General features: G+C 40.2%; 6 protein-coding genes across 8 annotated transcripts in view; 3 read left to right on the top strand and 3 right to left on the bottom strand.

Moving 5' to 3' along the window:
* The window catches only part of FERMT1 (fermitin family member 1), a 46,883-nt gene extending 37,555 nt beyond the window's left edge, over window positions 1–9,328 (top strand). For both annotated transcript variants that reach the window (XM_032213385.1, XM_032213386.1), the window contains 2 exons: window positions 4,507–4,648; window positions 8,221–9,328. In XM_032213385.1, the coding sequence (XP_032069276.1) occupies window positions 4,507–4,648; window positions 8,221–8,394 (316 nt within the window). In that variant the 3' untranslated portion in view covers window positions 8,395–9,328. The remainder of the gene's footprint in view (window positions 1–4,506; window positions 4,649–8,220) is intronic.
* Window positions 9,329–25,331: 16,003 nt separating this feature from the next.
* LRRN4 (leucine rich repeat neuronal 4) lies at window positions 25,332–32,230 on the top strand. The gene is made up of 4 exons (XM_032213010.1): window positions 25,332–26,028; window positions 28,011–28,215; window positions 29,682–29,819; window positions 30,976–32,230. The coding sequence occupies exons 1-4, from the start codon at window positions 25,332–25,334 to the stop codon at window positions 32,228–32,230; spliced, it is 2,295 nt and encodes a 764-aa protein (XP_032068901.1).
* Window positions 32,231–38,894: 6,664 nt separating this feature from the next.
* CRLS1 (cardiolipin synthase 1) lies at window positions 38,895–51,976 on the bottom strand. The gene is made up of 7 exons (XM_032213775.1): window positions 51,338–51,976; window positions 48,898–49,035; window positions 47,934–48,063; window positions 46,474–46,559; window positions 44,431–44,499; window positions 42,396–42,487; window positions 38,895–41,078 (listed from the first exon to the last, which is right to left on the bottom strand). Exons 1-7 carry the CDS (start codon window positions 51,773–51,775, stop codon window positions 40,991–40,993), a joined length of 1,041 nt encoding a protein of 346 aa, XP_032069666.1. The 5' UTR covers window positions 51,776–51,976; the 3' UTR covers window positions 38,895–40,990.
* A 3,139-nt stretch (window positions 51,977–55,115) lies between these two features.
* On the bottom strand, window positions 55,116–79,913 carry MCM8 (minichromosome maintenance 8 homologous recombination repair factor). 2 transcript variants are annotated; one of them, XM_032212455.1, is made up of 19 exons: window positions 79,667–79,913; window positions 77,935–78,101; window positions 77,173–77,247; window positions 75,664–75,746; window positions 74,891–75,040; window positions 74,066–74,169; window positions 69,703–69,901; window positions 68,515–68,600; window positions 67,582–67,733; window positions 66,131–66,329; window positions 64,242–64,272; window positions 63,453–63,593; window positions 63,146–63,287; window positions 60,761–60,956; window positions 60,371–60,590; window positions 58,705–58,914; window positions 58,368–58,444; window positions 57,600–57,789; window positions 55,116–56,166 (listed from the first exon to the last, which is right to left on the bottom strand). In XM_032212455.1, exons 2-19 carry the CDS (start codon window positions 78,074–78,076, stop codon window positions 56,074–56,076), a joined length of 2,490 nt encoding a protein of 829 aa, XP_032068346.1. In that variant the 5' UTR covers window positions 78,077–78,101; window positions 79,667–79,913; the 3' UTR covers window positions 55,116–56,073. The 2 variants fall into 2 exon arrangements, with proteins under 2 accessions (XP_032068346.1, XP_032068347.1); XM_032212456.1 differs by having other exon boundaries at window positions 79,708–79,913.
* A 1,533-nt stretch (window positions 79,914–81,446) lies between these two features.
* On the top strand, window positions 81,447–97,358 carry TRMT6 (tRNA methyltransferase 6). The gene is made up of 11 exons (XM_032214158.1): window positions 81,447–81,650; window positions 84,138–84,265; window positions 84,821–84,930; window positions 86,276–86,367; window positions 86,453–86,536; window positions 87,211–87,335; window positions 88,204–88,550; window positions 90,136–90,221; window positions 90,851–90,953; window positions 91,034–91,120; window positions 95,312–97,358. The coding sequence occupies exons 1-11, from the start codon at window positions 81,544–81,546 to the stop codon at window positions 95,462–95,464; spliced, it is 1,422 nt and encodes a 473-aa protein (XP_032070049.1). The 5' UTR covers window positions 81,447–81,543; the 3' UTR covers window positions 95,465–97,358.
* Window positions 97,359–99,067: 1,709 nt separating this feature from the next.
* Window positions 99,068–119,773, bottom strand: CHGB (chromogranin B). The gene is given in 6 exon segments (XM_032212710.1): window positions 99,068–100,991; window positions 103,192–104,733; window positions 104,735–104,910; window positions 108,588–108,681; window positions 110,054–110,100; window positions 119,633–119,773. Coding segments are annotated over 6 exon segments (1,995 nt in total). The 5' UTR covers window positions 119,685–119,773; the 3' UTR covers window positions 99,068–100,907.
* Between the last annotated feature and the right edge of the window lie 991 nt (window positions 119,774–120,764).

Raw genomic sequence — 120,764 nt, 5'->3', positions numbered from 1 at the left:
GGAGATCATTGAGCCAGAAGAGCAGTGGTGGGTTGCAGGCGGTACGCCCTGGTACAGGCGTACCGGTGCGTGCCTGAAACACCAGGTAGCGTTCCAGTACGGTGCTCCGGAGGGCCCGCCCACCCGCCCGAGCTCCTTACCTGTATTTGAGCTCTTCGGCGCTTAAGCGCACGGAACACACGGTGCCTGCGCGATGCTCCGCCGAGCAGCTGGAGTGTCATGGAGGCTCGCAGAGGCATCGCAAGAGGTAAGGATGCATGCGTGCGCTACGCGTATGCACATGTGTGCGTGCACACTGCGCACATTCATGTAGTGGACGCCAGGCCCCGTTGCAACTGTACCAGTTGCAATGTGATCCAGAACCCACCACTGCAGAAGAGGCTGACTTGTTTCCCCTGTCATTTCAACTACTCCTCCCACACTTATCTCCCCCTATGCTTTTGGCCACCCTGCACAGCATGGTTGAAATGAAGACCCCTCGATATTCTACTGCCACCATCTACCAACTGCTATCACTGCCACTGGACATTCCTCTCTATCCTCTTCAGCACCATTGTTATCTTCTTCCTTCCCTTCACTTTTGTCTGCCTTTCTTCCATGGGGCTCACCAACACTGGTCATCCTCAAGCCCCATAGGGCCTCTGTTGGAACTGGGCTTGCGCTCACCATTGCCCCATCCCTCATTGCTACCTCTGAACCCAATACTGATAGAACTCCTCTCTGTGGGCCTTAAGGCCAGCCAACGTTGGAAAGCCCAGAGGAGGGAGAGGCAGCCAATGCTGAGAAGAGGAAGAAGGTGGATATGCCAAGGAGAAAAATGAGGAGGAAGATCTGTTGGTGGTGGTGGTGATGATGGCAGAATATAATGGCGTCTTCATATCAGCTGCTGGGCTGCTGGGGGTTTGCAGGGGTTCGGGAGAACCTCTAGCTAAGACTCTGTGCAGTTTGGAGAACCCCCAAATCCCACTCCTGGCTGGCCACGCCCACCCCACCTCTCCCAGGAGTCCCCACACGGCCCGTTTTGGATGCAGATAAGTGCAGAGCACATGTGGAAGCTCGGTGAGGGCAAAAAGCGGGCCTACTGGAAGTTTGGGAAGGTCCGGAATGCGCTCGTTTCCAGCCTCCAGAGCCTCAGGAAGCCCTTTTCACCCTCCCAAAGGCTCAAGAAAAGCCTCCAGAGCCCAAGGAGGACAAAACCACCACCCCTGCCATAGTGCAGGAGGCCAACTAGGCGACACCCACTGTGGCCACACCCACCCAGCAACTGGGCAGAGAACCCCTTGCTAAAAATTTTGAAGCCCACCCCTGGCATACTGCAACAGCTGGAACTCTAAGGACCAGTTATATGTCCAACTTTTTCAGCACCTTCATTACCATGAATGGTTGCTAAACAAATGGTCCCAAACCAAGGACTACCTGTAACCCTTTTTTTGGCTTATATATAATATAATCTCTTCCCACAATGTTCTTGGTACCTTTCTGGGAATAATCAAGGCTGCAACATCTGCTTTGTGGCTTCTTTTAAAAATATATTCTGCCTTTCAATATCAAGCAGTGGCCATTTCCTTTCATTGGAAATTATTTTAGAACATGAAAACATGATTGATAATTCTGATTACATAAGCAAAAGTAGAATCTATTGAATCTATCGAACACTGGAATTCCCCCTGTTCCTAGCACTGGGTGTCACATATTGACAGCTCCACCATTTTCAGGCTGTTCTGCCAGCACCTAACCCAGACTTATGATTGATCATGTGCCATTAAATCAGTGACAGCTTGTAATAACCTCATGAATAGAATTTCTTCAGGATGGCCTGCCTCAACCTGGCCCTTCAGGGTTAACAAGCATAAACGTAATATCATCTGGATTAACTTTTTTTAGGCCATGCCAGAAGTCAAAAAGCCTCTTCGGAAAGTTATCTGCTTAGATCATTGGTCCTCAAACTATGGCCCATAGGCTACATGCGACCCACTGAAGCCATTAATCCAACCCGCGCAGGACCACAAGGTTACCCCGCCCACCTTTTGGCCAAGCGCAGGATTTACCTTCGCGAGCCCCGTGGACTGGAACTGAAAAGTAAGGCCAACACTTTTGGCCTGCAGAGACATCTTGGAGACGGGGAAGATGAAAAACAGAGTTCACAGATGCCAAAAAAAAACTGACAAAAAAGGCCTGTTTTTCACCTCCCTGCCTCCAGAAGATAGATAAAGAGAGACAGATAAAATCAAAATTAAAGATAGAGAGAGAGAGAGAGGGAAAGAGAGAGGGAGAGAAATTTCTTAAGTTCCTTGGAGCTGAGAAGAATTGCTGCAAAATTGAGTTAGATCGCTAGGCTCCTAAGCAAACGAAAAAATGATCTAGTAAAAAGAAAAGGCAAACAAAAGAGCAACATGAAAACAAAAGCAAATAAAACACCCCCAAAACAGGAGCAAAACAAATTAAAGTTTAATTTGTGTGCATTGTTCAATGGACTGTTAAATTGACCACACCCACCCAGTCACATGACCACTTAGCCATGCCCACCCAGCCAGCCTGGCCGCCAACACTCTGAGGGACCGTGAATTGTTTAAAAAGTTTGAGGACCCCTGGCTTAGATGGTTATTTTCCCAAGTATGTTTAGTAGTTCTATATTTGGCTAGTAGAGGGAAGCATAAAAATTCTGTTTGCAACTGATGATTGACAGGACTGCACCCTTCCCTGCTTCCTCCCTTCTTCCACCTCAGCAGTAACTTTCACTGGGATGGCACTATAGTCAGTCCTTTCCGCTAGTGTGCATGGGGAAGTTTTTCCGATTTGAATTCAGAATGCTAACTTAACAATATTTGTGTTTCCTGAACTGATACGCAAACCCAAAATGCAATTGCCATTTAAAAGAAAATGCCTAGAGATACACGAACACACAAAGATGTGCATTAGCAAAAGGGGTATAACAAAATGCACACAATAGCCCGACTCACAAGTATTGATTTGGGAGTGAGACAGTGGTGGGTTTCAAAAATTGTTCGAACCTACTCTGTGGGTGTGGCCTCCTTTGTGGGAGTGGCTTGCCACCCATGTGACGGATGGGAGTAGCTTGCTGCCCATGTGACCGGATATAAGATGCCGATGACACTTGTCAGAACCACCTTAAATTACCTCACACACAGCACTGGCATGCATAAGAATATGATATAAACTTGTTTTTTAAAAGGCATCTTTGGTTTGCGTTAAAACAACTTTAACACACGCAATGTTCTGATTGCACCACAAACGCAGTAGTCATCCTCACCTTTCACAGAGGCACTGAGTTTTATAAATAGGAGCATGATAGTGTAGAATAATCATATCCAAGGACCAGTGGTGGGTTTCAAAAAATTTTGGAACCTCTTCTGTAGGAGTAGCCTGCTTTCCGGGTCCACTAGTGGAACCTCTTCTAACCGGTTCGGTAGATTTGACGAACCGGTTCTACCAAATAGGTGCGAACTGGTAGGAACCCACCTCTGGAGTGAGAAGGGGAATCAAATGTGAATGGAAAATGCCCCTAAATCGAATCACTTCCTGCTCTTTTAATGCACTGGCTTTATGAAAAAGACCATATATAGATAGTCCTTGACTTACAACCCACAATTGGTACTTGAATCCCTGTCCCTAAGCAAAGCATTTGTTAAGTGAATCACACCTGATTTTATGAACCTTTAGGCACCAGATGTTAATTTAATCACTGCAGTTGTTGAGTGAATTGCATAGTTATTAAGCAAATCCAGCTTCCCCCATTTGACTTTGCTAGTCGGAAGCCAGCTGGGAAAGTGTCAAATAGCTATCACATGAATCTGCAACTGTAGTAAATAAATGCCAGCTGCCAAGCATCTGAATTTTGATCACATGACAATGGGGGTGCTGCAAGGAATTTGGTTTTAAGTCTTTTTTTTTTAGTGCCCTTGTAATTTCAAACAATTGCTAAATGAGAAGTTGTATGTCAAGGACTACCTGTAATTCTTTTCTCCTGCTGCTCAGTCTGAGAGCAACTAAGATGATTTAAAGGCCTGGAGACTAAAACATATGAAGAATGGTTGCAGGAATTGGATATGTCTAGTCTAGAGAAAAGAAGAACTGTGGGGGACATGACAGCAGTATTCCAGTGTTTGAGGGGCTGCCACAAAGAAGAGGGGGGTCAAATTATTCTCCAAAGCATCAGAGGGCAGGACTAGAAACAATGGTTGGAAACTAATCAAAGAGAGAAGCCACCTAGAACTAAGGAGAAACTTCTTAACAGTGGGGTCAATTAACCAGTGGAACAGCTTGTCTTCAGAAATCGTGGGCTCTCCATCACTGGAGACTTTTAGGAAGTCACTTATCAGAATTGGTAGGTTCTCCTGCTTGAGGAGAGGGAGGCTGGGCTAGAAGACCTCCAAAGTCCTTTCCAGCTTCTATTCCATTCGGTTCCATTCTAATGCACATGGGAATAATTGCTTGGAGAAACAAAAGCGATTGGTTGGATTTTTCTCTTTTTCTTCTTTCCCTTAGATTTAAAGGAAGCAAGAAGGACGATATCTTGGGGATTTCTTATAACAGGCTGATTAGAATAGACACAGCTACTGGGGACCCAATTACAACTTGGAGGTATTCAAATATGAAACAATGGAACGTTAACTGGGAGATACGGCAGGTAAATATGAAGTGTTTCCGGGACAGCAACCGTTTCTGATCTGTTGCTACTTGATTAAAATTCCTTCACCCGAGAAACAGTTGACTGAAGAATTGCAAAATATTTTGTTTAATGCTAGTGGAAGAAAAGTTTTCTGGAGAAGAGAACAAGTTGTTAAATAGAAAATGGGAGAGGTGGAAAGATATATTCCCCTTCCCTAATCACAACTTTTTCCAACTGTTTCATTGGTTGAGATGGGGCTCTGCTGACAGAAAATGCTTTTCAAGAAGAATTTTCCCTCAGGCCTCTTCTCTAAAGACAACCTTACTTTTAGCATTTGTTGTTGCCATCAAGTCACACACAAGCAAAGTCAATGGGAGAAACTGGAGTTGCTAAAGGACTGCATGGTTCACTTAACAACTGTAGTGATTCATTTAACAACTGTAGCAAAAAAAAGGTCACCAAATCACCAACTCTCAACAACTGCCTTGCTTGGCAGTGGAAATTCTGGTCCAGTTGTGGTTATGAACCGAGGACTATCCAAATGGACAAGCGTGTCCTTTGGAGTTTTGTGTTAAGACACAGCAACTGTATAATGAAAGTCTTTTTTGAGGTATTTTTTTCCTATGCTGCCTTCTAGAGAGGTAAATTATAGGCAACAAGCTAAATCAGTGTTTCTCAACCTTGGCGACTTTAAGTCCTGTGGACTTCAACTCCCAGAATCCCCCAGCCAGCAGAGCTGGCTGGGGAATTCTGGGAGTTGAAGTCCATAGGACTTAAAGTAGCTAAGGTCGAGAAACACTGAGCTAAATCAAATGCCATCACCCAGCCCCATATGTGACTGCTTATGAATAGTAATATGCCATGAATTGTTGTTGTTAGTTGCGAAGTTGTGTCCGACCAATCGCGACCCCATGGACAACATTCCTCCAAGCCTTCCTGTCCTCTACCATCCCCAGACTCCATTTAAGCTCAGGCCGACTGCTTCAGTGACTCCATCCAGCCACCTCATTCTCTGTCGTCCCCTTCTTCTTTTGCCCTCCATCATTCCCAGCATCAGGCTCTTCTCCAGTGAGTCCTTCCTTCTCATTAGGTGGCCAAAGTATTTGAGCTTTGTCTTCAGGATCTGGCCTTCTAAAGAGCAGTCAGGGTTGATCTCCTCTAGGACTGACCGGTTTGATTGCCTTGTAGTCCAAGGGACTCACAGGTGTCTTCTCCAGCACCAGAGTTCAAAGGCCTCAATTCTTTGGCACTCAGCCTTTCTTATGGTCCAACTTTCACAGCCATACATTGCAACTGGGAATATCATAGCTTTGACTCTATGCACTTTTGTTGGCAGGGCGATGCCTCTGCTTTTTAGTATGCTGTCTAGATTTGCTATAGTTTTCCTCACAGGGAGCAAGCGTCATTTAATTTCTTGGCTGCAGCCCCCATCTGCGGGGCCTTGGAGCCCAGGAAAGTAAAATCTGTCACTACCTCCATTTCCGCCCCCCCCCCCCCGCAATCTATTTGCCAGGAATTGAGAGGGGCGGATGCCATGACCTTAGTTTTCTTAATGTTGAGTTTCAAGCCAACATTTGCACTTTCCTTCTTCACCCACATCAATAGGCTCTTCAGTTCCTCTTCACTTTCTGCCATTAGAGTGGTATCATCTGCACATCTGAGATTGTTGATATTTCTCACGGCCATGAATTAGCATCTCCATTAATACATGAAATAGGCCTCTGTGGTTCCCCCTATGGCCTAAATGCTTTCTCATCATTGCTATCAGCCAAAATGTATTTCTGCATTTAGGAGAAAGTTTCAGAATAAAGTTTGTATTCTAAAGTTTCTATTTTGAATTAGGGTGAGACAAGGCACACTGATGACCCCCCCACCCAAGGTTTGATTTTTATCTATTGAGTTGCAGAGCCGAGGTGGCGCAGTGGTTAAATGCAGCACTGCATGCTACTTCAGCTGACTGCAGTTCTGCAGTTCGGCTGTTCAAATCTCACCGGCTCAAGGTTGACTCAGCCTTCCATCCTTCCGAGGTGGGTAAAATGAGGACCCGGATTGTTGTTGGGGAAAATATGCTGACTCTGTAAACCGCTTAGAGAGGGCTGAAAGCCCTAAGAAGCGGTATATAAGTCTAACTGCTATTGCTATTGCTAATATTGCAGGAAAAGTTGCCAATATCGAAAAAGGGAAAATCGCCACAGAAACATTCATTTTAAAAGGTCTATGATGATGCTAGCTATAGCAGGTGCATGAAGAATCCCAGGAAATTGTCATGGGTCCATTCTAAATTATCCTTTCAAAACTGATTTTTCTCCCTGCAGGGGGAAAAAATCCCTCAAGAGTCTTTCCTGGAAAATGTAGAAAGATTGAAGGAAGGGAGGTCAGCAGGCCCAACATGGAATAGGATTAGCAATAGCAATAGCAGTTAGACATATACCGCTTCATAGGGCTTTCAGCCCTCTCTAAGCGGTTTACAGAGTCAGCATATTGCCCCCAACAACAATCCGGGTCCTCATTTTACCCACCTCGGAAGGATGGAAGGCTGAGTCAACCCTGAGCCGGTGAGATTTGAACAGCCGAACTGCAGAACTGCAGTCAGCTGAAGTAGCTTGCAGTGCTGCATTTAACCACTGCGCCACCTGCCCCACAGCTTCTCATTTCTGTCACTTCTGATGCTTGGTGGAAAATCTCTATGTATCACTATTATTGTATGTACACCGAGAGCTTAGTTCAATCCTAGGTAGAGGCAGATATTTCTCTCTCTGGGCACACAGAGAATATATCTGCTGAATAAAACCTCATTGGCAACAAGAGGAGCATCCGGACAATAAAAACTCAGCTCAATTCAGTTGCCCAGCAAGGGATTATGGGATTGTTAAAAGAGGATGAAGATGACACTGAGAGCTTATGCATCTGAGACAAATTCTTTGTGTGTCTCATCACACTTTGCCAATAAAGAATTCTAATTAATCTAATTAAAATAAAAAGGAATGTTTTCCCTGGAAAACAAAATTTTAGAAAGTGAGCCATTAGGACAGGTCAGTGTTTCTCAAGCTCCGCAACATTAAAGACATGTGGAACGAATCCCAGAATGCTGTTTAGGGGAATTCTGGGAGTTCAGGCCCACACATCTTAAAGTTGCTGAGATTGAGAAATATTGTATTAGGATCAGAGGGGGGTTCCTACCGGTTCAGACTGGTTCAGCAGAACCAGTAGTGATTTGGCGGCCTGGGACTTTGGAACTGGCAGCGACCCAGAACTGCCACACCCTTGAACTGGTTCTCCTATGGGGGCACCATCTTGATTTTCAGTTCTGCACATGCGGAGAACAATTGTAATTGCACAACTTTATTTTTTTTCCTTTTTTTTACATTTTGCGCATACGCAAAGCTATTTTTGTGCAAATGTGCATGCACACGCACACCGAATGAGCAGTAATGCCGGGAGCAACTCATCCCTGATTAGGATATACCAAATTTAACCTTAAGACATTTGTGCCTCATGTGATTCTTTTCACACTAATGAACCTAGAGCAGTAAGAAAATTGCAATCACAGCATTTATATTTTTGGTATTTCAATTGTCTTTCCCCTTCAGGTTGCCATTGAGTTCGATCAGAATGTATCTATTGCTTTTGCTTGCCTGAGTGCAAATTGCAAAGTGGTTCATGAATACATTGGCGGCTATATTTTCCTGTCAACCCGTTCCAAAGACCAGAATGAGACGTTGGATGAAGACTTGTTCCATAAATTAACCGGTGGAAGGGAATGAAAGGGAACCAGAAGCTTTTTCTGAACTGCAGAGAAGGGCCAGAAGTGATGGTGCTCCGCTTAAATGGCTCCTTGGTACCTCCTGCCTGATTCCTTTAATAAAAATCGATAAAGAGGAAGCGGGCATACTGTGAAGCAAAGCATCAGCCTTTGGCATCAAGATGGAGAGCTTTTCACGTTCTGATCAAAAATCAATGTTCTACTTATTGTCTTCTCTTCCATGACCATTGGGGGAGGGAGGCTGATGGTGGAAAGAGACAGAATTATAAATGGAAGATTGTCAGAGGAAGCCTTCACAAAATTCCATGAACAAGGCAACTAATTGCATAATAGAAGACTCTTCTGAAAACATTCTAGCTTTTTTTTTTTTTTGGTCCATGAAATCCAAAAAGAAAGCTTCTGGTTTCGGTTTTATATTTATTTTAAGAATCTCCTGAATTAAAGTAAAAGGTATTTCTTAACAAAAAAATGAAAACATTTTAGCGTGCCAATCTGTTGGAGAGCAGCCCAGTTGTCGTTTACTGTCCCCTTTTGCACACCTGTCAACACTGAATCACCGTCCTTTACAGCCTTTCCAGTCAATGGAATTCATTGTTCTAAAGAGAGCTGCCTGCTGCCCAACCAGTCTTCTTGCAACACAGATAATGTATTTATGGGAAGTATATTCTTTTGGAAATGATATTTATCCTTTGCACTAGTCTGGAGGACTGGAGAAGAAAACTAATCCAAACTCAAAGCATATCTTGCTTTCAAAAGAACTTGTGGAACTGGAATGTTTCTGGAAGCGTATTCTTAGAACTATAGGAATTCTTGAGCCAACTTATTTCACTGTGTGTTGTAGACTTTAATTGGTGTTAATAGATTGTCTTAAAACTTTCTGGAAAGGCTCCTGTTCTGGGAGGAGAGCAATTATTCAATTACTGATACTTATTTTATAGCAATATAGCAATAGCAGTAGACTTATATACCGCTTCATAGGCCTTTCAGGCCTCTCTAAGCGGTTTACAGAGAGTCAGCATATTGCCCCCAACAATCTGGGTCCTCATTTTACCCACCTCGGAAGGATGGAAGGCTGAGTCAACCCTGAGCCGGTGAGATTTGAACCGCTGACCTGCTGATCTAGCAGTAGCCTGCAGTGCTGCATTTAACCACTGCGCCACCTTGACACAAACATGGAACAATGTTTTCCTCTCTATTCTTCCTGGCTGGTTCTTCCACTAGTGGTTACAGTGGAGAGAAGTAGAAGCAAGAATTGTTCAGATGTGCTAAGAAAAAAGGGAGGAAGAGATTTTCTGGTCCGTTAAATCTTAAATACACAACACTGCCCCCTAGTGGCTGGATTCCAATTCTATTGCATATGAGGCTAGAGCTTATGGTAGTTGCTTGAGAGGTAAAACAGTAAACTAACAGTTGGAAGGGACCTTGGAGGTCATCTAGTCACGCAGGAGACCTGTGCTAAGGATTCTAACTGCCATAGCAATAGCACTTAGACTTATATACCACTTCACAGTGCTTTTACAGCCCTCTCTAAGCGCTTTATAGAGTCAGCATATTGCTTACTGTAAACCGGATGGAAGGCTGAGTCAACCTTGAGCCTGGTGGGATTCGAACTGCCAAATTGCAGGCAACTGGCAGTCAACAGAAATAGCCCGCAGTACTGCACCCCAACCACTCCGCCAGATTCTTCATCCCTGTTATCCTTGAATGAAGGCATTTTTCCTATGCCTTTGACCTTTTCTTGATTAAATTAGCATCGAAATAATTGGGCATTCAATTTCATTATTTTTCCTAGTATTATTTGCCCCTACATACTTATAGGTTAATGTTGTTTTAGGTACTAAGATACAATGTTTCGTAGATGTATCACTATCTGTTATAACTGATATTTCATGGGAAAAGATGACAAGACAGCAGAAATGAAAGATGAATATAGTATATATTAGCATAGTATTTTTTAATAATCAGTTTGGTCTAGTGCAGTGTTTCTCAACCTTGGCAACTTGAAGATGTCCGGACTTCAACTCCCAGAATTCCCCAGCCAGCATTCGCTGGCTGGGGAATTCTGGGAGTTGAAGTCCGGACATCTTCAAGTTGCCAAGGTTGAGAAACACTGGTGTAGTGGTTAAGGCACCAGGCTAGAAACAAGGAGACTGTGAGTTTTAGTGCTGCCTAAGCATGGATGACCTTGGGCCGGTCCTCTCTCTCAGCCCTAAGTAGGCAATGTCAAACCACTTCTGAAATCTTGCCAAGAAAATTGCAGGGGCTTCTCCATACAATTGCAACCAAAAATGTTTCGATAAATTTTTCAAGGGTCAATTTACAGAGTTTTAAATTTCCTTATATTTGTGCCTGATTAAGTCAAGTGGGAGAGGCCTGCATAGCACAGGTGAATGGATCTCACGTTGCAAAAATAAAGGGTGACTGAGTGTAAGTGTGTAGAATGAAAAATCAATTTATTTTCAGCATCATAAATTTGCCTTGCTGTAAACTGGATGACTGGCTTTGCACCCTATAGCAGCCATTTTATAAACATTTTGGAAGGAGACTTTTTCAAAATTCTAAATGTATCATCGGCTCCAAAGAGAATCCAGTTCCTTTTAATCAAAAGAGCTTCTGTTTTGTTCCTACTGTATATCATATTTTTGTCCTTTTTTAATTTTCACTTTTTTACTATAAAATGCTTCAGCAGTTTCTGAATTTTGTAGAATAGTGATTAAAATTAGCTTTATTGATGTTTTGCTATGTTTTAGTTGCAATCAAATAAAATAAATTCTGAAATGTTTTTAAACTGTTTCAATTGTTTGGATATTTTATTTCAATTACTAGTGATAAAGTTGATGAAACCGTAAATTAAAGGACGGGGGATTTGATACTGAGGAATTACAAGGTAACTTACCGCATAAACACAATTTGGAATCTTTTCCCCTTCAGTTAATATTTTCAGTTTATATTCCCGGCATTCTTTTGAGATTGTCACCTTCAGGATTTCACTTATAGCTTTGTCCTTTTATCTCCAGAGAGTTATTTGGAATAATAAGATAATTGAAATCCATAGAGGTACTCTTTGTAAAATAAATGAAACTGTCACAAAAGTTATGCCATTTGGATTTATACAAACAAAAGTCTAGGAATACCTCTACAAACCAGAGGTCATTCAGAAGTGTATAAATTTGGCTCTTTCTTAATAGTATCTTTTTTTATTCTCGGTTTCTTGTTTTAGACCCATTATCACCAGGTTTCCATTCCATATATTAGAGGCAGAATAAAAATATAATAATACCAGATAAAACACAGATTATGGAGCCTTCTGCATCTGGAACCATATAGTTTTAGGGCTTTATAATAATTATATTTTGTCTATAGTATTGTGCTATTATTATTAGTATATATTATTTTGTACATATAATATAGAATAATATATATTAGAATGCATTATTCTCTGTACATGGTGGGCTGCCTAGAATACAGTTGGATTAAGATAGTGTATACATTTCCTACGTGGCACGACAAAAGCGCGAACGTCAAAAGCGCACCGACAAAAACGCGGCGCTAAAACCGCGATGTCAAAAGCGTGCCGACAACAGCGCACCGACAGAAGCGCGATTTAAGTTAAGGTAAGGTTTAGCGTTAGGTTTAGGGTTAGGTTTAGGGTTATTTTTAGGGTTATGTTACAGCGCGCTTCTGTCGGCGCGCTGTTGTCGGCGCGCTTCAGCGCTCATTCGTCGGCACGGTTTTGTCACCGCGGTTTTGTCACCGCGGTTTAGTGAGATGCGCTTTTGTCGTTCGCGCATTTGTGGTGGAACCCATTTCCTAAATAAATCCTACAGCCATATGCTTCTATTTTAAACAGTTCTCCATGTGTGTCCTCCATTCAAACTGAAACAAATATCCTGTCCCTGAGCTAAACAGACAGGAAGAAGAAGAAAGAAAAGCCATAAGAGAATAGGAGGGCACCATGAAACTGTGGTCCTGATGTATAAGAATACCTGTGAGGGGAGTGGAAAAATTGCCTCTTTTTCTGAAAGTGAATTCTGAAAGATTTTACATGTTGGATATTCCTTTCATTTCATGCCTGGATTAAAAAGGGCTTCAAAACTTCCCATGGAGTACCCGGATTCTTTGCCTATGTGAAACTTTAACTTGGATTTTTAAAAAAACATTGGATGTTTTCAGCTATTTGAAATTTCACAATTTGTTGTTCAGCTATTTGAAACTTCACTAATCCCTGGGACTTCCTGGGAATGCCTCTCAACTCCAGGTTTCACCTTGTATAAGTCTTGAGGTTGAGAAGGACCCTCGGTATTTGCTGATGGGGTGGGGGGAAGGAAGAGGGGAGAGGAATTCTTCTCTGAAGCAGGGTACCATCTCCTCTTGGGACGGGCTGCTGGGTTCTGTTTATCTTCCTGTGTCAATAAAGAATTCAGGCTTTCAGCGGCAACATTCCAGAGCATAATGATTTGCTACACAAGGGAAAGATGGATGTCTGAGGCCTGTATATTGGGGAGGGGTTTTCATACATAGAAGAGACCTGCAGGGCAATATATTTCTGGCACTTCCTTGTACCTATTGTACTGTTTAAGATTGTCTTTTGCTGTCTGAGATGGAAAGAGCTCAGCTAACAGCCGCCATTGGATGTGTTCCTTATGCTGCTTAATAGAAGATTTTGGCTAGGGAGGTGGGTTGCTCCCGGTTATATTACCGGTTTGCTACGTGCGCATGTGCAGTTTAATGTAAATTGTTCTTCGCGCATGTGCAGAACAATTTACAGTGAACTGCACACGTGTGTGCCAGTGGTGGGTTTCAAAAATTGTTCGAACCTACTCTGTGGGTGTGGCCTCCTTTGTGGGAGTGGCTTGCCACCCATGTGATCGGATGGGAGTGGCTTGCCGCCCATGTGACCGGATATGAAGATGCCGACGATACTTGTCAGAACCACCTTAAATTACCTCACACACAGCACTGGCATGCATAAGAATATGATGTAAACTTGTTTTTTAAAAGGCATCTTTGGTTTGCGTTAAAACAACTTCAACACACGCAATGTTCTGATTGCACCACAAACGCAGTAGTCATCCTTACCTTTCACAGAGGCACTGAGTTTTAGAAATATGAGCATGATAGTGTAGAATAATCATATCCAAGGATCAGTGGTGGGTTTCAAAAATTTTTGGAACCTCTTCTGTAGGTGTGGCCTGCTTCCCGGGTCCACTGGTGGAACCTCTTCTAACCGGTTCGGTAGATTTGACGAACTGGTTATATCGAATAGGTGCGAACTGGTAGGAACCCACCTCTGGTGTGTGCACTACTAACAACATGCCGGCAATGATAGTGGCAACCAGGGAATTGGTTCGGGGGTGTGGCCAGCCTGGGTCACTGCCGGTTCTGTGACCCAGCCCAAAGTACCACTACCAGTTTGGACAAACTGGGAGCAACCTACCTCTGGAACAGACCCGTTTTAAACAAACAAGGAAGACCAAACTGATTCAACATTCATATAATATGAGGAAAAGCATTTTGTGACAATTGCATTTTTTAAAGAATCCCTTTGTTGATTGGTAGGTTTATTTAGAAATTTGGCCTTACAAATGGCTTCACTTCGGTTTCATTGGGCACAGAATTGCAAAGTTGGTTAATTGTTCCCTTTTTCTTTCCACAAATCAGGTATGAGTATCTTTTAAACCACTTGGTTTACTTTTGAAGGGAAGTACCTTTAGTTTTATTTTAAAATCTCTTGGGGGGGGGAGGAGCAGACCAATCAAAAAGACAAGTAATTCAGACTTTACAATATTGTATTAATGGAAATGGCACATGGCAAGAAAATATTATTTGCTACTACTCAAAAAACACTCGAGTCCCTAAACCAAATAATTTTTTGGCAGAATGATTCAGCCCTTGATAAAGAACTAAATATTTTTCCTATACATTATCAGGATAGCAATCCACAATCAGTGGCAAAAGCAGCAATTTTAATGCATTTTTTTCTTAATTTCCTAAAACAAAAACAGTGCCATTAACCAGGGCTTTCTGTAAAAATCAGCACACCGAATGATTCTCTTCATCATGAAAGAATGTCATACCATTCCCAAAAATATAATATAAAAGAATTGCTAAATATAATGAATAAATGTAATGAAAAATGATTCTTGCTCATTTTATATAGCCCTAGATGACTTGGAATAGCGGGCCCACTACTTTCAAGGGCTCCAGGGCCTATTGGTCTTCGGATACGCTTCAAGGTGCTAGTCGTCACTTATAAAGCCCTTCATGGTATTGGACCTGGGTACTTGAGAGACCGCCTGCTGCCAATTACCTCCAACAGACCGATTAGATCCCACAGATTAGGCCTCCTCCGAATTCTATCCACTGGCCAATGCCGACTGGCTACCACCCGGAGGAGGGCCTTCTCTGTGGCTGCTCCGGCCCTCTGGAATGAGCTCCCCGTGGAGATTCGGACCCTCACCACCCTCCAGGCTTTCCGCAAAGCCCTTAAAACCTGGCTGTTCCGATAGGCCTGGGGCTGATGAGTTCTTGTCCATGCTCGAATGGTGTGGCTGCTGATCGTTTTTAAATTGTGGTATTGTTTTGTCCATGTCTCTTTTTTCCTGTTTGTATCCCCCCCCACCCTGACTTGGTTTGTGAGCCGCCCTGAGTCCCTCTGGGAATAGGGCAGCATAGAAATACAATAAATTCAATTCAATTCAATTCCAGGATCTGTGATATTGGAAACTTTACACTTTCCAATAGATCAACAACAACGTGTTGGCTACTTATTTTTATTTATTTTTATTTTATTTATATCCCACCTGCATTGTTTTTGCACCTCTCTCAAGGCAGCAAGCATATCCAACACATTTTCCTCCTCCTATTTTCCCCACAACATCAATCCTGTGAAAGTAGGTTGGGCTGAGAGGCAGTAACTAACACAAAGTCACTCAGTTGGCTTTCATGGCTAAGGTGGCATTAGAACGCACATTCTCCCATTTTCTAGTCTGGTGCCTTGACCACTAGAACAAACTGATTCGGAGAATGTTCTCTGCATGATAAGGAAGATCCTTCAGCCAAACATAAAAAAAAACATTGGAGACTGAAGCTTCACTCATTACCCCTGCAACATCTTAAAACCTGTTTTTATGTAAATGTATGAAGCATCTCAAGGACACGTAACACTGTTTTTAAAAGGAGATATAAATGTCTTCTTTACTTCCTCTTTTACAGATCGTGGGGGGGGGTCAAGAAAGTGATATAGTTCTGTTTCTAGCTCTTCTGGCACCTTCTGTTGTAGCATGTCTTGGGTGTTGTCTCTCCATCATCTTCTGGGTCTGCCTCATGCTCTTTGACCTCCTCTTTTTGTATATGTTTTTTACCGTGACCCGTCAAAACCGCGCTCGACTAAGCCGCACCCGATTAAACCGCGTCGCTGATGTCATCAACAGGGCGACAACAGCCAGCGCGGAGAAAGAAGGGCGCTTTAAATAGCGCTTTGAAAGCAAGCCGATTCAACTTAAGGTAAGGGTTAGCTTTAGGGTTAGCTTTAGGGTTAGGTTTAGGGTTAGGTTAAGGGTTAGGGTTAGGGTTAGGTTTAGGGTTAGGTTAAGGGTTAGGGTTAGGTTTAGGTTTAGGGTTAGGTTAAGGGTTAGCTTTAGGGTTAGCTTTAGGGTTAGGTTAAGGGTTAGGTTTAGGGTTAGGTTTAGGATTAGGTTTAGGGAGGTTAGGTTTAGGTTTAGGGGTTAATTTTAGGTTTAGGGTTTACAGCGTGCTTCTGTCTCCGTGCTGTTGTCGCCCTGTTGATGACGTCAGCTACGCAGTTTAGTCGGACGCAGTTTTGTGGTGGAACCGTTTTTTACTATATGGAATTCCAAGACATCTTCTACAGGTGAGCATACCAAGACCGTTTTATTCTTCAGTAGTGTGAACTCTGTTATGTTTTGCTTAATTGTTGCACCTCCTCTTTTTTGACAGTTAGTAGTCAGCCACTCACTCACATGTCCATTTTGCAGTTCAGGCCAATAATACTATATACTCCTTTCCAACTTAACTATTAACCTCCAACAAAGACTGTATTCATAAGATACATTAAGTCAGTGACGTGCGGTGAGGTTTATGGCTGGTGAGGCAGTCCTCTCCCGTGACAGCCCACTGACTAAAGCATTTTCTTTCACCCGCCTTTGCTCGCGGCAGAGCTCAGGCGGACTGCCACAAGCTCAGGCGGGCAAAAGAAAATGCTTTAGTCAGTAGGATGTTGCGGGAGAGGAGAGAATGCCTGAGCATTGCATTTATTAAAGAAAAAAGAAAAAAAGGAAATTTGAAGGAAAAGAGGCAGCGTGGGGTGGGGGTGGGGGGCATCAGAAACGGAGAAAGAGAGGAAGAAGAGTGAGTGCGACGCTGCAGCTTTAAACAGAATGACAGAGTTGAAGCCTCTAAAAAATGCACCCTCTACTATGAGGCAGGAGAACTGCGTGCCTCAACTACCTTGGGATTTTAACCCGCGCTTAACTCTGCTTGAGCGCCTAAAAAGTCAGACTAGATGAGGCATGCAGTTCTCCTGCCTCATAGTAGAGGGCGCTTTTTAGAGGCTTTTTTAAACAGGCAGTCAGTCATTCACGGTGTGGCACCAGCTAGCTAGCCTAACCTCAGCACTCGCCTTTTCCCGTTTACATTTTTTTTTCCTTTTCATGATTGACAGTGGAGAGGCTGTGCCTCCCCTGCCTCCCCTGACTGCACGTCACTGCATTAAGTCATGCTTAACTTCCCCTCCATTTATATGAGTGTGCTAAGCTGGGGTTGGCTACCTTATAATTCAGAGTGTCTTCCAATACCGAAGGACTTTTTAGAACACTCGATTGCACGAAAATACAGTTATATGCAAACTATTTCATTAATGGCTCAGCCTAAAATTTAGCCTTGTTCGAGCTGGTTACCCAACCTGTTTGGATTATAACAACCCCCAAATGGATGCTCCCAGGGAAATAAGTTATCTCTCATTTTCTTGTTTCAAGCTACTTTTGGTACGGTTCTATGAGAATTAACTAACCCTGTAATAAAAGAGATAGGCATAATCTGAAACAATTCATGCTTTTCTCTCAGCCCTGAGGAATCCTTTAAACAGAACTGGCATCTGCCTTATTCCTTTATCATCTGGATACCTTTTATTAAAACTCCATCATCAACCAGTTTGCACTTTAATTTTCTACATGAACAGCATGTAGAAATCAGTCATGTCTTGTTATTATTTGAGGTGAGGGAGTATATCCCTCTGCATTTTGAGCAATCTTCTGAAAAGTACAGGATGACCCAAGTAAGTCATTCCATTTTCTTGCCACACTTCACTTTTTAAATGTGTGCCTGCCAGATTTTCTAATCTATCCTACTGTTTAATTTTGTTTTTCAAGAGAAGTTGGCATCCTGCAAAGAAAAATGCCAGCTTCCAGTATTGCTTTTATTTCCAAATCAGGGGGGGGGGGGTCAGAGTCATTTTTAGAAAATGAAACTAGGGAGTAACTTCATGCCAGTGCTTTTGATGGGGGAGGGGGGGACACAAATAAAAGAGGGGCAGGAGAATGGGGAACATCTTTACGAGAAATGCTAGGAAACTATGGCCAGCATCATTCCTGCCAGCTGGCCTGGTGAAGCAGATGCTGGTTGGGTTTCCATGGCTGCTTCTGCAGGCATATGCAAACCGCACACAATAGCCATTTTTATGAGTGTGTTTACAAGCTCACATTCCTCTCTTTAGCATGACTGAAGCGGTGTTGCAGCATTGCATTGCAAGCTCTGCCCCTTTAAGGTGTACATGTGATGTCACCCTACATATAGGAAAAAGATATGGCTTGTTTCACTGTGGCACGCCAAAACCGCGGTAGACTACAGCGTGCCCGACGAAAGCGCGTACGTGACGTCATCAGCAGCGCAACAAATAAAATTAAAAATAAATTAAATTAAAATTAAAATAAAATTAAAGCAAGCCGATTCACATAAAGGTAAGGGTTAGGTTTAGGGTTAGGTTAAGGGCTAGGGTTAGGTTTAGGGTTACGTTAAGCGTTAGGGTTAGGTTTAGGGTTAGCGTTAGGTTTAGCGTTAGGTTAAGGGTTAGGTTTAGGGTTAGGTTAAGGGTTAGGCTTAGGGTTAGGTTTAGGGTTAGGTTTGGGGGGGTTAGGTTTAGATTTACGCATTAATTTTAAGTTTACCGCTCACAGCGTGCTGTTTTCGTCGCGCTGTGATGATGTCACGTACGCGCTTTCGTCGAGCGCGCTTTAGTCTACCGCAGTTTTGTGGTGGAACCTGTTTCACAACATTGTTTGTGACACAGTGACCTCCCCCTTGGTCTCCATTGCAGGGTGATGTGCATCCCCCCCCACATTTCAAAATGTACCAGCTCACACAAAAAATGGGAATTCCTACCTTTGGAGCATTAAAACAGAAGGATGAGATAAATATATGTTTTTGTTTGATATGTCTTATCAAACAATAGCTCAGTATATAGCTCAGGATGTAACTATGAAGTCCTTGGTTCTCTCTGAACTTGCTTGCTTGCTTGCAAACATTTCATTACTCAATTATATAAAGTTATCAGTGCTAGAGAATGTGGGGTTTTGCTCCATGTTTATATACAATAGCTTGGCCTGCAATATTGGTGAGGGTGTGGTTTTCTGTAGATTGTTTACCTTGTGTTATCTGGGTATTGGCTGCTGGAAAGGATGTATTCTGGTCTTTTTTGTTTCCTTTTTTTGTTTTTTATTATCTAAATGTTGTGTAAATCTTGTTTATCTCTATGAGCCTGTTAATGGTAGATTAGTCTAAATGTCAAACTTCCAGGAATTCTTTAGTATTTTTTTTTATTTGGCTTGGTCTAAAATGGTAATCGTTTTTCCAGTTGGAAATGTGCTTGAATTTATTTATATGTTGTGTGCCTTTGTATTTATCAAAACTTCTGGAAGGAGAAATATTTTTAAAGTTGGGAATTAGTATAGTTATCATGAGCTACTATGACTGATTCCTATTAGAGTCTGGATATTAACACCATGCCAACTGTCATGGTACACAAACTTACATTCCCACAATATAGCACCAAGGGCTGTCTATTATCAATTCCCTTGTTGGCTACCAAATTTCCTGCTCCATCTCACTTTGGTTTATTAAAAACAAATAAATGCAATACTTGTATGCTGAAAACTAAAGCGCCAATCATAATGTCTTTATTTTCAGTGTCTCTGGACCCTATAAGTTCCATAGGTAGCTGCACCATTAAATCTCAGATAAATCTTGGGCCACAGTTAAACTGTCAGCCTCTGCTTTGCTGCTGCTTCGGCTGCCATTGAAACGGGGAGGGGGGGCATGGTATTTGGGAGGGGATTATTAATTGTGCTGGAGGAAGATTCTGGAGTTTCTGCTGCCTGTCTTACTGCGCATGCGGAGGAGGTTTCCCGCCAAGGCCAACGGCACCGACATTCCATCTTGGTGATGCCTTTCGAAGTTATCTCACACCTGATACTTGGGAGAATTATGATTGGACTGTAACTGGGATGCCAAGGGGTGGGGAATGGGTTATTCTATATATCATTTGCTTTCGCGCCTAAATAATCAGTCTTCGCTTTGCTACGCTTCTGATCATTTATAATTAGTAAAAGTACACTTGATTTCTATCAATGGAGTCTCGTGGTTTTCTTTCCTAATTATTCAATGGAGGAGTGCTGACACGTGCCGTTCATGTAGGATCAGGTCAGAGGTGGTATTCAGCAGCTTCTGACCAGTTCTGGAGAACCAGTAGCGGAAATTTTGAGTAGTTTGAAGAACCAGTAAATACTACCTCTGACTGGCTCCGCCCCCATCTATTCTCTGCCTCCCGAGTCCCAGCTGATCAGGAGGGAATGGAGATTTTGCAGTATCCTTCCCCTTCCCACCAAGCCATGCCATGCCCACCAAGCCACACCCACAGAACTGGTAGTAAAAAAAGTTTGAATCCCACCACTGGACCAGGTGAACAGGTGTCTTGTCCACATATGCTTAAAACTTGAAGTTTCTCAGAATTACTTACTTCAGGGTGCAATTTTGGACTTTGTCTTCCTTGAACATTGGCTCTGGGAAGAATTCACCAGAGTCAGAAGCTTTCAGAGCTGATAAAATATTTGAACAGTGTTGGGTAATATCAGCTTATTCTTGAAACTTTAAAAGGTTGTTCCAAAAGTACAAGCAGGTCTGTTTACAGCAAGGGGACAGAGTCAAATGTCTCCAGACAGCTCCATTAAGCTATCTCCCTTATACGTGTGGGCAAGCTGGTATGTCTCAAAGCTTCCTTGATACTGACTGACATGGACAAAGATAAGGAGATGTTAGCATCTGTTCTCAAAGTCAGCATTCCTCTGCTACTAAAGGCTATTCTGTGAGCTCATAAATCCTGCCTCTAAACTGCAGGTTTCCCTTTGAGCATAACTGCCTGATGGTTTTCCCCATTAACAGCTAACCCTTTCCTTTATCTTTCCTCCTTCAGTTTTAAATCTATGCACACAAAACACAACAATTAGCCAAACCCCAAAATTACTTCCATTTATAAAAAGCAGCTAAAAAAGGGAGGGAACTGATAATGCCCGCCCTGGATGATATCGGCATAGAGAAATTAAATATTATTCAAAGAATTGTAGCAGTAGCCCATTTTTTTTTAACCTGGGTTTCAGTTGTTTTAAATGGAAGTGAGGTAACTTAAGGCTAATTGAGCCAAGTAACAGCATGCCACAAACAATTCTATTCAAAATTATTCCTTTTAAACTGGTCCCCTTATAGTTCCAGGAGTGCCTTCAGGCTAAATATATAAAAGCTGTACAGATAGGAGCAATTTTGAAAGCAAAAAAAAAAAAAGTTGGCAGAATAAGGGCCTACTATCTTTTTAACCACCCTCTGATACCTTCATCTTCCTTTTTTTTCCCCTCCCTTATAAAATGATGGGCTCATTACACTTATCCACATACACTATAAAGTAGTGGTGAAATTCATTTTTTTTTACTACTGGTTCTGTGGACATGGCTTGATGGGCGTTGCAGGGGAAGGATACTGCAAAATCTCCATTCCCTCCCCAATCCTGGGAGAAGGATATTGCAAAATTTCCATTCCCGCACTGCTCTGGGGCCAGCCAGATATGGCATTTGCCAGTTCTCCGAGCTACTCAAAATTTCCACTACTGGTTCTCCGGAACCTGTCCGAACCTGCTGAATTTCACCCCTGCTATAAAGCTTGCTGCTTGCATTTGCAAACTTCATTCCTACATTGATCCCACAATTCACTTCTTACCAGTTTGGTCTAGTGATGAAGGCACCAAATTAGAAACCAGGAGACTGTGAGTTCTAGTTCTGCCTTAAGCATGAAAGTTGAGGGACTTTGGGTCAGTCACTCTCTCTCAGTACAATCCATCCTCACTTTGTTGTGGAGAAAGTAAGAGGAAGGACTAGTAAATATTTCACTGCCTTGTGTTATTTATAAAAGTAATGTTGTATCTTATGATTAATGGTTGTAACTATGATCTGTGATATATGACCTATCACTTTGTTATTGTACGTACATTAAGAGCTTATGCACTGGAGATAAATTCCCTGTGTGTCCAATCACATTTGGCCAATGGTCAAAATGTGGCTGTGCTCCCATGTTGCACCCCTTTTAGGCGGCCTGCACTGATTACCGGTTGTCTTCCGGGTGCAATTCAAGGTACTAATTATGACCTTTAAAGCGCTCCATGGCTTAGGCCCAGGATACCAGCGAGACCAGCTACTGCCACCGGTAGCCTCCCACCGTCCAGTGCGATCCCACAGAGTTGGCCTCCTCCGGGTGCCGTTGGCCAGACAGTGTCGACTGGTGACCCCCAGGGGGAGAACCTTCTCTGTGGGAGCGCCTTCCCTCTGGAATGAGCTGCCCCCGGAGTTTTGTATAATCCCCGACCTCCGGTCCTTCTGACGCACCCTAAAAAGTTGGCTTTTCCAGCAAGGAAGCCCGGCCTGAACAAAACAAAATAAATTATTAATTATTGTTAATTTTAATTGATTTTTTTTTTAAAAAATGTTATTGTTAATCTTAATTGGGTTTGTTTTTTGGATATTTATCTAATTTTTTTTAACTTTTGTAATATGTGTTTTTTTAATGTTGTACACCCCCCTGAGTCCTTGGGAGAAGGGCGGCATATAAATCCAATAAACCAAACCAAACCAAACCAATTAAGAATAAAAAAGAATAAAGGCAGGAGAAAAATATAGAAATGAATAAAATAAAAGTTGTCAGCTTAGCCATGGTTTGTTGACTATACAGCTATTAGCAGAGTTTATACAAACTCTCAGCCATAATACAAATTTGTTCCTTTATGAACAACAGCTGAGGAGAAGGTGAAGTGAGATATTTTGCTTCTTTGGGGAGGAAAGCTTGTCAACAGACGTTCCCCACCAAGCTTTCATCTCCCCTCTGCTGCCCACCTCTTTTCTCTTCCGGCTGCAGAAGGCAACGATGCTGCTCTTTTTCTCCCCACTCAAGCCAGCCAGCTAGCCAGACAGACAGGAAGCAACTAACTGGTGAACGGAGCTGCCCATCTCCACTCAAAGAATGAGGGGGGAGGGTTTTTGGGGGTGTGTGAGACTACAGAGGGTGTGGTCTGGCCCGGGCTGGCATCTGGGGAGATGTAGAACACATCTCTCACACCCAGGAACAGACACTGGGGGTTTAATTGGGGGGGGGCTGAAGGGGCCAGGAGCAAGCGAGTACAGCTACTGGTGCGTCAGCTCTGAGTCACCGGAATGCATAAAGCAAGTGCTGGGAAATCAGGGGGAGGGGTCGACACCGAACTTCTCCCCAAGACACTCTGCTACTAGGTAAGTTCAAACAGAGACTGATGGCGAAGAGGGAGCCAGTATAATCCCCCTTGATTCAGAGGGTGGTGTTCAAGATCTAACCTGGCTAAATAAAAGAGGAGATTGACTCAGGTGGAGTGGACAATAGGGCTGCACAGGTGAGTTCTTCTCGCTTCCATGTTAAAGGGCAGTTCTGCAAGTGTCCCATCTTCTCTTGCTCCAGGCAAGTGGCTGGATGTTACTGGCATTGTTCTCAGCCTCGTGTCCCGCAGGAGAAGAGAACTGAGGCTTGCTTTTTCTGAACAAGAAGTCTGTTGAGATAGGTTGATATTGAGGCTTCGCCTGCAAGATTTGTTTCAGTAGAGACAAGTCCGATTTTTGGAGCGTTGCAAAAGGGGCTCTGAAATCAATCTTTGGGGCTGGTGGCAAAGTTGTGGTTGCTCATCTGGAGGCTGCACAGCATTGTTGTTGAACAAGGACCATCCCTTTGGTGTTGATAGAATCTGTTGTTGACTTTACAACAGTCAGTACATGAATGTAATATCTAAAATGTATTTATTCCAATGAACACAGAACAAGCTGCCTGCCTTTTTCAATTTAAAGGAATTTACTTTAGAAATGGAGACCGGGTGTGGGGGGGGGTGTTTCTTACACTTATATGCTGGTCAAGAGGTGTATGTATGATTGGCCAGCCACATTGTACAGTCCTCTCTTCAGCAGTTTGCCATGTTGCTAGATTTCTGTACTTCCATTAACCCCCCCCCGTCCCCCCCCCCAAAGCATTAGAAGAGTATTTTGTTTTTACTTTATGATGTGTGGCAGACCAAGGATGCTTCAGAATGAAGATAGGATGTGCAGCTATACAAAGAGTAAACCGCTGTAATCCATGCCACCACCTTCAATTATAACGTGCAAAATAAGTGTGAAAGTTTATGAGGCTCCAAGAACAGAGTCAAAAAACAAAAAGTCATTTTTTCCAAGGAACAGAAACTTTTGAAAAATAGCAAGGCAGGTTTAGCACAGGATTAAATTATTAAATAGTACAGTAAAGTCAGTTGCATTCCCCAGAACATACTTCTAGATTGGGGGTAGTCAACCTTTTTATACCTACCGCCCACTTTTGTATCTCTGTTAGTAGTAAAATTTTCTAACCGCCCACCGGTTCCACGGTAATGGTGATTTATAAAGTAGGGAAGTAACTTTACTTTATAAAATTTATAAAGCAGAGTTACAGCAAACCCCTACCACCCACCATGAAAGCTGGAACGCCCACTAGTGGGTGGTAGGGACCAGGTTGACTACCACTGTTCTAGATGGATAGCCATATAATATGTGGATGTACATGTCTATATCTGAATGAATGTTAGTGGAGAGTAAATAATTGGCTACATAGTGGACAAGTCAGTTTGGTGTAGTGATATCAATGTCTGAAATGATATAGGGTTTCCTGCCTGGGCAAGGGGTAGATTAGAAGACCTCCACGGTCCGTTCCAACTATTCTAATTCTATTCTACTCCACTCCACTCCTCTCCACTCCACTTCACTCCATTCCACTCCATTCCATTCTATTCCACTCCATTCCATTCTATTCTATTATTCTAGAAACTGGGAGTGTGTGACTTCTAGTCCTGCCTTAGGCAGGAAAGTCAGCTGGTTGACTTTGGCCCAGGCACTCTCCCTGAGCCCACCCTCTTTCCCTTTTGTTCACTCACATACATGTAGGTGTATGTATGAAGATGTAGAGTGATTCAAACTCACCCTCACATGGTTGTCTATTGTGGGAAAAATAGGAGGGAGAAGTATTGTGTGTGTTCATCACCTTGAGCTATTTATAAAAGTAATAAAGGCAGGATAAAACTCCAATAAATAAAAAGTAGCCATCCGAATTAGTGGTTAATATCTATCTGCCACTTTAGAGCCTCTGGCTGGATTTCAAGACCAAATCCAATTGCATTTTTTTCCTTTTCCCACTATGAGGTCAGCTTCTTACGATATTTTAATGCATGGAAATTGTAAAATAGTGGGAACTAACTGTTGGTAGTACTCAATATTGTTTTCCTCCCTTAGCATATCCTTGAAAACAGCTCCCTCTTCATACCCAAGGTGCTTTTAAAGGACCACAATGTCCAATTTCCTGGCCTGTGTAGTTGTGCTTGTCAGGATCATCACAGCTAGGCCCACAGAGAAGGCAGGTCCAGCCCTACCAGAAGACGCAAATGCTCCATTCCTGCTGATTCAACAGAATGTCTGGGAGGAAAATATAAACCTTACTAGCTTGCCTTGTGAGGAGCTGAGGAATCAGATATCAATCGCCATGCAGATGCAGAACCAAAATCTCACTTCCTTCCCTGAATGTCTGCCGGAGCTTCTGGAACAACTGGATTTGAGTGTTAATCTTTTGCCAGAATTAAATAGCCAAGATGTGGCTTATCTGCCTAATCTGCGAATCCTCTCCCTGAGACAGAATCAGATCCGAAAGGTGAGATGGGGGACTCAAAATCCCTGTCATCTTCAGTTCTTAGATCTGAGTTTCAATTTGCTCTCGGTTGTACCTTCCTGCATTATTTCTTCTTTGGACAATCTGAGGTGGCTGTCTCTAGCGGGAAATCCTATCAGAGAGATCCAGCCGTTCGCCTTCTCCTGCTATCCTCAGCTGCATTTCCTGAACTTGTCATCCACATGGCTGGGAAAAGATGGGGAAATGGGGATTCCGGAATCTGCTTTTGCAATGAATTTGTCCCACCGTCCAGAGTACACTGAAGAAGCCAGAAAAGCTCTGATCAACATCCTTGACCTCAGTGCAACCTTTCTGGAGAGGAGTAAGTGTTAAAGTCTAACTGGAAAAATAGCAAGTCTCATCAAATTGGGTGGGATGGGAGAGGCGGGTGAAAAATTTGGTCGTAAAGTTTTCTAAACTCTGATTGAAGACTTTGGCAAAACTTGGTCTTTCCCAAAGTTGTAACTTCTAACTATGCTAAACTACTAATCTTGCCTTGTCTGGGGATAATGGGAAATCCATAATACAGTTGCATTCAATTTTAATTAGAATTTGCATTCTAGTGCTAAAATCTGAACATATAGACAACATATAGACAAGATTTCCCAATTTTCATTAATTTGTACAAATGAGATTATTATTATCATCTCTTTTATTCATTGAACATGAAACTCAGTCAACTGAACATTTAAAAATGTGTCACAAATACCATTGACTCGTGCTAATGGTTGATACAGGTTGCTGCCAGCATCCTAGGTATCATCATCATCATTATACTTTATTCATTAAACATGAAACTCAGTCAACTGAACATTCAAAAATGCACATTCACAAATACCATTGACTGGTGCTAATGGTTGATACGGGTTACTGCCAGCGTCCTAGGTATCAACCAAGTATCTTCTTAAAATATACAATGTTCCGAGTAGCGCAGTTTTTTTGGAGTTCCGCTGGTGTTATTGTAGGAAGCTGCAATTTGTTGGTATATCTTATAAAATTCTTGGACATGGTATTATTAGTATTATTATTATTATCATCACAACAGAATTGTATCACAGCAGCCAGTTGTTTCACCGGATTTGGCATTGGTTACTAGTCGGGGCCCACCCAGGGGCCTAGGGCGTAGTAACGTATTTTTGTAATATGCGTGCAGTTCCAAGCAGTGCGGCTTTTTGCATTTGACTGATGGTGATTTTCTCAATTTTTAACTGTTTTAAATGTAATTCCAGTGCTTTTGGAATAGCACCCAGTGTGCCAATTACCACTGGAATTACCACTGCTGGTTTGTGCCATAGTCTTTGAATTTCGATTTTTAAGTCCGATTATTATTTTAAGTCTATTATTATTATTATTATTATTATTATTATTATTGCTGCTGCTGCTGCTGCTGCTGCTGCTACTACTACTACTACTACTACTATTTTAAAAGATCCCTAATATACAATTTACATTACATTTAAAGATTTACAATAAATCTACGGAACTACTCAAAAGTAATATTCAATGAGACTCTCAAGAAAGTTTAGAAAAGCAACATCTAGTTTCACTTTTAAAAATCAAGAATGGGTAAATGTAGTATTCCAGCTCCCAGATATTTTTTCCTCCTGATGCCTATATTTTAGGATTCTTAGAAACAATGCCCACATTGTTGCTAAGTGTTCTGACCTGATAGGGCATTTGTTTATGTGTACTTTTACAGTGGCTTACTGTAAATTGTCTTTCTCATTTACAATACAGAACCAAATTCAGCAGGTGGTTAGAATTATCATTTCCACAGCCGCATCCACCATGGTCCCTTGTGAGTTTTAGAATCTAGAATCTCTTGGAAGGCACTTGGCAGGGATGCCTGATTTGATCCAGAGATTAAGCACGGTTGAAGAGCTTCCAAACTGTCTATTCTCTAAACTGTATTGTGATATGATGATTATGATTTAAGCATCATTAATATCAACCAGCACACTAATCAATGATTATTCAAAAGTTCTCTATTCATATCTACCTCAAATATAAAGTAAGGAAACAGAAAGACCTTAGAACCAATTCCTTCTTCACAGAATTATTTCTGTTTTATTCTGGTTGCAAAATAGTCTGCTTTTAACATATTGTCGGGCACACATGACTAAACATACAATTCCCTGGAGCAGAAGTAAGAAAAGGGATATCCTCCAGGGAAATATTAAATTAGAAATTCCACTGGGAATTTCAGCTTCCTGAGGTCCAGAGGTCCCACCAGTGCCTTCAAGTGAGTATCACCTTAAGTCTGTCCTTTGTTTGATCTGACCTCCTCCTCCTCCTTCTTCTCAGTTCACGAGGACTGGATCAAAGATCTGCCACAGCTCACTTCCTTCTACCTAACACAAATGCCCAAGCTAAGAAGACTGGATCCAGCTGTCTTCCGCAATCTGCCCATGCTAAGAGAATTGAACTGCCAAGATTCTCATGCACTAAGTCTAGTGGAAACCGAGTCGTTCCACCACATACCTCTTGTGACTTCCCTAATATTTAAAAAGTAAGCTTTCCTGTGTCTACTTATTAGCAGGGGTCTATCTTAATTGAGCTTTCAACTGCTTCCTTCTAAACCTGTTGGGTTACAAGGTCAATTTTGTTTCGCCAATTGACTGTACAGTTTGGAGATGAGAACTTGTTGGACTGACATATCTACAGGACATCAGGTTGGATAAAACCCATTGCGACCCTCCTTCTAACTGACTTCATTCCTTAATCTATTAAGTGAAATTTGTAATGATAATTGATTCAGCTATAAGGATATAGTTCAATCATCTGGTGTTTTTCATCATAATATGCACCTGTAAAAATGTTTTAGTATTGATGGAAAAATAAGTTATTTTTGGACCAAATTGGGGGGAGGGAGGGAGGGAGGGAGGGGGAGAGAAAGAGAGAGAGCGAAAGAGAGAGGGGGGGAGAGAGAGAGAGAGAAAGATCCCAAATAGCAATTTCATGAGAAATTGTTTTTCACATCAGAAAATTAAGGAGGCTGAAGAGTGGATAGATCAGTGGTGGGTTGTAGGCGGTACACCCTGGTACGGGCGTACCGGAGCCTGCCCAAGCACTGGATACCGTTCCGGTATGGTGCTCCGGAGAGCCCACCCACCCAAGCTCCTTACCATGTTTTAAAGCTTTCGGCGCTTCCATGCACGCGCATGGCACATTCAGTGCCTGTGCAACACTCCGCCAAGCAGCTGGAGCGTTGCAGAGGCTGGTGGAAGCATTGTTTGCAGCTACAATGTATGCGCGTGCCACGGGCGTCCTTGTGGGCGGTGCCAGGCCCGTTCCAACAGTACCAGTTTGAATGGGATCCGGAACCCACCACTGGAACAGATGTGTAACAAAATAAAAAATATATTGTATATACTACAATCTCTCTCCACCATTTATGACAATAAAGCAAACAAGGCGGGTGGTCCTTGACTTAAGACCACAACTGAGCCCAAAGTTTCTGTTCCTAAGCAAGACAGTTGTTAAGTGAGTTTTGTCACATTTTACAACCTTTCTGGCCACCGCTGTGAAGTGAATCACTGCAATCATTAAGTTAGTGACACATTTGTTAAATGAATCAGGCTTCCTCTTTGACTTTGCTTGCCAGAAGGTCGCAAAAAGAGGCTCTCATGACCTCGGGACATCGCGGCCATCATAAATATGAGTCAGTTGCCAAGTGTCCAAATTTTGATCACATCACCCAACAGTGGTCCTAAGTGTGAAAAACGGTCATTAAATCACTTTTTTGCATGCCATTGTAACTTTGGCCACTAAATGAAGTGTTGTAAGTTGAGGACCACCTCTAAATGTTTATTTGTTTGTTTGTTTGTTTATGTATTTATGTATTTATTTATGTATTTATATATTTATGTATTTATTTATGTATTTATTTATTTATTTGCCTGCCTGCCTGCCTGCCTGCCTGCCTGCCTGCCTGCCTGCCTGCCTGCCTGCCTGCCTACCTACCTACCTACCTAGCTGTAACTTGAGCAACTTCAGCCCATGGAATCTCACTTCATCACACCGTCTCTCCATCAACCTCTACGGAAATCCTTTGGTTTGTCATTGTGCAATTTCTTGGTTGCTGTCAAACCCTGACACGGTCGTTCTACAGAGGTAAGAAGGGTTATGAGAATGAATATAACTCCAGTTTCGGGGCCAAATTAACTTTTAAAAGGGTAGGAGTTGTGTAACAAGGGGTCCAATGGCATTTAACGCTGTCATTAACTGTTGTGTAGATTTTTAATTTAAAAATAAAAAATCTTGAATCAGCAAGATCTAAAAGAAGACTGAAAAACAAACAGCAGTATGTACCAAAGGCAAATCTATGAGTTTCATTTTAGAAAAAGGCATCACATCTTATATTTCCATCCCTATTTTGCCATTTGTGAAAGGTTATAGGGGTCATATTTAAAGACTAACATAACTCTCAGATAGGGGAGCATAGGCCCATCAGTTGTAATTTGATTCTCATCAGCACCTTGCATACATGGAAAAAGAGACTGAGCACTGATATATTTCACATGAAATAGGGTGTAAATCACAGGGGTCAAACTCGTGTCACGTTGCCATCACGTGATGTATCGCAATGTTTTTCCCTTCACGGAGCTGGAGTGGGCGTGGCCTGCACGCGACCCATCTGGCCTGCGGGCTGCCACTTGGACACCCCTGGTGTAGAAGATGATAAGAAACGAGAGACAGTTCTCAGTTAAGGCTTTTAAAGTTAGTCAATCAAATCCACCAAAGATCCAGAACTCACTCTGATTCCTCCTATTTCCTCAAAGCACAAGATAGTCATAACATAATAAGGTATGAGGCAAAGCTGAACTTTTGCAATGGGAGGAGAATGCTAAAAACCTTTTCCCCAAAAATACAGAAACACAAATGAGGGATATAGAACAGTGGTGGGATTCAAATTTTTTTGCTACCGGTTCTGTGGGAGTGGCTTGGCGGGCATGGCTTGCCTTGGTGGGCGTGGCAGGGGAAGAATACTATAAAATCTCCATTCCCTTCCCACTCTAGGGGAAAGTTATGGCAAAATCCCCATTTCCTGCCGATCAGCTGGGACTCGGGAGGCAGAGAATAGATGGGGGCAGGGGCAGTCAGAGGGAATTAACTGGTTCTCCAAAATACTCAAAATTTCTGCTACTGGTTCTCCAGAACAGGTCAGAACCTGCTGAATACCACACTATTGTGGCATTTTACATGTTACATCTTTCTACTACCTCATAGCACACTTTGATTGATTTGGTCTCTTACTACCTTGTTTCAGGGCATCAGATACCATGTGCCATTTTTCTCCAGGAGATAAAGAAACATCTTCATCTATGTTGTTATCCAAACTCTATCATCAGTGCCAAGCTGAGACGACCACACATTCGGCCTTGTCTTTGGTTCAAAGCAAACTGTACCACACCCTTACCAGCATCAATACAGAAATATTGGCCGACTCTAATGCATTGCCTCAAAAGTCTCTCAGGGATGCCTTCATCCCTCAAAGCACATCTTTTACCTGGGGAGAATTAACAAGGAAAGATCCAAGTAAGACAGGCATTGTTGCTTACAAAGAGCAAGCAGTTCATAGATCTACTGAGCACCCACTGACTACTCCACCTCTTACTACAGAGCTTTCAGCAATCCTGGGAAATCTCTCTACTGAACCTCCTGAAGTGAGCACAACTGAAATGAAGGAAAGGGAAGATACCTCAACACCGCACCAGTCTACTTTACACAGTTTTACAACTGAAGTGACAGGAACATCTCCTTTCAAAGTTTCCAGTGCTTTGTTCATTTCGTACAGTAAAACAGATTCCAGCGAGAACGATCTATCCCTTCAGGATCCCACCAAATCTACCTCCTTTGCAAATCTTGCATCTACTAGCAGTCTACCGGATTATACAGATGACTATGATTATGAAAACCAGCAAGTGGCATCTGTAGCCCAGACCATGGATTTGTGTGATTATGATCCATGCAGGCATCTCCAGAAGCCTTGTATTGACCTCCAGAAATTGTCATCCTGCTTGTGCCCAGGCATGTCGGATGAATTCACCATCCCAGACCCGCCAAGATTTCATGAAATATCTGAAATGAGGGACACTTCAGCCCAGATCCACTGGTGCTCCCCAAATTCTGCAGTAAGATTCTACCAGCTTGCCTATCGTCCTAAAGGCAGCAAAAAGAATTATACCAATTCTGGAGAGATTTATGCCACCGCTAGGCGATACACTCTATATAACCTTCTTCCTGGTTCTACCTACCAGGTGTGTATAATTGCCTGGAACAAGGCAGGATCAAGCCAAACTACAGGCTGGAATGAGCATAATCCTCCATGCAGTACCTTCGTCACAAAATCCAGCTACACATCTATCTTTGCGGCTCTGTGCACAACAAGTGGTGTCTTTCTCATAGCTACCATATTGCTGTCAGTATGTCTGTGCAAAAAATACAAGACACCACACATAGAGCAATATAACACACATCTAGTATCTTATAAAAATCCTGCTTTTGATTATTCCATAAAATAAATCAGGGCAATGAGACTCACAAATATAGGCCATTGTTGTAAACTGTTTACCCACTGTGATGATTTTTTTGCCCTATTCCTCCTCCTAATATCCCCCTACCCCCAAAAAAAGTTAGAGGGTTTTGTTTTCAATTGTTTTGCTTTAGTGTTCCTTTCCCCTTGCTAAATTTCTTCTCCAATTGAAGCAATCAGAAATTATTTTTCAATATTTAAAACTATGAAAATGATCAAACAACTACCGCAAATCCTCAAAATTCGGACTATTTTTAGGAAGAGAAAACACTTAATCCAACATTTAAAGCATTTAATCCAATTATCAGAAAGATCAGGCTTGCCAGGAAGAATGAGACACTGATTTTTTCTCTGTCCTCTTGAAGCTGTCACTATGCCTGCTCTTTGGGGGAGTCTCACAATTCCCCAGAATGGATTTGATGGGAGACTGCTAAATGTTGGTTGGCCCAGACCCATTGGATATGAAAGTTTTCATGGACCCCCCAAAAAAGTTCTCTATTTAAGATGGATTTTTCAGGATAACATATGAGTGTTACAATACCGTAGTGAGAAATCCAAGGACATAAAAATACCACCTATGCTACATATTGCATGGAACTCAAGATTCCTTCCCATCTTTCCCTATTGTGTCAGATTGGATATTCATGTACTCATAACATCTTATTTGTGCTATGGAAAGTGCCACCCAACTCCATGTGCATAAATCTACTATACTTCCTTCACTCCACAGAGGATACGTGTTGAGCAGTGACATCTAAGCAGGATGCCAAGAGAGGATGCAGTATCATTATGAAAATATTTGGCATCATTGCTTCCAAACTGAGGACAGAATGGTCAGATTTTAAGAGTTGAAAAAAGTTCTCCCTTTCACTTGGAGGTGTTACTCTTCCAATGGTCTACTGTAAATAGATAGTAGATATTCCTTTTCCTCATCAGATCTGATCTATTGTCAATAGTGTATTCTGTTTGCCGAGACCAGAGATCCAAAATGTAGATGTCAGACCTGGAAGCCATCTTTTACATTTGGGTTTTCAGGCCCGCCACATTTTCTACTGTGGGAAAATGGGAGGGGGGGATTATACAGAGCCATGACGACAAACCTATGGCACGCAATAGCAATAGCAGTTAGACTTATATACCACTTCATAGGGCTTTCAGCCTTCTCTAAGCGGTTTACAGAGTCAGCATATTGCCCCCAACAATCCGGGTCCTCATTTTACCCACCTCGGAAGGCTGGAAGGCTGAGTCAACCCTGAGCCGGTGAGATTTGAACAGCCGAACTGCAGAACTGCAGTCAGCTGAAGTAGCCTGCAGTGCTGCATTTAACCACTGCGCCACCTCGGCTCTTGTGCACCATCTCAGCTCTTGTATGCCACGCATGCCACAGGTGGCATGTGGAGCCATTCGTGTGCACTGGCCAGCTGATTTCGGCCTTTTGAGGCCATTTTTTGCCCTCCAGAGGCTTCCTTGGAGGCTCCAGAGTGCGAAAAACCGGTCCTACGGGCAAACCAGAAATTCAGGAATGTACTTCTGGTTTACTTCTGGGCTGATTTTAGCCCTCCGGAGCCTTCAGGAAGCTTACCTGAAGGCTCCAGAGGATGAAAAACAGCCCTACAGACAAACCAGAAGTCCATTCCCAAACTTCCAGTTTGCCCATAGGGCCAGTTTTTCAAATTCTGGAGGCTTCAGAGAAACTCCTGAAGCCTCTGGAGGGTCTCCGGGAGGTAGGGAAGGCTGTTTCATCCTCCCCAGGCTGCTATAAAGCCTCTAGAGCCTGGGGAGGGCAAAAAAAGCACACCAAAAATGGGTGGGAGCACTGGTCATACGCACATGCATGTTGGGGTCGTGCGCAAAGCATTATGGGTGTGACACACCCATGCACGACCCCCATGCACTCCCCCCACTTTTGGCACGCGAGCCAAAAAAGGTTAGCCATCAATGATATAGAGTATGGGTGGTAGTCAAAATAACATTATGTCTCAAGTCAAGGCCATCTTGTCTGCAGCTTCAATGAGGTGACTGGGAGGCATCTCCAGTTTTGGACAGTGCCTGATTGGTTCATGTGATGGACATGTGGGTCAGTGGTGGGTTGCCAATTTTTTTGCTACTGGTTTTGGCACGTTCACACACGCGCAATACTTCTGCGCATACGTAGAAGTGTCCGGTGGATGGGTGAAGCCTCCCACTGCCGCTACTACCGGTTCTCCTGATCCAGGCCAAACCAGAAGCAACCCACCTCTGATGTAGGTGCTGAGCAGAGACTTGAACTTTCTTTTGGATGGGGAAAACCTGGGAGCTTTCAGATTCAGGTTTTCCCAGATATGCCAATATGACAACTCTAATAAAATGGAACTTTGAGGAAACTCCAGTCTCGGAATCTTCTTTCGTTGGGTGCAGATTTGGTCCATCCAAAGATCTGAGGATGATGAATGCCACATCACAAACTATAGGTGAAACCAGGAACAAAACCCAGGAAGAATAAGAAACCTTCCTCAATAGTAGTAACTGTGAGAGGGATCTTGGAGTCCTAGTGGACAACCATTTATGAGCCAGCAGTTTGCAGCAGCTGCCAAAAAAGCCAACACAGTTCTAGGCTGCATAAACAGAGGGAAAGAATTAAGATCACGTGAAGTGTTAATACCACTTTATAATGCCTTGGTAAGGCCACACTTGGAATGCTGCATTCAGTTTTGGTGGCCACGATGTAGAAAAGATGTGGAGACTCTAAAAAGAGTGCAGAGAAGAGCAACAAAGATGATTAGGGGACTGGAGACTAAAACATATGAAGAACGTTTGCAGGAACTGGGTATGTCTAGGTATAGGGTTTCCTGCCTAGGCAGGGGGTTGAACTAGAAGACCTCCAAGGTCCCTTCCAACTCTGCTATTGTATTGTATTAATCTGGTAGGTATACAGCTACTCCTAGACTTACAACCATTCTTTTAGTGATCACTGGAAGTTGCAACAGCACTGAAAAAAGTGATGTGACCATTTTTCACACAACCATTGCAGCATCCCTATGTCAAGTGATCAAAATTCGGACATTTGGCAGCTCAGTTGCAATGTCCCTGGGCCATATGATCACTTTTTGCAACCTTCTAACAAGCCAAGTCAAGGGGAAAGCACAAAGCTATCTATTTCACTTGAACAGTAGACCAAATTACATAGTTGCTTTAGCTAGCTGCAATCTGACTTACACAATTATTATTTTCAGAAATATTTTTGAGGGAGAGGCCCAGATTTTTTATACTATAGATCTCTCCAATATAAAGGCCATATTTTGAGAAAAATTAGTCACCCTTTTAGGTTAATTTCAGTGTTTAAAAATAAATCTAATTGTTTCCAGTGGGGCTTACTCTTAAAAGTATATAAAGAATTCTAGAAAAAGGGATATCAGAGCACTTTGCTCAGGAAGCATATCCTATTAAACTTCCAAATAAATATGTTTAGGTTTAAGTTGTAAGCATAATTTCTTTACTGAAATCACTTAAAAGTCAGAATGCTTATCTTCTCCAACATATTTATTATGTATATGAGCTCTGCCTTAAATTCCAGTGTGAACCTGAAATGTAGGAATCAATATTTTTTGTAAATTCTGATTTTTTTTAAAAAAAGAAAAAATTGCACCCCAACTTTTGCCTTACTAATTTAAATTTGTTTTCTTAAATTCCAAATGAAATTATTTCATCTTCTTAGTGAAGAGGTAAATGTTTATACAAAATTCTTTTTAAACTAAATTGTATTATTTGTGGCATTTATTAAAAAATCATCTGTAACTTGCTATTTTCACTCAATTTATGTATTTTTGTCAGTGATAAAATATTAAATATTTTGCAACATACATTTATTTCTTGCACATTTTAGACATGAAGGAATGTTTCTGTTAAGTTTGCACAATGTATAGGAAAATAAGTCAAAAGTTTAGAAATTTTAAGCATTGCAATCTCTATACAATAAATATGTATACAGAGAAGCCAATTTTATGTCTTATTCTACCTGGATTATCCAGGTAGAATTATCCAGGATTAAAATGTAATTCATTGTTATAGAATATGATTTTAAATATAATTTTATCATGATTTCAAGTATCTATTTATTGCATTTGGTATAGAAAGTGTCATGTCAATGTGAGATGGAACAGATGATGATCAGCTAGTCGACAGATAATTCTGGCATGAAAATGAAGAACCAAAATAAGAAAGTTGGGCAGCATACAGCAATTAGTTTTCCTGCTTAGATCCAATTCCAGATGCTAGAAGATATCAAGGTGGATTAAAGAAGGCTGTGAACAACTGTGAACATGCAGATAGAGTCTCTGTTGGGAATTTTAATCAGCATACAGATAGTCCTCAACTTACAATTGAGCCCAAAATGTACATTGCTAAATGAGACATTTGTTAAGTGAGTTTTGCCCCATTTTACAACCTTTCTTGCCACAGTTGCTAAGTGAATTACCTGCAGTTGATAAATTAGTAACCTGGTTGTTTTCATTTCATTTCATTTTACTTTATTTGTACGCCGCCCTTTTCCCTGAAGGAACTCAGGGCGGCTCACAACTCAAGGGAGGGGAAAGACAAACAAAGTTACAAAACATAAAGGCCATACACAATTAAAAAGCACAACAATCATACCATTCGAGGTGGGGCTGTAAATCTTTAGCCCCAGGCCTGTCGGAACAGCCAGGTTTTAAGGGCTATGCGGAAGGCCTGGAGGGTGGTGAGGGTACGGATCTCCACGGGGAGTTCATTCCAGAGGGTCAGAGCAGCCAGAGAAGGCCCTCCTCCGGGTAGTCACCAGTCGACACTGGCCGGCTGATGGAATTCGGAGGAGGCCTAGTCTGTGGGATCTTATTGGTCTAGTGGAGGTAATTGGCAGTAGGTGGTCTCTCAAGTACCCAGATCCAATACCATGAAGGGCTTTGTAGGTGACAACTAGCACCTTGAAGCGTACCTGGAGATCAACAGGCAGCCAGTGCAGCTCGTGGAGGATAGGTGTTACGTGGGTGAATCGAGGCGCACCCACGATCGCTCGCGCGGCTGCATTCTGGACAAGCTGAAGTCGCCGAATACTCTTCAAGGGCAGCCCCATGTAGAGCACGTTGCAGTACTCCAGCCTAGAGGTCACAAGGGCACAAGTGACTGTTGTGAGAGCCTCCCGGTTCAGGTAGGGACGCAACTGGTGCACCAGGCGTGAACCTGGCTTTCCCATTGATTTTTCCTTATCAGAAGGTTGCAAAAGAGAATCACATAAGCTTGGGACACAGCAATAGCCGTAAGTATGAACCAGTTGCCAAGCATCTGAATGTTGATCACATGATCATGGGGATGCTTCAAACTGTCAAAAATGGTCATGTCACTTTTTTCAGTGCTGTTGTAACTTTGAATGGTCACTAACTGAGTTGTAAGTTGAGGACTACCTATATTTTAAACCTGGTTGCACAACTTTCTCTTGACCAAGCATGCCAAGGACTACATCCCTAAAAGGCCTGGGAACCAGGGCAAAGACTAAATGGTTTTATTGCCAGTTAAATGGATGTAAATTATGCATGAGAAATGCAAGAGAAGTATTGTTATTATTTAGAGGCCTGGCTAAAGAGACCGACTTTAAATGCACAGGACAAGGATGTCTCTTAAGAAGTGGAGCCTTTGAAAAATAAAAGATCTTAGAAAGGGCCTCTCCTGCAGATTTTAACATGAGTTCTTGTTGTTAGTTGCAGTCGTGTTCGACCCATCGTGACTCCATGAACAATGTTCCTCCAGACCTTCCTGTCCTCTACCATCCTCCGGAGTCCATTCAGGCTCACGCCTACTGCTTCAGTGACTCCATCCAGCCACCTCATTCTCTGTCGTCCACTTCTTCTTTTGCCCTCAATCTTTCCCAGCATTAGGCTCTTCTCCAGTGAGTCCTTCCTTCTCATTAGGTGGCCAAAGCATTTGAGTTTCATCTTCAGGATCTGGCCTTCTAAAGAGCAGTCATGGTTGATCTCCTTTAGGACTGACCGGTTTGATCACCTTGTCCAAGGGACTCGCAGGAGTCTTCTCTAGCACCATAGTTCAAAGGGCTCAATTCTTTGGCGCTCAGCCTTTCTTATGGTCCAACTTTCACAGCCATACATTACAACTGGGAAAACCAGAACCTTGACTACCACACTTTTGTTGGCAGGGCAATGTCTCTACTTTTTAATATACTGTCTAGATTTGCCATAGCTTTCCTCCCCAGGAGCAAACGTCTTTTGATTTCTTGGCTGCAGCCATTATCTGCGGCAGTCTTGGAGCCCAAGAAAACAAAATCTATCACTACCTTCATTTCTTCCCCATCTATTTGCCAGGAATTGAGAGGGCCAGATGCCATGTTTTCTTAATGTTGAGTTTCAAGCCAACATTTGCACTTTCCTTTTTCATCCCATCAAGAGGCTCTTTAGTTCTTCTTCACTTTCTGCCATTTAACATGAGAGTTGGGCACAAAGCCTTTTACAGCCTTAAACATTAATATCCTCTTATCAGCTTAATATGGATATGGACTTCCTGTGATGTGGTCATTGTACATCACTCATCAACTAAACCTTTTGCATCAATTATGACAGTATGAGGGACACTAGAGCAGCCCCAGCCCCTGTCATGCTTGAAAAAGGTTCACACAACAGAATTAGACGCAGTGAAGTTGTTTAAAGGATTTATTTTGAAAGTGCAAAGGCAATGACTGCAGACAAACATGCATACCGTTCATTTTCAAACTTCTTGCATTTTGGCATTGGCAACATTTATGCTTACCTGGTTGAAAGAGCATATTCTGTGGCTGTGTAGCAAATTGCCTATTTTGTCTTAACGAAATAGGGGGGGGAAACGTTATATGCTGCAATACATTCAGATTGCAGCAGCCTGATTTTGTATAAACTATCAAAAATATTTTCAGCATACAAACTTTATAAAATTTAGATGTATAAAACGTATTTTGAAAATATCCTATAATGCATAGAATATCCCTACCATTTTAACTCTTTCCCTTCATTTCTAAAGTAAAACCATTTCTACTGAGTTATTTAACGCAATATTTTCACATTCATTTTCAGCCTAGCAAGTATTTTTATATTCAGGTAATTGCTTATCACCTATGAAACATTATTTGTTTGCATGTACTTAAGTGTGTCTGATCCAATTCTGTAACATCTCAAATAGGTCATTTAAAAAAAAATAGCCTAAATTCTGCTATTGTGGAAACTGGAGCTAAATATACATAATTGTTATCCTTTGTTTTGATTCCTGTACTTAATCAAATGGGCAAAATATCACATGTACAGTAGCTTAAGACTCTTGTCCCAACTTCCTATGTTTTAGCAAATATCACATTTGATATTTGCAGCTCTTAATCATTAACATGCACATTTGCAAACTTTTTCTCACAGAAATCTCAACATCTTATTCATGTCAGCCGGATCAAAGAAGGACCTTCCTTGTTTTATTTTTAATACGCACTTCCTTAGCTGTCTGGTATTATGGCAAAAGATAGCTCCCAGATAATGGTACCTGCTTACCATACTGATAAGAAATGTTAGTACTTGCATAAAACTTTTCCAAAGAAATCTGCGGTATAGTTTACATTTATTCAAAGCCATATTTTCCCTTCCGCTGACAAATAATGCATTAGAAAAGTTGCTATAGTCTTAAAATAGATTGTATCAATCTTTCATCTTTCCTACAGTTTCACCTTTTCTACAGTCTTAAAATAGTTTGATGAATTGAGACAAAAGATTGCCCATAGATAGGTCCATTTCTCCTATTAGCCTTATGAAAATCTTTACAAAATGATAGATGTACTCATTTTGTTATATTCCTTATTAAAAAGCCTGTAAAATAGGCCAGGACAATCTCCAGAGGCTTACAGTACAAGCAGAACTAAGAAACCACAATCAAATCATCTGTTTCATAGAACAACTGATGACTAAGTTTGTCACATAAGCTTTGCCCTTATTTCAACATTAATTATTCTGCGGGCCCTAATCAGAGAACATTTTGATCTCAGCCCCTTACAAAGCTGTCTTGGAAAATCAATTATTTTGATTCTCTGTTTTGCATTTGCATACTTGTATATTTATTTTACGTACTGGTCATCTTTCAAAACAGTTTAACAAACTATGTTAGCACATCACTGGAACAGTTAAAGCAGCTCTTTCCTAAATAGAGTATGCCCCAATATTAGACTAAGAAAGAAGTAACCCATGTTTTATCTTAAAAGGGCTATTTGCAACCATATTTAAACCAGAAGACAAGTGTATGAAGAGTTATAAAGATCATAGTGTACCTATATTCCATAGAATTTACTGCCTGCTGGATTACATTTATTTATTATAGTAATAGGTTGCACCATCGATCATACCGCATTTTAAATACAGTAAAACTCAACTAAATTCTGCTGGCATCAATTATTTCACATAACTGTTTCATTTGGGATACACCAAAGGAAACAGCACAGTGACCCACACCAAGTGCAAATTTCTGGACAGCAATCAACAAGTAATATCAGACAATTATCTTTTATATATATATATGTAAGTTCAATACAGTAAAAAATTATAATCTTTATTTGTAATAGATTGAAATAATAATACACTGAAAGTTCTGCTTATTTACATGATCAAAACTTCATTTTAACGTTGTGAAGGCATAGTTTTCACTGAGGCAAAGGTATCATTCAGAGTCTCTGCATAAACTCCACACAACCTGAATGAGAGGAGAGCAGTCATTCTGCAAAACTTCATTTGTCATTTAGAACCTGAACTGTTTTTCGACCATAATGGTAGTAACTGTATGCAGATGCCGTTGTTGTGAAAGCTGTGATGCACCTTCAGGGAGAAAAATGATTCTTTTAGTTTCCAAGCCCAAAAAATAAAAAAAATGGAGATAATGCTAAGTCTAAAAATCACTGCAACACAATTTTTAAAAACCTATTTTAGCTAGGAAGAATCCTACTTGAGGTGGAACTGTTTTTGCTACGACAATTGAAATCTGATATATAAGGCTGGGCTACGTAAAATACCTAGACATTCCAAAGAAATCCTATGTAAGCCAAGATTTTTTTTTAAATCAACATATCATACCATATGGTAGATAAATGCCCAGGCAATGTGAGTTCTGCCTTAAATCAAACAAACTCTTTCTATAAGAACATCATCCAGTTTTTATGTTGCTAGAGTTGTAATCCCATATATACTGACATTTTTTTTAATCGAAATCAACCTTAGAAAAGATATCTTGGAGTTGTGATTCTGTTTACCGCTTAGTTTTTCACCATCTAATTTGACTCTAAAATCGTTGAGCAAAAATTATGTATTTCCACCTTTACTGTCTTAAACTGACTAAAGAATCCACAGAGTTTTCTGACCTTTATTATTTGTGAAGTTTTTAAAAATGTGATTTTTTTTTTAAGCTTCTGGAAACTTGGCCCCAATACAGCGGGACCTCAGGTGGCGAATGTAACCCATTCCAGGACGTCAGTTGACGCCCGATTTGGTCGTGACCAGAAGCAAGACAAACTGTGCATGCATGCATACAAACAAAATGGCATGGGAGGGGAAATGGCCGCAGCAGGGGAAATCGCCGCGGCTGGGTTTATTTGGCACCCGAAGATGTGTGTGTAATGTGAGTACAACATTTAGCGGAGTTTTTGGTCGGGACCCGAATTGTTCGTGGTCCGAGCCGTTCGAGATCCGAGGCCCCACTGTGTATATGGGTTGTGCCACTAACAAACTGAACCTAACATACCCTGGCTGATTCACAAGGCAGAAAAGGGTGTGTGTGTGAGTGTGAGTGTGTCTGAATTGGAAAGGAAGTAGCAAAGAAGCAGGTGGAACTATCTTCCTTGGAATAAATCACCTCTGGATCCAGTAAACCTAGACTCAATACTAACATGGGAAGAGTTAAAGCATTAGCCATCAAGTGTTATGGGCTTATAGCGTGAAAGCTGTTTTTTAGATAGACCATCACTGTGCTTGCTCCCATTTTTATTGTATGTTTCTTCTTGCTTTCATGAACCATCTCACAAAACTGGCATGTATTCAACAGCATGCAATAAGTAAAATTACCTGAGCTCCCACTATACTCCTTACATTGCCTGTTTTTCCACTCACTAATAGTATAACAAAAATTATAACGTTACATACCATAAGGTCTGAAGATACACACTGTCCACATAATTGAAAACTGGAGCAGCTAAAGAGGCTGCTACTAAGATGAGCTGTACTACGGTATTCACCTGGTAATAGATTAGATCAAAACTAAGGTCACACTGTGCATTTTCACAGAAAAAGTACTACTACACACAGTACATGCCCGTGTAATGTAAGTCACAGCAATGGAGAATGGAAGAGTAAATCAAATATATTGAACATGTAATGCAGGAAAGAAAATACAGCTTTATCTAATTTACAACAACAAAATTCATCTTTCTCATTCCCTTTCTTCCTTTCTGAGGATCCCACCGATCAACTTATTCCACCCATAACTTTTTCTTCTTCTTCTTTCTCTTTGCCCATTCACTCTTCCTTTATATATTTGTTTTGCCATTCAGGCATCATTCTCTTTCAGCGAACAAAGGACTTCAACATTTTCTCTCATTATGGACGTCATCCATTTTTTATTGTCCTCGTTCATATTCCCTGTCCTCCACATATGTCTGGGGAAGTGGATTACAGGTAATCCTCACTTAACAACCTTAATTGGCACTAGCAACTCCATTGCTAGCAAAGCTGTCAGTAAGTGAAATATCATGTGACTGTACCACTTAACAACAGTAGTTTCGGCAATCTTGGTTGCCATAATTAAGCAAATCCCACATAGTTATTAGGTGAAGACCCATCCAGATTGAAGTTGATCCTGGTTGAGTCCTTCCCAGCCCCAATTTTTTCAAGGCAAGCGATGTTTTCGGGAGATCACTGAACTAAAAGAGATCAATTCCTATTTCCTGCCTTGTGTGAACAGCGCTGAGTTCGGGTTGAGGAACTTCCCCCACCTGCCCTCATCTCTGTCCTTTTGGCTGCTCGGCGCAGTATAGATAGTCCTCGTCCTTGAGCCCAGTTGCTAAGCGACACAGTTGTTAAGTGAATTTTGCACCACTTTGTGATCTTTCTTGCCAGGATTGTTAAATGAATCACTGCAGTTGTTAAATTTAGAACATGACTGTTACGTGAGTCTGGCTTCTCCATTGACTTTGCTTGACAGAAGGTCACCAAAGGTGATCCCATGACCCCAGGACACACTGCAACCGTCATAAATATGAACCAGTTGCCAAGCATCCAAATTCTGACCATGGGGAGACTGCAATGGTTATAAGTGTGAAAAATGGTCATTAGTCACCCTTCTTAGTGATGTTGTAACTTTGAACTGCCACTAAATGCATGGTTGTAAATCAAGGACTACCTGTATAAGTGAGATAAAGAGGCTATTGTATACAGGTAGTCCTCGACTTACGACCACAATGGAGCCCAACATTTCTGTTGTTAAGTGAGAAATTTGTTAAATGAGTTTTGCCTCATTTTACGACGTTTCTTGCCACAATGGTTAAGTGAATCACTGCAGTTGATGTTAGTAGCCATTAAGTTATTCTTGTTCCCCCATTGACTTTTTTGTTAGGTCACAAAAGGTGATCACATGACCTTGGGACACTCCAACCGTCATAAATATGAACCAGTTGCCAAGCATCCACATTTGGACCATATGATCATAAGGATGGGGCAAAGGTCATAACTGTGAAAAACGGTCTTAAGTCACATTTTTCAGTACCATTGTAACTTTGAATGGTCACTAAATGAACTGTTATACGTCGAGGACTACCTGTACTGCCATCTGCTTTCCACCCTTCCAGCAGGGTGGCCAAAAGGGTATAGATATGGGGTGGGGTGGAGGAAAGGTGGGATATTGTAACCATTATAAATATGTGATAGTTGCCAGATGCCTGAATTTTGATTGTGTGACTGCAGGGACACTGTGACAGATTTAAGTGCGAGGACCCAATTGCAAGTCCATTTTTTTCAGCGCCATCAAACAACTTCAAAAAGCCATTGAACAAATGGTTGTTCAGTGAGGACTACCTGGGTAAGTCAAGAAAGATAATCAAATTGCAAGATACAAAAAAAATGCTGTTGAAAAGCAATATTCAGTTTGCCAAATGGACACAGCATGGCATAATGTTCTTCTTACCTTGCTGATGAACGTTGGCTTCAACTGAGCAGTGACATAACATGGATTGAAATATCTACTTAACGTCTTCTGTGAGAAACAAAAATAATAATCTTGCTTTTAACAAACGTGGTGAAAACAAAGCCTTTACTAAATTTACAAACTGATAAAATTGAACTGATAGGGTTTTTTATAGTGTTTCCCCAAAAAAACGACAGGGTCTTATTTTCTTTTGACCCCCGAAATAAGTGCTTGGCCTTATTTTCAGGGAGGTCTTATTATTTTTGAGGTGCAGGAGGCAGAGAGCCTGGTCACCTCAAGGCTGCTGCTATGTTGCAATATTCTCGGGGAGGGCTTATTTAAGCGCATACGTTCAAAACCCCGACTGGGCTTATTATCTGGGGAGGTCTTATTTTCAGGGAAACAGGGTAGCAACATAGCATATTTATTCCAAATCTTCATGCTTATCTTTAACCACATAATTCTTCATGCATATATCTAACTTAATCTATAGGTAACAGAGTATAAAAGGAGGGTGGGTTTTCACAGCTTCAGGAAAAATAGTCAAAATGAACAATGGCTCAAATATTTAACCTGTTTTAGGACACTGCATGTTTAATATTTTTATATTAGCTTCTTTTATAAATAAGTCAAGGTGATCAAATACCAAATACTCCTTCCTCCTCCTACTTTCCCCACCAGAATAACCCTGTGAGGTGGTTTTGTTCTGAGCAAAAGTCTCCCATGTCTATGGAGGGATTAGAATTCAGTCTTTTGATTTTTAGGCCAGCGCCTTCACCACTACACCCAATTTTAAAGTACAAGACGAACGTATGAAGCCAGCAGAACTTAGTAGAGTCTCTGCTCTTTATTTCAGCAACAAAATAAACAGGAAGATTATCTGATAGTTATGCCATTGAATTTGGATGGTGCAATCCTTGGGTGTTATAGAACAGGAGTCTCCAGCCTTGGCAACTTTAAGACTTGTGGACTTCAACTCCCAGAATTCCTCAGTCAGCAAAAGCTGGCTGAGGAATTTCAGGAGTTGAAGTCCACAAGTCTTAAAAGTTGCCAAGGCTGGAGACTCCTGTTATAGAAGGCTGCCTATGCCTTAGGCTTAGACTATCTACATCCGCTTTAGAGAGAAGATGGCTTATAAAAAATTAAATTAAGCAAACAAATGGGACTAAAGCAACCATGGAACAGATATGGAATCCTACAGGAGAAGATCTGTGATCGTTTCAATAATATTTTGGTTCAATTCAGTAGGATAGCTGGAAAAGCTCTTTGGAAAGGCTGCTTTGAGGAGCAACATGGAAGTGGGGGAGGAGGTCAAACAGACATTTTGAGAGAAAGGTTTAGGAACAGGAACAGAAATGGTGTCATTTCAATGGGAAAGACCTCTTCTGCAGCGGAGAATGAGATGCTGGGCAAGAAAAAGTCACAGGAAGACAGATGGTGAAAAGATGACATAAGAGTAGAGAAGTTGGCAAATTTTGAAGCTTGAACAAGAGTTTGAAAATGAATAGGAAACTTGGAGTCATTCAACAAGTATAGCGTAGCAAGGTATAATAATGAATAGTGGAGATCAAAGAAAATCCTGATGGACAAAGATTATGATCTTTAATTTTCACTGAAAGGTCAGAGTATTTTTATAATTTTGTAAACACTCAAGTGGGAGGCTGGGAAAATATTATAAGGAAATTAGCACGCACAGTTCAAGACTTCTGGCCCAAGGAGAATTTGGGAGTCACAGTTCCAACTGAAAGGCAGAAGATAAGGAAGGCTGTCCTCTGGAAACAGTCAAAGAAAGATTTGTCTTGGACAGAAATACAAAAAGCAAGAGAGAGAGAGAGAGAGAGACCAAATAAGAAAGGAAGGGAATCCCTTTCATTCCCTAATTCTTTGAGACACAAACATTGTTGCTATTATTGTCTGTGGAGGGGGGGAAAAAGTCCTATTTTAGCAAGCCTTCATTTGGGAACAAGCTTTACATATATTGTTTCTTCTAGGACTGCTTTGATTTCCTATCTAATGCGTATTAACACATGGCAGGATACTTACCGGTGGAGGAAGGGTTCTGTATCGAACATAGAAAACAGCAGCAATTAATGTAATGTCCCTTAGAATTATCATTGATGTAAGAGGGACTGAAAAACAAATAGTGAAAGTCGTCTTAAATATATCTAAATTTCACTCTGGATTCTTGTAGTCCCTGCAGTTTTCTTGGCAACTTCTTCAGAAATAGTTTGCCATTTCCTTCTTTCAAGGGCTAGGAGCAAGCGGCCAAAGATCACCAAATGGCTCTGTGCCTAAGTTGGGACTTCAACTCATGGTCTAGTCAACCATCCCCACGGAGATTCGGACCCTCACCTCTCTCCAGGCCTTCCAGAAAGCCGTCAAAACCTGGCTGTGCAGGCAGGCCTGGGGTTGATGAGTTCCCCTCCCCTCTCGACTTGTATGGCTGTATGACTCTTGTGTATTTTAATTACGTGTATTGTGTTTGTATCCCCTTTTCCCCTTTTGAGTTGTTCGCCGCCCTGAGTCCCTCCCGGAGAAGAGCGGCATACAAATAAACTAAATCTTAAATCTTAAATCATTGCACCAAACTGGCTGGCATATTGAGACTACATATAAAAATAATTCCAGTTCACAGTATGTCTATATGGATTGCTGCAAAAGGCTAATTAGTCTGAATCACTGTTATTTAATTCTACTGTTTACCTACTCATTACCACAAACACAACACAGATAAATTACAGTGGTTGCTGTAACTGAACAATGCATTTAGTTTTGGCCTGGGCAAAAGCAGCATACACCTACAGCACTTAACTGCTTTTTCTCTATCCCCAGAAGGGAATAACCTCAGCCTGGGTAATAGGGAATTAAACACACAAGATCTGTTGCTGTTTTCTAGATATTGTTTTTCTAACCATAATCTGCCTTCATTGGAGATTATATAGCTCACAATAAATGACAATATAAGGCAGATGCAAATGCTATCACTTCTGACTGTATCAAACATCACTTTAGAATTACAGCGTTGTTTAACCTCTTCAAAGGTTCAGCAATTTAGTTTATATAATAAAATAAAATCAGGAAATTTAGCTCAATGAACAACATGGACATACAGGATATACCAAAAATAAGGTCTTACAGTTAATTAACTATATAACATATATCACATGAAATATTCAAATTGGATGCAGTTTTCTTTCAAACCCTTCCTTACTCATTTTACACATGATTTTTGAGCAACCCTAAATATGGTTTTGTCTGAAAAACAAAATTAATAAAATTGGCCCATGGGCCTGATTTTTGGTACACCCTGTGTATTGCACTTTTCCATTAGATTTGTTTACACTATTATATGAAGGTTGAATACTATAACTATGGTATCAACATACTGAGGTATCGAACTGTGCCAATAAACTGAAAGAGATTTGCTTCTAATATTTAACAATTCATTACTTTTAGATCATTCAACAGGAAGAATCACTTAAAAGGCCAGCTTCTTTGCTTACCTGGAATAAGATTTGCACATGTCAGGCTAATATATAGGATACTGATAAGGATTTTATCAGCCAGAGGATCCAAGGCACTTCCCAACGCAGATTTCTGGTTGGCCCAGTTTCGTGCAATAAAGCCATCCAACTGAAAATGCAAGTTAGACAAATAGTCTAATGGGAAAGAAACCGAACATTTACATTTTTGTCAGATTTATATCCCATCTTTTTTTCTCCAAGAGCACCTTGTGAGAAAAGGAATATATCCATTGGAAAGTTGCAGGTAATAGGCTAGGAGTGAGCTTGCCAGCCTCACTGAACCAGTTTTAAACTAACATAATTGCAAAATGTACCAGACACATTTCTAACGTGCTGACTTGTATGCTGCATTTTCTGCAAAGTATGTACTTGTACAAATATATTTAGAGCAGGAAGAACGAGATGGTGGGAAATGAGGAACTGAAAGTAACGAACAGCTGAGAGCTTCAAATGTACATGGGTGTTTGCAGAGAGTGACGGTCAGTAAGAATGTAAGAAAGAACAAGGAAGTGAAACTATGGAATATGTATGTCAGTTAAAAAAAGAAAGTATAAGAAATGTGACTTGAGTTGAGAATGGTGTCCTTTGCCCAATAGTAGTCCTTGTAGGACCTGCTATGTGTCATTGGAGCCCATTGCAATGGTTTAATAATGTAAGTTTTGTTGTGGAATTGCATTGCTATGTTGGCTATTCATGTTCCAAATTGCTCATGAAATAAACCTCTGAAACATAAGAGTAGGATTTATTACTTGTGGTTTGTCTATGTTCTTCTTTGTTGGGATTTTTTACGACAACCTGAAAATACAACTAGCACTAGCTAATTATAAAATCATATTCAAGCACTCATGATCTGAATTTGAAAATGTTTCCGAACTCACTTTTAAAGAAAAAAAAGTCTCATTTTCATACAACATTGTAAAATATATACATATAAAGGAATTACCAGGTCTGTTATTCCAGCCAAGGCAAACACACCCAGTGCTATGTTAAAATCTTCTTCAATAATCAAATAGCCCAAAATAGGTGCCAAACCAATCCTTGCCATTGAAAGTAGATTAGGGACAGTCCAAGGGTTTTCATACTAGAACCAAAAAAAAAGCATAGAAAAAATTATTACAAAACAAATATAAATAATTTGAATTTAACGTACTTTGATAGTATGGAAGAAAAGAGGTAAATTCTGTATGTTTAATGTGCTTAACTGCTGCACTGGAATGTACCGGTATGTATCTAAGAATTTTCTTAATTACAAAGTGACTTCCCAAAAAAAGGCTCAGCTTTGATAACCAGTTGTTCCCAGCTCTCAAGAGCTGTGGAGACTCACTTCCCCATCATTGCCAGAAGAACACAACTTCCTACTCTCTGAAACGCTATAAGCAACAAAAATGGTCCATGATATTGACCAATTGAAAAAGGTTAATTTTTTTTTTGCACTGTTGCAAATCTCTTTGGAGATTCTTACATCAAAGGGCAAGGTAAAAATTCTTCTACTAAACTGCAAATGGGTTGATTTTCAGATTAATAAAAGGATATAGCTATACAGATATCAACTCCTCTGAAATTCTCAAATGGTCAAAACAAAGCAGCACATAAATCTCCTTGGGATGGTTATGTCTACTTCAAAAAACCCTCCACTGAGATTCTTTTCTTCTAAAAGGACCTTGACTTCCTAACCTTCGGCTTTAACATACTGACTAGAGACCATGTTTTCCCCACCCACATCAATTCTGAGTTTATGATACTGTAGGTAAGAAGACACCTGCGTCCACCAATCTTAAATTTTTAGGTTACCAACAATCCCAAGCTACTTTGCCATATAACTTAACTGTGATTAAAAAAAAAAACAATCTGCATCGGCACACCTCTTTATTTAACATTTTTGTGACTAATCATTTGCAGTACTGCTTTTTTTAATCAACCACTGATTTCTTGAAATAACAATTTTCGTGTGACCATTTTCCCAACAATTATAACATGCTGTCTCTAGATCCTTTCTCTGAAGGTTTTGTGGGTTTTCTAACTTTTCAACACAAATGGAGGAATGTTGTCCATGAGGCATGATGGGTCGGACACGACTTCGCAACTAACAACGACAACTTGTTTTAAAAGTAAATGGGGGGGGGGGATCCCAGAGTTTCTTTCAGATAAATGCATGGTCTCTGGATGATGAGACACCACCTTAAGGTGAAATACCAGAATTCTTCTTTGTTTCCAAAACGTTACAGTGCCTTGTAAGATATGTAGCCATAGCTCCCTTACAATAGCGCATCAATTCATGCAGACCAGTAAATGATGCTTTAGTAATTGAGGACAGGTATGACCACATTATACATCTTATGCCATAACCATTTTTAGCTCATGTGTGTTATTTAAGCCACTATTTATATGCTTTGCCATTAAAGTATGAGCACATCAGGTTATGGGCAATCTTCATTTAGCGATTACTTGTTCAGTGACTCTTTGAATTTATGACGGCACTGAATGAGTGATATTTACAAGTGATCCTCAAAGTTCCAGCCATCAGTCACTAAATGAACTCTTATTAAGTCGAGGACTACCTTACAAAGTTTGCCTAGTGACCGTTTTTTCAGGCACTGAAAAAAGTGACTTACGGCCACTTCACAATTATTGCAGCATCCCCATGGTCACGTAATTAAAAATCAGATGCTTGGCAACCGACTCACATTTATGACGGTTGCAGTGTCCCGGGGTCATGTGATCCCCTTTTGCAACCTTCTGACCGGCAAAGTCAATGGGGAAATCAGACTCACTTAACAACCGTGTTACTACTTTAACAACTGCAGTGATTAACAAATGAAAAGAAAGGTTGTAAAATGGGGCAACACTCACTTAACAAAATTCTCATTTAGCAACGTACGTATTGGGCTCCATTTGGGGTTGTAGGTCGAAGCCTACCTATATATAGCCCTGACTTTCTCATGATGGAAATTAAAGTGAGGCAAGCCAGCAAAACTACATGAGGACAATTTCACTGTGGGCAACCCCATCTAGTAAAGTATTGGGTTTAAAGGTGCACATCAAAGGGGAAGAGGCCAGGGGACGTTCTGCTCCAGAAAGGGAAATCACTTTCCCTCTTTTAGGGATAACACATAAAAAGCGAAAGTACTGCAGAGGTCAGCCTGATTCCAGGAGGCATCGCTTTGGATTTCAAATATTCGCTCGGGATCATTTCCCCCTGCACGTGGCAGCCTCAAAGCCAAGGCGAGATGTCCACTTTGCAGAACTTTTTAAGAATTCTTTTACCGGGGCGCAGCCAATCGGGTGATGAGCCCGCTCCCTCAAGCGCTACAGCCTGCATTTAATAGGGGCCATCATGTCAATGGAGACGAAAGGAAAGAAAGGAGCCCCCTGCCCGTTCCTACCAGTTCAGCGAATCCATTTCTCTGCTCTGCTTTGCCGGCATCGGGTCGTTCCGAGGACTCCGCTGCGCGCCGAGGCGCTCCCCCGCAGCCGGCGCGCGAGCAGTGAGGCTGCCCAGATCCGCCGGAGGAGCAACCGAAAGGGGGCGCCCAAGCTGCAGTGCCTAGAAGATGCTTAGGGCTGGCTGGGCGCACGCGCAGTAGCAGACGTCGTCCCGTGCCCGGGGAAGACGGGGAGCGGCACTCCGCGAGGCTGCTGGAAGAGGCCGCGAGCGCGGCTCGAGGGCCATCCCGAGGCTCGCCGCCGCCGCCGCCGCCTCCTCCTCGGCTCCTCGCGCCGGCGGCTGCTACGGTGGCCCGCAAGCACCATCCTGGGCTCGCGCTCCGCAGAAGACCCCACCCCCAAGCGCTGCCTTTGACCAACCAAGCGGCGGTCAGCATGGCTTGGTTGGGGCAGGGGGTTGGGGGGGGGGGCAGGGGAAAGACCTTTCTACCAACGAAGAGGAGGAGGAGGGGCAGAATTGAAACATGCCCCTCCCCTCCTGCTCTCCCCCCGCCGCTGGCCGTCTCCCTCTTCCATTCAAGCGCGCTTCAGCGCACCTTCTACCTTTTACGGTGCAGCCTGACGCGCTTTTTACGACGCCTCCCGCTGCACTTTACGGCAAGAGGCGCCCCGCTTATTAAAGAGACAGCAGCGCTGCTGGCGAAGATCGGATGGAGGTTCCTGCGGGCTGTGTAGTAATCTAATTGTAAATTCCACGCCTAACTGAAGCTACGAGAATAAGTCTTTTCTTTTAAAACATCACATTATAATTAAACCGGGAACCAGTTAGCGGGACCACCGCTGTACCAGTTTGATGTATATAACAGGCTAGAAATCGGGAGGTCGTGAGCTACATAATTCTGTCTTGGGCAAAAAAAAAAAAAATAGCTGGATGACTTTTTTTCCTCATTAACATTTTTATTGAGTTATAAGATACAAAATACAAAAGAAAATAGGAAAACAATGGGGAGAAAGGGGGGAGTGAGGAAGGATTAGAAAGGAAAAAAAGCATCGACTTCTGACTTACAGTAAAATATAGCATTAACACCAAATCACAACTTTTTGTTTTTTCATAATATGAACTAGCCATTTCTATATGGATCCATCAGCCTAATTGATAAAATCAAAGTTTCATTCTTTTTCACTTCAAGCACAAAGTTCAGAAGCAGTGGAAACAAAAGTGTGTGTATTCTTGTTTAATCAAAATAGTCAATTTTGCCTTTTTAAATTGGATGACTTTGAGCCAGTCTGAAATCTTGCCTCCCACCCCCAAAAAATAATCCTGCAGAGATTATGTCAGGCAATTTCCAGGAGTCAACAACTGACTTGAAGGCACAGAAAATAAAATAAATTAGAAGTAGAGCAGCCCCTTTTGCAAGCACAGCGTGTGAAGAAAACAGCTGGCCCAGGCTGGTCTTCAAATACCTAAGCAGGATCAGACTTTGTTTACTAATTTTAGGGGAGAACATTCAAAAAAAAATCCTGGCTTTTAGAGATCAACATCAAAGCTGAGAAAACTACACGGGTGCTTCATAAAGTTGTTGGACTTGTTTGATCCCAAAGGACGTTAATAAAACTGCATGAATATGCAGGCCAGTATGTAAGCCAGGTGGTGACAGCTGAAAATGTGGGTGGGTGGAAAGGGTGTCTTGATTTAAAATACCGGTACCTAACTTCCTACGGAATCAGTAGGAAGGATCCAGCATGTAGCTAAAGATTGGCAGTGGGGAAAAACACAATCACAAATTAAATTGCTGTTCTTCATGGAGTGTGTTTAATTTAGGCAATTTGGTTTTTAACAGCTGGTAGAAAAATAGCGAAGTACAGATCAAATAAATTGACAGAAGTCCAAAACAGATAACTTAGTATTTTACTGGGAATCAAACCTGGGCTGTATTACATATTAGGCAGTTATATTAGCCACTAAGCCACAGGCTCTCCTCCTTTATCAGCTAAGCCAGACACAATGCATGCATGCATGCATGCATACATATATACATACATACATACATTGTGTGTGTGTGTGTGTTTGTGTGTGTGTGTGTGTGTGTGTGTGTAAAATCTTGACTGCTGCAAAATATGTAGCAGGGTTGTGTAAGCGGGAGTCCTGGAACTATGTAAAGTTAGGGGATGGAATACCATTTTGTAGCTCTCAATAAATCACATTATCAAAAACCAGTGGCATCATTTCTAACAGTTTTACAGTTTTTTAAAAAGTTGAAAATATTTCCAAAGCCCTCCAAAATCTCAAAAAACAATAAAAAAACAAATACTCTGCTCATGTAATATGGCATACTGATATACCTCTCTGCATCAATGCTGTGCCCACCATAGCCCTCATTTTCCCCAAAAAGTGAAGGTAGAAAAAAAAACCAAGTCCAGCTCAGCATCTGCTGTGCCAATCCCTTCTTTCCAGATATTTCTCCAACTGTATTGTCTGGCCTAGTGCTGGGATTTCTTCTTGGTATCCCATCCAACAGTTCTAGTGCAGCCAAAGTTGACTCAATGATACTACTTGCTATAGACTCCAAAAGATTGGACTTTCCTTCAGACCTATTATCCTTGTCTTTAAAAATAATATGCATTAAAAATTACCAATGACCAAGTTGCTTTGTTTGAAGAATATCAAAACTTTATTCAGAATATCCATACTGGCATTCATTGTTTACCCTAGAATTAGCTATACATATATTTATTTAATTTGTTAGTGGAGTATACAATATTTGTAGATGACCAGTGAAAGTTCTCAGTAATGGAGTGATGGTAATTACTAGAGGTGTGGGACAGAACTCATAGCAGTAGTTGTGTAGAACCAATAGAACTAAGCAGCAATCTATGTTATTCTTTCTGTTGCCATCTGGTTGGTATCCTGATTTTTGAAGCCCAGTTTTGGTAGCCCTAGCCAGGAAATCACAAAGATGAAGCCAGCTACATATATTGTTTTCCACCTTCTTGCCAAAACCTTAATGATAAATTTTAGACTAGATAATTTGACACTATCCAGCTATTTTGAATTTCTTATCCCATCAGCCCCAAATGTAAATAGTAAAGAAATTGAAATTGAGAAGGCATTGAATATTTCAGCAAGAAATATGTCCAAAACATAACCACGTCAACCATCTACATGAAATAACACATCTGAAAGGCTATTTAGTCTTAAGAATATTTTGCACTACAAGAGTTTTGCAAGGAACAGTGGAAAACATTGCGAAAGCAATTAAGATTTTTTATCGAATGTATCTGCCAAAGGATGTGTTTAAATGTACTGACTGGAAGGGTGTCCAAATTTGGAGCAGTTTCGGACACCCCTATAGAGTGCATGTAACACCTCTGCTACACAAGTTGCACTGGAGCCAGTTTGCTTTCAGGTCCAATTGAAGGTGTTATGCCTTTTAATGTACTTCATGGCATGAGACCGTTAACTGACAAACCATCAACCAGTTTGCCCCCCCCCCCCCCCCCGGGTAAGACAGGGAAGATATGCTGCAAAGCCCATTGGTTAAAAAATTTCAACCAGCGGGATCTAGGAAGAGGGCCTTTTCTGCCCCCACCCTTTGTAACCTCTTACCTCCAGAGGCAAGGGAAGCCCACTCTTCTGGCCTTCCAGAACCCTTACTTGAAAGTTTTCCCTTTGCCTTGCTAACTTTTAGCTCTGTTAACTTTTTAACTTTGTTTTTTACTTTTAACTTATAAATTTTAACCTTGTTTTTTAATTGTTTGTAACTGTGCCTTTTGGTCATTTTTATAGCATGTTTGCAAACTGCCGGGAGTTGATGAGATTGGCAATGTAGAAAATTGCTAAATAAAAATAAATAAATAAATGAAATCAACTGATACTGTAATTTCAAAAACATACATATATTACACAAGTGACAGATAATGTCATACTTATTTTTCAATAGGGGAAAAAAGCACTAGAAATTGGTCCATACCGTGTCCAGTTATTGCATTGCCCAATGTGAGATGCATGCTTTCTCTTTCATTCCACTAAGATAATAAATTTAAGATTCTCCACATAGAAAACCTTCCATTTTTGTTAATTGGTGATTGTTATATATACTGATCTGTACTCAACTTATTGTCAAATTAAGGATTACCAAACTAAGTGTTTTAAATAAACCAACAATGTATTCTTTTAATGGTATAATATTTAGAACATGAACTTTGCTCATTCACAGAAGACTAAATAAATGCAAGTGTACTTTGACTTTAAAATATGCACCATATTCATAAATCAATAAATAATAGGGTTAACAAAATGACTCAAATCAGGCAAAATGTTAACAAGAGTGGTTTGAAACATTACTGTATATAGCTTTCAAAAGTATTATAATTAGTAAATGGATTGTTTTATGTCAATACGTAGATAAATAAAGCCCCTTCACTTTCTTCATCCAGTATTTGAGATATTTCCCATATCCTTTGCATCACAACACGTATCATCTGAGTTATCAGATTCTTACAGAACCTTTTTCAAGAATGTCAAGAAGAGTAGGGAAGTCAGTTTCTTCTGCCCTTACTACATTTACATTAATCTTGTTTCAGATTGTTTTAACCAATGCATGAATTCTACAAACACTCATACCGGTATTAGCAGGCAAGAATTCTGCTGAAAAGAAACAGGAATGAGTTGCAATCCTCTATGTTCCTTTCTTTTTCTTCTTAGTAAACGGTTCTCTTTAGTTATTGAACTACTTCACATTGTCTGAAGCTGATATAATCTCGGACCTTTCTTCAAGAAATAACCCTGATCATTTAAAGATGCAATGAAGTTTTCAAAGTCAGGTATCTAAAAAAAAAAAAACCAATAGCTGTGTGATCAAGAACAACTACAAAATATTAAATTGTGTTGGAAAGGATTTTAAAAAAGTCTATCCATTTTTTCTTAAACTGGAGAGGAACTTCAAAATAGTATGGAAACTTTCCACTTAAAATCATATAGGAAACAAATCTACATATATACAAATCTATATGTGTAATCCCCAAAAGAGATTTTGTTTGTATGGGTTATATTTTATTGATATTTGCGATATAAAAAAATTAACACTGATGCATTCACTACTGTTGTTGCTTCTCATAATTGTTTGATGGGACTTAATGTGTAATTTTTCAACATAGGCAGGAAAATAGTTTTGATTTTGTGGACCTCTGAAAGAATCTTGAGGAACCCCCACTTAAGAACAGCCATAAGGCAATGGGTTTGTTTATTTAGTACTTTAGAGTCAACGTGATTCCCTGCAGTTTTCTTAGCAAGATATTGGAAGTGGTTTGCCATGGCCTGCTTTCTAAGGCTGAGTGAGAGGGACTGGCCAAAGGCCACTCAGCTGGCTTTGTACCTAAGGTAGGACCTAGAAATTCCTTTCTCTTGGTTTCTAGCCTAGTGCCTTAACCACTACATTAAATTTGCCTTAATGTATCCTATCATATTTAATCTACTTCATTTTTTCAACTGATATTTCAAATGTTATGCTTTAAGATAAAAAAAATAATGGAAATCTTCAGTTAAAATGTAGCAAAATAGATTAAATATACTAATATTATTATAGACTTTTATACAATAAGACAAAAGTAATAATAAGAGGGAAGATTAGAAGTTGAATGATGGTATTATGCATGTTTAAACAATATTGTGATTGGCACTGGAATAACATATTGAAACATTGAATAATTAAATAATGAAAGCCTACAATTTAATACAAATATGTGTATTAACACTAGAACTACATAAGCTCGAGGAATGTAATAAATCAATTAACAGCACTATTTTTATTTGTACTAAAATGTATGATACCCAGATGCCACACTGTTCACGCATTGATATGGATGTATTGTAAAATAAAATTAAAAACTTAGGTGGGAGGAGATTAAACACACTGAAAATTGGGCAGAAAACTTGGTACTAGTGCTCACATAGTAAAATATTGCAGAAAGAATACAACTTTAAAGGACTTTCAGTTAAAATAGCTTAAATATTACCTCCATCCAATAACAAAATTCCCAAGCAACAAAATATATTTTTTGTCATCTGCAAGTCACATTCAATACTATCAAACTCAAATATTGTTTCTAAAGTAAAGCTGGAACTCCAGGTCCCTTCAATCAATAGAACCAGAGATAGTGGAAGCAACAGTAACCCTCTCTCTTCCAACTGTTAACATCAATAGCTGATAATATCAAATAGCTAATTTTATCCTTCTAGAGTACATATTTATTTTAACTTACTTTCATATTAAATTCATTAGCAACCTGCCGGAGTTGATGAAGCTCAAAAATGTTGTTATAAGTTCTTTCTGCAACACGATGGAGGGCAGAAATAAATTTCTTTGCTTGGGACCTTTTGCTCATTCCAGAACCATGCTGAGAACGCTCAAAATCCAATTTCCCAAACTCATCAGAGTAAGTTCCTAACATACTTGAGAAAAGAGTGAATCAAAATGTACATAGTCAGCAAGAGGGCAAAATTAAAAATACAACTGCAAACGAGGCAGAGAACTTTCTTTGGTTTTTTTTCTTAATCAGAAAGTTTTAATGAGCTTAATAAAAGAGCACATTCACTTTATAATTCTACTAGGTTGTGCTAGGGTTATTGAATGCATGTTACTCTACTTTGGATTATTTTACTTTGATTTTTATTTGTTGAAAAATGCATCAGTTTCAGTGGTGGGTTCCTACCGGTTCAGACCGGTTCACTCGAACTGGTAGTGATTTGGCGGCCTGGGTCACTGGAACTGGCAGAGACTCAGGCCTACCATGCCCCCAAACTGGTTTCTGGGCAGAGCCGTAGGCTTCGTCATCTTGTTTTTCACTTCTGTGCATGCGCAGAATAATTTTGCATGCGCGCGCAGTGTGCATCAAGCGCGTGCATGAGCGAACCGACAGTAGCGCCTACTGGAACCCACTGCTGATCAGTTTGCATATTATTCAGTTTGCAGATTGCAAGCTCATAGATTTTTATTTTATTACCATGGTACTTTATTAAGTTTGTACTACCTGTATTTCATTATTTCAACAACATCCTCAGCATCTTCTTTGGTAGCCTTTTCTCTTAACTCTAATCTGGATCGTGCCTTAAAAAAAAGCAGTAATGCTAATATTATATACAAATCATCCATATTTAATTGGTAGAAACATTGGTTTTCCTCAAGTCACAAAAATATTTAGATTTGATCAATTTTCAGTGTCAGGTAGCACCTACATGTGCCATTTAAAATAAACCAGATATAAGTCAACATAAGAAAAACAATCTGTATTATAGTCTCCATGCTTTAAAATCCAGTACTTTGGGCTGTCAAAATACACCTACTGTAAAATTCTTAGTAACACTTACCTCAGTTAGGCGGATCAATGATTCTAGCTGTCGTGTTGTGATGGGTGTACTATCTGCTCTTTGACTTTGTTGTCTGAGCTCAAGATAGAATTTCTGGAGTATCTGAGCAGCTTCTAGAGATAGCTTGGGATGAACGTATTGCCTTGCATAGCCAACATATTTCTTTAACAACTGATGTGGAATTGGGTCACAGTTTTCTCCTGGAACGAGCTAACAATTAAAAATACTATTTAGACATTATAATATTCCATTTCAACTGGAAAAATAAATGGTATGAGCAGATAGGAGCTATAATAGCCCTCAAAGAGAATTTAATGACACAAGTTAACCTCCCACCTCAGCCTCACATTGGAATGTTAAAGCATTGTACAAAAATGAAGCTTAATAATTGAGTTCTACCTTCCCAGTGTTTTGTCCATGGGAACTGGCATCTCTTTATCTCTCACAGAGTGTTTGCCCAAGAGGTTATTGCTTCCAAGCAGAAACTGAACACTTGACTAAAAACTTCAAGGAAAGTTACTTTTACAAAGACACTGCTGTTTTCACCTTTATTATTTTATAAGTAACTCAAAGCAGAGAACGTATCTACTATTTCTTCCTCCTATTTTCCCCACCACAACAACCCAGTGAGGTAATTTGGCCTGAGAGAAGGTTGACTGGCACCCAAATCACCCAGCCAACTTTCAGACCCAAGGCGGGACTACTGTAAGTCTCCTGCTTGTTTCTAGACCAGAATCTTAACCACTACATCAAAATGGATCTCTGAAATCTAATGCTGTAGCCTTCTAAAATCACACAGAAATTTTAGGAGGGTTCAAAATATGAAGACTATTCTCATAGCAGAGACAGAAAACCCCAGCAGCCAAAAACTCTTAAGGTGCAAGGCTGCAATCCATGGCATCTGGCTTTCCTATCCTTTGTTTCCTAACTGTATATATTTTGTGGGGGTGAAGACAAACTCAGAAAATTAAATCAGAAGTGATATTCAGCAGGTTCTTACCAGTTCTGGGGAACTGGTGGGGGAAATTTTGAGTAGTTCGGAGAACCAGTAAATACCACTTCTGATAGGCCCCGCCCTCATCTATTCTCTGCCTCCTGAGTTCCAGCTGATCGGGATTTTGCAATAACCTTCCCCTGGAGTGGAGAGGGAATGGGGATTTTACAGTATCCTTTCCCTGCTATGTGCACCAAGCCACGCCCACCAAGCCACCCCACAGAACCAGTAGTGAAAAAAATTGAATCCTACCACTGAATTAAATCCTAATCAGAAAAAATATCTATTGAATATTGCTAATTTCCACATATTATTTTCATATATTACAGAATTCTGATTTTCTGTCTAACCACAGATGTCAAACATTTACTTTTTTTTACACTTTCTAGATTACCCTATGAGGCCAACAGCTCCCAGAACAGAAAAGATAAAATAAAGAATTCAGTCCCCTCTAATGCTATAATGTTAAGTTTGCAAACTATGCTGTAGCAAAACAGGAGAATCCTATTCCTCTAATAACTATACTCAACATCTCAAACATAAAATGTACAAAACAACTCATCTCAAAACAATTCATCTCAAATATACTAAATATATCATTTTTTTTCCAGACATCATCAGCATTCCCTGATGATAAGATATAGTAAGTCAAAACATGAACAAATATTTTACCTTTAATCTCTCTGCTAGTGGTTTGTCTGAAAGAACTTCAAGGACCGATATATTTGAATTCTGGGAATGCTCACGAGTCACAGTAGCACTGCTGCATCCAGTCTGTTTTCCATTTCTCATCGCCATCACATGTTCAGAAAGCAAATGATCATGATCTTCATTTGGAACATCCAACAGTATGAATACCAAGTCAAATCGGGATAACAAAGCACTTCCCATCCTACATGGAAAAAACAAATCCAGTACAGTACTACAGTTCTACCTCAAAGAACTGAATACAGCTTCAGAATTTACACAAAATTCACACAAAAGCAATGTAATTAAAAATTCCTTACTTTTTTGTTTGTCTTGTAAACTATAAAGCAGACAGTTTGAAAATATAGTACTTACTTTAAATTCTCAGATACGGTTTTGGCTTTGTTATAGTGACCCCCAACTGGATTTGCTGCAGCTATAATTGATGTCCTTGCTGGCAAGCTGCAAACAATGCCAGCCTTAGCAAGACTAATACTTTGCTGTTCCATAGCTTCCAGCAAAGCTTGGTGCTGGCTCCCCATTTTATCAAACTCATCAATTCCACATATACCTAAAAAGAAAAATAATTACAAAGTAAGCAAGGCAATTAATTGTTCAACACTAAGAAGACTGCTGATATAAAATCCATCATGCTCAAAATGAAATTTATCCAAGGAAAAATTTAGTACTTAAATGTGAGAATTCCCTTTTCACTAAGCCGTAAATCTTTCACGGTAAGCATTTAAAGAACACTATCGAACTAATAGGTTTTTGAAATTCCTAAATAATGCTTATTATTAATAAATTGTTGTATATATTATTATGCTACACTTTGATCTACACTTTATTTAGAGCTTGTATTTTTTTTCAAGATAACATAAATTCCTCGATTCTCATGAAATGGTTTCTGACAGGATACTTGAATTGCAACTCATCACATGGTACGGAAATGTAGCCAATCATTTCAACAGTGGACTCCTTAGTACTCTCTAAACTCAGTTCTTTTTTGCCTGAAGATGTTTTATTACCAGATTAAGTAAATCTTCAGTGCTTTAAAAAAAAGGAGTGGTGAATTCTCATAAGGAAGGAAAATATTTAATCAGTTTAGCTCTCAGGAGCACACTGGCTCACATGGTTAGGAAGCTGGGTTGGAGGTTAGCAAGCCCACGTTCAAGATCAGAGTGCTGCTGTATGGCGGGATGAGCTGCCATCCCTTAACTCTACCTCCTTGACGGGGACAAGAGCCTCCACAGGCACAGACAATGGTGCAGGGTTGGTAGTAAAAAATGCAAACATTTTTACTACCGGTTCTGTGGATGTGGCTTATTTTGTGGGCGTGACTTGGCAAATTTATGTTTCAAATTGGAGATGGGAAATAAAATATGCTGTAAAACGTTTTTGAAAAAGGCCAAAGAAAGCAGCAACCAGTCGCGCTGAGCTGAACGCAGGAGATCTGGAGGGCCCGAAGAGTGTGTGATTTTGTTCACTGCCTGTGAGCTCCAGAGGGTGGGGGCAGCAGCTGAGCGAGCAAGCCAGCAATCTGCAGGCTGCCGAGCACCATGCTCTTGAGTAAACTTGCTCATGAGTAAACTGCAGATTAAAAGCAGCCGGAAGATCCTGGCATGCTCGCTTGGCTGCTGCCCCCCCGCACCCCTGGAGCTCGCAGGCAGCAAACAAAACTGCCACCTCCTGCCTCAGTGCATCGAGGATGCGGCGAGGCTCAATCCCACTTAGGAGGCAGTGGTTGAGAAGCCTCAGGGCTCCTTGAAGAGCCCATGCTGCTGTGTGTAGGCACTAGGAGGCAGTTGTGTGGATGCACGTGGCGAACACGAGGCATTGTGAGCCAGTTCGGGGGCGTGGTCAGCCAGCCATCACTACCGGTTCGTTGACCCACACCCAATTACCACTACCGGTCCGAACCGGGATCAACTCACCTCTGCAGTGGTAATGTCACCAGCTAATGTTTTCAACCCAAAAAGTGCCTTAAATGGTACCTCCGACATGAATGGGAGGGGAATTTAGCTCAAAGTATCTGCCTATGTAAGTATTTGTTTTTATGTAAACATTACTACCAGTCTATACATTTTACTTCTTTCTCATCAGATTCCTCCCATTCTGTTTCCCAACATTTGAAAAATATATGCCTGTCAGTTAAGACTGCATCTCAAGTTTACAGTAAAAGGAAAGTTTATATCATCATAAATGCGTGACCCGTCAAAACCGCGGTCCACTAAAGCGCGCCCGATCAAAGCGCGTACGTGACGTCATCAGCAGCGCAACAAATAAAATTAAAAATAAATTAAATTAAAATTAAATTAAAGCAAGCCGATTGACGTTAAGGTAAGGGTTAGGGTTAGGGTTAGAGTTAGGTTAAGGGTTAGAGTTAGGTTTAGGGTTACGTTAAGCGTTAGGGTTAGGGTTAGGTTTAGGGTTAAGGGTTAGCGTTAGGTTTAGCGTTAGGTTAAGGGTTAGGTTTAGGGTTAGGTTAAGGGTTAGCGTTAGGTTTAGCGTTAGATTAAGGGTTAGGTTTAGGGTTAGGTTAAGGGTTAGGTTTGGGGGGGTTAGGGTAAGGTTTTCGCTTTAATTTTAAATTTACCGCTCACAGCGTGCAGTTTTCGTCGCGCTGTGATGACGTCACGTACGCGCTTTCGTCGAGCGCGCTTTAGTCTACCACGGATTTGTGGTGGAACCTCATAAATGTGCCCATCTATAAGGTTTACATAGTTTTCTTGTTCGGATAAATACACTTGAGCACACTACCTTGATCTCCAAGTACAAGAGCACCAGCTTCCAGTGCAAAATCTCCAGAGGAACTGTCTCGAGACAGAGTTACAGTCAGGCCAGATGTAGTAGTGGCATTACCACAGACATATACTCCCCGAGGTGCAATATTGCACACAGCCTGAAGAAACAAATTGAAAAAGCTAGCTTTCCATATTATAGACCAATACCCATATTGATAACATACCCAATTATACTGAAAAGAAAAAAATGCCCAAGGAAGAATATATGTAATTATTTTGAAATAATACTCCGTGCATGTATAAACGAACAAATGAATCTATACCTGCAACATCTGACTTTTCCCCAGTCCTGGATCTCCAACCATGAGAAGATGTGGGTCCCCTCGAATAGGAATCCTGTTTTTATCATCCATATATTTTTGGCATCCTCCAAATAATGCCAACACTAAACCAGCTTTTACCACCTGTGACACGAGAAAGCAAACCATAAAATATTTGCAAGGGACAATTCAATCTAAGTACTACATGATCCAGTTATTCTCTATCAATATTTTTAAGAAGCTTCTAACTCTTCAGAAGTAATAAAAATGAAATAGTAACATACCAGGTTCAGACAATTAAAAAAAAAACTTTGTTTCATTTCTTTCAATCTTGTAAAGTGCAGCATTAAAGAAAGTCCTCCAAAAATTGTTACAAAAACTTTTACGGCACAATAGTGCCAGAACAGTAAACATGTTATTTTACAAGTCTTTGTAACCATTATGCACTTTTTAATTCACAGATCATTTTAATAAAATAACCGTGCATTTTTATAGGTAGCTATTAGGCATATTGTCAGAACCCTTCCATATAGTTTTATTAAGGTCTTGAAAGCAAGCATAAATCAGATTATGTAAATAAAAAACTCATTTTGATGCTGATATAATATATTGAATAATATTAATAATGCTAATAGAGGGATTATAGTAACAGAAACACCAGAAACAATAACCTCATTCACATTTTCTTTGCAGACCATTAAAATATAGTTTATAAACTAGGGCAATATATTTTATTTTCTACTAAGAATTTAGAATACAAATAATTGAATATTTCTATTAGACTATACTTACCTCATGACCATAAATAGTAGGACAAAGAGAGCTAGGAAGAAAACAAATTGTATTACCAGGTTAAATATAATGGAAAAACATATTTAAGATTACGTATCTCAAATCTATTCATTCGCAAACCCAATATAAAACGAATGCAAATGAAGCACCATTCATCTGAATTATACATGTGCATTGTGCAATACTAATTAAGTATGGATGCATACTGGATTATCTATTGCAAGAGGGATTATCCTTTTGCATATACTACTCAAGGGGGCAAACATATCAATATTCAGTTCTATTTCCCCCCCCCCCCAAGCAACAATCCTGTGAGGTGGGTAGGGCTGAGAAAGAGTGATTGGCCCAAAGTCACCCAGCTGGTTTTCATGCCCAAGGCAGGACTAGAACTCATAATCTCCTGGTTTCTAGGCCAGCACCTTAACCACTATACCAACCCATTTCTCTCCTATCAAATTCTATAGCCTTCTAAAAGCACATAGGCAGATTACTACTATACTAGAGAAGGAACACCCAAGGTAGCCAGGAAGGTTACAGTGCATAGCATCTGGCTTTCCTATACTTTGAAAAATAAGTTTTCTAAATTATGTATTATGGGGGCAAAGAGAAACTCAGAAAAATTAAATTCTAATCAGAACAAATAATATTTACTAGATATGCGTTACTCTTTGACCTGCAGATAGAAGTGAAACAACTGTGGCAATAAAAAGCAAATATGTATCAAATAGTAATAGGCACCTTGGGTGCAATCCCAAAACATGTGAACACAATTAACACTGCAAAATCACTAGTAGTCAATTGTAAAATACAGCTCTAGTTGGAACAGCTTGCATCTTGTGATGATACCTTTAATACCATCAAGTATCAACATCTGCCTATCCCTGATCCTTAGGAAGGATTCAGTAGGTGGATAACAATGCCAAATCCAGTCTAAACATCTGGCTGGCTGTGCAACTGATCATAATAGTAGCAATAACATTTTGTGGCAATGTTTTTAACTGTTTTAATTTTACATTAAAGCCACCCAGACACTTTTGGAGTTGATAGCCACACTAAATCTAATAAATTATTATTATGCCACTGAAATCAATTCAAGTTAAATGTAATTAGGTTTAGGTGTCTAAGGCATTATCTTTTAGATTGGATAGGATTTCCACACTTGTATAAATGTTTACTTGTTATACAAAAAGAATTCTTGTACTGTACTCTTAGACTATCCTTTTAGATAACAAATAAGCAACAGAAATAAATCATTGTAGCCTAGTTTTAAATCAGTTGTAGACTGAAAATAATATTTAAAAGACAGATTGTCAGTTGACACATTGTAACTTTTTTAAGCCTCATGCTTTGTCTACAATGGTGTTTGTGCTGTCAAAAATGGTATAACTGACATCATCTCCTACATCTGAAGCTTTTCAAGAGTGCCATATTTTGCCAGCAACTCAGAGGGTGGCATTATCTGCCATTTCCTATGATGCTGTAAGAACTCATAGTAAGCTTTTTACTGCATTTCTATCCGTTCAACAGGGCGGTAAAATGTTGTCAGATTCATATCTTGCCTTTCAAAAGTGGGGGGGGGGGGAGACAGACATAACTTTCCCTCCTATTTTTTTCAACCACAACACTACCTGTGAGAAAGGTGGAATTAACAGAGAATGATTGGCTCCAAGTCACTTACAAAGCCATAAGTGGACCTGAGTTTGCAGTTCCCCAACACCAATCAAACAGCTTAACACCTGCACCATGCTGGCTCTCAATAGTTATATTATCACGTTTAAAACACCTACATTTTCTTGTTTTGCTGATTTATATATCTTATATATCTGATTGATATGGTAAGACAGATACCCCATTGTTGTTAGTCCCCTAACTTGCAATAAATGACATACCTGACAATTAGCTTGAACAGATTCTCTTCAGCTTGGATTTCTTGGACTGCATAAAGATCTTTAAGAGAAAACTCCATGCATCCTTGCTGGTTTAATCCATGTTCATAATTCTTGATTTTCTGGCCTTTTGTATTACTGATGGAGTTTGCTTCAATGTATAATAGGAAGACACATTTATCATTTTTATTTCTTGATGCTCCTGTTAAAATATCAATAGAAAGATCATGATCATTTTTCTGCTTTAAGATGTAACTTAGGTTGTTACCTGGTTTGTGTAATGAAACGTCAACCTGGAGCTAAACCAGTGGTGGGTTGCTAATCCTGTTCCAACCGGTTCGGTTGGAACGGGGGCAGCGGTGTCCTCGTGCACGCGTGCAGTTCACGCATGCGTCTTAGCGCCTACGCGATGCTCCAGCTGCTCACGGAGAATCGTGCAGGCGCTGTATATGCCATGCGCCTGCGTGGAAGCACAGAAGCCTTCAAAGACCGGTAAGGAGCGCGGGCGGGAGGGTGGGCCCTTTGCCGTTCCTGGAAGTTACTTACTTCCGGGTTCGCCGACCAACCGGTTCGCGGGGACCGCCGCGAACCGGTTGAAACCCACCCCTGAGCTAAACGTATTTTCCTTTATTACACAGCTTTAACTGTCCTGCTTTATAAAGTATATTTATTTATTTACTGTATTTGTACCTCATCATAATCCAAGTGATACTTGGAGACTTATGTGATGGAGAAGCATTAAAACAGCCACAATAAATCTTAAAAACCAGTAAATAAAATAAACTACAAGATCCAAGTAAACTAAGATAAAGTAATTGTAAGATAAAAATACAAAAACAGCTAAAACTGTGTTTAGTTACAATGGTCTCTGGAAATGTTGATTTTTCACCATCTTGAATACTATGAAGGACACTGTTCCAGAAGACTGCTTTGCAACTAAACATATAGCAACTCTTGGCTTCAGCTGCCCTCACTACCCAGAAGAAAAGAACTAAGGGCAGTTTCTCTTTGAAAACACTGTTTTCAATTTGTTGTGTACCAACATACTGATAGCAATAGCAATAGCAGTAGACTTATATACCGCTTCATAGGGCTTTCAGCCCTCTCTAAGCGGTTTACAGAGAGTCAGCATATTGCCCCCAACAATCTGGGTCCTCATTTTACCCACCTCGGAAGGATGGAAGGCTGAGTCAACCCTGAGCCGGTGAGATTTGAACTGCTGAACTGCTGATCTAGCAGTAGCCTGCAGTGCTGCATTTAACCACTGCGCCACCTTGATCTCTTTGTTTTAATTTAAATCTCATGACAAATTAGTCTTTGAAACTAATTTTTACTTTGGCCCACTAATTGGGCAAAATACAAATATACACATAGACAACTGAATGAATAGCCATTTTCTAAAATGTATAAAAATACTGTACAGATGTCAATACATAAAAGTTGATGTAGTTCACCTTCTTCCGTGTTCGATACCTTGACAATTCCTGCAACAGTAATCACATCGCCTGGAACACAACTGTCCACAAGATCATGAACCAATTCACATTCTATTGTCCGAGGAATTCTCCCAGCTTCTCGCTGATCATCTGACATGTGTTCTTGAATTCTGGGATAACAAGTTAACAAAAAAAGATGTGATACCACTGATGGAGGAGAATTAAGATTTATAAAATATTGAGCATACAGTATGTAGATAGATCAAAACAAGCATTCTGGCTTTTCCTTTGGTTTTGGAATACCAATATATTTTTGGCAAACATTTCTCAGAGCTGAAGATAGGGTTAAATGAAATATGAATCAAAGATTATAACTAATTCCCACAACACTGTCAAATAATTTACTAAGACTGTATTACTATTATTCTTCTCTTCCTTCCTAGTATCTATTTCTTCCCACTTATGACTATAATCATGTTGCTTGTATATTTCAATTTATATTATTTTATTTGTTTCCTAGTACGATTTGACAGTTTATTAGTAACCTATAGTAAGTGTTGTATATTTTCATTTTTGATGAATGTATTTTATTCTCCCTATGTACACTGAGAGCATATGCATCAAAGACAAATTCCTTGTGTGTCCAATCACACTTGGCCAATAAAGAATTCTACTCTAAATATGCATCTCAGAAAAGCATCCAAATCTTATGGAGAAAGGAGAAGTACAAGTAGTTCACACTAGATTTCTCACAATACCAATCTTACAGACGAAGGAGGTTATTATCTCTAGATAACTTTATAGAAAAAATGAGATATTTTCTTTGAATTGAATTATTTTTCAATAGAACTTTTTAACATTACAATAAAAGAGACTATAATTCCTTGCATTTACTGTAAATAATCTAAATTTCTAAATTTCCAAAATATTACAGTAATAATATATATTTACTTAATCGACTGCCAGTCCACTGTAACTGTGTAAGGAGAACTTCTATCTGCAGTGAAGGATCGTCCATGACATTCAGGCAAAGAACACTGAAATAGATTAATGTTCAAATTTAGCACAAAAGAAAGTTTATATCACAACCATATTTGTTGTGAGCCACATTTGTTGGATATGTTTTGGGGAGGCTTGCACTTATGCTTGATTTTTTTTTTCCATCATAAATACTCCTAAAATGAATTACAATTTGCAAAATCCATTCACCAAGGTATGATGAGTGTTGTGGCCCAGCAGGAGCCGTTGGAGCTGCAAACAGACTCCGACAGCGAGGGGCCTTATGAGTTGGCTCTGGAAGATGTGGAGGACCCTGGACAGGGTTCCGACTCCGAGCAGGGATCAGAGAGGCTGGTTGGCCACCAGGAGGCGCCTGAGGCATGGAGCAGCGGTGAAAGCCAAAGGGAGTGTGCTCCTGACGTCAGGTCTTGGAGCAGTGGGGAAGAGACAAGGGAGTTGGTCCTGGACGCCCGGCAACGGCAGGCAGATTGACGTAGAGAACAACTACGCAGGTACAGAAGATAATTGGACCCAGGTGGTTGTAATTAGGCTCCTCTCAAGGTAGTATTTAAGGAGAGACTCTGGGAGGAGTCTGGTTGCAGGATTCAACTTAATTATCAACGCTGGAGAAGCTGTTATCTGTATCTGTCAGAGTCTGGGTTGCTGCCAAGGTTCTTTATCTGTTCATCGTGCTTGGGCTTTCAGCCACCAAGATTTATGTTTGCTGCTAATAAAGTGTTGTGGCATTCCAGCTAAGCTTGTCTCGGCATTCGTTACTGGACGGAGGAGGGGGTCAGAACAGATGTGTGTCCTTAGAGCCAAGGTGGCGCAGTGGTTAAATGCAGCACTGCAGGCTACTGCTAGATCAGCAGGTCAGCGGTTCAAATCTCACCGGCTCAGGGTTGACTCAGCCTTCCATCCTTCCGAGGTGGGTAAAATGAGGACCCAGATTGTTGGGGGCAATATGCTGACTCTCTGTAAACCGCTTAGAGAGGGCTGAAAGCCCTATGAAGCGGTATATAAGTCTACTGCTATTGCTATTGCTTAAATGTGCAGTAAACAGCACATCATGAAAACTTTAAATACTACTCAGAAAAAAGGAGGAGGTAGCAGTTTTGATTTGAGGGCTTTTTTAATTACCTTGGTTGGAAGAGTGTATTTTCCATCAGGGAGAGGGAAACTCTGAGTATTTCCACAGGTACTGCATATAAAGGCCATCTTGGTGCAGATAGGTTTAATGTTACTAACACGCACAACAGTCCCACGTAAAGCAACATACTTCCCATAGCAATTAGCTCGAATATTCTTAATTTGAGTAATTGGATCATAGTTGTACACTCTAAAAAATTTGAAAACATATTCAAATTAAATAAATATATGGATAATTCAGTGGGAGTTCATCATGTTTAAAATAGTACTATTCATATAATAACAATTGGTGAAAACCACGGTGTGTGCATAGGTAGATTAGAGTGGTAATAAAAAAATTGATTTATCATTACTTACATGTGTCATGGATTTAAATGAAACTGAATTAAAGTTTCTCTACATGAAGCCAATGCGTTATTTTTTTCTAGAAAAATATACTACATATGTTAAAATAACATTTTTCTATTATGAATCAGTCTTAACACAAATCGATTATAATTGTAAAAACTTATTTCTATGTATCCACTTTCATTTATACCGAAAATTATTTTAGCAGGCCAAAATTCAGAGAAATTCAGAGAAAAGTTGCATATATGTATGCATTTGGATATTAATGCATTTTAATAGTTAATCAGAATATTAAACATAAATCTTCCTGGGAAGGTTTTCCTTTATTAACTTATTCTTACATAATATAATTGTTACATTCAGCTTAGGAACCTTTATAATGTCATAATTGTATGCCTTCCAGAAAATAATAAATCCAATGGTACAAAAAATCAAAACATTCATTAATGTCTTGAAATGTTTAGCCCCGCTACTTCAAATAAAAATAGACTTTTCAAGCTGTAATACATCATTCCAATTATATAGCAATCTCTGCAAAGACATAATGGAAAAAGTCCTTCCACGGATTGGTACAATGATGAGATCTTTTCAAAGCAATATCCTTCAAGGCAGAAAATAATTACTGCTAGATGGTCTGAATGGAAATTCATACTGCTTGCATTCAGGCAGACTAAAACCCAAGATTGCATTCTGGAGAAGGGCTATTTCAGGCACACTTACCGTATATACTCGAGTATAGGCCGACCCGAATATAAGCCGAGGCACCTAATTTTACCACAAAAAACTGGAAAAGTTATTGACTCGAGTATAAGCCTAGGGTGGGAAATGCAGCAGCTACCGGTAAATTTCAAAAATAAAAATAGATACCAATAATGTTTTTGAATATTTATTTCAAAGAAAAACAGTAAACTAGCGGTGTATTCAATGAAATACTTCACTCACCTCATGATGATGTCCCGCTGTGATGATAATGTCCCGTGCAGCCGCGGGAGCAATGTCCCGCCTCCTATGACACACGGCACAGTGATTCCTATCATTGGATCACTGTACCAGAGGAGGTGGGACATCGCTATGTGGCTGCTTGCCATAACAAGGAGGATGTGCGACATCGTTGCAGAGCGGCAGGAGGGGGAGGAAGGGGAATCGTAAGACAGCCCTGCATTACATTAGAACGTGAGGAGGGGGGATGGTGCGGTGCGCGCTGCGCGGCAAACTGACACAGAGGGAGGGGAAACTCACAGGGGCACTGGGCCATTCACGAGTGTCACCCAGCGGCATGGCCCCGCCCCTTTTTCTCCTCCATTTCGGGCAAATTTTTCACTGACTCGAGTATAAGCCGAGGCGGCTTTTTTCAGCCCAAAAAGTGGGCTGAAAAACTAGGCTTATACTCGAGTATATACAGTAAGCCCATTTAATTTTTAGGTCTATTTCTAAATAACGTACTTCTCTGAAGTATGTTATTTCTGAGTGATTCATGAGTAACCTGGCAGATGTCTATGGTTTCAATAGAATAGCTTCCCAGAGGAGAGAAAATAGAAAATTGCATTTGATATAAAGTCGAAATGAAAAAAATATTTGTCCTCACAAATCAAATAAACAGAAAGATGCAATCTTATCAAGCTATTTCTCTGAACGAAGTATGCCTTGTTGATAAATATAAATGTGGGCAGAGAAATTATTCCTACATGCAACAATAATATTACTGCTTATGATTTCAATTATGGTAGGCGAGGGAAGGACTGGTATAGTAGGCTTGAGTCAAAGAAACTGCATTTTCATCTGTTTCCCTTTTTAGCAGCTTGCTCTGCCTTGCACATTCCTGAGAAGATCATGTGGTTGCTATTATATAAAAAAATGCCATCCTTTCACTCAGAAGCAGTAGATTTAAAGCCAATTCCCCATTTCTTTTGTAGATAAATTATCTAGAAAAAATTGTATACTCACTATCAATTAGAGACAGAAGGACAAGGACAAAGGCTACAATATTTTACCAATGAACCCACCTTCTGAGAAGGCCATCTGCCAGTGGTATGAATAATTTACTAGCTGTTGCCTATTGCTTGCTAGTCATGATGTGATTTCTGTGTGGGTTTTTTTTTTAATGTATAAAAACGATGGTAATTTACTGTATTTTTCCAGAGGTTCTTGATTTGTGATTTGGATCCCAAGAACACCTCTTTGTTGCTGCACAGAATAAGGAGGTTGCAATTCCCTGCCTTGTGTGATAAATTGGCTCTCTGCACCAGGTAAAAACAATCCTAGCATTGACTGGGGCCAATCCACAATTTGGTCAATATGTGTCAGAATTTTGGCAGAATGACTATTATTATGAGATAAACAGGAGCAAAACATAGTACACAGCACACAAAGCCTTGACAATTAATAAAGCCTTTAGACAATTAATAGTGGTTTATATATACATATATACAGACAAATACATTGGTAGATAAATCCCTTTAGTGTTGGTCGGAGGGCAGAGATCGACCCCTAGGCCCCTGAATTATGGGGTGCCGCAGGGTTCAGTCCTGTCCCCCCTCCTGTTTAATATCTACATGAAGCCGCTGGGTGAGATCATTCGACGGCACGGGATAAAATACCATCAGTATGCGGACGATACACAGTTGTATCTGTCCGCCCCGTGCCAACTCAGTGAAGCGGTTGACGTGATGTGCCAGTGCCTCGAGGCTGTTAGGGTCTGGATGGGGGTTAACAAGCTTGCACTCAATCCGGATAAGACCAAGTGGCTGGTGTGTTTCCCTCCCACTAATTGGCCAAGTTTTCCATCTCTCAGGCTGGGGGGTCAAGCAGTACGCCCCTCAGACAGGGTTCGCAATTTGGGAGTCCTCCTGGACCCACAGCTGACTTTTGAACATCACTTGTCGGCTGTGACCAGGGGGGCATTTGCCCAGGTTCGCCTGGTGCACCAGTTGCGTCCCTACCTGAACCGGGAGGCCCTCACAACAGTCACTCGTGCCCTTGTGACCTCTAGACTGGACTACTGCAACGTGCTCTACATGGGGCAGCCCTTGAAGAGCATTCGGAGACTTCAGCTTGTCCAGAATGCAGCCGCGCAAGCGATCGTGGGTGCACCTCGGTTCACCCACGTAACACCTATCCTCCGCGAGCTGCACTGGCTGCCTATCGGTCTTCGGATACGCTTCAAGGCGCTAGTCGTCACTTATAAAGCCCTTCATGGTATTGGACCTGGGTACTTGAGAGACTGCCTGCTGCCAATTACCTCCAATAGACCGATTAGATCCCACAGATTAGGCCTCCTCCGAATTCCATCCGCCGGCCAATGCCGACTGGCGACCACCCGGAGGAGAGCCTTCTCTGTGGCTGCTCCGACCCTCTGGAACGAGCTCCCCGTGGAGATTCGAACCCTCACCACCCTCCAGGCCTTCCGCAAAGCCCTTAAAACCTGGCTGTTCCGACAGGCCTGGGGCTAAAGAGCTTTCGCCCCCCCCCCCTCGAATGGTATGATTGTTGTGTGCTTTTAAATTGTGCATTGTTTCGTTCGTCTTTTTTATTCTTTATTTGTACCCCTTCCCTTGACTTGGATTGTGAGCCGCCCTGAGTCCCCTTCGGGGAAAAGGGCAGCATATAAATGAAATAAATTCAATTCAATTCAATTCCTTACCACTCAGCTATGGACACAAGGAGAGAAATGAGATACACAACAAGAGAGGGACATGCCCTCTAATGGCCACCTATATATAGACACCTCCTTGCATTATCCTCATTGCATCAGCTCACAGATTACAGATTACAACCTTACATCAGTTGGCAGCTATTAAATTCTCAGTACCTGACAATATGACTGGTACAAGTGGTAAACCAGCTTTCTGTAATACTCTAGAAATTAGTAATATTATTAATTTTTTCTAGGATTTCTTATGCTATCATTTTTTTTTCAAAAATGTCTTGTATTCATATATAAGAAAGTTTGCAAAATGTTTTAAAACATTTTCAGTTTTTCTCATAATTGAATAACTAAAATAGATACCTTGCATGAATAAGTGGCATATTTATAATAGGCTCTTCGTCAATGGGCAGCCCTTCTTGCCCTTGCAGCTTTGCAGCATGCTTTTCAAGGTCTTTGATCAATACCTTAGAGAAGAAAAAAGAAACTGCCTGAGTTCCATTAAATAATTAATATAGAAATATCATTTTTAGAATCAGATGGTGCTTTTAACTATCAAATGGAAACTTGTAATTTATTTTTCTTTTCCACTATAGTATGCATCGTCCCTGCTATACTATGCCAAAAGATCTCCCAATCCCCACAATTGAGATTCTTTAGAGGCTTCTTGTAAAAAAGTCCTAATGCAGCTGTGTCTAGTTTTCATCTGCTTTTGTGTGAGAATTCTGATGTGAATGTCAGCAAAAGTACTGTGCATGCAACATGTGCAGATACTCAAACAGCTTTCGAAACAACTATGACACCTCTAAACGATGGGACTGCTTTAATTCATATTGTTCTTGCTAGCCTGCTTTACAAAACATAGGGAATCTTGCTTAACCCACATCTGCAGCATTTCACTGCCAAGCAGTTATAAAATATTCATAATCCTCCCTTTTTTATTGTCACGTCATTTACCCCAAGAATATAAACTAAATAGTTTATTTTAAGATTTGGGCTCAAACTTTATGTAAATTTCTAAGTTTAGTTGAATTCAGCCAGGATTATTTTAAGATGTGTTTATGTATGAATTGTTCCTTTTTTTATATAAAGTGTAAATATAATTGTTCTCTTAGATAAGATTTGCATTTTGTGAATAATAAGGTTTTGGAATGTAAAAATATCTTATTATTTGTCTAATGCATTTACCTGATGAATGGCCAGTCCCATGCAGTCCAATATTCTTTGTGGTGTATCTCTTAATTCAACAGCAACATCAGGTAATGATTCTACTAGTTCTTTATCACATATCAATTCCTTATAATCCACAAGAATACTTCCTTTTCTTTCTACTTCATCCTATAAAATAGAGGCGTGTGAATTTGTGTTCAGTAAAGTTACAACTCCATTTGTTGTTTACTCCATTACATATTATTTTAATCATAGTTATAAGCTGTTCAAGCATTCTCAAATATTAAAGAAAAATATTTTACTAAAAATGCCAATGGTTGATTTAACTACCTCATATTCCAAAATATGCATCATCTGCATTATATGAGGATGATCTCATAAATTCTTTGTTCATCGAACCTAGCAACACCTCTGACATATGCAATAAAAATCAGATAAATTTTACTGAAAGTTTAACAAATGCTATGCAAGTAATTAAGTATATGAACAGCAAAATGGGTATAGTTTAGGACAAGACTTCCTTATTTTTCCATCCATCCAAATACAAATCTTAGCATTAAAAAATCAGACCACAGAGGGCTGAAGAATAAGATTAAATAAATTTTTGAAAGGGTCTGACAGAATCAATTTGCAAAATTCTCTTAGAACAAAACACAATTAAATGCTCATAAATACCAGGATCATGGATTCCCTCAGCATATAAATACAAGAAGCAAATATACAAATGTGTGGTTAAACCAGCTTCAGAAAACAAAAGTATCCCAAACAACATATATAGTCTAATAACTTACCTTATCATAAAACTCTATTCGAGATTTGAAAAAAGTTTCAAAAGCTACAATCTTCTGAACAAAAGGTGAGTTGATCTCATATGCTGAATTGGAGAATTTTGATTAATACAGTTAATATAGTTATGACTGTAGATAACATTGAACATATAAGAACATATTAAACAATAAACATTGATTTTACAAGCCAATCTTTAATATACTTTAATATAACAATATATTTAGCTGCAGCTTTAAAAAGTTCTCCTGAGGATTTAAAACACTCCATTAATATTTACAGTATTGAGAATTTAATTTCTTCAGGTAAATATAATTTTGTTTTATTGACCATTTTTTATCTTACTAACATTACTTTGACTGCAGTTATCATAATTAATGAAGCTACATGCCAGAGAGAAATCTTATGCAGTAGCTTCATTTTATGAAGTTTTAGGTATGCCAAAAATAAGTAATAGAATACACATGATAAACCAGGATTTAACCATCATGTGATGTAGTACTAAGTTGTAATGAGAGAATTCACACGCTAGACCAAGACCAATGAAATTAAGGTTAGCACAGTGTGTGAAATCCAACTACAGGCTGCTTAGCATGCATAGGAATGATACGATGTTAATGTTTCATTGAACACAGGTTTACTTCTTCATACATATGAAAACTATTGAATTGCATGACAAGGAACCTCAGTATGGTGCCATTGTATTTTAGAGTAGTTTGTATATTTAAGAAATTAAAAGTTTGTGAACTTTTAATCATATTATAAAGCACATATTCCATTTATTCCTGATAGGGAGACTCAGTTTTAATTTGCGTGCCTTTCAAAATATTACATCATTTTTTAAATATAAACAGGTTTCTTTACTGCAAACAGCACAACTTACACGAACCATATTATTTGTGCATGAAACAAACAGTACTACTACATATGCAAATCCAAATGTTTAGAGAAAAGTATTCTACTTGCATTTTATTTTTTATATCATACCAGAGATATGCAATAAATCTTGTTTTTCATTTGGCTTGTTGCAGAGTTTGTGGTTGATAAGAGCTGAGAGGGAATGGCTTCTGTACCCAAAGGATGAGTAGAATCTGGTCCCCCACCAACTCCTAGTCCAGCTCCAACACTATGCCGTACTAGCCCTTTCTCACTTTTAAAGTGAGGTTGTAATATTAAAATATACCACCTGCTTGTTATTTCATCACACCCACTCGACTTCTTCAATCTGTTGTAATTTATGTCGATATACAGTATGTGCCTCTGCCAATCCAGCATAAGGCTGATACTCCAGTCTTGGTTACCTCTTTCAGGCAGAGAAGGAATTTATGTGGACAGAACAGAAACAATTTCTGCCAGCGATCCAAGCATAAAGATTGTACAAATCTTTTTTTAAAAAAGTGACCCTGTTCTCAAATTTTGCTCATGGTCTCCCAGAGCATCACAACCTACAGCTTTTTAATTCCAATCCTAGCCAGCTCTCAAATGTACCATGTAGAAGGAAAGGAAGACCTCACCTTCAGAGAAATAAAGTTTCCAGCCTTTATATGGAGTAGCCTGGTCCAGCGTTGTTTGAATAAGATGAGGTTGCGCTGAAAAGTACCCCCTCAAAAAGTTAGTGATAAAATTGAGCACTTTAAATTTGTCATTAACAGCAATTTATATGCAACATACTGTAGCTGCAAATACTGGATTTAAAATGATAAAGGTAATAACTCCCTGTACTGTACAGAGGGACAGCTTGAACATAAGATTCAGTTTTAAAAGTTTTATCTAAATTATAGCATAATAATCCAGGCTTCTGGCATTGTATTATGCTATTATAAGCTATTATTTTTTAAAAAATCAGAAACTTTTTTTAAGCCTCCAAAGCAAATAAGATCATGCAGGAAAGGTCCCGAGATGTAATTTGGAATGACTTTGATTGAAACATTCTAGAATGAAAACATTCATTTTTACTGAAACAATGTCACTTCATGAGGTGTGCCTTCTTGGTGGCAGCCCCTTTTTTTTAATTAGTCCCATCCCCCCATATATGGTTGGCCCCCAGGAAGGACAAGGAAGGCAGCCAAAGATAAGCAGAGTTTTCAACTGGTTGAGTTAAAATACATTTTATTTTTGCTTGCCATTTCATTGTTTTAGCAACATAAGGTGAGGTTAATGGTATGTATTGTTTTCCTGGGTTAGGTGATTTTTGTACACTGCTCAGTCGGGTTTCTTGATTTGGGCAATCATAGGAATGCTATAAATAAATGAATAAACTTGTGGAATTAACATACCCAACACTAATTTTTCGCCAGCATTTTTCCAGTTTTCTCTCTGTCCGTTTCCTTTTCCTCTCCCTTGCCATCTTCCTCTTCTCCACCTTTGAAAACCACCTCCTCCTCGTCCAGAACCTTTCCTGCTTGGCTCAGTACTCATCTTGGCATTTTAATAGATCTGCATTCTGAATCAAGACAATACATGTGTAACACACATTAATTTTTAAGTAGTTATTAAGGCAGACATCGATTTGGTTCTATGCTGGTATTTGAAGATTATTATAAGTAGCAGTTTACTTCAGGTTCCTGATGTCTAGTCCCTCTATATGCCCCAAAGCTAAAGAACCGTCTAAGTCTTTAAAACAAACTAAACCATGATTTAACTGTTTTATTCAATAAATCACAATTAGTTACTTTTGGACAATGTTTTACACTTTTGTTTACAAATGGCAAACAGTAGATTCACACAATATATCAGGCCCAAATGAAACCTGTAATATTACTGATAAACTCATATATGAATCTTCAATATCGAATGATCATTTCCAGTTAGTAACTGGGCCTCCAAGAATAGCATTTCAATAACATTTAGAAAATTTCAGTTCCCTATCCCTGACCTGTTAACTACTGTAGAAAGTTAGACTGATTTAGAGGAACTTCAATTGTTCGCTAATGTGGTAAATCCATGATTGTTGGAATTGGATCCAATAGGCGTAGCACACAAAAAATATCCAAATACGTGTTGCAAACCTATTTAGGAATTAATTAATACAATCAGGGTTACCTTCCAATACATTTTGATAGCACTGCACCAAGACACCATTTCACTGCAAGCCCAAAATCATTAAAAAAAAAATTACACAGGTAGTCCTTGACCTATGACCACAATTGAGCCCAACATTTATGTTGCTACGTGAGAAATCTACTTAAGTGACTTTGTCCCCATTTTACCACTTTTCCTGCCACATTTGTGGCAAATGAACCACTGCGGTTGTTAAATTAGTAACACATTTTTAAGTGAATCTGGTTTCCTAATTAACATTGCTTGTCGGAAGACCACAAAAGGTGATCCACCTTTTGACTCCAGGACACTGCCACCGTCATAAATGTGACTCAGCTGTCAAGCATCTGTATGTCAATCACGTGACCATGGGGATGCTGCAACAGTCGTAAGTGTGGAAAAACTGTCATAAATCACTTTTTTCACTGTCCTTGTAAGTTTGAGCCGTCACTAAGCGAACTGTTGAAAGTTGAGGATCACCTGTACACATAACTATTAAAAGAAAACCTGGAACAAAACTGTCGTTAATCGGAGGACCCCTCCTCCTTTCCTTCTCACCACCCAAGCACACTGCACTGAGTCAAATTTTTTTAAGGAGTTTAATCCAATCATCATGGAAGATGGTCAATCTATATCTGGCATAGGCAAAAAGTTATTCCCATAAAGCTCAGCGTTCATCCATTTGAGGAAAGAAGGAGGAGGAGGAGGAGGAGGAGGAGGAGGAGGAGGAGGAGGAGGAAAGAAAGAAAGAAAGAAAGAAAGAAAGAAAGAAAGAAAGAAAGAAAGAAAGAAAGAAAGAAAGAAAGAAAGAAAGAAAGAAAGAAAGAAAGAAAGAAAGAAAGAAAGAAAGAAAGAAAGAAAGAAAGAAAGAAAGAAAATCCTCGGCTATTCCGCGGGGAGACTCGGCTAAATTATTATTATTATTGGTCTCTCGAAGGCTTCGCTTTGGAGGTTCAAAGTCTTAGTTACCGCCGAACGCAGAAGGAGAGAGAAGTGAAAAGGTATCCGACCGAAAGCCGAGGGCGACGGCCACGACGCCTCAAAGCGTCCCCGATCGGCCGCCCCTCAATCTCTTCGCCTCGTTTGGTTCCGTTCTTCCATTTCATTTTTGGCGCGGCGCGACGAAGCTTCCCTTGGCATGCCGGGGGGTGGGAGGGAGGGAGGGAGGAGGCTCAGAACCAATCAGAATTGGCGCCGCTACGTTGCCGAGATTCCGCACGCGACCCCCCCCCCCCGCCCCAAACCTAAGGCAAGGGTCTCCAACCTTGCCAACATTTAAGACTCGTGGACTTCAACTCCCAGAATTCCTCGGCTGAGGAATTCTGGGAGTTAAAAGTCCACAAATCTTAAAGTTGCCAAGGTTGGAGACCCCTGACCTAAGCGGGAAAAGAGCAAGTCACGTGGGCCTTCTTGCGTTCCTTAACGCCGCCTTTTCTTTCTTCAATCTCGGCGGGTTTAAGTCGCGCGTGGACGTCAACTCCGGGAGTTGTTCCATAGTACTTTTAAAAAACTTAAGGAACTTTAGAATAACTCTATTGTCACCTGGAATGCACATTAAATCGGCGTATATTAAAATGAAATTTCGTTGCATGCAGCTCTCGGAAGGGTCACCACTTCCAATGTACACTACATGGACATGAATAAATAAATAAATAAATAAATAAATAAATGCTTATGCACACACCCACATATAAGACACAGAAACAACGCCCGTCCCACATGCTTTTTCCTGCGTCTGAATCGCTGGGGAGAGACTTAAAATGCTTGAACCGAGAGGGGAGTGTCTCTCCATTTGATTGGATTAAAGGCAGCGAAATGATTATATGATCCTAGCATAATTGTGTCATTGTACTGGTCTATTTCTTATCGATTCCCTTCCCCAAAGGCCTAAAAAATCCTTCCTATGAGAAAAGTTTTGAATTGAGAAAAATGTGATAGGATGAGACTTTGAAAGTTGAGACTTTGACACTAGAGGGAACAGAAAAAACCTTTTTATAAAAAGCAGAAATTAAAAGCAGAAATTCAGTGCAAAAGAAATCCTTTTCCTCGGTTACTATCCTGTTTTTCAAGTTTATTCATGTCCTTTTATCTCCTAGCAAGTTAAGCCTCTCCTGGAGTTGCAGGGCTGGGCGACACTCGTTTGCTGCATTCTGAGTGGAGCAAATGAATGATCGGACTCCGGGGCTTATGCTGTTAAAATATCTGTTTGAACGCATCTTTCGCCCATGGTCTAGGTAATATTGTTATCACTGTAATGAAACACTTTTTGAAAAAGAACATTTTACGAACGAAAGGAAATAGACGTGTCCTAGGATCTAGCAAAGAACATTTTGCATATTGAATTGATTATGTGCCATAGCAACATTATGACCCTGACTTCTTCCCGTCCGGCTCGAAACGAGGGTTGTATTAAAAGGAGCCCGGAAGCACCAGGTCCGTAAGTTATAAATTAGTACTCTTCTCTTTTTTCTACCTCTCTCTACGTGATAAACATAGAGATGTAAAAAATAGAGCGGCCATACAACCTTACGAAAAGAAATCCCTAAGAGCCCAAGAGAGTCGCCGGTGATTGTAGTTGCCCTTATTTATTTATTTTTAACCGTTCATCAGACTCCTTCGATGGCACTAGTCAACGATCAACATGGCGCTCAGCGCCTCTCTATCCCTCCATCTCTATGACCAAATGCCAATCAGACCAATCGCTCTTTCAGAAAGAGAGGAAACAAAGTCGCTCGTGCTTTTGGGGAAAACCGGAAGAGGGGTTTTCCGGAGTCGGCGCCTGTGCGCGAGGATTTCCCCTCCCACCGGGTCATTTTCCTCGGCGTGAGGATTTTGGAAGTGTGGTCATGGAGGCGCCTGCTCGCTCTCCTTCTCCCCATGTCATCTGCGAGGGAGACTGGGCTGTTCTCAAGCGGGGCGACGTATTTAAAGCGGTCGCCGTGGTGAAGCGAAGGTAAGCCTCTCCTCCTCTTCTTCTATAGCAGCAGCAGCAGCCTTTTATTTCATTCAAAGAAGTTCCAATCCTCCCCAACCTATTGGTTAGCCAATATAACTGCCATAATTATGCCCATCTTCCTCTACTTTTGTTAATGCATTTATATAACTTCTATTATAAATATGTTATTTATGCTCTATTAAAAATACAAAAATAAAGAAGTATTTCTCAACCTTGGTGACTTTTAAGATATGTGAACTCCAATTCCCAGAATCCCCTAGCCAGCCCTCCTGCCTGGAGAATTCTGGGAGTTGAAGTGCACTCATGTTAAAGTTTGCCAAAGTTGCTATTAAGTGTTTATATTGCTGCTCCATGTGCCTTCTGCTTTTAGTCATGCCAGCCATATGACCAGGGAGATTTCTTCAGACATCGTTTTGAAACGGAGATGAGCACCGCCCCCTAGAGCCAGAAACGACTAGCACATATGTGCAAGGGGAACCTTTTAACTTATTGTTGCTAAGCCTCTATTGGCTTTGAAGGTGGGCCCTGCCAAAAACGGATAGAAAATTGTGTCCCTCACAATTTTCTATCAATCCCAGTCGCAATAACACCTGACTTGGATTGCAGAAACACCTCCATGCGAACAGATTAACTGCACGATAGTGTGTTGTGGAACCCAAAGAAGACTTTGTGGTTATGCCTGAATTATGCAGATTCCACAGAAACATTATGTAAGTATTAAAAGAAAGTATTGGTAATGGTTTCCCTGTCTGTCGTGTCCGACTCTAAGGCATGATGCTCATCTCTATTCCTTGGCCGAGGAAGCCAACGTTGACCAAAGATACGTTCCATGGTCATGTAGCTATAGATCAAATGCCCACAGAACATTGTTACCTTCCCACTGAGGTTGTACTTGCATTTGCATGTTTTCAAACTGCTAGGTGGGCAGGAGCTGGGACAAACAACAGAAGTTCACACTGCTTCAGGGGTGCTCAGGTCTTGAAGCTGGGCTGTCAGCTCTCCAACTATATCCATAAAGTAGTTATGGATAAAAAAGGACTGTGCATGCCAGCCTTGACTATCCCCCATCCAAGTACGAAGGTTTTAAGATTTCATTGGAATGAGAGCTGAAGACTGCATACAGCAGAGAATGGTGTGTAGGAGGTTTTTAATGGCAAGATGGTTCTGTTTGCACTTACATGTGGAGTTCTTTATTTTGTGTGCCTGACTGTTTTCCGGGATGAAAAAAACAACTTCACCTTATATTTTTGAAAATAGAAAGTCCATTGGTTGTTATCTTCCTTAGATGAAATACCTAGGAAAGTTGTAGAAGGAAATGATAATTTTCACATTAATGAAGCTGGAAATAGATTTAAGTGTGTTATATTAAAATACCCTGTTTCCCCCAAAATAAGACCTCCCCAGATAATAAGCCCAATCGGACTTTTGAGTGCGTGAGCTAAAATAAGCCCTACCCAAAAAATATTGCAGCACAGAGCAGCCATGAGGTGACCATGTTCGCTGCCCCCTGCAGCTCAAAAATAATAAGACCTCCCCAAAAATAAGGCCAAGTGCTTAATGGGGGGGGGTGTCAAAAAAATAAGACCCTGTCTTATTTTTGCGGAAACACAGTACTAAAATTATTTTTTAAATTAGAATAAATATTGCTATTCTACTGGCATTTCAATTTTCTAGAAAGAAGCAGCATTGTTCTTCCAATTGTGAGAAGACGGAACTTCATCTTTCTATTGGTAGTGGAGCTTCACAGGCTGAGGGTACTGAGGGATTTTAATTTGTTCCCTTGAAAAAGAATTAGAATTCACTTAGGAATTCATAGCCATCATGACAGTCATGGTCTTTCCCCAAGTTACAGGTGCAAATTGTACAGAAAGCTACACATCTGGTTTCTGGTTTCATTTCAGAGCAAATACAATGGAAAGTATCTTTAACGTAATATCTTAGTGCAGTCACTAAGAACTTGTTTGCTGGAATATACATAGAGATGGCTACTCAATTAAATAGAAGAGAGTGGAATCCCTTCAAGTTCCCCCCTTACATGACGTAGGGGTCTTAGAGGCAGTTTTCAATCACTGCCCCCTTTTAACAAGTACCAACTTTTTTGGAATTCAGAAAAGTAATTAATACCAGATTATATCCCTAGAACTTTGAAGAGGAGATAAATGGAAAATTATGTATTTGTATATGTAGTAATGGCTTTTAGGTAACCCATCTTTCTGTTCTATTTCTATAAAAATTTTCTATTTTATGGAATGATCTATTGGTTTCACTCCTATTTATGTATAATTGGATTGTGAGCCAATCCAATTAAAATTGTATATAAGCCTAGTAAAATAAATGTTATTGTGATTTTAATTTACTTGCTTCTCTTGCTCGATGGTTTTAAAGTATTTCTGCTTACTTGCACGTGAAACTGGAGTTGATTTTATTTGTGAATATTGCAGGATTCTATGTTTCTAATTGATTTGTCAATGCTTTTGTTTTTAGAAAAATTGTTTTTGAAAAACAGTGGTTCTGCTTAGATAATGCCATTGGGCATGCTTATGGAACATCATTTGAAGTGACTAGTGGTGGTAGTCTTCAGCCAAAGCGGACGTTAGAAGAGATGAATCCAGGTATGAATCAGCTAGAAATTATTTAGATAGCAAAAGTATGGAATGTGGTATGCTTTGATATTATAATCCTGATACTTTTTTGTAGTTCTGATACTTTTCCTAAACAAAGTACAATAAGGGGTTGAGGACAAAAGAAGTATATTAGTTACAATTTTCAGTCTATGCTTTATATGTGATAAAACCGTAGACTTACCTTGTAGCAAGATGGAGTGCCAATAAATCGGATGGATGGATGGATTGATACCTGCTAGTCTTTATGGCAAGATAGAAATTTTTTATCAACATATATTCAAGAAATATGTTCTTACGTTGGTGGCATGAAACTCTGATAAGAATATTTGCCTATATCAATGGTTCTCAAACTTTTCTTCACCATGAACCTCCTTTAAATAACTTTTTGGCCACAGACCCTCAAGATTTAAATGATAAATTTAAAGGTTGTGTGCAGGAACATTCATCTTTGGTGAAAATGTGATGAGAAATGTTGAAAGGAAGTTTTATTACATGTGTATAACTAAATAGAAATGATTCTATCTTTGGTTTTTTTTTTTAAAGAAACAAAAGAAGCTGGTACAGATAATCGTAATATAATAGATGATGGAAAATCTCAAAAACTGACTCATGATGATATAAAGGCTTTGAAGGATAAAGGCATTAAAGGAGAGGTAATCTTGAATTCTCAGTTGAATATTATTGTTTCACGTCACAAATGAGTACTTTCTGTTTAGAAAGCTATATTGCTAGGAACAATTATAGTTAGAATCCTTTGCTGTTGAAGAATGTGAACAAGTGTCATATAGTGACTGAAATTTTAGACTTAAACTCAGGAAACACATTTGAGTCCCTACTCAAGCAAAAAATAATAATAATCACTGGATGACTTTGGACCAGTTGCAGTGGTGGGTTGCAGGTGGAATGACCCGGTATGGGCATACCGGAGCCTGCCCAGAGCACCGGGTACCCGCCTGCACTCCTTACCTGTTCTTTAAAGCCTGCGGTGCTTCCGCGCATCTGCATGGCGTGTACAGTGCCTGCGCAACGCTCCGCCAAGCAGCTGGAGCATCGCAGAAGCATCACTGGAAGGTAAGATGCATGCGCGCACACCACACAGGTTCATGTGGAGGACGCTGGGCCCCGTTGCAACCGTACCAGTTGCAACGGGATCCGGAACCCACCACTGACCAGTTGATATATTTCAGCCCAGTTGGGCATCAGAGTAATATCACAATAAAACTAGGCTAGAATCCCATTTAAGCTACCTTTTGTTCCAAAGAAAAAGCAGGATATCAATTTATTATTAGGTTTATTATAAATCTATTAAGAAAAGGGCAGTTGCCTCTCTATACTAAATATAAGCCACTCTTCTAAAAGTCTTGAAGGATTGAATCTTGAACTACTACATGTAAAATATGAACTTTACAACTCAACTATATTTCTGTCCTCTGGTTCTTGATTGGATGGTATCTATCATGATCATAATGAATGGAATGCAACATACATTTTATGTACATTCAAGTCACTGGTACTGCTTTTCATGTGTAATTCTTTGGATTGTTTATGGCTAAATGTTGGCCTCACATTTGGTAGATGCAAGACTACATTGAGAATAAATATATTTCCTACACTCTGTATGTGGACACAGACACACACACACACCTTCAAGTCAGTGTTAACTCTGGCAACTGCTTAGACAAGTCCCTGCAGTTTTCCTAGTATATTTTCCCCCAGAAGTGGTTTGCCATTGCCTCCTTCTGAGAGTTTAACTGGACCAAAATCAAACAGATGGCTTTGTGCCTTAGGCTGGAATAGAACTCACAGTCTCCTGTTTCTGTCTTGGTACTTTAACAACTACAGCAAATTGGCTCTCCTACTTTTTTATTTCTTTTTAAATTTTTACTTGGATGCTCCTTAGTCACAGTTTATATACTGGGGACTTTTGTGTTTTGTTTTGGTTGAAATGGTTTATAAATAGCTATGAGGAGAGAATGATTAACCTATCTTTTTTTGAAGGAAATAGTTCAACAGTTAATAGAGAACAGCACCACGTTTAGAGACAAAACAGAATTTGCTCAAGATAAATACATCAAAAAAAAGAAAAAGAAGTAAGTTGAATTTTAGAAAACAGAATTTTCAGTGAATCACAAATCCTAAATAGTTTTCACACTATTTGTGCTGCTTTGCTTGCAGATATGAGGCAGTTATTACGATCATAAAGCCATCTACTCGTATATTATCAACAATGTACTATGCAAGAGAGCCAGGAAAGATCAAGTAAGGCTTAATGTATTTCAGTTATATGGGGTATCTGTTGAACTAAATCTAGCAGTAAATGTGTGGATAAATGTCCTCCCACCTATGGTTATAGATGGATACAAATGATGCATGAAATATGGTTAAAGATAGTTTGTAATCATCTGTGGGAGTGTGGATTTAAAAAAATAATAGATTCTGATGATGTCTACTAAATGAACTAGAATGGTCTTATCTGCCTGAATTCAGATTTTTTTTCTCAAAGCTCTCCTTTTAGCAGGCAAAGGCAAAAAAATAAGCTGCAGATTTCTTCTGACACCTTTTTCTCATCAGTACTACATAAACTATGATGGAACTGAGCAAACAATGTTAAAGCATTTTTCAGCTTCCATCCGCAACACTAGCCAGGCCTTTGGTGAGGGAGAATGAGACCCCTTGCTTCATTCCATCTGGAATGAACAGACCATCTTTTATTGATTATATTGTAATTTCTGATGGCAAGCTGCCCAGAGTCATTGGGAGCTGGGCAAAATACATGTTTAATAAATATTATTGTATCTTTACAGTTAGAATTTATATTTGTCCAAAACATAAATTAGAACTAGAAATACAGTATTTCTAATAAAATTTGTTGTACTTTTAAGTATTTTAACTCACGGCAAAAGTAATCTATTTTTTTTCCCAAAATGTCCTAGCCATTTGCGGTATGATACTCTAGCCCAGATGTTAACTTGGGGAAATGTTCATGCTGGCAACAAGATGATAGTAATGGAAACCTGTGCAGGACTGGTGCTGGGAGCTGTAATGGAACGAATGGGAGGTGAGAAGAACAGAATATAATCTTTACAGCTGGGAGTGTGAACATTTAATAGTAATATTTCTATGGGTAGCATGTGCATTTGACTTTAAATCTACATTTTTTTTTCTTTCAGTTAAGCCGGTAGGGAGCTTTCTAAGCAAAGCATTGATTACAAAATATAAAGACGCCAGAAGAGTAGAGAAATAAGATGCTTTTGGAAAGACAATTATGTTTTATCCTTCTACTTTACTTATTTTTGCCTAAGAACTATTTTCAAGTTTTATGGAGAAGCAAACAGATAAAGCGGGAAATCTCTGTTATTGTGAATATAGCTATTGTTAAAAGTGTTCACTGAATTTAGTTTGAAGAGTTATTCAAGAAATGGCTGCTTGGATAAGTCAACTGGAATTTTTGGTTTGCTTCTCTTGACTGGTTTTGTCCCATTCCATTTTGCAAATACTTTTGGAACTCAGCTGAGTTTCAGAACACATTTGCTAAACAGCATAGGGAAACAAGGAAGGCAGATGCTGTAATACAAAAACACAGCACCTGACCGAATGGCCAAGTTTGTGAAAGTGGGCCAGGACAAGTTCAAATAATCTTTCACTTGTCCATAGTGATTTGAATTGAAATCACCTGTAGATGCTTGTGTAAAGGTCAATATTTTTTGATCACATGAATAATCCATTATTTGCATAGATGAATGTGTCAGGTAACCAATTTTGAAGAACATTCTTTGTGCTGATGTTAAGAATTGTAAATGACTTCTATTTTCTTCCATGCAAGTCTCTGCTGTATTTGAGAGAAAATGGTTTGTTTAGATTGTCACAGTGTATTAGTGCAAATCCAGTTTATTCTGGCTGTATTTGACTTTGATCTATACTTGCAGGTTATGGATCAATTGTTCAGATATATCCAGGAGAAGGACCTGTTAGAGCAGCCACAAGTTGTTTTGGATTTCCTAAAACTTTTTTTGACACACTCTCTGAGTTCCCTCTCAGCAAAGTGGCTAGCGTTCTGTCTGGAACATTTTCTTTAACGCCATTGCCTTCAGAGTGTGAAAAGAAAACACCAGTGGCAGAAGACAAAAATGGTTCAGGGGATGATAAGGAACTTTCTCTACCAGAAGTAGAGATGGAATGCAGTCCGAAAGTAGCTATGGAGAGCGGTCAACTTGAAGATCAAGAAAAAACAGAATTTGCGTCGGATGCACTTGATGATCAAGCCAAGGGAACAGTAAGATCCCAACCTTTTATGGTAGTTTAAATGTAATTAAATAATTGAACGCATTGATATTTAAGTAAATATGCTTCTCAATTCACATTGCAGCATCAGGTATTACATGAATGTTTACTCTGTTATGCTTATCTGCATTATATGTTAATTAATTGCAAGATCTCTTGATAGACATCAGATTTAATAATAATTAGAAATGTGAATAAGTGCAGTGTACTCTGCATTGCTAAATATAGTCATAGCACCAGAATAATTTTATCTATTGTGAAATATTTTGGGAGTAATTGTGATTTCTGTTCATGTTCAGTCAGCTATAAGTTAAAATATATCAGTATCTAACACTGATATATAGCAATGTAAGTAAATTAGGATGTACCATATTTTTTGGAGTATAAGACGCACCTTTTTCCCTCAAAAAAGAGGGTGAAAATCTGGATGCATCTTAACATTGAATACAGTATTTTTGGCCTTCCGAAACCCCATCCCCTTTGTAGAAATGGATGTGCAGAGGGTTTGAGAGGCTTCCAAAGTGCTCCTGGGGGTTGAGGAGGGCAAAAATGAATGAAAAACAGGCTGTTGTTTGCTCAGTTTTGCCCCCAGGAGCACTCTATAAGCCTCCTAAAGGCTATACATGCCTTTTTTTTTTTTTTTGAGGAAAAATGGGCCATTTTTGCTCGTTCCCCCCCCCCCCACTCTAAAGCCTCCTAAAGACTATGCATGCCCTTTTTTGACAAAAAACAGGCCCATTTTCACGAAAAACATGCCGTTTTGGGAGGATCTGCAGAATGCAAAGGTTCCACCACAAAACCGCGTTCGACTAAAGGGCGCTCGACGAAACCACGTAGCTGACGTCATCACAGCGCGACAACAGCGCGGAGAAAAAAGCACGCTGTAAACGCTAAACCTAAAATTAACCCCTAAACCTAAACCTAACCCCCCTAAACCTAATCCTAAACCTAACCCTAAACCTAACCCTTAACCTAACCCTAACCCTAAACCTAACCCTAAACCTAACCCTTAACCTAACGCTAAACCTAATCCTAACCCTTAACCTAACCCTTAACCTAACCCTAAACCTAACCCTTACCTTAACTTGAATCGGCTTGCTTTCAAAGCGCTATTTAAAGCGCCCTTCTTTCTCCGCGCTCGCTGTTGTCGCCCTGTTGATGACGTCAGCGACGGGCTTTAATCGGGTGCGCTGTAGTCGAGCGCGGTTTTGTCGTACCACGGAATGCAAAAACTTTTTTTTTTTAATTTGTGTCTTCAAAATTTTGGTGCGTCTTATACTCCGATAAATACGGTAAGATTGTTATCTGACTTTATTGCAATAATATTTAACACAAGTACTTTTTTTAAAAAAAATTAGCAATATATTTAATTATTTGAAGTATTTCAGGTTGAAGCACTAGAATACATTTTGTTGTTTTTAACAATTCTACTTTTATCTTTCAAGTAGACCTTACAATTTGAGTAAGGCATTAGGAAATTAAGCCCAAACCAGCCTTTTGCAAAATATTAGAGATAAATGTTTTTAGAACTTCTATAGTTCTTAAAATCATTTAATCTGAATTTATACATATTTTAGACTCATGACAAACAAAAGAAACAAGAGGAAAAGAGGAGACAGCTGATAGCAGCTGCTGCTTTATTGAAAAACAAGGATGCTGATGGGTAAGAGCTCTCTTGTAGCATTGAACATGTCCAGGAATATCATCGTTTTGTAATTGCTTTCAAAAGAGAATTTGCCATTCTAAAAATGTAACTGGGTGTGGTAGTGCTCATCGTTTGTGAATAAGGGTTACTTGTCTATATAGCTTGAAGCTTAAAGCCAAGGTTCAGCTCTTTCTGGGTTTTCCTTTTTTCATTAGCTTGTTAAATTTCTGTGTTTGATCGAAAGATGCTGTAAATGGTCAAAATATTTTCAGCACCGACAGGATGACAATAGCCTGTACAATTATCCCTATGACGGAGAGGATTCATCAATATATCAGCTGTGATAAATGGTTCAGCCTGTCTATAGGGTGAAAGATAAACATCCTTATATAAGGAAAATAACCAGTGCATTAAAACATAATGGTTCAGATCTAAAATAAAGTTGAGGAAATTCATGAAAAAAATTAATGTGGGCAGCAACATTTCCTCAAATTTTGGCAAACCACCTGTAGCTTGAAGCCTTTTCCTTCCATGGTTTTTTTAGATTTAATCTGGGATTCAAACTATTTTTATATCTTTCGATAGCCAAAAAGTAACAGTCTTGATGTTAAAAATGCAGCTAACCTGTGTCTAACTTTCCATTACAGTTTAATTGTAGCCAGTCGATTTCATCCAACAAGTTTATTACTCCTGTTGTTAGAGCTGGTAGCTCCTTCAAGGCCTTTTGTTGTCTACTGCCAATATAAAGAGGTGAACCTAATATATTTTCTTAATTTAATATTTTTAAAGATTTTTCAGTAAGTTCATATAACCAGATGTTCTTGTTTCAGCCACTACTAGAATGTTATGCAAAACTGAGAGAGAAAGGTGGTGTCATTAATCTGAAACTTTCTGAAACATGGTTGCGAAACTATCAGGTAAGAATTACAAACATATAAGTACCATAGAAAATGCAAGTAAGCCAGGGAAATTATGCATCTCTGATCAAATGGATATTTGAAATTATGAAATAATGGGGGGTAGAAAATATTGTATTTTTTGGACTATAAGACGCACCAGCCTATAAGATGCACATTACCTTTAAAGGAGGAAAACAAGAAAAAAAATCTGCCTATGCCTCCATAGCCCATTTGCCGCCGCCAATTGCCACAAACGGGCGGCGACAATCCCAGCTACCTAGAACAGCTGATTGGCGCCACACCAACCTCCCACCGCAATATTCGCTCTATAAGATAGACATTCCCACCCACTTTGGGGGGGAGGGGGGAGTGTGTCTTATAGTCCAAAAAATATGGTAGGTCATTGTTCAGACTATGCCAAGTAATTTCATATTATAACTATTCTCTGATTATCCACTGGCAAGCCTGCCACTTATTGTAATATTTCATCTTGTTTTGTTTTTATTGTTAATGTATTTTTGTTTCCAATTCTGGTCAATGACCTAATAAAAATATTCATCCAGTTTGATCAATCAAACTAATCAATTTTTTGCGCAATCTATAATTTATAATTTCTTTCTTTTCTTTCATCTTTCTCTTCTTTCTTTGTATGGGCTATGCATGAGGTATGCTTGAGATGAATGAATGTCCCACTTTTATGATCATATTGTTGTAAATTTTGTGTTTTTAACTTCTTACGTGGGGACTGTTTGGGGGAGTGTATCAGTACGCGTGATTCGGAGGACCTGCCGGGAGTTGCGGGGGCCACGGGGGTGGTTGAGGGGACCAGAGACACGGGAGAGGGTCGGGGTATTGCGGTCGTAACAGGGAGGGGCAGATACGGCGGGGACTTTAGGGCAGGCCATTACCGGGGAAGGAGGGTTCGCTACATTACAGAGATCCCTCCTTCCGGCCCTAGGAGTCCCACTCCAAGACCAGATGGCGCAAGCAGTCAGGACCCTGGTCTCAGGCTGTTGTCGCTAAATGCCAGGTCTGTTGTACATAAAGCTCCTCTCGTCCGGGACTTAATTTTAGACGAGAGGGCAGACCTGGCATGTATTACTGAAACCTGGCTGGGCCCAGAGGGAGGAGTCCCCCTTGTAGAGCTGTGCCCAGAAGGATTTCAGGTGCTGCATCAGCCGAGAGCCCAGGGAAGGGGTGGGGGTGTGGCCGCTGTTATCCGAGAGTCGTTAGTTCCTCGTAGGGTCCCTGCTCCGGAGATTGTCGGGTGTGAGTCTTTGCTGTTAAAGTTGGACCTCAAGGGTCAAGTGGGTCTGCTGCTAACGTACCTGCCTCCCAACAGCGTTGCAGCAGCCCTCCCCTCGCTCCTCGAGTCGGTAGCCGAGCTGGCAATTGAGTTCCCTAGGTTGATGGTCCTGGGGGACTTTAATTTGCCGTCGCTCGGTGAAAACTCTGATGGGGCGCAGGAGTTCATGGCTTCCATGACAGCCATGGGCTTGACCCAAGTAATTCGGGGCCCAACCCATTCAGCGGGACACATGCTTGACCTCGTATTTCTCTCGGAGCAGTGGATTTGTGATCTTGGTCTGAGGGGGAGTGACATCATACCCCTGTCGTGGTCAGACCATTGCCTACTGAGGCTCGACTTCCGGAGGCCAAACCCCCACTGTAGGGAGGAGGAACCGACCAGGTGGTTCCGCCCCAGGCGTCTTATGGAACCGTCAAGGTTCCAGACAGAGCTTGGGGTTATTCCTGACACTTTCGCCCACAGTCCGGTGGAGACTCTGGCTGCTGCGTGGCACTCGGCAGCGTCGGAGGCCCTCGACCGGATTGCGCCACTGCGGCTCCTCCGAGGCGGCGGATCCCGGAGACCCCCTTGGTTTACCGAGGAACTCCGGGAGATGAAGCGCCGGAGGAGATGCCTAGAGCACCGTTGGAGGTCCGATAAGTCCGAATCGAACCGGGCAATGGTAACCACCTGCACCAGGGAATACACCAGGGCACTTAGGGCAGCAAAAAGATCGCACATAGCCACCCTGGTAGCATCCGCTGAGTCCCGTCCAGCCGCCCTGTTTAGGATAACCCGCTCCCTATTGAACAAAAGGGAGGCGGGGGAACCCTTGCAGGGCAGAGCTGAAGAATATGCCCAATTCTTAGCGGACAAAATTGCTCGGTTTCGGTCGGACTTGGACTCCACCCCTGCAGTTCCAGCCGAGGCGCAGGGGGACCAAGTAGAACAGCTCTGGGTTGAGTTTCAGGACGTTACCCCCGGGGATGTGGACAAGGCCATGAGAGCTGTAAGTACCTCCACCTGCGTCCTGGATCCGTGTCCCTCATGGCTGGTTACTAACTGCAGTGAGGTGACACGAGGCTGGATCCAGGCGGTTGTAACCGCCTCCCTTCGGGAGGGGAACTTCCCCGCCACACTGAAAGCGGCGGTGGTGAGACCCCTCTTGAAGAAACCATCCTTGGATCCAGCTGTTCTTAATAGCTATCGTCCAGTCTCCAACCTTCCCTTTCTGGGGAAGGTTGTTGAGAAGGTGGTGGCCTTCCAGCTCCAACGGTCCTTGGAGGAAGCAAACTACCTAGACCCCTTCCAGTCAGGCTTCAGGCCCGGTTACAGCACAGAAACCGCTTTGGTCGCATTGATGGATGATCTCTGGAGAGCCAGAGATGAAGGACGTTCCTCCATCCTGGTCCTCCTTGACCTCTCAGCGGCTTTCGATACCATCGACCATGGTATCCTTCTGCGACGACTGCGGGAGGTGGGAGTGGGAGGCACCGTGCTACGGTGGTTCTCCTCCTACCTCTCGGACAGGTCACAGTCGGTGTTAGTGGGGGGGCAGAGATCGTCCCCTAGGCCCCTAAATTATGGGGTGCCTCAGGGCTCGGTCTTATCCCCCCTACTATTCAACATCTACATGAAACCGCTGGGAGAGATCATCCGCAGGCACGGGATTAGATACCATCAATATGCGGACGATACTCAATTGTATCTGTCCGCCCCGTGCCAACTCAATGAAGCGGTAGACGTGATGAGCCGGGGCCTTGAGGCCGTTATGGACTGGATGAGGGTTAACAAGCTTGTGCTCAACCCAGAAAAGACCGAGTGGCTGTTGTGTTTCCCTCCCAAAGATTTGGCTACTATTCCACCACTCAGGCTGGGGGGTCAAATTTTATACCCCTCAGAGAGGGTTCGCAACTTGGGAGTCCTCCTGGATCCACAGCTGTCATTTGACCACCACTTGACGGCTGTGACCAGGGGGGCATTCGCCCAGGTTCGCCTGGTGCGCCAGTTGCGACCCTACCTGAATCGGGAGGCTCTCACAACAGTCACTCGGGCCCTTGTGACCTCTAGGCTGGAATACTGCAATGTGCTCTACATGGGGCTGCCCTTGAGGAGCATCCGGCGACTTCAGCTAGTGCAGAATGCAGCCGCGCGAGTGATCGCGGGTGCACCCCGATTCACCCGCATTACACCTATCCTCCGCGAGCTGCGCTGGCTACCTGTTGATCTCCGGATGCGCTTCAAGGTGCTATTAATCACCCATAAAGCCCTACATGGCAGTGGATCTGGATACTTGAGAGACCGCCTTCTGCCAATTACATCCCTGCGACCGATAAGATCCCATAGATTAGGCCTCCTCCGTATTCCATCGGCCAGCCAATGTCGGCTGGCAACTACAAGGAGGAGGGCCTTCTCAGCAGTAGCCCCGACCCTTTGGAACGAGCTCCCCGTGGAGATTCGTACCCTCTCCACCGTCCAAGCCTTCCGCATAGCCTTGAAGAACTGGCTCGCCCGTCAGGCCTGGGGATAGGATAGTTACCCCTCCCGAATGATGAATGTATGTTGCTTGCTATTTTATTACATGTTTGTCCTACTGTCTGTATTTCCCCTTCCCAGTTTTTGTGTGAGCCGCCCTGAGTCCCCTCAGGGAAAAGGGCGGCCTACAAATTCTAATAAAATTCTAAATTCTAAATTGATATTATCATTGATTCATAACTCATCAATGTAGCATAATGGTAAGAATTTCTTTTTATGAAATTTCTGCAAGGCAAATTAAGTGGCATCGAATGTCTGATTTTTACACTTGTTTAATATGTGTCTTCTTGACATCTTTTATTGCTGTCTGATCCATGAGCTTTACAGAATGTGCTATTAGTACTGCAATTATTACATAGCTTATTTGCCATTTTCTTATTTTTAAGATCTTGCCAGATCGAAGTCATCCCAAATTGTTAATTACTGGTGGCGGTGGATACCTACTGACAGGTATCACTGTTAAAAAGGAAAGCATAAATACCAGTGACTGCTTAGACGAGCCATCTTCTAAAAAGCGTAAGCTTCAAGAACACCAGTAATGCTTCAAGAAATTATCCTTGTGCTCTGTTACTAACTGAATTTAAAGGCCTAGCGGAATGCACTTTGTTTTCCATTTGCAGCTGAAGGTTCTTTTTTAAATCAATCAAGTTCAACCAAATGTTCTTATTGCCAATGTCATTCCAGACTCAGGTCGTCCCCATAACCTATGGAGCATTACTTTAGAACAGGGGTGTCAAACTCGATTTTATTGAGGGCCACATCAGGATTGTGTTTAACCTCATAGGGCATGGGGTGGGCGTGGTCATGGTGGGTGTTTGACACAGTCTCAAGATGCGCCTGGATTTCCCTTCTTTCTTTCCACAGTTCTTTACTATAACAATTTTCCTCTTCTACCAGATATTACAGGCAAACATTTATTACTTATTCTTCATACTCCACTAAACTTTTTATTTCTAAATTTATACCCTATTGTTTAATAATAAATTGCTTTTTCAGGCAATTTATGCTATTGCCTGAAAAAGCTATTTATACTATTGTATTTTTATTATTCAACTAATAATAAAAATACAATAGCATAAATAACATGATAACACAAGACCTAACAGCAGAGATAAATTTCCAGGATAGTAAATAGTAATGACTGTCAATTATAGATTGTTGATTGTAGATTAAATGGACCTACAGTATGTAAAAATGTATTAACATAGGATGTTGTTTGTTTTCTATCCAGATCAGGCACTTACTTGAGGCCACATAATTGCAATCCAGTCCTCCTGCAGCACTCTGCCGGCCATGTGGAGGCCTCATGGGGCCTCCACACAGCTCATTTTTGGCCTTCAGAGTGCTGCTGGAGGCCATGGAGGCCAAAAACGGACCTCACGGGGCCTCTGGTGGCCCATTTTTTGCCTCCCTGGCCTCCAAAAGCACTGTGCTTGCCAAAAACAGGCCTCACGGGGGGGGCGTATGTGCCCCCCCCCTGCAGCCTGTTTTGACCGCCAGAGGTACCATGAGCCAGTCCTTTGATATTTCCAGGCTGACCTCACAGGCCAAATTTAAGCACCCCTTGGGCCACATCTGGGCTGCGGTCCTTGACTTTGACACCCCTGCTTTAGAAGGATATGATTAAGTATCAGTCTTCCTGGAAATGTTGCAAAAATTGACTAAAAGTCCAGCTTGATTCTGTTTCAGAATTTTGTTTTGAATTCAAAAACCATGTTCACACTAATCCCATTTCCATTTCTGTATTTCAATTCATTTCAATTCCATTTCAATATTTTTTTAACTAAGTGAAATGAATGTTTCAAAATGCTGTACTATTATCAGTAAGAAAGGCAAGATTGATGCTAGACTATTGCACATTTTAACCATTGTGAATTTCAAAAAAAAGCAAACATTACATATTACTTTGCAAATGTTAAAGTAATGCTAGTCTGTTTTCACTTAACACTTAAAAAAAAGAAAAGTAAAACTGGTTTCCATCTTTTTAACATGTGATAACTATATTTTTATGTGGAGTTTTTAATCTGTAAATTTGCATTTGAATAAATTATATTATTTTGTAATACATGAATTATTTTTTCTTTTAAGCAAGAAAGGATTGCTAAAGTAAGACGCCTTCTGGATGGCAACCAAACTGATGTGTTTTCCAATCTGCTCATTGGCCACAAAAGTTCAGCTGCCATTATATTGGGCTCTGTATTGTCTTGTATTTGTGAATTGATCCCCATTCACCCAAATTCAAACAAGATCTAGCTACATATGTATCTTAGTAGGTACCATAAAATTCTTGATTTACAACATTGATCATATCTTTCAGTTTTAATTTTGGTTCTGTTGCTGCTTTTGCAGCTTAATTTATTTCTTCAGTTCTTTGTACACTGCTTTTATAAGCTGTCTTGAATGACTCAGGGAAAGAAAGTTAAGGTATAAAGAGTCTAATAAAGAAAAAAAGAGGCAGACCCATTTGAAAGAGATATAAAAAGAGATCCTTGAAATAGATGGGTTCGATTGAAAGAACTGTAGACCAGTGTAGTGATCCTTCTATAAACATGGTCTAAATCCCTTTTTTCCCTTTGAATCCAGATCATAGAGCAATCCTTTATTTTTAATTTAAGAAGATAATCAACAATCAGCTTTAAGACTTGGCTTTTCCCCACAAGCATTTGGGGCTGCTTGTTGAATTCCCCCTGTTTTTATGATAGTGCTTGATTACCAGCCTATTCTGTATTTCAATTTATACAGTATATCATGTATGCTTTAATGTTACATGAATCTTTTAGGGGATTTTTTTTCTCTCGTTGTTGGACACTGCCTGGAATCACATTGTTTGAGCAGCCTTATGAATCTGGTAAATAAATAAATAAACAATCCCTTGTAGAGGAAGACTGGACAGTCTTTTGTTACAGTGGGGCAGAATGAGTGGTACCTACAACTGGTCCTTGGAGGTCCAGCATCACAGTGTCCTCACAGTTGTGTAATTGCATTCTGGGTGCTTAGCACCCAGCTCACAATTATGACATTGCAGTGAGCTGCGGTCATGCGAATTCTGGGGTTCCCTGCCAGTTTCCCACAAGCAAAATCAAAAGGAAAAACCGGCAGGAAGTTGGAAGTCAGAGTCACATGAAGCCCTTGTTTAATGACAATATCTGGGACTGCTGGAATTACTGTCACTAAGTGATGCAGTCACGTGATTCCATGCTTTATGGCTAAGCAACAGCAATTCCTGTCTCAATCACTATTATAAAGTGAGGATTACTCACATAAAACACAAAAATTCATATGAACCTTGTGAAAAAAATCTTTGAAAATAAATAAATAAAAATCAACCCCCCTCTTGGCTGCATTATCATTGCGTCCACTGCAGAGCTTGATTTGGTAAGTAGCAGAGCCTTGCGAATAAAAACATTTATTGTGCCATGAACTTGTTAATATGTCACTAGAATATATCACAGCAAGGCTGAGAAAGCAAAGAATGCTTTGTGTGCAATGTGTTACCTTCTACTGGAGTTTTGCTTCTTCCTTTTTTTCCCCCATACCCATATTGAAAGTCCTGCTGGGTAGGTATGTAAATTGTTTTACAAAGCAATTTAAATACTTGAAGTTTGGTGTTGGAGGAGACTTTTGAGTACACCATGGACAAAAGGCTCATTAAACAAATCAACCGAGAATTGTCGGGGCAAAATGATACGGTACAAATGATCGTACTTTGAACACATTATGTGAAGTTCTAGCTGTCTGAAAAAGACTAATGCTGGGAAAGGTGGATGGAAAGGGAAGAGGTTGTTCAGCAGCAAGGTGGATGGACTCCTTACGGTGATGATGAATGCACCATCTGAAGACTTGAAAGACCAGGTTAGAGATCTGTCGTAGAGAAAATTAAGAGGCAACATCGACGTGATGGCACATAAACAAAAGCTTTCATCTCGTTGGTTAACATAGGTAAGTGCCTCAAGCGTTATGCAAATATTTTTAGTAGTCAGACTATAATAGTATCCCATGTATGATGTTAGCAAACTGCATTTCAGCGGAATGGAACAGTTTAAAATCCTGTGGCATTCTAATATTGACAACAGTGAAATCTATAATGTAATCTAACACCTGAAACTTGGGGCCCAATCACTAAAATGTATGTTTATTTCCCGGCTCGGTTAGGAAGATCATTCCGGCCACTGAACAATTTTGTCTAATCAGTTTCACTAACCATGTAACCATTGAATAACTAAGCTTCTGTGAGAGTCATGTGTAACATAGCTTATAAAAACTAAAACTGTTATTACTTTAACAATATTGGGGAGTTGCTCCCCCATGCACTGGACTGATCTAGAAAAAAAGCAGTTTATAAATGCAACAAATGCATACTTCACATATACTGCAGGTACAAAATCAACCTGGAGACACTTTTTTCCTCTGTGAATCCAGGTTATTAGCCGACTTTCTCAGATTTTAATCTCTCTCAGTTGAGTTATGGTAGGAAGAAAAAACACTTGGAGTTGATTCCCCAACCTATTTAATTTGGCCTTGAAAAACCAGAAGGAACCTTCATTTATGCTCATGATATGAAGCAATATTTCCAACATCCAGTAGGTGGCAATTAAAGAATCAAGAATAGACAATGCTAGTGATAATAAAGGACCTATGAAAATATTGATTACCACAGATCGACAGCTAACAAGCCTATCCACAATTGTGTTTTATATTCATTTAACTTTTTAATTGAATGTTTAATGTGTTCAATATTTGTGTGACTGGTTTGGTATTTTGAGACCAGGATGCCTTTGGCTAGCCGGCCTTAGTGCTAAAATTTTGGACCCTGAAATCTTAAATTGCAATCAGTGCAGTAGATATTTTTCCCCCTAATAAAAATCATTGATACTACTGGTGCTTTTGGAGAATAAGCCTGCTCACTTTCATATAAAGGAATCATTTTCCAGGCCTGTTGTCAAGATTCAATAAAAACAGTCTGCTTAAGTGGTACTAGAATTAACAGCTGTAAAATAAGTTGGAAGTCTTGTGAAGATCTTCAGCATCAGAATATGATGAAAAGCAGAAACTTTGTCCTGTTGAGTACCTCACTACCATAATTCCTTCAGGTATTCTGATACTACCAGAAGGTTAAAATTCAGTTTTCTTTTAAAGCTGGGGTATCTAATTTTTGTATTGCTTGAGTAGTGGTGAGGACCTTATCACCAAACGTGAGTGAGACCAAAATAAAGTTGATTAGTGCACAATAAAAGCTAAATATATATTACATTAAAATTCATTGCTATAAAGGCTGTGAACATTTATTTTAGTTTCTTTTAATCCCACCTTTATTATATTTATCAACAATGCAAGGCAGCAATTATGTAGCTTGCCACTTAGGTATCAATGACTCAAAAATACAGTTCCATAGAAACTTTGGGGGTAGTTTAAGAAGCACATTCAATGCTTTTATGGGAGAACTGCAGCCAGTGTCCTTTTTTCATAAGCTGTGAGTGTTCAGTTTATCTCATAATAACATAGGAGTAGATGGCGCATTGGTGCTGTCAGCGTTCCAAAGTAGATTTTAAGGTACTACAAAATAAACTAATCTATAAGGAACAAAAAACTAGTTCCAATATAGACTTACAAGCATACTACTGTGTCTCCTCTGACAAACCTGTGTAACTCATAAACAAGCTATGCGGGAGCACATGCAGTTAACTACGGTATGTAGACAATGTAAAGTTTATTATTTTTTACCAAGATAATATATTTCTGAAGAACGCGCACACAATTATCTTCATACATTTCAAAATTCAGAAGGCAAGAATTCATGCTGATCTTAAGAAATCTTTTGGAACAGAAAGATGCTTTGTACTGATGTAAATTATATATTTAAAGGATGGTAAACTATTTCTAATTAGGGAGAAGAACAACATTTGAGGCAGTGACTTTACTAGTAAATACGGGATAGTTTAAATAAAGCTACTCTTCACCATACCACATTAGGTCAAATAAAATTCATCCTCTCTGGTTATTGTTGAATTTTTCAGCTATCTTCTGCAGTTCCAAATCCATAGCAGCCAGGTTTTCCAGTTCCTTCTCCTGTGATAATGGAAAAGGAAATCCATGTAGATTATGACCTTAAAAGCATACAACACTTTTTTTTTATTTTGAGCATTTGATTGTTAGACATTCATGCAATTGTACTGCATAGTGATCTTGGGTTTAGATTTAATTAGATTTGATTGTGGCTCATATGCAAGTATTATGTTTGGATTTTTAATTCTAATGTAGCTCTAGTTACTTTTTCTGGCTCTTCCAATAGCTTCTTCTATTAAAGCTGTATAAAATAAGCAACATATGTATGCACACGTGTGTGAGGACATCCAGGGACTGCTTTCACAACAGTCAAGAAATCGATCAGAAAAAAATACTCAACGTTCTATAAGAATTAAACATTCTATTTTACTAGATTTTAATTACCTATGTAATGTTTGCAAAATACTTGTAAAATATGGTTTTATTGCAATAAAATTTTGTAAATGCATAATCTCCCAACATCACTCAAGAAAACTGAGAAAGGAAATGTAGGGAAGAGTTCTAAATACTCCTGCATTCTATTTTTACGATTCATGTGATCCATTTCCGTAAGGAGAGCACGATGAAATTAATCTTACTTTCCATCAAAGCATAGTGATGATTCCTAAACATGGAGATCAACCATGTGATGTTAACCTGTGCCATTATCATGTTTGCGTACTATAGTAATTCATATTTTGTGTATTTATAGAGAACTACAGTTTCTCTAGGAATCAGTTTATAAGTGCCAATTGTTTACATTTTGCCAAAATGACCAGAAATCATCTTCATGCTTTTCTTCAGATTTTTAATTCTTCTCTGCATCCTCATGGTTGTCAAGAATATTTGGCACTGATCATTTGTCAAGTTATGTGGTCAGATGGTTTTCCCAGAACATGAATTTATAGTATGGCAGTTATGTCACTCCGTGCACACTTGCTTGTAGTTATTTCAGTGAGACATGATACACCATGTTGTGTAATATTGAAAGTCAGGATGTGTCATTCCTGAAAACGTAGGCAGCCTGAGAGAAATCTGACTATTTCTAAGTAGGAAGTATGGGAGGAAATGAGGCCTACAGCCCAGAATTTAAATGAACACATGAACAGAACAGAACAACAGATTTCAAATGAAATATTGGTTACTCAAAGTTTAAACAGGTCACTGTTGTGATGAGCAGTGTTGAGTGTCATGCAGCTAAGCACGTATCTATGTATATACACAGATGTATCTTGCTTGAGTGAAACCTTACATTAGGTGACTGGCCTGGGTCAAAGTATTCCCTATATATAACATTTTAATTAGTCCTCTTCCATATTACAGTGAAAAATGTAGTGAATGCCTTAAAAGCAATACTTGAAGCCTATGAGGAACATAAAACACTTGTATGTCTTAGCAGCAGTTACCAGTCCAGAAATGCAGCTATATTAACTAGATCAATTTAAAGCATGAAGAATGAGCCTATTGGCTTACAATCTGAATGCCTTTCTTAAAAAATATATATGTAGGACTTCTTGGAGCTTACCTTTTGTTCAGGTATTTTGTAAGAAGTAACATCAGAACTTAAGGTTTCACTCTAGCTTAGTCTATAACTAGAAAGATCGTTACAGATTATCCCCAGAAGAAAGTTCTTTGCAGAAAATCAGTCTTGCCTTAGCCAATGTTTTGCCATGCCATGACAAAGAAGTTGATTTAAACAGCATTGTACAAGTAGATTGTACAATTCTAGATATTTTCATTTCAAATAAGTTACTTGGAGTCTTAACATCTTCTGCACTAAATAAATCAGAACATGTCCTTAATTGACAGCTTCCTAGATATTTTTAACACTCAGGATTTTTCTTCCCTCCTCTTAAGATCCAGTTTTGCTGACAATGTCAATAGGGTAATTATGAAGCAACTTCAGCAGGTTGTGTCATTCCAGTGAAGTACAAGTGTAAATGATACCTAGACACAGAGAAGGCTAAGTGAAAAACAGCTAAAGCCAGATTATTAACTGGAACACATTGATGGTCCTGTCAGTTATTTGACGACTGTATGAAGCCTGAAATAACAGGGCTTCATACTTTTTTATCACATACAATGTTGTCAACATGATACTGAGAATATAACCCTAACGTACAATATGTTGCGCCTAGCCACATACTGTATTATTTTGCTGAAATAAAAGACTTTTTTAAGAAAAGAATTGTTCTAGCTTTCTTAGAAATCATAAAATAAATACCTCTTCTGGTGTCAGAGGCCTCTGATTAAATTTGTTCTTGCCACTTCTTATTACGTGTCCCCTTTCAACGTCTTCTTTTGAGCTGTAGAGTTCTGGAAATTCTGCAGATTTCTTCCGGTAGCTCAGAAGATGGGCCAGCTCATCCATTCTATCATACTGCCTTTTTGTCTCAGGTTTGTATAGCCTCTCAGGATTATTATTGCTGTCCTGTTTGGGGCTTAAGCTATCCAGGATCTGTTTCTTCTCCCACAAGTCATAATCATTATATTCAGGAAAGAATTCCCTCTTATTCAAGTGGGACTTGCGTTCTTCACTCTCCAACAGTGGATTGATGATGTCAGCGTTCTTGTCCACAGGTCTGTTTTTCCACCTGGGCTGTTGGGAATATAATGATGTTAAAGCTCTTTTTACATTTTCTACAAGATAGTGGCTTCTTGGGTAGCCCTCCTCTAGCAGAAGAGTCCTTTTATTCTCAAAGTGTTTTCCTCTCTCGCTGTAGTGTGGAGTTTCTAGCTCTCCGTCATTTCTGGCATAGTGTTTTTCTTCTTGGCTATTGAGTTGCTGCTCTCCATCTCCTTCTCTCTCTTTGTTTTGTGGTTTTGCCATCTCTAGCTGTATGCTTGGTTGGCCATGGTGCCGTTTCTCATTTATGCTATCATGGCTTTGTTTCATACCTCCATTTCCCTTCCCTGCTTTGCTGTAAGGGACCCTTACTTCATAGTGATGTCTGCTCTCCCTTGATGGCCCACCGAAAAGTCTTTTCCTCATGTACTGATACTGTTTTCTTTCATTTTCCTCGCTCTGTTGCTTCATGTCTTCATCACTGTCCTCTTGGCTGGGGTAGTGTTGATCCCAATATCCTTGGTTCCTGATCTCTCTCTCCATTTCCTCGGGCCTATGCATTTCAATAGCATTTCTTGGCTCCACAAAGTAATGTCCTCTCTCATAATGGTTGGGTTGATGACTCCTTTTACTCCAGAATTCACTTTCTTCCTCACTGGGCTCTTCAGATGAGCCTCTTTTTTCACCAATATGATGACTGTTGTATTCACGGGACTTACCCAATCTTGGTTTTCTTCGGTAATGTCCTGATTTGTGGTCTTGCTTCTCTGTTTCGCCACCGTCCCTCTCTGAGGAATCTTCAAATTCTTCATGAAAGCTATGACGATACTTTTCATTACTCTCCTCTTCTTCCTCCTCCTCCTCTTCCTTTTCCTCCTCCTCCTCCTCACTGTCTTCATTTTCCCTTTCTTGACTCTGAATTATTTCTTCCACATACTTTTGGCCATGAGAATGCTTGAAATCTCCCTCATTCACTTTTCCAGATGTAAGAATGGACTTTTTCTCTAGAGGCACAGATTCTATTTCTTCGCCGGCCTTTTTTTCCTTGCTTCCATCTTCATTGTGGTGATTTCTTTTGTAATTATCTTCCTCAGCTCCTTTTTCATTCTCTTTCTTTTCTTCTTCTTTATGGTCTCTATCCAAAGCATAAGAGGTCCCTTGGGAGGCAGTTTGTGGGTTGCTGCTTCCCCCTTTTTTTTTTCGTTTCCAGGTGCCACTTATCATCTCCTTCTGTCTGTCTTTTAAACTCTTCTTCACTCACATCTTGTTCTTCCCTCACAGTCCCTTCTGACTGCTTAGTTAATTCTTCTGATTCCGATAAGGTTCTTGTGCCAAGTTCCATGTCTTGCTGTACATTTTTCTCTTTTTGTTGTTCACCTGCAGCAAAACAAAATATGCTTCCTCATTATAATACAATTACATTTTCATGTTCATTGTGGATTACCTGTCTTCTGTCGCTGATTTTCTTCCACTTTTCCTTTCTCTTCAGGACCTCCCAAAGAGAATCAACAACCATGGGGGGGGGGGGTTCTTTGTACTATTATTACATTGTGCATACCTCACAATGGTCAGTGGTGACTTCATCACTTGCTCACTATTTCCCCAACATTTCCTCAACTCTCACCTGGCAACAGCCATGCCATCAAGCTGCGTGGCACGCCAAAACCGCGCTCAACTAAAGCGCGCCCGATTAAACCGCGTCGCTGACATCATCAACAGGGCGACAACAGCGAGCGCGGAGAAAGAAGGGCGCTTTAAATAGCGCTTTGAAAGCAAGTCGATTCAAGTTAAGGTAAGGGTTAGGTTTAGGGTTAGGTTAAGGGTTAGGGTTAGGTTTAGGGTTAGATTAAGGGTTAGGTTTAGGGTTGGGTTAGGGTTAGGTTAAGGGTTAGGATTAGGTTAAGGGTTAGGTTTAGGATTAGGTTTAGGGGGGTTAGGTTTAGGTTTAGGGGTTAATTTTAGGTTTAGCGTTTACAGCGTGCTTCTGTCTCCGCGCTGTTGTCGCGCTGTGATGACGTCAGCTACGCGGTTTCGTCGAGCGCCCTTTAGTTGAACGCGGTTTTGTGGTGGAACCATCAAGCTGTAGCAAAGAAAACAAAGGGGCTCTTCCATGAGCCCTATGGGATAGAAATCAGCAATTTTTGAATCCGTATTTACCATCTGAATGGATACAAATATTTAACCTGACCTTTAAAAAAAACCAGGTCACAGAATGCACTTACTCTTTTACAAGCATGCAAAGGTTCTTGCCTATAAACATTGATCTGTCAAGAAGAAGCTTAGAGACCTTTGCTGTTTTAGCTTGTCCTAGAACATGGGAATCCTTTTTTATGAATAAAGTTAACAATATGGTTGTATATATGTGTTCATGTCCCCTTTTAAAACTAAGTTGTTTAAAATGTTCCCAAGCCTGAGGGCTGAATTTATCAAGGGCCCCATTTCCTGGCTATATTTCTAACTGGCCAGGCATCTCAGCTACTGTGTACATTTATTTTGGATGCTTGTTTTATTGTTTTAAAATATTTTAGTTCCTTCATTGTAATATATTTTTTGAATTGTAATCCATCCAGAGTCATTGAGTGAGATAGCTGGCTATAAAACTGACTGGCTGACATTTTGCACCAAAACTTTATTCAGAAATCAAATACTAAATTTACCATTTACACTATATTGCCAAAAGTATTCGCTCACCTGCCTTTACTCGCATATGAACTTACTGTAAGTGAAATCCCATTTCTAATCCATAGGGTTCAATATGACATCGGTCCACCCTTTGCCACTATAACAGCTTCAACTCTTCTGGGAAGGCTGTCCACAAGGTTTAGGAGTGTGTTTATGGGAATTTGTGACCATTCTTCCAGAAGCGCATTTGTGAGGTCACACACTGATGTTGGACAGGTTTACGTGGCCTACCACTTCGTGGCTGAGTTGCTGTCCTTCCCAAACACTTCCATGTTCGTATAATACAGCTGACAGTTGACTGTGGAATATTTAGGAGTGATGAAATTTCACGACAGGATTGGTTGCACAGGTGGCATCCTATCACCGTTCCATGCTGGAATTCACTGAGCTTTTGAGAGCGACCCATTCTTTCACAAATGTTTGTAAAAACAGTCTACATTCCTAGGTACTTGATTTTATATATCTGTGGCCATGGAAGTGGTTGGAACACCTGATTCTGATTATTTGGATGGGTGAGCGAATACTTTTGGCAATATAGTGTATATTGTTTTATGTATCTCATGCCATAATATGTATATGTGTGTGTATTTGTGTGTGTGTGTTTTCATTCCAGTATAACTCTGGAACGCCTTGAGCAATTTCAACCAAACTTGGTACACAGATGACTTACCCTCTGTAAACAAATATTGTAGGGGTAAGATACCCCTAACATCCCTCAGGGTGTGTGTTCTGTTAAGATGCAGCCTGTTGTGCCTTAAAACAGCTTCTATTGTACTGCTGTAAAATGGCTTCAGTGGAGTTGCCATGGTAACGGCTTCACAGTACTCCACAAGGGGGCTTCCTCTGGTAAGGGGGAAAATCCAACACTAGAAATTATGTTTGGTCCGGACATTTTCAACAAGGCTTGATTATTTTTGAGGACAAATGTATTGCCATGATCAATGAAACATTACTGCAACTCCGCCTGCCTTCACCACTATAAGACCGACATGACATTCTTCAAGCAGATTACATATGAGAAAAGAACTACATCGAACAGCTTAGTGCAAATATTGCGGACAAGAAACCACTTCTAAACCAATCTAAATCAGAAAAAAGCATACCAAATGATCATGGATCAGCTAGCAAAACAAGGTGGTATCACTTTCCTTGACACTTTTGGGGACACCGGGAAAACATTTGTAACTAATTTAATTGCAGCCGAAATCAGAGCTTTTCCTGTCTAATACGGGATTAGGATAAATAAATACCCAGGCAATGCCAGGTTATCAGCTAGTATATTATAATAACACTAATATATTATAAAAACAATTCTTAGCCCAAACTTCTTGAGCAAGCACTAGGGGATTGAGGCAAGTGGATCTCCAGTCCAAATAAATTCCATTTTTAGATATTCTTCATCATGTTTTCTATTCAGACTTGTGTGTGTGTGTGTGTGTGTGTGTGTTTGTGTGTTGCTTGTGCCAGATAAGAATTCCATTTAACTGTGCATGTGGATTCATAATGAGTAACTGCACTTGGAATCCATTAACGTCAGCTTTCTGAAAATTAGTACTCACATTGCTATTTGCATTAACACTTGTACTCTTCAATGAGCCAGTTTTCAGCTAGATCTCACAGAATGGGTATGTTATAGGTTTCATTGTTTAGAGGCTTATGTTTGGTAGGCTGTAGGGACTTTCTGCCGTGGCACTTTAATTGTGGAATCTTCTCTCTCAGAGATAAGATTGACCACATCATTCATGAGTTTTCGAAAGTCCCTCAAGATCTGGTTATGCCAACAGACTTATGTCCCCAGGGGAATCAATGAAGTTGTGAGGTTGATTCCATTATCTTGGGAACAGACAGATGAAGGCTTCAAGGGTTTTAAGTGGGTTCTGACCTCTGTTACTTCCACCACTGAAGGGATTCTAAGCTTGAGTCTTGAGTCCATACCCCACTGGAGATTCCACCACAATATGATTCTTCAGAAAAGAAGCAATATATTTCAGCTTCCCTATAATGGGCTTGCTAGGAAGCTTCACTTTCCCAGAAATGCCTCCTACTACCTCCTATACATAGTGCCATATCTATTAGAGTCTACTTTAGGTAGTCAGATAAATTTAATAAATAAATAAGAAAGACTGTGGATTCTTAAGCCACTGTCAATTCCATTTACACTAGGAACTTGGAATATGTTTCTTCAGATATTGTTGAGCTACATTTCTCAACAATTTCTAGTAGTAATGGCAAGATTTGTTGGAAATTGTAATTGAGCAATTTTGGAAAGTCTCTCAGTCTACATTACATAAATATTACAATATTATATAATGTTCAACTAATATAAAGGCTAATGGAAAGTATGCTAGGTTTTTTTAAAGATACACACTTACTTTTCTTCAGAAGCTCCTTACACTGTGGATTAATAAGCGGAGAATTGCCTTTTGACAGACTGTTCAAAAGGACTTCTATAATACATCGGGTTATCTAGATCAAAAGCAGCAAAGGAAGATTCATTTAGTTTTGAAATATTTCAACCAAATATTCAAACTAATTAAAATCATAAACATGGAAAACAAATTTATAATTGGAAGATTCCAAGGGAGTAAGTAATCCTGAAGCAAAGGAAACTAAATTTCTAAGTTATTTAATAGTTGCTCAAAAAAAGAAAAAATGCCCAGCTAAAATAATAGCATCTTTATTTTCACCATCAGGATATAAACAAGAGGAGGAAATCCAAAAGTTTAGGCCAATAGATTTCCAAAGCATGTGACACCAACAAAAATGTTTTTTTTTTTCATATGCCTTACTTATTTCAAAGGGCCTCCAGCCCCACATGGAAACTTCAGCCATATTTTTGTGGCATCTAATCCCCATAGAATCATGCTGCTGAATTTTAGGTACAGTAGCTTTGTAGCCAGCTGGCCATCAACATTTTCTTCCCTCCTCATTAACACCATCTTCTTCCTGCACTGATCTCAATTTTAGTATCTACCGAGAAAGATATGGTGATCCTGCTTTTTTGAGAAGACAGAAAATATAAAAGGTTTAAAATTATATAAACACCAGTCAAATATCCTGCATTGTATTATGAAGTACTGCACAAATCCAGTTTTTATTTCATAAGATATGGCTAAGTTAATTCAGGGTCACTTATGGAAAGATTCTAGGTTAGGACACCATGATTTGGACTTGCCATGAAATACTGTGTAATAAGACATAGTAGCTGGAATTCCCATGACTTCAGTTAGAGTTAAGGTGTCTCAATGTAAACATTTTGTGTTCTTTTCTTAATATTGTAAAAATCGACTCCTAGAAGAGATGTTTTGGTTGACAACAGAAATATGGGAAGAGAATGAACATTTCTCTGGTTTGAACATCCATATGGAAATGTTGAATTGGGCACAATCCAGAAAAGAAATGCACGAGAGAAGAGGAGGCCACCAGGTTCATTAAATTATCTTGCTTACAAAAGACTCCTGTCCCTTGCTAAATTGTTCTGAAAGGTCCTTACTCCAAAGAAAGGCGTTGTCATCCATTAAAACATGGTAGTGCCTATGTATAAGGCACTTCGTATGTCTCTAGAGCATGCAATAATTTCTAATTATCTGTGAAAGGTGTCAGGTGCAAATAATCAGGACCATGTGTTAAGTTCCAATTAAGCTGATTTATTGCTCATGCCTATTCACAAGAATCTAGTCAACTATAATTCAAGAGGGGTTGAATTTAGATTGCTTGTGGGAATATAACAATTCTAAGCTGATCCCTCTCTTAACTCTGCCCCAGGCTCTGCCACTCCTTCTCCTACAAAAGTGACCTAATACATTTCACTTTTTAGATAAATACGTTTTCTGCTCACCATTTCTCCAGCATGGTCATCATTTTCTACTGGAGCTGAATGAATACCTATAAACCAAAAAGATAAACATTAGAAGAGAGTTTAAAATCACACCATTAGAAAAAGACAACTATACCCGCTTTGGTTTTACAGAATATTTCAAAGCATTTTTTTTCCAACCAAATAATAATTTCCATGCCCTAGTTTTAGGGCTCCCATATCACCATTTGCACAACCACACACCCTGCTCATTCTGATTTAACATAGTTCTCTTTATTTAAAAAGGTACTAGTAGGAGGTTAGAGAAACGATAGCAAGCAGCATCCGCTTTATTTCCAGCAGTGCAGAAACTGCATCTAATACATCTAGGAGCAGGCTAGCCAAGTGTGACAGAGAGCAGCCTGATGTGGTTATTTTGAGTTATTTGGATTGCCTGTATTTACAATGTACTGTATATACAACGATGCGTATTTGTACAGTGAAAATACAACCATGCATCAACACTGCAGTTTGTTGTGACTATGACTTGCAAAGCTAAAGCAATAACTAGTCTAAGTTTTTGAAGAGGCTTCCCTCCCCTCCCTTTGCATACTCACATGTAAGCAATACACACACACAGTGGTGGGATTCAGCCAGTTCTCATCTATTCGGTTGGTAACTTTCTAAGCAGTTTGGAGAACTGGTTGTTGGAAGAAATCTCATTTTGTTTTTTTTCCACTTTACAGGGCTAATCCTGTAAGGAAGGCAGGAAGGAAACATTCTGGGTGGTTTCTAGCCTAATCTTTATTGGCCTGCTTACAGAAACTGCCTCTTCGGTTAACCCTTATTACATTGTAACAGCTAAGGCAAAGCGCCATCGATGTGATTGACATTGAGTTGGCCGCACCCACCCAGTCACAAGACCACCAAGCCACGCCTACCCAGCTAGTCATTAGGGCAGAGGACCGGTTGTTAAATTATTTGAATCCCACCACTGCACACAAACATACAAACACACACACACACATACACACACAACAGAGAGAACTATTTGGTTTATTTTGTTTGGTTCCACTGGGTGGGTATTATTTCATTTTATAACTGTATCTTTGTTTAGATGCTTCTCCTTCCCAATATGAAAAGCAAATATTAGTTTACCACCCTGATTTGCAAGTCTTACTGAAGCTGATTTATATGATATTGTGATTTTTCCATTATCAATAAAGCATGTTATTTTGTATTATTCCACTAGCATGATTGTATGAAACCTTTTTTAAAAAGGTTGCTTGGGTTCAAATAATAACAGCTATAATGGACCAAGAAAGAAAAACAAGGAAGTAAGTATGATCAACTAAATATGTCAATATAATCTTTTAACTTTCACATTATTTTTGAATTATGATACCGTAGTACAGGGGTGGGTTCCTGCCAGTTCTAACCTCTTCTACAGAAGAGGTTCCACAAATCTATAGTGCTGTTTAGAACTGGTTCCAGCTCCCTCCCTCCGCCCATCCACACATCATCCAGAGTGTTGGAGTTGAAGTCCACAAGTTGAAGTCCACAAGTCTTAAAGCTGTCAAGTTTAAACACCCCTGGGTTTTTTTTTCTAAAGGGTTAGGGGTGCAAGGGTCTTGTAACTTGACAGCTTTAAGACTTGCGTGCTTCAAATGCCAGAGTTTCTGAGCCAACATTTTGGTTGCTAAGCAAGAGCGTTGTTAAATGAGTTTCACCACATTTTATGTTGCCACGCCCACCCAGTCACATAGTTGGCAAGCCACTCCCACAAAGCAGGCCACACCTACAGAAGAGGATCTAAAAATTTTTTGAAACCCACCACTGCCGTAGTACCAATGCAAAAGTCCCTGGCAAGTTGCCAGATCGCATTGGGAGTGTCTCTTTCCCCACCTTAGTGTGTCAAGGGAATGCTGGTTCATGTTCTCTGCCTCTGTGTTTGAAATCATCCCACCCTCTCCCTCCCCCCACTCCCACATAAGTGCCTGCCTCCATCTGCAATGCAGGCAGTAAAAAGCAGATGCAGACACAGCACCAATATAAGCAAATTGGTTTGCTCACACAGTTTAATCATGAATGAACATCTAACGTTCAGCCATCCATCAGGCAGGACATTAATTGGTAGTGCAAACCCCATGGGTGCCCGCCCAAGCCGTGTTCAGAAGAGTAGGTGGCGTAATTTCTCACCCTCGTCCCAAAATCCGTTTGCAGCTTTGATGCTACAAAGGGCTAAGGTATACTTTTGGAGAGAGAGAAAATGAAAACAGCATTGATGGCCCGGTTGGATCATTCCAGCCTCTTCCAAGTGACAATGCCTATTAAATAAGGTGCAGTGATCGAACATGATATTTGATACTTCATAAAAGAGGGAACGATATGGTGTGAGAGTAAATTAGAACAGGCTTTGAATAAAATATTGGAGAAACCCTTTGGGCACTTGGCACGTATTCCATTTTTCCTAGCATGTATCCTCTGGTAAAATTGCTTTTTACTTCAAGATATTTGTCATCTGTCAGCAGAACTGCCAGTGGTATAGGAGATAGCTGCAACTTCCGCTTAAAGGGTCTTGTTCATCTTCAATCATTTATATGGGGAAGCTGGTTTGGTCCTGAAAGTTAAAGAACTCATGATCTAGAGTAAAAAAAAAAATGCCCACATGCAATCACCTACCTCCTATAATTATATAGAACCCCATCATTTATCCCTTTCCCGCTTAACAAGTAGTCAAACCACAACCTGCATCAATCCCTTTAATTCTGTTTTGTGATACCGCCCATCCCCGGGGTGTCAAACTGGCGGCCCACGAACCGTATGCATCACATGCAGGCCATGCCCACCCCAGCTCCATGAATGGGGAAAACGTTGTGAAACATCACATGACGGCAACGTGACATGACACGTTTGACACCCATGTCCTAGAGGATTGAAATTTTGCAGTTGTTTAAATAAACCTCAATGCTTTTAATTGCTTCATGAAAATCACTACAAGCATTAAAGGCACACATTGTATTATTTTTTTATTACGGTCATCATCATCTAACTTCTGATGTTATTCTCCTTTTTTTAAAAAAAAAAACCATGATTCCCGCTTGGTGAAGGGGACCTCTGGTCCCTATAGTTTGGGTCAAAATACTGTTACAGAACTTCCTCAATGTGATTTAAAAGGATGCCAACAATTGTCTAGAAGAAAACACAGCAATTAGTATTAGTTATTAGAAGGGTATAACATAACACATCAACATTCTACTTAATACCATCAAAGATGGCAAAGACTTGTTCTTTGCTTCCCCAAAAGGCATGACTTGACCTAAACAGATATTTTAGTTGAACATTACAAGAAATGTCTTCATGGTGAGAGAATGAAGTTTGAGACGTGGCATGCTAGAAGAGCAGTACCCTTGCCTTCAGTCCCCTCTGTAGAACTGGATTATTTCACAAGTGGGAAGTTTTTATTATTTTTTCAGGAGACCAGGGTAACAGGAAATTGAGCTGTCAGGTTATTTGTCACTGAAGCAAATGAGAAAGGGATTTCTAATATTATTGATACTGCCTCCTCCTATATTTTTTATGAACATAACGATAAGCTTATTGGGATATTTCTAGCTGAAAGTTAGCACAAAAAAAGCATTGTCATTATCTGGCCATTCGTGGATGAATGTTGGCATTGCAGTCCAGGGAAGAGATTGTTCTTAACTAGATTTCATAGCTGCCCCATAAATAAAGGAGTTATAATGCAAGAGCACTATAATGGAAAGCCAAATGCTGTGCCAGATCTGACACTCAAGCCAAACTCTGCCATATGTTCCAGGACTCCAATCCTCATCATACATGAGGACTGACCATGATGCTGAGACTGCTGGAAAGGACTGAAATTCACCACCTCCTAAACTAACTGCCATTCAAAATGCTTACAAAGGAAAGCATGGTAGGAAGCAAGTGGAATTGCTGTTGAGTTTAATTCCCTAACAGTAATTTAAGCACTGAACACAAAATGCTACCATCTGTCAGCTGGCAAAAGAGCATAGAAGACTATTTATTTGGACCATATCCCTGAAGCACCATTGAGTGTTTCTCTCTCCCTCTCTCCCTCTCCCTCTCCCTCTCTCTCTCTCTCTCTCTCTTTCCCTCTCTCCCCTCTCTCTTTCTTTCTTTCTTTCTCTCTCTCCCTCCCTTCCCTCTCTTTCCTTATATAAACACTATATTAAGATTACAATATTGTTCACCAATATTTATGTTGATGTTTTTCATGGTGGGATGCCACTTGGACCAAATGGAAGGAATTCTAGATTCTAGACCAAAATCCTTCTTTTGTGGTGTGGCTGCAAAGAAGGTTGGATACAGATCTGACATTCTTTTGATCCTGTGTGATAGGTTCACACAGTACAACATACAACAAACTCTAGTGTCTGTATTGAGTCCAGCTGGAACGCATCTGTTTTGGATTTCCCCTCCTGTCTGCATCTTTTGTGCCCCACTCTGTACAGTTGGAGAATCTGTGGACCAAATTTGAAATGGAAGGGATGCAGGGGGGAAAAGGGAAGGGGTAATGAATCTCATTTCTAATGCATGAGAAAAAAAATCTACATGGGATGTAGTCCTCTTATTTCTTTTAATTGGAGGAAAATCTTGAGGGATTGTACCAGAGGTGGTATCCTCTGATTGTACCAGAGGATGTCATCATGGATCTTCTGTGCATACGCATACACTCCCACAACCGAATCAGTAGTGAAGATAAGAGGATACCATTACTGGATTGTACCCTACAATTTCATGTGTAGATTAACAAACACTGAGGTCCATGTGAGGAACAGTTACTACTCATTAAGCTGCTAGATCCTGATAAAGGTCAAAGCAATGTTTCAATAAATTGCTATATTGCAACATTAAATAACAGTGAGATAAGAGGTCAAAAGGACCTGTCTAAAGTGGTGACGTTTGGGGAAGGAAAATTCATCACCAGCAGAAGGGTGTCCTTTAAGCTACATTCAATTTTTGCTAGTTCCAAATGTTGATAAACTCAGAAAGCATCAATGCACTGGCTGTTCTTTCTTCAACTTGTATCAAACGTTTAACTAGCACATAAGAGAATCACTAAGCGTGAAGTTTTATCCTGACATTTTCTACAGCTAATTAAAATATATATCAACTGCAATGGCCATTGTTTAGCCAGGATCTGAGTGTTTAATACAGACTGAGAAATTTAAGAAAAGGTCTTGTCTCAAAGCTGTGAGGCTACATGAGATTTAAAAGACAATGCATTTGACCAAGGAGGAAGTATATTGAAGATGGGGGCTACAACCCTTTGCCATAAGCTGTGCAAGCTGAGGATAAAAAAGGAATTGAGATCCAAAACAGGCATCCATTAAAGAATAGCGTAAACATTTGACCCAATATAAGATAACTTCCCAAATTTGTTGCAAAAATCATAGTTTTAATTCCAGGCATGGGCAATTCTGTTTACTCCCTACTGTCGGGATCCTTCCGTTTTAAATCTCAGACCAAAAATAATGAAAATTTCATTTTGAGAATATAATTCTATGAAATAAAATTTTAGAGCAATGGCAAGAAATTGTGTTTTTCTAAGTCCTGAGTCCTGTCTTGGATTAAATGGAACATTAAGAAATTGTTTAATATAATTGTTGTGACTGATATGATTACAATCCATATTAAGCAACACACACAACATAGTTGCTTCTTTTGTCTGTGTTGTTGTCTGTTGAAAAGCTATACTATTATACATAAAGGTTGATGTCCTCCTTGGCATGAGGTGGGTGTAGTTCTATAAGATATGACAACTGTACATGTATAATACATGAAGATAGCATCTTCCCATTACAATGCAGTTGTTCAGGATTAGAGAAAATGGGTCACATTGAACAGAAATAACTCTCAGTGATGGTGATAAATTACTGTTACTGCTGGTAGGAACAATATCACCTCAGATTACTAGAGATCCATCTCCCAGCAAACAACTTTATTAATTTATATCCTAAAGCTATGAAAATATACACATGTTGTGCCTTTCTCTACCAAGTATGCTATACTTGCTTATTTTTCATTAGATGAAACATTAGAGTTTTGTTTCGGCATACAACAGTGAGTTCAGGTGGATCAGCCACCATATTGTTCCTTAACTTTGTACAAGTCTATATATCCCATTAAAGTTAATTAAGGTTACGGTAATTGCAGCTATCTGAAAACAGCACAAAATAAATGACCCTAATTTGCTAATGCAGAGCAAGCCTTCTCATAGTAGGAGGCGCTCAAGAACATGGTGTGTGTGTGTGTGTGTGTGTGTGTGTACACAACACACACACAAACACATACCAACTTCCACTCATGCAAAAATCTCACCATATGGTTCTGAGTAGGTCATTATCGCTAAACCTAATCTAATTCATTGGGTTATGTCTCACTATTATCAAAGCTGCAAAATAGATTGCCTGGGGACAAACATTATAGTAAAACAGATTAATAAATAATCAGGCTCCCTGCTAGTTGCCTGTTCTTGCTTCTATTATATTTAACCTACAGCAGAGAATTATTCATACATCATACTGGAGGCAATCCAGGTTGGATGACTCCCTGGAGTCAATACATCTTCTAGGACCCTCTTCTAAGGTACATGAATGCTTCATTAATCCTCAACAGCAGGTATGCCAATCACTCAGACTATGAAAGCAACTAAAGTTAATCTTCCAGTTGGTACAAAAGCCACTGACCAGTACAGATACTGTTAAAGCCTGTAAGATTTGGATGCTGATGAAGTGTTTTAAGTTAATGAAGTCAAATGAATTTTAGCCAGTGTGTGAGGACTGTAGTGGTGGTAAAGAACCTGAAATATTGTGACTGAGTAATATACAAATATACAAGCATCCTTCCTTCCTTCCTTCCTTCCTTCCTTCCTTCCTTCCTTCCTTCCTTCCTTCCTTCCTTCCTTCCTTGCCTTGGTTACCACATTGCCAGCAATAGAGCTATGCATTGGAGCATCCTCAAAAATGGAAAAAGCATCAGCAATATATTATCCCTATGTTTCCAATACTGAAAAGAGGGATGGAAGGCTTTTTATCCTTGGTGTGGTCAGGAATCCTCAGGTGAGAGAGGACAAGGGAAAGAAGTTTGAGTGGGCAGTCAGAAAAAGGCTTTGGAAGTGCAGGGACCTCTCCATTCTGTTTATTAACCCAATTAGTCCTGTTCCCACCCACCCCCCAACTTTTTGGGTACTGCAGACTAGTTCGGTGGAGAGCACATTTTCTGCAGACCAGGTGGGGGTGTAGTTTCGTGGTTCTATATGTGCAAAGGGGATTCCACTTGCTTGCATGGATCAGTCCCTGACAGGCCATGGATTGGTGCTGGTCCATGGACCAGGAGATTGAGAATTCCTGAACTAATCAATAGCAACATGATACCAATGGCATCAGGGAGAATTCCTTGCTCTGCTGACATTATCAAACTTCAGAAGCAATAATAATATATGATATTTCTCCACATTTCTTGCTTAAACTGGATTTAATTTGAGAATAATATGCCTTAGGGATCCCTGAGAAAACTTTGAACACTCTCATATTCTGTATGTATGATGCGCATATATATACTGAACAATTTTTTACTTATATACGTGTGGCTAATGCTTCCTCTTCATTCCAGAAAATTAAGAGTGATTGAATATAGAATATTATATTGACAAATAGATGTTCATGAGAACATTTAATGGGAATTAAAGGTTTTGGGGAACTCTTATGAATAAGACAGTTTTTGGTATGTCACAAGATAATGGAATTATAGAATTAGCCATTCAAATTGTTCTGCTTGGTCATGCCTTAACTTAAATATAGAGCCAAGGTATAATTTTTACATGCAGTTCTAAATCATTCTTGAAGATTACAGTACAATAGTAAATGACCAATTAGCTATTTATCTTTGATTCTATATTTCTTTGTGGAGGGATTAAATTATTACATCTTTACACTGTTACAACACTTGATTTCAAACTACTGTACAATATATATGTCAAGTTATATTCTGGGACAACTCCTAGTGAGTATAGAATGATAAACTGACTTTTCTCTTATATAAAAATGCTAACTTGTAAGCCTCATTAAATTCAGTGGTGCTGATACTCTGCTAAGTACATAGAGCCTATAGGGGAATTGAGATTTGCATTTCATTATTGTAACAAGTAGAGTTCAATCGAGATTCAATCATAATAGATTAGACTGAATAAAATGGTAGGGGCTTAAACTGTCCATTCCCATTCTGATTCCAATTCATATAATGGATTTATTTTTACTAGATCCGGGATAAATTTCTGATATATAGGCATGAGATTTTACACAACACACACAATTTGGTCAACATCTGCATACATTTTTGTTTAATTACTTTTCTGCATGTGCAGCATTCAGATGTACAAAGATGTGAAGTTCAAGAATCATATTTTTCCATTCTCGCTAAAACTTTAAAACCTGAAAAACAAAATCTACACACTTGTAAGGGGAAACAAGACTTTAAAAAAAAAAAAAGAGGTCTAAATGCCACAGGTTTTAAAGGAAGAGCAACAATACTTAAACAGTGACAATTACCCTCAAGAGTACTTCTGTTAAAAAATAATTGCTTTTATTTGATGACAACTAAGCAGCATTTTCTTAATCGTCTGCTTGTTCAAGCTGATGGAGAAAAGTCAAACGTTATTTTAAAAGCATAATAGCTTTTTATACGCTTTTGTCAATTGATAAAACACAGAGCCACTAGTAACATTCCTGTCAAATTACTGGATATTACTTTTCTTCAGTGATTTTAATAGTTAGATTTTTTTTTTAAAAAAGATCTTACTTCCAAAAAGCATGATCTGAACATTTGCTTAATATATATAATCATTGAAGAATTAAAAACCATATATTTATATATTTAAAAACACAAAAAGAACAAACATGTACCTGCACTCAATAACTACACAAAAGTTTCCTTCTTGCCTCTTTTCTCATATACAAGTTAAGAGACAAATACGGATACAAATATGTCCATTCACACATGTATACAGACACACACTGCATTAATTACCTCCAGCCTCAGTATCTTCTCTTTTCCTCCGCCCACCCCCCCAAAAAAACGCATCCCAGTTTATGGATGGGTTGTTCTCACCTGGGAAATCTAGTGCACGTCTGAAAGGCAGAAGCTGCCCATTGACTGGATATACCAACATACTTGTGAGATTTTGGCTCTGCTAATTTGCACAGCAGTGAATCTGGCTGGAGCTTCCTTCAGCAAAGACGTGGAAACGCTCTAGCTATCATTAATCATTAAGTAGACCACGTATGCCGTGCATCCACATTCTTGTTTCTGTCTATGTATGATAAGAGCATGTATTGGTGATAATTAATAAAACTTCTAGCCCAAACATTTTATATGAGATAGAGCCACAGGCAGACTGATATATCAGCTGTTCGTTGTCAGAAGACGACTTCCCTGTGCCAATTCTCAACCAGTACAGAAGCTCTTGGTTGGTGAGGGCTGTGGAATTCCCACTGAGCTTTTTCCGCGCTCGGCAATCCCTCCGCGGTCCTCAATCCCATAGCCGCTGTCCAAGGTGCTGATCCAGGTCGGACTTACCTGCCAGAGCTGCGATTCCGAGCAGGCTGAGCAGCGCCACGCGAGGCACCATGGCCGGCGGAGCAAGCAAGTTGGCACGCAAAGGCTTGAAGCTTCTTCGTATCAGCTCTCTTCTACGAGCAGATCCAGGCTATTTAAGGGAGGGAGGGGGGGATACGCGCCTGAGTCAAGCGGAGGAAGGAGGGGAGTGTTTTGCGTCAGAGGTGGACCCCAAAGGAACGGGGCGGAGAATTCCTGAGATGGCCTTAAAGACCCTCCCTTAGAATCCGCTAAGGAAGGACTCCCACCACCTCTCCATCTTTCCGTTTGCCGCAGAAAGCCTCCCCCCCTCCCCAATTCCCACTCCGGTAGGATGGACCTTATTTCTCAGAGAAGGTAAAGCCCCCCGCCCCCCAATCCTTTCGAATTAACAAGCACTGTTACCAAGAAGGCCACCTGCACCCTACCTCCACCCCATTTCGAAATACAAGTGTCCCCTTTCTATCCTCATCCAAGCCTCCCACGCTGCTTGGCCTGATATTTTCCTTTTGATCTCCACCCAAGCAGAGTCCTTGCGAAGCTCTTTCGGTAGCTTCTTCCTAAGCCTTCCTTTCTACTGTGACTAGGATTTCTAAACTATGGCTTCCATTCCCCAAAAGGAGAGGTCTTCTTTTATACACGGATAGAGAGCGAGACGCCCACATGAATCTGCTTATAGAATACAAAATGTGAGGTACAAGGCAAACTGCACAGTCCCTAAAGACAATCGTCTGTGTCCATGCGAAGCCTTGAATGCTTAGGAAACTCTGGCTGTTCGATACAAGCTCATTAATGAAAAGCCCTCTTCCCCTTTCACTCACTGGTCCGCTCCCCCGCCCTCCCGCCCACACACCTTCTCTCTCTCTCCCTCCCTCCCTCCCTCCCTCGCTCCTTTATTCTCAGCAGAGATATTCAGTCCGTGCGCCCCCATTCGTGGCTTTTGTGCTTTTTGTCTCGCTTCATCCCAGAGGGATTCAAGGGATGAGAGAATGATCGCATCTTGAAAGGGTTCCGCCAGCAGAAATTTACGTCCTGTTTATTCAGGCGTTTGTTATGATGTGGAGGAAAATGGAAGGAACCCAATGAGAAAAGGGACGGCTGCCTGCTGACGTCC

The sequence above is a fragment of the Thamnophis elegans genome, chromosome 3 (genome assembly GCF_009769535.1).
Source record: "Thamnophis elegans isolate rThaEle1 chromosome 3, rThaEle1.pri, whole genome shotgun sequence".
Lineage (NCBI taxonomy): Eukaryota > Metazoa > Chordata > Lepidosauria > Squamata > Colubridae > Thamnophis > Thamnophis elegans.
The sequence above is the reverse complement of the archived record's forward strand: the minus strand, read 5'-3'. Positions and strand labels throughout refer to the sequence as shown.

What these genes read in the sequence shown, in the direction of transcription:
- LRRN4 (XM_032213010.1), top strand. Translation starts at nt 25,332, where the DNA reads ATGTCCAATTTCCTGGCCTGTGTAGTTGTGCTTGTCAGGATCATCACA. An exon ending in ACTTCCCTAATATTTAAAAA is followed by an intron (nt 28,216 to 29,681) that starts GTAAGCTTTCCT and finishes CTACCTACCTAG; the next exon opens with CTGTAACTTGAGCAACTTCA. An exon ending in GACACGGTCGTTCTACAGAG is followed by an intron (nt 29,820 to 30,975) that starts GTAAGAAGGGTT and finishes ACCTTGTTTCAG; the next exon opens with GGCATCAGATACCATGTGCC.
- CRLS1 (XM_032213775.1), bottom strand. Translation starts at nt 51,775, where the DNA reads ATGCTGACCGCCGCTTGGTTGGTCAAAGGCAGCGCTTGGGGGTGGGGT. An exon ending in ACAGAACCCTTCCTCCACCG is followed by an intron (nt 44,500 to 46,473) that starts GTAAGTATCCTG and finishes TGTTTCTCACAG; the next exon opens with AAGACGTTAAGTAGATATTT. An exon ending in GTGTATCTTCAGACCTTATG is followed by an intron (nt 41,079 to 42,395) that starts GTATGTAACGTT and finishes TTCTCCCTGAAG; the next exon opens with GTGCATCACAGCTTTCACAA.
- MCM8 (XM_032212455.1), bottom strand. Translation starts at nt 78,076, where the DNA reads ATGAGTACTGAGCCAAGCAGGAAAGGTTCTGGACGAGGAGGAGGTGGT. An exon ending in TGGGACTGGCCATTCATCAG is followed by an intron (nt 74,170 to 74,890) that starts GTAAATGCATTA and finishes TTCTTCTCTAAG; the next exon opens with GTATTGATCAAAGACCTTGA. An exon ending in ACCGTATCTGAGAATTTAAA is followed by an intron (nt 60,591 to 60,760) that starts GTAAGTACTATA and finishes TTTTCCATGTAG; the next exon opens with GATGGGAAGTGCTTTGTTAT.
- TRMT6 (XM_032214158.1), top strand. Translation starts at nt 81,544, where the DNA reads ATGGAGGCGCCTGCTCGCTCTCCTTCTCCCCATGTCATCTGCGAGGGA. An exon ending in AGAGAGCCAGGAAAGATCAA is followed by an intron (nt 86,537 to 87,210) that starts GTAAGGCTTAAT and finishes AAAATGTCCTAG; the next exon opens with CCATTTGCGGTATGATACTC. An exon ending in ATGATCAAGCCAAGGGAACA is followed by an intron (nt 88,551 to 90,135) that starts GTAAGATCCCAA and finishes TACATATTTTAG; the next exon opens with ACTCATGACAAACAAAAGAA.